General features: G+C 46.8%; 22 protein-coding genes, 2 long non-coding RNA genes, 2 other non-coding genes and 1 pseudogene across 41 annotated transcripts in view; 17 read left to right on the top strand and 10 right to left on the bottom strand.

Moving 5' to 3' along the window:
* The window catches only part of LOC115248671 (uncharacterized), a 14450-nt gene extending 10648 nt beyond the window's left edge, over window positions 1–3802 (bottom strand). For 2 of the 5 annotated variants that reach the window (XM_029832424.1, XM_029832428.1), the window contains exon 1: window positions 3630–3801. In XM_029832424.1, the coding sequence (XP_029688284.1) occupies window positions 3630–3657 (28 nt within the window). In that variant the 5' untranslated portion in view covers window positions 3658–3801. Of the gene's footprint in view, window positions 1–3629 lie in introns of all 5 variants that reach the window. The other 3 variants (XM_029832426.1, XM_029832427.1, XM_029832429.1) reach the window with 3 other exon arrangements.
* A 6902-nt stretch (window positions 3803–10704) lies between these two features.
* Window positions 10705–20645, top strand: LOC105416730 (zyxin). Of its 3 annotated transcripts, none has more exons than XM_029832412.1 (10): window positions 10705–10950; window positions 15044–15283; window positions 15374–15620; window positions 15701–15796; window positions 16358–16903; window positions 16984–17125; window positions 17516–17685; window positions 17808–17986; window positions 18723–18843; window positions 18929–20645. In XM_029832412.1, exons 4-10 carry the CDS (start codon window positions 15767–15769, stop codon window positions 19040–19042), a joined length of 1302 nt encoding a protein of 433 aa, XP_029688272.1. In that variant the 5' UTR covers window positions 10705–10950; window positions 15044–15283; window positions 15374–15620; window positions 15701–15766; the 3' UTR covers window positions 19043–20645. The 3 variants fall into 3 exon arrangements, with proteins under 3 accessions (XP_029688272.1, XP_011604185.2, XP_029688273.1); XM_011605883.2 differs by having other exon boundaries at window positions 15698–15796; XM_029832413.1 differs by lacking the exon at window positions 10705–10950 and adding an exon at window positions 11030–11308.
* Window positions 20646–20981: 336 nt separating this feature from the next.
* On the top strand, window positions 20982–26198 carry LOC115248663 (kell blood group glycoprotein-like). 4 transcript variants are annotated; one of them, XM_029832407.1, is made up of 18 exons: window positions 20982–21304; window positions 22085–22352; window positions 22421–22696; window positions 22792–22913; window positions 23242–23346; window positions 23486–23557; window positions 23635–23823; window positions 23908–24068; window positions 24138–24255; window positions 24344–24445; window positions 24539–24640; window positions 24726–24803; window positions 24907–25007; window positions 25095–25184; window positions 25288–25355; window positions 25433–25593; window positions 25668–25757; window positions 25866–26198. In XM_029832407.1, exons 1-18 carry the CDS (start codon window positions 21284–21286, stop codon window positions 26010–26012), a joined length of 2271 nt encoding a protein of 756 aa, XP_029688267.1. In that variant the 5' UTR covers window positions 20982–21283; the 3' UTR covers window positions 26013–26198. The 4 variants fall into 4 exon arrangements, with proteins under 4 accessions (XP_029688267.1, XP_029688265.1, XP_029688266.1 ...); XM_029832405.1 differs by having other exon boundaries at window positions 23242–23400; window positions 24141–24255; XM_029832406.1 differs by having other exon boundaries at window positions 23242–23400; window positions 24542–24640.
* A 69-nt stretch (window positions 26199–26267) lies between these two features.
* On the bottom strand, window positions 26268–28140 carry LOC101066424 (EMG1 N1-specific pseudouridine methyltransferase). Its single transcript, XM_003966283.3, has 5 exons — window positions 27940–28140; window positions 27691–27792; window positions 27339–27480; window positions 26963–27168; window positions 26268–26884 (listed from the first exon to the last, which is right to left on the bottom strand). Exons 1-5 carry the CDS (start codon window positions 28087–28089, stop codon window positions 26771–26773), a joined length of 714 nt encoding a protein of 237 aa, XP_003966332.1. The 5' UTR covers window positions 28090–28140; the 3' UTR covers window positions 26268–26770.
* Window positions 28141–28275: 135 nt separating this feature from the next.
* On the top strand, window positions 28276–33510 carry LOC115248662 (probable 28S rRNA (cytosine(4447)-C(5))-methyltransferase). Its single transcript, XM_029832403.1, has 16 exons — window positions 28276–28406; window positions 28911–29031; window positions 29137–29179; window positions 29253–29317; window positions 29519–29859; window positions 30012–30225; window positions 30304–30503; window positions 30596–30685; window positions 30970–31057; window positions 31160–31300; window positions 31803–31942; window positions 32017–32106; window positions 32180–32302; window positions 32413–32510; window positions 32593–32729; window positions 32817–33510. Exons 2-16 carry the CDS (start codon window positions 28926–28928, stop codon window positions 33263–33265), a joined length of 2325 nt encoding a protein of 774 aa, XP_029688263.1. The 5' UTR covers window positions 28276–28406; window positions 28911–28925; the 3' UTR covers window positions 33266–33510.
* A 183-nt stretch (window positions 33511–33693) lies between these two features.
* LOC115248664 (inhibitor of growth protein 4-like) lies at window positions 33694–36988 on the top strand. Of its 2 annotated transcripts, none has more exons than XM_029832409.1 (8): window positions 33694–33785; window positions 34223–34294; window positions 34533–34699; window positions 34770–34869; window positions 34975–35086; window positions 35179–35323; window positions 36132–36193; window positions 36307–36988. In XM_029832409.1, the coding sequence occupies exons 1-8, from the start codon at window positions 33749–33751 to the stop codon at window positions 36344–36346; spliced, it is 735 nt and encodes a 244-aa protein (XP_029688269.1). In that variant the 5' UTR covers window positions 33694–33748; the 3' UTR covers window positions 36347–36988. The 2 variants fall into 2 exon arrangements, with proteins under 2 accessions (XP_029688269.1, XP_029688268.1); XM_029832408.1 differs by having other exon boundaries at window positions 33695–33785; window positions 34770–34884.
* A 113-nt stretch (window positions 36989–37101) lies between these two features.
* Window positions 37102–51562, top strand: LOC101067018 (condensin complex subunit 1). Its single transcript, XM_011605889.2, has 32 exons — window positions 37102–37277; window positions 37681–37800; window positions 37895–37970; window positions 38060–38118; window positions 38203–38378; window positions 38744–38889; window positions 39333–39460; window positions 39629–39752; window positions 39848–39995; window positions 40675–40872; window positions 40940–41074; window positions 41157–41244; window positions 42113–42302; window positions 42406–42524; window positions 43108–43308; window positions 43393–43567; window positions 43810–43894; window positions 44752–44888; window positions 45835–45967; window positions 46162–46237; window positions 46321–46536; window positions 46628–46788; window positions 47436–47544; window positions 47637–47760; window positions 47878–48033; window positions 49348–49525; window positions 49611–49705; window positions 49787–49867; window positions 50328–50511; window positions 50583–50751; window positions 50825–50941; window positions 51313–51562. The coding sequence occupies exons 2-32, from the start codon at window positions 37683–37685 to the stop codon at window positions 51393–51395; spliced, it is 4185 nt and encodes a 1394-aa protein (XP_011604191.2). The 5' UTR covers window positions 37102–37277; window positions 37681–37682; the 3' UTR covers window positions 51396–51562.
* On the top strand, window positions 40181–40477 carry LOC115248673 (small nucleolar RNA U85). Its single transcript, XR_003887449.1, has one exon. It is a non-coding gene; the product is annotated as a small nucleolar RNA U85 (small nucleolar RNA).
* Window positions 41311–41601, top strand: LOC115248674 (small nucleolar RNA U85). Its single transcript, XR_003887450.1, has one exon. It is a non-coding gene; the product is annotated as a small nucleolar RNA U85 (small nucleolar RNA).
* On the bottom strand, window positions 46310–49470 carry LOC115248665 (uncharacterized). The gene is made up of 3 exons (XR_003887446.1): window positions 49331–49470; window positions 48910–48985; window positions 46310–46442 (listed from the first exon to the last, which is right to left on the bottom strand). It is a non-coding gene; the product is annotated as an uncharacterized lncRNA (long non-coding RNA).
* A 1352-nt stretch (window positions 51563–52914) lies between the features above and the next one.
* On the top strand, window positions 52915–54238 carry cnp-1 (C-type natriuretic peptide-1). Its single transcript, NM_001032567.2, is given in 3 exon segments — window positions 52915–52928; window positions 53344–53475; window positions 53632–54238. Coding segments are annotated over 2 exon segments (381 nt in total). The 5' UTR covers window positions 52915–52928; window positions 53344–53376; the 3' UTR covers window positions 53914–54238.
* A 1951-nt stretch (window positions 54239–56189) lies between these two features.
* On the top strand, window positions 56190–59827 carry LOC101067242 (glyceraldehyde-3-phosphate dehydrogenase). Of its 2 annotated transcripts, XM_011605880.2 has the most exons (12): window positions 56190–56299; window positions 56617–56662; window positions 57871–57970; window positions 58058–58164; window positions 58228–58318; window positions 58392–58507; window positions 58602–58683; window positions 58758–58909; window positions 59002–59080; window positions 59162–59245; window positions 59316–59413; window positions 59494–59827. In XM_011605880.2, exons 2-12 carry the CDS (start codon window positions 56640–56642, stop codon window positions 59561–59563), a joined length of 1002 nt encoding a protein of 333 aa, XP_011604182.1. In that variant the 5' UTR covers window positions 56190–56299; window positions 56617–56639; the 3' UTR covers window positions 59564–59827. The 2 variants fall into 2 exon arrangements, with proteins under 2 accessions (XP_011604182.1, NP_001267044.1); NM_001280115.1 differs by lacking the exon at window positions 56190–56299 and having other exon boundaries at window positions 56640–56662; window positions 59494–59563.
* Window positions 59828–60447: 620 nt separating this feature from the next.
* Window positions 60448–63378, top strand: LOC105416734 (opsin-5-like). Its single transcript, XM_029832414.1, has 9 exons — window positions 60448–60524; window positions 60707–60829; window positions 61206–61356; window positions 61467–61606; window positions 61800–61938; window positions 62039–62153; window positions 62384–62464; window positions 62532–63048; window positions 63117–63378. The coding sequence occupies exons 2-9, from the start codon at window positions 60730–60732 to the stop codon at window positions 63332–63334; spliced, it is 1461 nt and encodes a 486-aa protein (XP_029688274.1). The 5' UTR covers window positions 60448–60524; window positions 60707–60729; the 3' UTR covers window positions 63335–63378.
* A 710-nt stretch (window positions 63379–64088) lies between these two features.
* On the top strand, window positions 64089–72026 carry LOC101070893 (intermediate filament family orphan 1). 2 transcript variants are annotated; one of them, XM_029832416.1, is made up of 9 exons: window positions 64089–65378; window positions 66810–66870; window positions 67433–67528; window positions 67623–67763; window positions 67837–68021; window positions 68091–68217; window positions 69337–69426; window positions 69553–69683; window positions 69829–72026. In XM_029832416.1, the coding sequence occupies exons 1-9, from the start codon at window positions 64444–64446 to the stop codon at window positions 69932–69934; spliced, it is 1872 nt and encodes a 623-aa protein (XP_029688276.1). In that variant the 5' UTR covers window positions 64089–64443; the 3' UTR covers window positions 69935–72026. The 2 variants fall into 2 exon arrangements, with proteins under 2 accessions (XP_029688276.1, XP_029688275.1); XM_029832415.1 differs by having other exon boundaries at window positions 69826–72026.
* A 192-nt stretch (window positions 72027–72218) lies between these two features.
* On the top strand, window positions 72219–75468 carry LOC115248667 (tumor necrosis factor receptor superfamily member 5-like). Its single transcript, XM_029832417.1, has 11 exons — window positions 72219–72518; window positions 72613–72687; window positions 72800–72857; window positions 73086–73196; window positions 73340–73483; window positions 73678–73774; window positions 73896–73948; window positions 74246–74362; window positions 74483–74511; window positions 74594–74699; window positions 74872–75468. The coding sequence occupies exons 2-11, from the start codon at window positions 72625–72627 to the stop codon at window positions 75132–75134; spliced, it is 1041 nt and encodes a 346-aa protein (XP_029688277.1). The 5' UTR covers window positions 72219–72518; window positions 72613–72624; the 3' UTR covers window positions 75135–75468.
* Window positions 75469–75481: 13 nt separating this feature from the next.
* Window positions 75482–80081, bottom strand: LOC115248668 (tumor necrosis factor receptor superfamily member 5-like). 2 transcript variants are annotated; one of them, XM_029832419.1, is made up of 7 exons: window positions 79858–80081; window positions 78592–78663; window positions 78196–78334; window positions 77949–78074; window positions 76462–76635; window positions 76264–76368; window positions 75482–76172 (listed from the first exon to the last, which is right to left on the bottom strand). In XM_029832419.1, the coding sequence occupies exons 1-7, from the start codon at window positions 79885–79887 to the stop codon at window positions 76060–76062; spliced, it is 759 nt and encodes a 252-aa protein (XP_029688279.1). In that variant the 5' UTR covers window positions 79888–80081; the 3' UTR covers window positions 75482–76059. The 2 variants fall into 2 exon arrangements, with proteins under 2 accessions (XP_029688279.1, XP_029688280.1); XM_029832420.1 differs by lacking the exon at window positions 79858–80081 and adding an exon at window positions 78798–79037.
* Window positions 80082–80784: 703 nt separating this feature from the next.
* LOC115248670 (tumor necrosis factor receptor superfamily member 1A-like) lies at window positions 80785–84459 on the top strand. Its single transcript, XM_029832423.1, has 10 exons — window positions 80785–81040; window positions 81753–81846; window positions 81916–82000; window positions 82077–82202; window positions 82306–82455; window positions 82538–82616; window positions 83064–83116; window positions 83220–83392; window positions 83468–83591; window positions 83673–84459. The coding sequence occupies exons 2-10, from the start codon at window positions 81784–81786 to the stop codon at window positions 83954–83956; spliced, it is 1137 nt and encodes a 378-aa protein (XP_029688283.1). The 5' UTR covers window positions 80785–81040; window positions 81753–81783; the 3' UTR covers window positions 83957–84459.
* Window positions 84460–84677: 218 nt separating this feature from the next.
* Window positions 84678–93972, top strand: LOC101071580 (uncharacterized). Of its 2 annotated transcripts, none has more exons than XM_029832422.1 (15): window positions 84678–85161; window positions 86560–86758; window positions 86851–86985; window positions 87102–87239; window positions 87519–87611; window positions 88619–88669; window positions 88932–89081; window positions 89720–89830; window positions 90383–90532; window positions 90622–90756; window positions 91031–91150; window positions 91253–91385; window positions 91468–91583; window positions 91741–93119; window positions 93533–93972. In XM_029832422.1, exons 1-15 carry the CDS (start codon window positions 85142–85144, stop codon window positions 93711–93713), a joined length of 3111 nt encoding a protein of 1036 aa, XP_029688282.1. In that variant the 5' UTR covers window positions 84678–85141; the 3' UTR covers window positions 93714–93972. The 2 variants fall into 2 exon arrangements, with proteins under 2 accessions (XP_029688282.1, XP_011604195.2); XM_011605893.2 differs by having other exon boundaries at window positions 84682–85161; window positions 87516–87611.
* On the bottom strand, window positions 93968–96381 carry LOC101071802 (lymphocyte activation gene 3 protein-like). Its single transcript, XM_011605892.2, has 8 exons — window positions 96243–96381; window positions 96022–96142; window positions 95712–95932; window positions 95363–95620; window positions 94964–95281; window positions 94635–94883; window positions 94432–94550; window positions 93968–94288 (listed from the first exon to the last, which is right to left on the bottom strand). Exons 1-8 carry the CDS (start codon window positions 96346–96348, stop codon window positions 94193–94195), a joined length of 1488 nt encoding a protein of 495 aa, XP_011604194.2. The 5' UTR covers window positions 96349–96381; the 3' UTR covers window positions 93968–94192.
* A 2191-nt stretch (window positions 96382–98572) lies between these two features.
* On the top strand, window positions 98573–100237 carry LOC115248672 (uncharacterized). The gene is made up of 4 exons (XR_003887447.1): window positions 98573–98764; window positions 98968–99060; window positions 99503–99610; window positions 100150–100237. It is a non-coding gene; the product is annotated as an uncharacterized lncRNA (long non-coding RNA).
* Window positions 100238–101326: 1089 nt separating this feature from the next.
* LOC101072029 (vesicle-associated membrane protein 1) lies at window positions 101327–103917 on the top strand. Of its 2 annotated transcripts, XR_003887448.1 has the most exons (6): window positions 101327–101656; window positions 101971–102112; window positions 102265–102423; window positions 102528–102579; window positions 103111–103531; window positions 103705–103917. XR_003887448.1 is itself a non-coding variant. In XM_011605897.2 (5 exons), coding segments are annotated over exons 1-5 (372 nt in total). In that variant the 5' UTR covers window positions 101327–101654; the 3' UTR covers window positions 103128–103917. The 2 variants fall into 2 exon arrangements, 1 of the variants encoding a protein (XP_011604199.1); XM_011605897.2 differs by having other exon boundaries at window positions 103111–103917.
* A 1069-nt stretch (window positions 103918–104986) lies between these two features.
* LOC115248660 (tapasin-related protein-like) lies at window positions 104987–107334 on the bottom strand. The gene is given in 9 exon segments (XM_029832401.1): window positions 104987–105283; window positions 105446–105523; window positions 105526–105670; window positions 105736–105836; window positions 105912–105951; window positions 105953–106077; window positions 106151–106351; window positions 106431–106697; window positions 107286–107334. Coding segments are annotated over 9 exon segments (1074 nt in total). The 3' UTR covers window positions 104987–105215.
* Window positions 107335–109100: 1766 nt separating this feature from the next.
* Window positions 109101–112336, bottom strand: LOC115248658 (complement C1r-A subcomponent-like; annotated as a pseudogene).
* Window positions 112337–112455: 119 nt separating this feature from the next.
* On the bottom strand, window positions 112456–116466 carry LOC101072695 (complement C1r-A subcomponent-like). Its single transcript, XM_003966310.3, has 13 exons — window positions 116309–116466; window positions 115786–115999; window positions 115414–115597; window positions 115198–115335; window positions 114913–115118; window positions 114692–114839; window positions 114394–114512; window positions 114234–114312; window positions 114015–114149; window positions 113864–113938; window positions 113583–113788; window positions 113295–113509; window positions 112456–113219 (listed from the first exon to the last, which is right to left on the bottom strand). Exons 1-13 carry the CDS (start codon window positions 116335–116337, stop codon window positions 112853–112855), a joined length of 2115 nt encoding a protein of 704 aa, XP_003966359.3. The 5' UTR covers window positions 116338–116466; the 3' UTR covers window positions 112456–112852.
* A 524-nt stretch (window positions 116467–116990) lies between these two features.
* On the bottom strand, window positions 116991–120567 carry LOC101072918 (complement C1s subcomponent-like). Its single transcript, XM_029832410.1, is given in 13 exon segments — window positions 116991–117684; window positions 117687–117896; window positions 117899–117994; window positions 118080–118154; window positions 118230–118364; window positions 118454–118538; window positions 118613–118725; window positions 118816–118966; window positions 119100–119293; window positions 119533–119658; window positions 119890–120070; window positions 120148–120346; window positions 120505–120567. Coding segments are annotated over 13 exon segments (2058 nt in total). The 5' UTR covers window positions 120519–120567; the 3' UTR covers window positions 116991–117205.
* Window positions 120330–125201, top strand: LOC115248669 (tumor necrosis factor receptor superfamily member 5-like). The gene is made up of 9 exons (XM_029832421.1): window positions 120330–120370; window positions 120857–121281; window positions 121426–121551; window positions 122325–122471; window positions 122574–122667; window positions 122846–122922; window positions 124686–124811; window positions 124909–125079; window positions 125122–125201. The coding sequence occupies exons 2-9, from the start codon at window positions 121206–121208 to the stop codon at window positions 125199–125201; spliced, it is 897 nt and encodes a 298-aa protein (XP_029688281.1). The 5' UTR covers window positions 120330–120370; window positions 120857–121205.
* A 631-nt stretch (window positions 125202–125832) lies between these two features.
* LOC115248666 (retinol-binding protein 1-like) lies at window positions 125833–128469 on the bottom strand. Its single transcript, XM_029832411.1, has 4 exons — window positions 128195–128469; window positions 127783–127967; window positions 126644–126745; window positions 125833–126036 (listed from the first exon to the last, which is right to left on the bottom strand). Exons 1-4 carry the CDS (start codon window positions 128268–128270, stop codon window positions 125983–125985), a joined length of 417 nt encoding a protein of 138 aa, XP_029688271.1. The 5' UTR covers window positions 128271–128469; the 3' UTR covers window positions 125833–125982.
* Between the last annotated feature and the right edge of the window lie 1026 nt (window positions 128470–129495).

Raw genomic sequence — 129495 nt, 5'->3', positions numbered from 1 at the left:
TGATACGGTCCGGGAAGGTTAAAGGACGGGCTCGGGCGCAGCTGCGGCCCGGCGGCACGCTGGAAACGCTCTACCCACACTTTTAATGGAGTCGGTTTGTTTCATAGATGGGTTTATTTTCAAGGTAAATGCAAGAACGTGCACTCGTCAATACCGATGTTTCATAACCCTGTTTGGCTGAGTCACACATGAGCCTCCTCATTCTAATTTGCCACCAGACACACACGGCTTGACACACACCCACACACACACATGAATCCACTCAAATCTGCAGGCAAAGGCATTAATTTATATGTGCTACACTGGAGTCCTTGGAGTCAAAAGAGAGAGATACACACGCATGCACGCACACACACACACACTCACTCAGAGGTCATCAGGTCTCATCATGTCTCTGAGGTACTACATCACTGAGTCATTCACCTTGAATGCATTCCGTGTACAAGGATTTTCCGACCAGGACAGAAGACGATCAATCATCTACGGATTTACCAGTTTTCAAGCGCACGGCCAGCTGGTAAACACTGGGACACGGTGTCACATGGCGGTGGGACGCGTTGAGGCACCAGCACCGACCGCGTTGTATCGACACCCACATTTGAGCCCACGAGCACATAAATATAGCTGCATGTGGGAGGTGGACATGAACCTGAGGTCATTTGCTGATCTGTGTATGAATATATACATAAACATGGATTCTGTGTTCAAATACACACAGAGAAGCACATTCTTGTGTTAGGAAATGGCTTTAAAAAATCAGATTTAACCTTCCCACTGCAATAAGAACCACAGAGTATAAATGCCCAAGGAATAACTGGAATCATCTAGAAAGCCATCTTTGTGTTAAATGTTATTCTTTAATATCAACCAGCTCCTGTGTTGTTGAGGAAGGAACCAAACACATGCTGAACATGCCAAAGGAAAAAAAAAATCCAATTCCAGTTTGAAACCCTTGTGAGTCTCCCTGCTACAAACAGGTTCATTCACTACAAGGAAAACATCTGCAGACACACACTCACACACAAGCAGAGCGAGAGAATCGTCTCTTAGTGCTTATTTAATAAGTAAGTGGTGTGTCAGCAGTGTCACTTTAGCAGAGCAAACTGAAGAAAAGTGAAGCGAGGGAGGAAATCTGCTTAGAGGCCGCACAGCCATGATGTCCTACATTCATATCTATACTTTCTCCTCTGCAGCTGGACACATGCTGTAGCCGTTATCTCCACCTTACATATAATGACCTAAATGATACAGAACCGAACGTTGCTGCAGCACAGCCCGGTAACTGATACCTCTAATGCACAGCTTTTAGTGCAATTATTGCCAACAGCGTTATCCACACTACATCATCAAATGTAATCAACAAAATGAGGCAACAGATTCACCGACACCGCGTCTGGCTGCCGCAGAGATGTGATCTCAGTGGGGGAAATGTACATCACGCCCAAGCGGCATCCCAGACAGATCTATGCAGATCTGCTCCTTCTTGGAGGTCGCGAAGAACAACGTGAATATCTTAATGACTTCCTCTCAGGGCCTTTGCTCTGTCAGGAGTGGTGATGGATGTGATCATAAACTACGGCGCTGCTGCCTCTCCTCACCCACGGACTCCGGAGCTGAAGGGTGAGGAGCTACAGCAGACCTCTAAAGGTCACTGGCCATATTTTTCCAAATCAATTTTAATCGCTAACACGAGCGAAGAGCAAATAAACAGTCAGAAACCCTTTAGTAACGCATCCTAAACCAACGGGATGAGCAAGGCGCAGAAGCGCATGTGGAGCGCCAGGCCATGCGCGCGTGGCGCTGGTGGGGAGCAGGAGGCAGACACATGCATCAGGGTTCCTCCTGTTTGGAGACAGATTCCGTCCTGCCGCTCCTCCTGTTGATCTCTGCTTGGCAACGTAGACTGCAGTTTAGAGGGCCGATCAATAGAGCACACTACATCCATTCTCACGCAGGATAAACACGGCCGCGCCTCTCGACCAGCAACACCGCTGCTCATTCTGTTTCTTACAAGGGAATCATGGAATCAGACATGCAAGCTGCTGGCTTTCCTTTTCAGGCCCATTTATTTACATATTCACGTCCGATTACATTCTGCACATCTTACCATGGCAAACGGAGGGGGGGGGGGGCGTTCCACTAAGTGGTTGTGTGTGATCTGTACTACAAGTGACAGGCTACAGTGTTGTGGTAGTCTATTTAGCATATTGTCCTTTATCACATGCAGCTCTCCATCACATCCGTCCCTAATAACAAAATGCTATTACCGACGCAATCTCATTGGATCTCTAAGCTCCTGTGATTGCTTGTGTAAAAAAATGAGAATCAGTATTCAGGTGGCTCCCAGTCAGATTAATGTGACACCTTCCCAAAGCCTTTTTGTCTCCTTCAATCACATTATTACCCGTCACTGGGCTCCAGCCGCGGCCCGAGTGCTGGAGGAAGACGCCAACCTCTCTGCAACCCGTCAAATATTGTAATCCGGTGGGCCTGAGACGCGGTGGCACTTTCCCACTACATTCAGTCCGCAGCTGTCTTCCCCTGACCGAGGCGTCATTACTCGGTGTCCTGCCCATTCCAGATGTTTAAAGTCCTCTTTCTCCAGCGTCTACGTGTCGGTACAGAGGCGGAGTTGCACCGCACACGCAGACAGGAGATCCGATCATCCCGGCAGACTTTGACATTGATGACTTCTGTAAAGGTTACGCACTTTTCAAAGTGGCATAAAACGTGTTCAGACCAAGGCCACGAATGTGTTTCAGAGCCGTACATGCGTCGTGTCCTCTGAATATTTCACACCACAAGAAGCCAGTGTTTATTTTTACCTTGGGGCAAAACGTGCAGGACGAGAACGTGCGCTGCAACGCTGCAATTGCAATTAACTGTTTTAGCAGCGGGATTACCAAAATCCCTGGTTTACTTAAAGTGTCATCTATGGGTTTATCCAGGAGGGTCCTCGGCAGAAAACTCCCATCGATCCCAACAGGCGCACGTATGCCTGTCTGCCCCCCATCGCCTTTGCCATGCATCCATCTCGCCTCCTCCCTGCCTGCCTGCCTGTCTGGCTGGAATTCTTCCTCTATTTCTCATTTCTTCATCCCCCTCTTTCTGTATTCTTGTAAATAACAGCGCAAAAGCCCCTGACCGTGACACCGTCCCACCTCTCTTTTCCCTCCTTTTCCAACCCAGGCTGCCCTATAAATAAACACGATCACATCGTTTCCCTCTCCTGCCTCCTCTCCATCCCCGCTCTGCCTCCTACTCACACACGTATACATACTGCCAAACAGTATCATAAATCAAGGGATGGGAGGAGGCAGGGAGGCAGGCAAGGCAGGGAGGTGGGGGATGCAGCCGCACACACACCGACACATTTGAACATGTATTGTCTCTGACATCTGCCCGTATGCTGCGGACGGCCAGCGTACATACATTTACACTGCACTGAAAAGGGACACAAACTGTCCACATGCACGCATGCACGCACGCACGCACACAAAGCCTGCCCACAGTCTCCTCGCCAAAGCCTCGCGTCTGCAAGCACCCCGTCCTCCCTCCCTCCCGCCCACCCCCACCCCCCCAAACGAACCCCCGGAGCCTGCAATGAGAGAGGGAAAAGAGAGGCTTACTCAGTCTCCTAGAGCCGATGCATCCCATGGTGTATTCACAAAGGCCCTGGATACAAGCGTGGAAGTGTTACCCAGACGCCGCGCATTCTCCCTCTTCCTCCTGTGACTCTCTCTCTTCCTCGCTCTCACTCGCTCTGCTGTAGCTCCTTTCTCTCCTGCGCTCTCTCTCTTCTGCTCCTGCAGCCGCTCGATCCCTCCCTCCCTCTCTCCCTCTCTCTCTCCCCCTCTCTTTCTCTCGACCTCCCTCCCTCTCGCTCCCTCTATCCGGTGCAGTGTCTTAGAAGAGATGCGGTTAGTAAGTCAGTATGCCTGAGGGAATGACGTGAGGAGTGTTATTACTCTTTTTTTTCTCTCTAATTGGGCATTTATATCACCAATGGGATAGCTTTATTATCCTGAAATCCAGCTGCAGGTGCAGCCATTGTTCCTTCTCACCAGCATTCATGTCTCCACCGATTGAATGTTTAAGGGAACAGCTACAGCAGACGGACTGGGTGGCCACCATGAGATCAGTGGCTCGTAGCTGTTGGGACCAGGCTGCCGTTGTTTTAGGTATCTGCACTGCTGCCGAGCCAAAATGGGGGATTCTCCCTCTCTGTCTCCCTCTCCCGTGTGCTTTCAGCCTGACTATTCACTGCAGCGATTTCCTTGCACCGTTCCCCTCACCGTCTCCATCACCCTCCCTCACAGCGATCGCTCAGCCAGATTCACGGACACACACCTCGACAGTCCTAGACAGCCCTGCAAGAGAGAAAGGGAAGAATAGAGGAAAAGGGGAGGGTTTCCTTCACACCCAAGATGGTGTTGAGTCTCCACCTCTTTCTGTCATCTCTCTATATTGATCTACTCTCCAGTCGTCGTGTGCTCCGGAATTCCTCTGAATTACAGCCTCTCTCTCTCTCTCTCTCCCCCCATCTCATCCTGTCTTTCTAGGTGTAAAGGAGAGAAGGATGTCTCCTTCATCCACAGTCTCTCCTTCACCTGGCACTTTTCCTGACAGCCTCTCTGTCTTACCTTAAATACATGCTAATTCATCCAAATTCTCTGTATTTCTTCACCTCAGCCTCTCGGACCCATCCTCCATCCCTCTGTTTCTGACCAACACGCAGCATCGTGTGCCGTTTCCTCAAGTCTTTGGCCAGGGAGTGATGCTGGGGGCCCCTGTGAACGGCAAAAAGGATCATGTGTGGTCGCTCACGGTCGGCTCACTTTACATTCTTGGTGTGAAAAAAGACGTGAAGAGAGCAGAACAGATGGAAGGAGAGAAAAAGAGAGAGAGAGAGGCAGAATGGGCAGATGGGGAAGTGCTGGGAAGGAAGGAACTATTCAGTAAGGGGAGGTGTGAAGACATTACTGTGCAAGGGAAAGAAATTCACTTCTGAAGAGATTGAGGGGGGAAATACGACAATCGTACCAGGCTATAAAACAGAGATGCAAAGACTCGGCTGGCAATAAAGGCTTGAAAGTGAATGTGCGGCTTGCCAGACATAACAATTCATACATAATCCAGCCAATCCCTCCACTCTGAGTTTATATATAGATGTGTGTTAGCGCTCTCTGTCGGATTCCCACCGGGACAGAGGAAATCAGGCAATAGGCTGCTGCAGGGGTCAGCTTTACTCACTGCTGTAGCCTCACATACTGCGAATCTATTTAGAGGGGAAACGACTTTTCTACCCTGTCGTACATGCAATTAAAGGCCGAGCAGATTCTGTTAAACCCTTTGTCTCCCTGTCAGATCGTCAGATCCCCATCCATAGTAAACCTCTCTACAACTTCCTGTGTGGAGGTCACAGTGATGCTCCGTGTCAGACGAAACTGCTGAAATTTTCTAACATCCATCATCCAAGTTATATTTACTCAACAGAAAACTCACCGGCACTCAGTAGGACCACAAATATTGATTGAAATGGAGCTAATCTGCAGCTTTCCTGGTAAACATGCAGCTATTTTTGCAAACATTTGCTACATGCAAGTAGGTGTTTCTCCCCCTGGTTCTCAGCAACCTTTGATCATGGTATTAATGAGGAAAATATTCTTTGGCTGCGACGCTAACACTGACAGGCAGCACATATATAAAGACCTCAGCGTGACAGCGCACTGACGCATGGTATGACCCGTCAATGTGACACAAGGTCACCCACAGACAGGAAGAAGGAATCTTGATGCTCATGATGCATCATCCTTAAAGACGGCTGCCTCTGCCACGCGAGCACCAGCGAGGCTTGTGCCGCACCACCAAACGTCCTCCCGGCAGATGTTACGTTCTGCCTTTTATTCCCTCCTCCAGTCTGGTGCTGAGGATGCGGAAAAAGACGACGATTCACCGGGAATCTCAGGAAGCGCGCGCCTTCTTCCTGCAATCAGTCACTTTCACGTGTCTGCCACTATCTGTCTGTCTCCTCCAGGATGTTACATCATTTGTGATAATGAAGAACAGCTAACTGTCTTGTTCAGGCACTCAATGATGAAGGAGGACTGACAGCTAGCAAAGCAATGCTAAACATGATGGTTTGGTTTACATATAAAGAAGACAAAGAGAGAGCGACAATGTGTGTGTGTGTGTGTGTACTGGAAGCACTGTATGTGTTACTATATGTGTTAATTAAAACCACATGACATGCTGTTCTCTCTCTCAAGCTCTCACCAGTGTGTGTGTATGTATGTGTGTGTATGTATGTGTGTGTGTGTGTGTGTGTGTGTGTGTGTGTGTGTGTGTGTGCGTCTGTCCAACCTGCAGCGAAAATCAGCCTCTTTTTCATAAGTATGGTGATGGTGGAGCGTTGTAAAGGTTTCTAGGACTAGAAGATGGAAAGGATGAAGATAAAGAGGTGGGAGTGGCTCTCTGTGGTTTATTTTTGAAGAGGCGTAGTAGGAGGGATGAGATGAGGGACCCATTAAACGCTATTACGGACAGCCTCTTTAAAGGTGTTTTCAGCTGTTAATGACTGTGTTTTTGCTTAAGCCAGAGGGAGAAAGTTGATTTTATATTATGCGATGCATCAGCCTGGGGTTTACATTTGACCACATCCGTCTGGAATTCTTTTTCACACCTTCTGTGTTTCAGTTGTGTTCATTGTGCTGCAACGGGGATTCTAAACTCGGGATGTCTGCGTATTTGAGCACCAAGACGAAAACATATGTACGAGGAGTTCCCAACCCTCCTCTATTATTTATCCTTCTCTCTCCTTCTCCCCTGCAACCATCCCAGATTCCCTGGGATGTTACAATACTTCTCAGTAGACCACCATCGCTGCTGCTTGTATTAATGATGAAGTTTGTCCGGTTACACGTGTGATGCTTCACCTTTATTTAAAAAAAGGTTGACTTTGTCATTTATCACATCTCTATCAGATGTTTTTGTGTGATTTTATCCCGCTTTAATTTGCCTGCTGCCGTGACCGATAAAGTGGACCAGTATGACACCTTCTGGTTAAATGAGGTACTGCAGCCTCCCATTGCTTTGGACTGGAGGCCAGTTTGGCAGCAGAGATTTTTCCCGAGTGCTGAGTGGAAATGTCACGTTCTATCTCAAGTGTGCAAGTGCTCATCTTGTCCCTACAATTGAAATTCACCTCATGGTGGCTAAAGGTGTTGATGTTTCTCTGCTGTGGACAGACAGAAATAATAGATTTTCTATAATGACTTAATTCACCAGAATGATCCCACGGTTTCTTTTATGTAAAGTTGGCTTTAGAATACAAGGTTCACAGCTTTAGACAAACAAAAATCAAGCTGATTAAATTAACTTTAATTATGTATTCACCTAAAAAGACACCAGTTTTGGAACCATTCTATAAACACGGGAACACAATAAAACAAAGGTATTCCGGGCTGCTCAGACGGAACACAAATAGACCCAGGCTCTGCCACGCCGGCGTTCCGCGGCTGTCACATGCATTGTGAGGGCTGAGACCGGTTAAAAACATTTAGGCTGCATTGAGCGCCAACACGCTCTTCCTCTGTGGTGGAAACGGATCAGAGACTGCGTGTTGGCCCTGAACAGGTACTGAGTCACGTCTGAGCAGCTGGAGGGTGGGGAGGGAAGTGAGATTAGGAGAGGAAATAGAAGTGCAGGAGACGGAGAGAAAACAGTGGTGAAAATCTGAGGTGTGATAGAGGGAGGGAGGGAGGGGAGGGAGGGAGGGAGGAGAGAGGGAGAGAGGGAGGGAGAGAGGGGAGGGAGAGAGGGAGAGAGGGAGAGAGGGAGAGGGAGAGAGAGAGAGGGAGAGAGGGGGGAGGGAGGGAGGGAGAGGGAGAGAGGGAGAGAGGGAGAGAGGGAGGGAGAGAGGGAGGGAGAGGGAGAGAGGGAGAGAGGGAGAGAGGGAGGGAGAGAGGAGAGAGGGAGGAGAGGGAGGGGAGAGGGAGAGAGCGGGAGAGGGAGAGAGGGAGGAGAGGAGGGAGGGAGGGAGAGAGGGAGAGAGGGAGGGAGGGAGATAGGGAGGGAGAGAGAGAGAGGGAGAGAGGGGGGAGGGAGGGACAGGGAGAGGGAGGAGAGGGGAGGGGAGGAGAGGAGAGGGAGGAGGGAGGGAGGGGAGGAGAGAGGAGATAGGGAGGGAGAGATGAGGGAGGGAGGGAGAGAGGGAGGAGAGGAGAGGGAGAGGGAGAGAGGGAGAGAGGGAGAGAGGGGGGAGAGAGGGAGGGAGGGAGGGAGAGAGGGAGGGAGAGAGGGAGAGGGAGAGAGGGAGGAGGGAGGGAGAGGGAGAGGGAGAGAGGGAGGGAGGGAGGGAGAGGGAGAAAGGGAGAGAGGGGGGAGAGAGGGAGGGAGAGAGGGAGGGAGGGGAGATAGGGAGATAGGGAGGGAGAGGGAGAGAGAGGGAGAGGGAGAGAGGGAGGGAGAGAGGGAGAGGAGAGGGAGGGAGGGAGAGGGAGAGAGGGAGGGAGAGGGAGGAGAGGGAGAGAGGGAGAGAGGGAGGGAGGGAGGGAGAGAGGGAGAGGGAGAGAGGGAGGGAGGGAGGGAGGGAGGGAGAGAGAGAGAGGGAGAGAGGGGGGGAGGGAGGGACAGGGAGAGGGGAGAGAGGAGGGGAGGGAGGGAGGGGAGGGAGAGAGGGAGATAGGGAGGGAGAGATGGAGGGAGGGAGGGAGAGAGGGAGGGAGAGAGGGAGAGGGAGAGAGGGAGAGGGGGGGAGAGAGGGAGGGAGGGGGGAGAGAGGGAGGGAGAGAGGGAGAGGGAGAGAGGAGGGAGGGAGAGGGAGAGAGGGAGGAGGGAGGGAGGGAGAGGGAGAAAGGGAGAGAGGGAGGGAGAGGGAGAAAGGGAGAGAGGGGGGAGAGAGGGAGGGAGAGAGGGAGGGAGGAGAGAGAGGGGGGGAGGGAGAGAGGGAGGGAGGGAGAGGGAGAGAGGGAGGGGAGAGAGGAGAGGAGGGAGGGAGATAGGGAGATAGGGAGGGAGAGAGGGAGGAGAGAGGGAGGGAGAGAGAGGGGGGGAGGGAGAGAGGGCAACGTCTGGTGCTCGCTGGGGGCTGCCATTCTGATATCTGGCAACATTCCAGGCCGTCTGTCTTCCCTGTGGACTGTCTGGACCCCAGAGCCGTCCTTCTCGCTGCCTGTCCCAACTTTCCTCGCTTCCATCGCCACGGCGCCCAGCAATGTTTGGCTGAACGTGTAGAAGAGGAGCGTGGCCCCTCCCTTCAGGTGTCAAAGGAATGCTTGCCTGGAATTCCGACCTTTGCCCTCACGCGTCACCCCCCCGGGTGATTTCCCTGCACCGGCGGAGCCGCCGTGGAAATCTCCCAATGGAATTTCATATCATTTGCGTCCCAGTGTGGAAGAGGGGAGCGACTGGAAACATTCCTGCTCGGACAATAGGCTCTGTGAGACCCCCGAAGACCACTCCCTGTAATTCCCAGGCATGAATCATCCGGCGGGCGGGTTACGCAACAGTTGTTGCAGAACTTCCAGAACGTCCACATGGTTACACAACCTGAATGAGAAGCAGCTGTGCTGTCACATCCTGAGCCCTCCGCGCTGACCTGCAGTCGTGGCGGAGCTCCGCCTCCACCGGGGGGGGCGGCGAGGCCGTAGCAGGCACAGCGGGGGGGCGCTTGCAGGCGGGAACACCCCCCAACGGGGCCAGGCCCGCGTCAGGACCTGCAGCGGGCCTCAAACATGGTGATCAGTGGGTTCTGATAACATCTGGAGGGTGATGTGAGGTTACCTGCCAGGCGCGAAACCCCAAAGGTGGTGAATTAGTGCCTCGTGCACGCCGAGCCTGAAACGTGCGCGCGTATATCGTAGAGCGTCCGTATTCTGGGGTGAACGACGGCCCCCCCGAGATGGAGCCAGGAGCAAATGTGCTGTTTCTGGCCTCGCTGTCAATGATGCGACCACCTGCAGCTGGCAGAAGGATCACAGCTGGATCACAGCTGGATCACAGCTGGATCACAGCTGGATCACAGCTGGATCACAGCTGGACGCGGAGGAACGTTGTTGAATCAGTCACATTTCTTTAAGAGCGGTCCGGTTGGGCAGCACGGCCACAGGCCGTCTGCAGCTACACGCTTCCCTCGTGCTTCCAAACCCGGGCTGCTCTCAGAACCTGAATCTAATCAAGCCTCTATTGCCCCATTATCTCTCCCTCCCTCCCTCCCTCCCTCCCTCCCTCTCGCCTCCTCTCTCCCTCAGCCTGACCTTACAAGGAGAGGCAACAGGGTTGATGTCATTCAGTGAAGAATGCTGCAGGAATCCAGAGGGAAAGGGGGGGGGGGGGGGAGGGGGGGGGGGGGGGAGGTAGAGAGAGGAGGAAGAGAGAGGGAGAGAGAGAGGGAGGGCAAGAGGGGGAGGGAGGGAGGGAGAGGAGGGACAAGAGGGGAGAGAGGGAGGGAGAGGTAGAGAGAGGAGGAAGAGAGAGGGAGGGAGGTAGAACGAGAGAGAGGGAGGGGGAGAGAGGGAGGACAAGAGGGGGAAGGGAGGGAGGGAGAGGAGGACAAGAGGGGAGAGGGAGGGAGGTAGAGCGAGAGAGAGAGGGAGAGGGAGGAGAGAGAGAGAGGGGGAGGAGGAAGAGAGAGGGAGGACAAGAGGGGAGAGGGAGGGAGGTAGAGCGAGAGAGAGAGGGAGGGGGAGAGAGGGAGGACAAGATGGGGGGGGCTGTTTACATTGTAATACACATCTGCTGAGCCCAAATCAAACGCGCACTAACTTGTTTGGAATGGTGTCATTCCTTTTCCAGGATGGAGCGCGCAGGGGGAGGGTCTAAGCGCTGGAAGGGGAAGAGAGAAAGAGAAGTTGGCATTACAGTCAACTCTTGCTCACCCTTCCTCGGAGCAGAAGAAAAGGGAGAGGGGAAAGCAAAAAAGAGAGATCCGCGTCAGGAAACCTGAGCAGGGTAAGTCACCGAGGTCACTGGACGGGACTTTGGACGGACTATTTTCCCTAAAGTGAGGCGGCTTGATCGTGCAAGATTGACTAAACGGGGAAGCTGTGTAGCTTTATCACATGGCAGCGTTTTACGCGACCCCGCAGCAGCTGCTGTGTCTAAACGACATGATTTGGGGGTTCTGCTCCTCTCCCCCCTGCGGGGAATGTGCCTCCGCCGTCGGTCGGTACCACAGCTGATGGACCGATAAGCAGCTATGCGGAAGAACCGACAGGAAGTCCAAACGATCGTGTTGCGTTTACGGCCACAGGGCAGCGGCGTTAATCAACAGCACAGGGCAGAACTGCTACAAGAGTCGCCCCATGAGGTAGGGTAGAAGAGGCAGGGTCGGGGTCGAGCTCCCGAAACCGGCCCACGCCCGGGGGGGTTAATGGTTCAGGGTGTGGACGTGTGAAAGCTCACAGTGTGGTTGACGAGTCGCAAGTTAACCGATGTCGGTCAGCGCTACAGCTCGGCGCTCCGCAGCACTTCAGCCGCGTGCGTGTGCGCGTGTGCACGTGTGCGTTTTCACAACGCCTGTTGAAACACCACCGTCCTGGTTCCGGACTCTGATCACTACCGAAGGTGTTCGGTCCGTATGTAAAGTACAGTGAAACGTCAGAGGTAACCTGCCCCTCGGCTACCTAGCTAGCTGATAGCATCTAGCTTCAGCCCGAATCCTTAATTCTGCGCGTTCCTGGCGGTTCTGGTGAGCTGGGCCAGCTCTGTCGGTGTTCGTTTTCAGTGGTTCCGCCTGTCTGACCCCCCAATCTACAATTCTAATCGTCTTTAAGGTAGTAGTGAATGCACAGTGTGGACCCACCTATGACATTTAGACAAAGAAAACATCTGCTAACGCTGTTTCTGGAATGTCCTCCTGCCTGAATGACCTAACTGGGATCACCTAGTTAGGGCTGGGGTAAAATAGGGCAAATCTGCCACAGCTCTGCACTAATAATAGAATGCTGAGAGAGTACATTTATGGTCAATTTAGCATCAACACCTAACGAGAAGGCGGAGGTCCTGTGCAAACCACAGCTGGTGAAGTCTTTGGATCTACTTTTACACCAGCGGGGAGGTTGTTTCAACCCTCAGGGGCTCAGAAAAGTGCCTGTAGCAGTGGTTCCTGATGTCCTGGTCCAGGCTGCTCCGAGGTTAATGTGGGCTTTCTGCTTTCCCAAACACTGGGATTATTGACACGCACGCCCCACTGGTCCCGTGATTCTGTCCCCCCCGTTACGACGGTGCTGGTTTAATTTCAGCCACCAAACTTCATCTTTTGACTCGGTTTGCTGTCGAACCCCTCGGCGGACCTTGCCTGGTCGTGTCAGCCCCCGTTGTTATGGCGATGGGGAATCTCACCCTTTTTCTGAGCCGTTTCCTGCTCGGCCCGTCGTCTCACTGTGGAGCGTGACTGGCGCCAGTGACCTGTAAGATTGGGCTCAAAAGGACCGTCTGCCCCCGCATTGCTGACCCCCGGCCCAGACACGCTCTCCCTGGACGCAGGCGCCCCATTAGCATCAGAACAATAGAGTGGGAGCAGCAGACGGGTCGCCGGCCTGCCACCCAGGGACGGAGTCACTGAGGAATTCGGGCACGTTTCTCGCCGCCGCTCAGCTGACTGCGTGTGGAAAAAGGCGTCGCTGAACGCGCGTTTAGGCGGTTGACACAACTGTAATGTTCAACGGTCATGGGGGGGGGGAAGCATTCACACTTAAGAAGTCTGTGTGGAAAATTAGGAAGTGAGTCAAGTAAAAAACTTCCATAAATGGCCTTGTGAGATATCCTGTGTCTCTGAAACTGAAGTGTTGGCTGCTGATTTGAGTAGTGATCCTGTCAATTGTGCGCCCCTTTTAGCGGTTCCTGTAACCCCCCCCCCCCCATGAGTCCTCCGTGAAACAAGGCCGAGGACAAGAAGAACAAAAATGTGTCAGACATTCCAGTTTTAGTCGGTTAAGCAACACCAGGGCGGCTTAAATGTCCTTAAAATATCTATAGTGTGATTATATGCTCCACCAGTGGATCCCTGGAAGGTTTGCTGGTCTTTAATCTTGGGGCCACCCTCCTCCGTCCACCACAACCAGCTGTGAAGTTTTAAAAAGGACCTGAAATGATGTCACACGGCTCAAGTTGCAAGGGAGAAATGACTGATGAGTTTTTTTTTGGGGGGGGGGGTAAGAACAAAAGACAAAAAGTGGCCTGCCAGGGAACCCGGGGCCGTTCATCAGGAGCAGAGTCCAAAACCTGCACGCAATCCTCATTTAGGGGGTTAATAAAAAGGACAAATGGGGGCACAAACAAAGAGCAGTGGAAAGGAAACCAAAAAGGTGATGTCATTGAGTTCCAGTGCCAAATATGCTGCTCGGTCGAGGGTCTCTCGCCTCGCGGATCGGGTTTCATAATGGATTTCTGAAGCCCAGTCTGGAGTCGATCTGGTTTTATTAAACCCCCCAGGACGGCTGCAAGCGAGGAAAGGAAGCGGAGCGGAGTTTATTAGCGTGGGTGAATAATTGAGCCGCACGTTGTCTCTGAGTAACAAGACGGTCGCCGCGAGTGGAGCAGAAAGGCTGAGTCATTGTCTGCTCACAAACATGACGTGCAACTCCGTTCACGTGCACGCTTGCTGGCTTGACCCGGCTGTCAGTTGCATGAAGTGTGAACTTGGGTCAGCGTCAGAGTGGTTTTTAATGCTGCAGTAACGAGGCGCCAGAGGATTTGAATCACCCGCCTCATCGCGGCCCTTCCTGGATCTTTCTTTTAAACCGTTCCTGCAGGAAACACCGCTCTTCTCTGTTTGATGGTTCGCACAGCAGATCTGTGCAGAAGCGACGGGGTGGTGGAGCGGAGCGGAGCGGAGCTGGGGCCTTCCTGCATCTTCCAGTTTTCCAGCCCGCTGCTCTTACGCAGTATGATTAAACACTAAAATATGTAGGACACGTTCTTTAGAATCGACATGTGTTAAGGTTTGCTTTCCGTCCTGGCCCCATGAAATAGGACGAACAAGCCCACCGAAACTGCTGTGCTAACTGAAGCTAACTGAAGACGTAGCCCGAGCAAAGACACAGTTGTCCTCAGTGTGACAGCGTTCGTACATAGTTGGTGACCATTTACAACATTATTACTAACATATGCGGACATTTTCTGGCGTTTATTTCACATGAAGCTGACGTCTGAGACTCCTTTTATGGTGTTGAGGTTAGCGTCTGTATCGATGTTAGCATCAGTGCGCCTTGCATGTCGTTAGATTTGCTTCAGTTGCAGTTTTTGTGAGTTACAGGTGGTAATTTTGCATTTGGTGGTGATGGAGGAACAAGCGCTTTTTCTAAAGGTCATTTTGAGGCCTGGGCGCCGTCGGTGTAGCGTGTTCAAATTTTCTGACAAGTCTCGCCCGACCCAAGTAAGATCAACATTTGTTTAAGCGCCAGCATGTGGGAGGTAAATATTTGAGCCATTTCGACGCACCTCACATGAAAATGTTGAAGTCGGAGAGTCTTGCTCTAAGTCTGTTGAATTTCCTGTAAACAGCCACGTGTTGCTTATTGTAAATCGTCTTCAGCATCTGGAACTGATACATCGTCAGGAAGTTTTCACTCACTGTGCTGCACCTTGTTTCTGAATGACACACATAGGTGAAAAGTCATTTTCTAGGTCACATCTGAAGAGAAGCTACAGGCCCCATTGTAGAGCATCCATTAGTGCATAAATACCCTCAACAACAAGCGCTTTATAAGGTGGGATCCTCAGGTTCTCCAGCATAGCTTTAGCATGCTAGCCCAGCGGAGGAATGCAAGCTCTTCAATTAATGGTGTGTGTGATACCGATAAATGAATTTTTGCCTCAGTCTGACCGTAACCGGACAACTGAAGTCTGTAAACGCGCTAGATTGACCCATTTCCTTATCTGACTAAGACAGGCAGGTAATGTGATCTGAAAGGGATGTTTCGGCATGTTTCCACCCCAGTTGGAGTTAGAGTGCACGTGCTCGTGCTCCACAGCGTGTTCAGAGGGCCGGCGCCAGCTCACACCGCCTACTACATCCTGCTGTTCTCACACGTGTCTGCAGGTGAAGTCCACACGATGGAGGATTCCAGCAACAGCAAACCGTTCATGGTGACGTCCTCCCTCAACTTTAAAGTCACCACCCCGTCCTTCTACAACCAGCCCAAGAAGTTTGCCTCCGTGGCGCCGCCGCGGCCCAAGAGCCTGACCCCTCCATCCGCCCCATCGCCAACGCCGGTGGGCACGGGCGTGTGATCGGCCGGGTGGGCGACCTGCCGCCGCCCCCCCCCCTCGCTCTGCGACGGTGGGTTCCTGATTTATCGGGTTTATAGGTCAGACTACTGGTTAAGGTGTTCACAGCTTCTAACCAATCACCCTCTCCCATTTATGCCAGACTTCCCACCCCCTCCTCCCCCACTGGACGATGAGTTGCCGATCCCCCCCCCTGAGTGCCAAACCACACCCGGTGCCTCCGATGCCCCCCCGCCTTCATTCCCGGCGCCCCCTCCAGTGGCCGATGACCTGCCCCTGCCAGCTCCCCCTGAGGAGAGTGCCTGTTTGCCCACCTCCTTCTCCCCACCCCCCCCCCCCCCCCCCCCCCCCCCCCCCCCCCCCCACCCTCTGCCCCCGGGAGCTCACAGGTGAGATGCTCCGCCGGGTCACGCTGAAAAAGGGTCGAGCTTGACATCTTTCTTCATGTCCATCTTCTCCCCTCTAGCAGAAGCTGTTCGAGAAGCAGACCAGCTTTGATAAGCAGCTGGACTCGCTGACTGACCTCCTGTCCGAGATGGAGACCAGAGGACCCTTCAACCCCAAGGTACCAATTTTTAAGATGGCAGAAATAAACGAAGCAAAGAAAAACGGGGAGGGGAAATGAGAGAGGGGGGGCGTCCAAGGCAGCATCACTGCAGGGGAAAAAAGATTGAGTCACACGAAGAGGCGGAAAATAAAAGGGTCAGGGAACACGGCGCCATGGCCGGTTTATCTCGTTAGTTTCTCCTCGTGTTAGCGAGGATGTGTGCAGAATGGAGGACGTGAGACTGTGCCGAGGCCCATCTGTGCTGCCAGAGATCCAGTCAGAGGGCCATAAATGGAGAAGCGCAGAATCATCTTGGCTCAAAAGCTCAAAATAAAGCCCCAAAAAATGAAGCGCTCGCAATCAATTCGAACGGCAGCTCTCACAGTTTATTTTAATAACTGCGCTTCAGTTGGTTTAGGACCGTGTTCGGTCCGATCAAGTTTCATTAGGCCTGATCGTTTAATGAGTTAGTCGTTCACGCCGCCCTTGGAAGAACCATTCACGTTTATTTTGTTAGCTTTGTTTGTGGGCTTAAGAAATTCTTCTGTTATTAATGTTTTTGTCGCCTGTTGTCCAAAGTTACCGAGCCAGGTCTCTGCAGCACCAGCCCCCAGGCCTGCCGCTCCCCCCCCGACTGCTCCTAAACCAGCCCTCTCCTTCCTTCCACCGCCGGAGATGGGGGACCGACCTCCTCCGGCCCCCTGGGCGGAAGAGCTCAAAGCCAGAACGAACCGACAAGCCAACCACAGCAACTCCGCCGCCCAGCCGTTCGCGAAGCCCCCGGCCGTGGCGCCCAAATCTGCCTTTGGAGGGAGACCAGCGACATCTTCAGTTGCTCTGGCACAAAAACTGAACCAGACCGCTCCTCCCAGCAGCGTGGCACCAAAACCCTCTCCTCCCCCTGCCGCCAGCTCGTTCCCGCCACCTCCCGCGGCTCCTCCCGCCCCACCCGCTCCAAGCAACACGGTGTCCGCACCACCCTCCAATCACATCAAGGGTTCTGCATTCGCCGGCCAGACGAATGCGAACCAAACCCCCCCCGCCGCTGTGCCAGTTTCTCAACCCAAGGCGGTGACGTCTCCCCACTCTTATAATCCACCCCTGAAAACTCCCCCAGCCTCTGCAGTACGTAGCAACTCTTCACATTCACACTGTTCCCACAGAATAAAAGCGTTTTTAAAGGCCCGCCCTCTTTTTGTGCACAGCCGTCGCCCCCCGGCCCGGTTCCTGTTCCAGGTGGAGGTGTTCCTCTCAATATGAGGGAGGTGGAAGAGTTGGAGAGGATGACCAAGGACTTCATTAAAGACATGGACACGCACGCGCCCGTCATCACCTCCACTCCTACAGGTACACGTGACCGAAACCCGCTCACGCTGAGCGCTGTGGCGGCAGGATCCTCATTTGTTGGGACATAAATAGATATCTGTGGCATCTGCAGCACTGTTGACTCATCGTTGTCATCGTTGTCATGGCAACAGTCTGATCGATCTCTTCTCCTGCTTCCTCCCTTTTGGGTAGAAATACCCTCACAGCTTCACAGTCGTGATGCCTGAGTGAATTTCTGTCGCACTGTTGGATGTGAGATTATTAGACCGGATGTAGTTGGTTTCATGTGATGTTTTTGCCTCCCTTGTTTTTGCCGTGCAGATGTTGTGCTGCAGGACGGCTACACTTGAATATTCTCCCGTGTCTGACGCTCACCGCGTCTTATCTCTTCTCTCTCCTGTCCTCTTTTAGAGGTTTGTGGGAAATGTGACGAGGCTCTGTCGCGCACGCAGCCGGCTGTTCGAGCCATGAACAAACTCTTCCACTCCAACTGTTTCTGCTGCCTGAGCTGCCACCGCCCCCTGCAGGGCATGCAGTTCTATGACAGGGACGGCTCCCCCGAGTGTGAGGACTGCTACATGGTGAGGAGACCCGTGCCGGTAGCTCCTGCGTTGGCAGGCTTGAATCCAATATTTCGGCTTATTTCTGCATTACGTTGGATTTGGATTCACTTGGTCACGTTGTTCCCCCTCCTCCGTTTCAGAGTTCCCTGGCAGTTTGTTCCAGATGTGGGGAGAAGATCACAGACCGTGTGCTGAAGGCAGTGGGCCAGTGTTTCCATGCTCATTGCTTCCGCTGTAGCACCTGCTCTTGCGTACTGGAGGGGGCGCCGTTCATCACTGACGACAACAACAACCCCTACTGCGTCCAGGACTATCACAGGTAACCCCCCAGGAACACGCCCACCAGTTAGTTAACACGCCCACCAGTTAGTTAACACGCCCACCAGTTAGTTAACAGGAATGTCAGAGTGACTTGGCAGCAAACAGGGAATAAGGTAAGTGGTACAATTCTTTTTCAGCTGCTCTGTTTTCATGATCCTGTTCCATTTTTCACTTAATTTAACTCTATTTTGATCAGGGAAGGAAATTACTGGGTTATTATCATCGTCAGTAGTTGTCAGGGCAGTTAACTGAGCAGCGACGCTAATTATCTTTGTTCGCAGCGCCACAGTGGATCTGGACTGGAAATAAGCAGGAACGTTCAGGCCCTCGGCTCTACTTTTGCTCTTTGAAATAAAATAGCTTTTTTTTTTTTGCACCGTTACGTTTCAGCATTCAGAAATCTATCTGCAATCATCAGAGGAAAAAAAAGGCTCCTAAAGGGACATTTCCTCTGTTCTGTCACACTCCCCATGTTCATGGCTCCTCTCTAACAGCAGAAAATTCTAATTTACAGCTTCAAATCAACTCCAATTCTGAATTTGCATTTTGGCCACAGTAGTTTAATTGTTTAATTTAGGTAAAAAGGGAACATTTAGCCCAGGAATATGTGGAAACCTTGATTATAGCTTATAAAAACAGTTGTGCAACATTGGTGTAAATCCTCCTAAAGTTAAAACACACTTCAGTCTCGAGGGTGTGTGTGAATTTAACGGAATAACGTCCGTTTGTTCCAGGCGTTTCTCCCCTCTGTGTGTGAGCTGTAACGAACCCATCATTCCGGCGCCGGGCAGCGAGGAGACGGTCCGAGTCGTGGCCCTCGACAAGAACTTCCACCTAAAGTGTTACCGTTGTGAGGTGAGAGAAAAATAAAATGGTAAAATACACTGGTCCAACTTGGCCATGAAATGGGCATCAACATGCTTGCGTGTGGATTGTGCAGGACTGTGCTCGCCCTCTGTCCATAGAGGCGGATGAAAATGGATGCTACCCACTGGAGGGCAGGATCCTGTGTATGAAGTGCCACACCAAGCGAGCCAAGCAAGCTGCCCAGTGATTGGCTGGAGCGGCGCCACTCAGTGTATCTATGAATCAAATCCACAAGCACAGGATTTATTCATCTGCCGGTTTTGCCTTTTGAACAGGGCTTTCTTCAGCATACGTGCGCAGGTGTGAGCGTGAATGTGCTTTGTGTAAAGGTATGTTTGCATGCAGCTGAATATCCTCAGTGCAGAGGTAATGTACTGCGCTGACAAACGCCCCCCCGCGTTCTTTATTTCCAATCTTTCCTAGTCTTTTGTGTATTAAGGCAATGTGAGCCAACTCTGTTACACAAAAAAAAAAAAAAAAAAATCCAGCTTGAATTGCACAAGAATAATTTGGTTTAAAAAAATAAGTAAATGAGTCTCTTAAATCTAAAGTTGCCTTTTACCCTCCGTGATGTAGCACAATTTATTCAGACGTTTCCATCCAAAGACTTTGAGATCGCCGTGTCCGCACCGTCGCGCAGCCTCTGATTGGTTGTTACGAGGGCGTTTCTTTGTTGGTCTTTGTCGTGCCTGACTGCATGATTATTGGTGTTTTCCCCAGTGAAATGTGCTTTACGTCAGCCGGTCCGTGCCGACCCTCAGTGTAACCTGGAATAACGTGTAGATGTTCTGAACGCGCAGGAGCAACGTCGCCGCAGTTTTGTCACGCGAATGCTTCAGAGTCCAGCTGCATATTTTTTTGAATGCTTGCTTTTTAAATACAAACTTAAAAAGATCGCAGACGTGGGAGGCGGACTGGGATCTGTGGGGGGGGGACAAATCAATGAGAAATGTCAGCCGGACCAAACGGGACCTACGGAGAGTTCGTTGCACAGTTCCAGCGTGAACAAAAACCCTTTTTTTTGGTGTCCCATCACATGATCAATTTAGTTTTTTACACTCCACCAAGAATCCATAAAGCTTTGATATGCATATTCTCTATTTTCCTGGAATGTTTTGCCTTACCAGTACTATTTATAGCCCCTCATTTAAAGTGTGGAGGTTATGTGTAGCAGTATAACCTGTTCTCACAGAAGAACCAATGACTTTGAGCTTTAGGCAACAAATGTTGGATTTTTAAAATGTCATAACTGCAATATTAAGGTTCCTAAAACAGTGATATTCTTGTTTTTTCTATATATATTATTGTTTGACAGTCAGTACCACTATGTTTTCCATTTATCGTTTGTACTTCGGCCTCTTCCTCTCTGCTCTTCTGTATTATTCTCATCTTAATGTGCTGTTTCTCTCTCGAATGCTTTGATTATGCTCCCGCTCTTTTTAAATTCCATTTTTTTCCTTCTTTTTGAATCGCGTCTGGCGTAATTCCACATCCGGAAGAGCTATGGTTTGTGTTTGGAGCCTGGTGCACTTTAACACCAGACATGACCATGGTGGCGACGGCCCGCCAGCGCCGGTCCATCACACACGTTACACGTATGATGATGCCTTCACATCAGCATTTATCTGTTTAGTTACAATGTGATGTATTCCATGGAGATACCTTATATTGCCATGTAAGTTGGTTGATTCTTGTTTTGATATGTGTTTCCGAACGTTTCCAAATATTTAGCCCCGCCCCAGCGCCTTCGGCTGGATGGAAATATAAATAAAGTGCTAGATGCCAAGCAAGTCTCATCTGTTTTGTATTCATCGGTGAATGTAATGGGGATTAACTAATGCTCTATTTAACAAGACCGGCTAAAAGAAAAGGTTTAAAACTATATTACATGACTTGCGTTGTCATTTGTAATCTTGTTTTTGACCCTATTTTCTGGTCGGTGCCGCGTGACATAAAAGAAACGTGTGTTTTTTTTTTCTTTTTCTCACGTTCATGAGCTGCACAGAGGAAAGGCCAAAGGCTCTATCAGTTGTTAACAGCCATATGTTGCACTGATAATGACGACAGCAGCCGTGCACGTGCATTTGGGAGTGTTTATGCGTCCCATTTGAAAAAAAAACAACAAATATATCTGTAAGCTGGCCCTCGCTCACCAGCCTCAGCCTGCTGGCGCCGACCTCTTGACCCTGCAGACGCCAACGTTTGGAAGCAGAAGTTGTTTTTTTGTTGAGTTCCTCTTACGTGCAGCAGCCTTAAACGATCCCGGGTTTTTGGCCGTGCGGTTTGTTTTTATCGGTGCCAAAGTGAGTGATGAAAAGAGATAGAGAGCTGAGATGACAGCAGTTTGAGGGGGGGGGGGGCACCCCTGAAAGGGTCACTGAGGAATTTAAGCTGCAGGAGCAACACTGAGGACGTTTATACAGTAAGAATGAGTGAAGGGAAGCTTGAGGTAGGTCTCTTTCCATGGTGTTGCTGTAAATGTCATGTGGTGCAAACTGGATTTCCAGATGCTTCTTTTGAAGCGATTCTTTTTGAGTCTCAGATGTTTTTACAGAGGAGCAGAAGTGAGACAAGTTGATTAAAAAATGTCTGACAGAGATCAGGAGGTGGCCAATCAAGCATCAGTGTCAGCAGAATGCTCTCGTGTAATTAACTGTGCAAACAAATGCAGTAAAACGGAGACGTGAAGCCTCGTGCTGTGAGCACACTCGATGGGAAAAGATGCATTGGCCTTAGAAGAAATAGCCATAATTAATAATTGGAGGCCCATTTAGTTAACTTCATTGTACTTTACAATATCTGTCTATGAAGCCTTCTGGATAGAAGGCGAAACGTCTTCAAGAGAAGAAACCCAGTCCAGTTGACAGAGAAAACTACCTTGGATACAATGACCTGGATGACTGAGAATTTACACAAATATCTGTCTATGTTTATTTTGAAATAATTTTGAAGGAAGGAGGGTTTCTTCTAAAATAAATAAATCCTAAAGTAAGACATTTACATGTGTATTTTGGGAAACTGTTCTGAAAAATTCTCCAAATACTTACATTTCTAATAACAATTAATCAATTTCGTGCTCTTAATCACATGCAAGAAAAACAAAAAACAAGACAGCTGACGGTTATTTTAATGAAATACAGTGAAAACAACAGCTTTTAAGGTCCTCAGCAGATAAAAACTTGCTGATTATTAGAGCAGCCCATATGCATTCTTCTCTTTTCCCCCTCAGTTATCAGTCCAGCCACTGTCACAGCCAGGACCTGAGCAGAACCTTCAGCCTCCACCTCTTTCTCAGCAGCCAGTCCCCACCCCAGACCCCCCCGAGGCCGACCGACGAGGCCGGACCCAGTTGGAGCAGCAGCGGCCCAAGCCGGACTTCCTCAAGCATCGATGGCTGCTCGTTCTCCTGTTAGGTTTCCTCTCATCTGCAGCCTTTGGGGGACTTCTCTATTACATCCTTAATAGTCTTCCAGCCAACCACTATCAAGCGCACGAAGGCAGGTCTCCACGGTAACGACACAGTCAAAAGCAGAACGCCAGGTTTGATTTGACCCTTTCCCTGCAGAGTGTCTCTCCCCAGCCTGTCAGTGGGCCTCGGCCCGTCTGTCCGTGTCTGCTGATCCCTTCAGTCGCCCCTGCGATTATTTCTTGCACACATGCACGTCTGACAGGCTGTCATCCAGCACTGGGAGCAGCCGGAGAAGGCAGGACATCTACGGACACCCGCAGAGTCTCGGTGGGGATGACGGCGGGGGGCTGCAGGGGAGCGCGCCAGGAAGCAGCGAGGAAGACGTGCTGGATAGAAAAGCTGCGCTGCTGCTGTATCTCAGGGAGATTTTGGGTATCCAGCTGGCATCTGTTGTTCTCTCCATGAACGTCAGGCTGCATCTCATCGCTTTGTCCTTTATGCTGTATGATTTTCATGATGGGCGTCAGAGTCACAGGAGAGTTGGGGGAGCACGGCGGTGCGGAAGGCCAGAAGATTCTACCAGACCTGCCTGGACACCAAGTCCATAGACTCTGCTGGAGCTGAGCCCTTCCTCGCACTCGTTCAGAAGGTGAGGTCCTCAGTTATCAAGAGGTTCATTCAGATGAGGGGAATCCTTCAAAAAAAGTCCTACAACTGTCCCAATAAAGAAATTGCCAGTGAGGTTTATTCATTTTCATTCAAACTTTTTAACGGATTTGGAAAATGTACTAAGTTGGTTTAGTTGAGTCGAGCATTTCAGGGTTGCGTATTTATGCCAGAATCCTCACGCATCCTTATTAAATATGCCTGGGTTTACCCATAATCCCGCTGCATTATGGGCGCCGTCACGACATCTAGAGGACGCAGTGTTGTCGTTGTCTTCTCTGTCTGATGCGTCTCTCTCTCCCTGTCTGCAGCTGGGGGGCTGGCCTGTATCAGGCCAGTGGATTGGGACCGATTTCAACTCCACTCTCAGAATACTGATGAAAGATTACGCCACTTTTCCCTTCTTCAGCCTCCAGGTGGGCAGAGACCCTAAAGAAATTACCAGCGGGAAACCAAAAAAATACATCCAGGCTAGTACGCGCTGAGATGATCATCAAAGAGTTTCACCTTGTGGGCGCCTGGTTTCATTGACTCGTGACTCCTCTGTGTCAATAGATCGATCAGCCTAATCTGTTGATCCCCATCGAGTGGAACAGCACGACGCAGAAGTCTCAAGCTATAACCCAGGTGGATCCCCTCTTTCAGCAACCTCTTGCCGGCGTTAAATAACCTCCATTTTCTCTGTCTCGTTTCCTGTCATCCAGACTCTTCTTCCTTTCTTGGCATCGTGCCAGACGTACCTGGCGCTGCTGGGGTCTCCTCCCAACAGCAGCACGATCCACTTGTATACATTCGTCTCTCTGTCCTCAGAGCTGGCCGTGGCCGCCGCGCCCCGCCATTACCGCCTGTCCAAAGGGCTGCTCTATCAGCGCATGACCATTAAAGAGCTGCAGGTAGAGGTCGATCTTGGGTCTCTCCGTGATCGGCCTGCATTTGCTCAAATAATTCATTTCATCTTCCTGTAAATATGCCCTCAGCGTCACGCCCCAGCCATTGACTGGCTGGGCGGCCTGCAGGCAGCTTTCCCCTCACTGCCCTTGACCGAGGACGACCTTGTCCTGCTGCATAACTTACCCTACCTCGTCCAAATGTCCCGCATCATCGGCAAATGGCTGAATAAACACGAGCCGAGAACCAGGTAGGGTGGGTTAGATCGGTCACCCCGCAGGCCGCCATGGGTTTCCAACTCTGTGCTGGTTCCATTCAGCAGCCCCCTCCATACTTACATGGTCTTCCACCTGCTCCACACCGTGATGCCGGCTATGGACTCCAGATTTACCGAGACAGCAAAGAAGTTATCCGTGGCTCTTGGGACCAGGGAAGGGGTGAGTTGTGTGCTGTTGGTATTGTTTGAGCGTGACGGCCATGAGTTGGTTTGTTGAGTCACATGGTCATCGCGAGCGTCTCCACCAGGTAGCCCCTCGCTGGAAACACTGTGTGCTACAGACTGAAAGAGGCTTTAACTCAGTTTTTGGAAACATTCTCAGTGAAAGGTTCCACAAAGTTCACAGAGAGGTGAGGAGCGATCACGAGCATTAACAATGTCACCGAGGAGCATTACAAGTCTTGGATCAATGTAAAGAATATTGAAGCTCTGTTCACCGTCAGCAGGTTGAGGAGATCATTCAGAACATTCTTTCCTCCTTCAAGTCCAAATTGCACGAGCTTGAGTGGACAGACCCCAAATCCCTTCAGTTTGTCATGAAAAGGGTAAATTTTGACACAAAGTGTTGCTGTTGTCTCTTGTTTTGTCTTTTATATCATATTTTGATGGAGTCGGTTGGACTTCCCCCAGGTTGACTCTTTAATTCCAAGACTTTGGATTACTTTGGACAGCTCCAGCGAGGCGGAACTGGATCTGCTGCTTTCTGAGGTGCATCCCACCCCCCCAGTCTGTTAACCTTAACTCCTGTAGCAGAGATCAGTCTAGCTCAGGGTATGAAAGGGTGGCTCTAAACTGTTGTGTGTGATTCCAGAGCAGCACACAGACCTTCTTTTCCAACTATGTCCGGCTGCTTTCATTTTGGCAAAAAAGACGAAACAAACTCTTGTTTGAGCAAGCTGAAGTCATAAATCCGTAAGTGCCGGTTCGTCCCCTACTTCCCTCCTTCCTTAATAATCAACCACGTCAGCGTTTCACATGCTTTTTTCATGCTTTTCTCAGCGTTTCAGTCACACCTCTCCTCTTGGGTAATGAGCTCTTCTTTCCACCGGGGATGTTTGTCCCTCCTCTCTTCCACTCCACCTATCCTAGGTATGAAATAAGATTTTAAAGAAAACTATTTTCAATCCAGATGTACCACTAAACATTAAATAAAATGCATCCATCTAATACATGTATATGCAATATTTGACAGAGCGATGCATTACGGTATCATGGGATTCCTTATTGCTAAAGATATCCTCCACCTGATCTTACCAGACAGTAAGAAACCTGAGATGAAGCCCACGTTCAGATAATGTGAAGTTATTTATTTTCTCCATAAATCCCTGTTGTGCTAGTTTACTCTTACAGTGCGACTGTGCACGCAGTGGGGGAGTGCGTTTGGACTCACTACCTGGCTGTGACAGAAAAAGAGGAGCACGATGGAGCGCTCTCTCTCTCGCCGGTGCAGCTGCAGGAGGTGTGGTTGCAGTATTCTGCACTGCAGATAGCGCTGCAGGTCAGTAGCCATCTTCATACATTTGTCTTGTAAGGCACAGCGTTCTAATCTATGCAGGTTTTATCTCTCCTCAGGCTTATAATCAAAGTCTTAAAAGCAACCCGAGTGACACTTCAGTTTCAGGATTACCATTCATTCCTCTGTTCCTCAGGGCTTTCTCTCAGGTACTCACATCTATTAGACTCTCTCCTTCAAAACCCCCAAAATAAAACTATCGATGAAGCCTGAAAACATCTTGAGAGTAGTTAAATTCTCCTAAATGTCTCTTGCAGGTGAACTGTGACTCAGACAGGTACCGTGACTTTATGCCCCTGGAGCCGTCCTTCCTCACTACAGTCCTGTGCAGCACATCCAACCGGTGTCCAACGAACCTTCACTGTCCAAATAAAAGCCAGCAACACTCCTTCCGAACATGCTGAGCACTTTTCTGGAGAGGAACTGATGACTTGCTGCTGCAGAAACTAACCACAAACTGGATGTTGAGTTTGATGAACGTATAAGCCGATGAAATGTTGAAATTTTTGTGATATATGTTTGTGCGTCTATAGATTACACCAGCTATTACTGTTATCCAGTGTGTAAATAAAAGACATTTGAAAATGTCAGTTTATATAAAACTTATTTTATATTGCCAAAAATATAGATGTATCACGTGTACTAAGTATGAGCTGTTATTTATAAGACCATTTTTTATAGATTTTATTTGACTAAGATTGAGTATAAAATTTATACCAATTAAAAACAGAAAAGATGGAACCAAACCAACTAAATACAAGCAAAAGAGATCAAAGAAGAACTAGAAAGTGGCCCAGAGAACATCTGGGGAGATCATCCTAAAGGTATTTGTGAAGATGAAGGCTTTGTTCAAACATGTCTTAAAATTGTGTCTTATTTCATGGTGAAAACACAGAAACAAGTGATATTTTAAATCTTTTGGTGTATCAAAATATTTTTAGTAGGTGAAATATATTATCGATATATTCACACCAACATGTTACTTTCCTTCTTGATTAAAACAAGAAAAAATACCTTTGCACCACATGAGTACACATATGCAGTGTGAGAACATGTTTTATAGTCCTCAGCCTCAACATCCCCCCCCCCACATTATATCCATTTTCAGTCCATGTAAAAATGTCCATTTGTTCTTTAGAATGCTGAAAGAATGTCCGCCTCGTCACAAAACCCCCCAGACTTCTTCAAAAGCAGAACAAATCTTTGCACAGGTCAGTGCTGCAGAGAGGGGGTAATTACTGATGGACACAGTCTTCTCTGTGTAGTCCACGTTCACCTAAAAGAGCGAGAGAGAGAGAGATTAGTGTTGCTTTAATGATCCTCACTGTGGTCCCCCAACCAGCTGTTCCCTCACCGCCCCATGTGCGAACGCTCCGATCACCACTGCAGCGGGACCCTCTGGCACTAAAGTACGGGGGCAAACAGCCTCTCCTGAGGAGAAGGAGGTGCCAATGCGTGGGCAGCCCGGAGGAAGGTGGTCAGACACTGGGTTTTTAATCATCCTCAGAAGCTTCTGAGGACCATCAGCAGCTCTGACACTCAGCTTGTGGAGCAGCTGAACTGAAAGTGAACAACAGGATTGGATTTTTAGATATGATACAATTCATTTGAGGTAATAATTTAAGCATAGAATTCTGATAAAAACGAACTCATATTTACTTGGTGTAGAAAAAGAAAACATGCATATACTGTATGCCTATACAGAGACATAATAAATGGTGGTGGTTTACCCATAAGACCACAGAAGCGGGTGAAGGTTCTTGGAATGCGGGTCTGTGGGTTGATCTCTATTAAGGCATTTTTCTCAGTGTGAACATAGACCTGCAACAGTCCTGCCCTGTTCAGTGGACTGTCCATCAACATGAGCAGAGACTAGTAAAAAGAGATGTTAAATTATAATCCAAATACTCGACTATCAAACATATAGAGTCAAACATGTTTGTCACTTATAAATTGCAGGCTCAACTAATTGTTTTTAAATGCATGTGTGACATGTGTATTTTCATTAAATAATTCTTTATAGCTAGGACATTTTTAAATTAAAAATGGCAAATAATGTCTGAAGAATTCATCTGGACGTACCTGATGGGTGATATCTGGTCTAATGTTGCCTGGATTCCTTCCATTCTTGACGATTATATTTTTGTGCTGGTCACAGTTTAACAGTTCAAAAGTTTTCCCGACCTCGAAGACACAGAAAATGTACAGTATATAACACTAAATGATTAAATTTGTTACTCTATTGTAGATATGTTGTCACGGATATGACTTCAGTTGCAGTAGGAAGGGGCAACATGACAGAAACCCAAAATAAGAGCTGTGGTGTTTTACCTTTACTGTTTCTAACGATGCTCCCTCCAGAATAACAACCAGTCGTCTCTCTGCCATGCGATCGTGCAGACTGCGAAGATGTTTCGCAGGTTTTGGTTCATATTCATCCAAATGTTCAAGACCACGCTTCTTCTCGCTTGAATCCGCCATTGCTATTTTAATATGTACTGTCGCAGGTGTTGTGCGTCATATTCGATTTTAGTTGTTATTTGACAAAACGGACACGTTTTACTTTATTTCACTCTTACTTTATTAAGTACAATGTTGGTGGTGTTTCGATACCATTGGTATAGTCTTTTAGTTTTTAAAGCTGTATCTGTGAACTGATTGCGCAGCGCACGCGTCGTCTGTCGTCATCAATATGCGCCGGATGTTCTTCCACAACGTGTGGAACGAGAATTCACGTGTGGACGTTTTATGTTAAATCGCGCATTCAGGATTTGTTACATATAGAAACAGCATAATCGGTGAGTCCGTGAATCACCTGTTTTTACCGCATACGCTTTGTTGAATTGTATTGATCAATAAATTCAATAATCTTACATTTAGGAGACGTCACGGATGTTGAAGAATCCAAAGTGTGAAATACTGTCCCGAGCAGCTTTTCCTTCGGTCTTTAGTCACCAAAAAAGCCTTTAATTGCTCTGCATTATCTTAAGTTTGCAATAGTTCATGCTTCGATGAATCCGCTTCTCACTGGAATTGTTACAATACTTGTACACGTCAGACACGTTTAAGTATTTGATTTTATTGTCCTTGATTACCTATAAAAAAAATATAATTCTTTTTTGTCTCTTGGACTTTCCAGCAAAGAATATTTGTCTCTATGAAAATTGAAAATTTAACCGCTATTATAGCTTTACAATTAGCATCCCCAATTATATCTGTACTTAGTGCCGTATAGATTTAGAATTCAACTTGATTGTCATTGCACATGGAAAATAGATGTTTGATTTTCTTTCCATTTCCAGGTTATTTTTTGAGTCATGGGTCGGAAGTTGGATCCTGCCAATAAGGTCAAGAGAGGGCCGGGAAAGAAAGCCAAAAAGCAGCAAGGAGCAGAAACTGAGTTGGCCAAATTTATCGCTGATGGTGATTATGTCAGCTTTATATGAACTATGTCTAAAGTCACTAATTTCTAAACATCTACCACAAATTCAACCAGGGTTTCCTCATCTTATTCTTTTTTCCCCACAGAGGAGACTGGACCAAAACGACTGTCGAGTAGATCCAGGAAACGGTAAGAGTTTGATTGACTGACTGTAAAAAGGACTAATTTTCCTTGAGTTGTTAAATTATGTGTCATTGTTTAGAGCTGTTAAAAGAGGGCAGAATTTGCAACAAACCAAAGATGCATTCAAGGAACAGCCAAAGAAAGGTAACCACATCAGTGTTTCTCTATATCTTAATGCAGGAGTGGCTATGAAATTAATGTGTTTCATTTGGATTTTTATCATTGATAAGATTGTTACGATGGAACCCTTTGAAGCCATTTGTAGACTGCCGTGCTGTGTTTATTCTAATAAACACACACACTTCATCATATCAGAAACAGTTTTAAAGGATTTTTCCCCTTCAGGATTTACTGATGAGAACAGTAAATGGTTAAAACCAGCAAAGAGGAAGCGCAAAATGGAAGAACCACCAAGTGAGGATGACAGTGATGAGCACTGGGAGGAAGAGGAAGATGAGGAGGAAGAGGGGGAGAAGCAGCCACTATCACAGAAGAAGGGAGGGAAAGAGAAGCCACAGAAGAATGCCAAAACAGCATTGAAAGAAGATGATGATGATGATGACGGCAAGGATGACGATGAGGAGGAGGATGATGATGATGATGATGATGATGATGAAACAATGGTTGATGACTATGGAACTCTTGATGAAGAAGCAGCAGAAGAAGAAGAAAGTGATGGAGAGGAAGTGAGTACAGCAGTTCTTGACAGTCACTGTTTTTCCTAATAAATCTCGTTGATGTCCATCCCAAGACTAAACATTCTTGCTTCTCAAAGTTAAGATATTGCTAATGTGGAAAAATATGAAAATCAAATCTTTTTGTCTCCTTCATTGTTTAGCTTCTTCCCATTGAACGAGCAGCCAAAAAGGGAAAAAAGCTGAAGGAATCCATGGGCTTGATGAGTGAGGATGAGGATGACGAAGATGACAGCGATGACGAAAGTCATGAAAAATCCGATGGTGACAGTGAGAATGAAGACACAGTACAGGCCAACATGGACGAAGACATGGATCAGTTTAGGTTACCAGGACTAGAAGAATGTGAGAAAGAAGGTGAGAATTATATCTCCTTTTTAAATACCAAATAAAAGAAGTGTTAGTCATTACTTTGTTTTTCAATCCGCCTTCAAGGCATCCTGCAAGTAGACCTGAAGATGATTCATCAAAGAATAAAGGACAACATCGATGTCCTCTGCAATTTCTCAACAAAGAGGGAGGAGGGGAAAGAGAGAGGAGAGTACATGTCTCTGCTGAAGAAGGATCTCTGCACCTATTACAGCTACAACCATTTCCTCATAGAGAAACTTATGGACTTATTCCCTCTTTCAGAGGTAACGGCCTATTTTTTTTCTCCCCCCAAAGTTTAAGTGTTGTTTCTCTCAAAAACGTTTGTATCATTATCTCTTTATTTTATTGCTTACAGCTGGTAGATTTCCTTGAGGCCAATGAAATTCAAAGACCTGTAACCATTCGCACCAACACGCTGAAAACGAGGAGACGCGACCTTGCACAGGTAACTACACGGTAGCCATTTGTGGTAGTTTTACACACAGCAGCCTCATGGACTTTATAGGGGGTAAACCAAAAATAAATATCAATGTAATATTGCTGGTGAATAGTGAGCTATTTAATATTAAAATCTAAAAAAGCAGCATGGAATGCAGTTATAGCTAAAGATTCCAGGACCTTTATGAATAATTCAGTTTAAAAGGTATATTTCTAATTTTGCTTTATAAACTTGGGGTGAAATAAATGCTACATTTTTCTGACATTGGTGCGTTTCTCCCTTGTTTTAAGGCCTTGATCAACAGAGGAGTGAACCTCGATCCATTGGGAAAATGGTCAAAAGTTGGTTTGGTCATCTATGATTCTTCAGTGCCCATAGGTACATTTATATACATTTTTAGAGTTACTTGGCAAAGAACATGTAAGTCTTTCTGTTATAACACGTGCTTTAAATATATGTTGTTGTAATATTTGAAATCAGGTGCCACCCCTGAGTATCTGTCTGGCCAGTACATGTTACAGGGAGCCTCCAGTTTTCTGCCAGTCATGGCACTTTCTCCACAAGAGGGAGAGCTGGTTCTGGACATGAGCGCAGCTCCTGGAGGGAAGACCACCTATATTGGTAAGCTAAGATTTGGTTCTGTTGTTGGTGGATAAACATCAGCTTTATTGATTCTTTTAGCATTTGGAAACGGAGGAAACCTTTTATTGTTATTGTTATTGTTAATGTTGGATTGCTGTTGCAGTTCAGGGGTCTCTTGTGTCACATTATAATCTTGTATTATGGAAGCTTGCTATAGTATAGCTGCAGAATATAGTGCTCCTAAACCTGTACATGACTTTATAATGATGATTGATGTGCAGAACTATAATATTGGGTTGCAGCATTAGAGTTTTCAGACTGGGAGAAGGTGTTTACATCCTATACTGTTTAAAATCCTTATATTGTCACATTTTAAGACGGGGAAAATATTTTTAGTGTTGATTTGAAGTGTTAATTGATTCTTACAATTTAATTTTGTGTAGATTTTTGTTGCGTAATTCAATTATAAATAAAAAAAAATGGAAAATAGTTTGTTTTTTTTTTTCAAATTGAATGAATGACCTCAATTTTCCAAAATTAGCTCAGCTGATGAGAAACACAGGAACGATCGTGGCCAATGACGCTAATAAAGAGAGACTGAAGAGTGTGGTGGGCAACATCCACAGATTGGGGGTGACCAACACTGTTGTCTGCAACTACGATGGGAGGCAGTTCCCAAAGGTAACATGACCAGAATCTAAACGCAGCAATAACATTGTTTTTAAATCGCGTATAAAGCTGACACTGTCGTGCAGGTGATGGGCGGTTTTGACAGAGTGTTGCTCGATGCTCCTTGCTCAGGAACAGGAGTCATTGCTAAAGATCCTGCTGTAAAGACCAGCAAGGTAAACCTTCCATCGTTTACATAAGCTGCTACACTGATAAAGGATTTTAATATCATTCCCCTCTCTCCAATAGGATAATGCAGATGTTAATCGTTCTGCACATTTGCAGAAAGAGCTCATTTTATCTGCCATCGACTCCATTAATGCAGAGTCTCCAACGGGGGGATACCTGGTTTACTGCACATGCTCAGTAATGGTACGTGTACTGAAGAATGCATCTAGGTTTCTGTTGGTACATATGTTAATTGAAGAGTGTCAAGTATTCAGCATTTACGTTTAGTCACTAACTGACCCAAATTCCAAAAGGTGGAGGAGAACGAGTGGGTAGTGGACTACGCTTTAAAGAAAAGGAACGTCAAGCTGGTTCCCACAGGACTTGACTTTGGAAAAGAAGGTTTCACAAGGTCGGAGTCATACAGCTGTTCTTTTATTTAAATGCATAGTGTGGTTAGTCATGGCACTAAATGCCTATTACACTTCCTTTAGGTTCAAAGAGCGTAGATTCCACCCTTCCTTGCAACTGTCTCGGCGCTTTTACCCTCATTCACATAATATGGATGGTTTTTTTGTGGCCAAGCTGAAGAAATTCTCCAATGTGATCCCGACCGCACCAGTGGTACAAGGTAGCTTTTTTTTTCTTGAGTACACTTTTTTCCACAATGTTTTCCCTATTTAAAAAATAAAATGCTCCTTTTTATTTATTTATTTAGAAGAAGAAGAGACAGATACTCCTGAGGCCCCGGTCCTTAATGACACCACAAAAGAGGAACCATCCCAAAGTGACAACAGGAAGAAGATTGTTCCTGGCAAGTCGGGCAGCCTGAAGGAAAAAGTCCAAGCCAATGGAACAGTGGGGGAGAAGAATATGCCAAACAAGAAGGCAAAAGGCAAAAATAACTTGCCCACTGGACCAAAAAAAGCAAAGGTTGCCAAGATGGATGGAGACACTGTCAAGGTGACGAAGGCCAAGGAGCCCACAGTGAAGACAGCTGGTGAAACGAAACAAGAACTAAAGGCTGATAAAAAAGAAGGAAGCAGATTTGAGAAAAAGCAGGGTAAAAAGATAAAGAAGCCAATGAAGGCAAAGAAGAGAATGGGAAAGAACAAATTCAAAAAGTTAAAGAAGATGTTAGAAAAACAAGATGGTATGACAGTGTAATTTTAACTACAGTTGTTATTGTAAGCTTCCTTTGGACTGTCTCTTCTAATTGTAATATCCCATTACCATGACAGAACTGTGACGTCGTTTCTGTTAAATTGTAATAGTTGTGTACAAACAACTTCCTGCTTGGGTGATTCCTACGTTATTTGGTTTATGGAATGTTACTTTGTATATTGAATTAATTGTGAAGCAACAGCATATTCAAAAAAACGTAATAAACTTTTAAGATATTTTTCCCACAACAGTTTATTTGACTAATATAAAGTTGAGTCTTATAAGCTAATTTTGTAAGTTGCAGTATGATGGCAATGGAAAAATCATTATTATAAAGTACTGTATAACAATATACCCTGTCAGTCTGATATTAAAAAATAGAAGCGACGGAGCAGAGTGCCCCGCCCCCAGCCTGAAATACAAGGTAAACAACCAATCAGATTAGAGCATTTCTAACCGGAAGCTGTGTTGTTTACATTTTCTAAGATGGCGGCGGGGATGTATTTGGAGCATTATTTGGACAGTAAGATACATTACACTTTGAATCTGTTATGAAAACGATTCCAACTTATCTTGTTTGGTCATTTTTTTGCTCGTACCTCATATTTCAACCATTGTGGCTATTTTGCTTTTCGAACACCGCATTTTATCTTTTGCTCTACTGAGTAGGCATAGGCTCAGACTATTTGCTGGAATGCCGCATCCCATCGGCAGGGAAGAATGGGTGCTGTTGGAGAGTGCATGGCACATATGTCGTGTAATCATACATGAATCAATGTTTTGACATATAGTAACCAAACTACTATTGTTATGTGTCGTGAAACCAGATGCACCATTAGTTCACACGCTAAAGCTAATCGCTGCCATTAAGCTAACGATCATTCCTGCAGGAAGTCTTCGTTAAATGCTGGTTTCGCTGAAACTGTGATCAAACATTTGTCTCTTTCTCGATCACGTTAGGTATAGAAAACTTGCCCTTCGAGCTGCAGCGAAACTTCAATTTGATGCGAGATCTAGACCAACGCACGGAGGGTGAGTGGGATTTGGTGCCTGTTAGGGTGCACTTTTAGGAAGCCCAACTGCAAAACAGTTAAAAGTAATCCGGTTAAGCAAAACACAGTTATTATATAAAAGGTGGGACTTGCAGAGTGTTTCTCCATTCGAGGTTTACGGAGATACCAAACGTGTGCTTCACATATGTATTTGAGTTTTAATGACATTGGAATTGATTTCATTGTTATAAAGAAGTCTTACTCTTTTCGTTTGTTAGATCTCAAAGGACAGATTGATTCCCTGGCTAAAGAGTACACAGCCAATGCCAGGACTATTTCCTCTGAACAAAAACTGTCCATACTGAGGCAGATTCAGCAGTCTTATAGCAAATGCAAGGAGTTTGGAGATGACAAGGTGCAACTGGCTATGCAGACCTATGAAATGGTTAGTATCAAGTATGATACATTGCATTACTTTTCTACCACACACAGTCCTTAAGTTCTGATTTTTACAGGTTGACAAACACATCCGGCGTCTTGACACCGACTTGGCTCGGTTTGAAGCTGACTTGAAGGAGAAGCAGATTGAGAGCACAGACTATGACTCCACCTCTAGTAAGGGAAAGAAAGGTGTGTGCTCACACTTTCCTATTTTCTGCTTAATGGCTGATCCAAAAACCTTATTTTAAGGAAAAACTCAATTTCACTCTCCTCTTTCAGGTGACACTAGACAGAAGGAGAAGAAAATGGCTAAAACACGGTCCAAAGTAAAGAGTTCAGATGAAGATGGCAGTCCCAAAAGTGCACAGAAGAAAGTCAAGCTGCTTCAGTCGTATGTTTCTTGTCATTTCTTACTTTGAACTTTTTTTAAAGTTGGTTTAATTGACCCATTTTTGACATGCAACGCTTTTTCTCCATCAACAGAGGGGAATTCAACAGTCCCTCTAACAATTTTGGAAATGTGCACCCGTCTGATGTACTGGACATGCCAGTGGACCCCAATGAACCCACTTACTGCCTGTGTCACCAGGTCTCTTATGGAGAGATGATTGGCTGTGACAACACAGATGTGAGTTTAGTGGCCTCTCAATGAGCATGTGTTGTTGCTTACGTCACATTATCTTAGTGTTTTAAAAAGTCCATTTTCTGTAGTCGGGGGAATTCTAGGATTGCTGTTCCAAAAAGACTTGAAGGAAGGTTTTTGTTTTAATATAGAGAATATGACTCAGTCCATTAGAGTGCCTGATGATAACGTGTTATGCAACCACTGACATTTACACACATTGGTTGATGATTAAAAAAAAAAAAAACTATACATTTTTTGTGTTAAAAGCTTGCATAAAGTTTTCAAAAAAGGTTGAATTTTGTGTTCACATAGTCAAACCTATAATGAGACAGTTCCTCTCACTCAGTGTGTCCTTGCATTTTGATAAAACTGTTAATGTGAATGGCATATCTAAAGGTTACAGTTTTGGAGTGCAATTATTAAAGTGAAATTATATCAAATGCCACACAAGTCAGTGTAATTTGTGGCATTCGCTTAGATTTAAAAAAATATGAGAGCATTATTGTTCAAATAAAATAGAATTATGGGAAGGATAAATCCTAATAAGGCTTTTTAAAAGCAGGTTTTGTACATTGAATACATGATCACCCTCAATATTTTCCTGATATTAACCACAAACAGAGCATTTGGAGTCCTGCAGTCTCCTCTATGGATAAGGTCACAGTTGACAGTGATTAATCACTGGAGGACAGAACAGTGTTTTTCTGGAATGAATGACTTTGTTTTTGAGCTGGCATTTTCCACTCTTATGTCTTTAAGTGCTCCAATCGACCACCTTATTGAGATAAATTGTCTTCTTTTGTCTCTTCAGTGCTCCATTGAATGGTTCCACTTTGCATGTGTGGGCCTGACAACCAAACCAAGAGGCAAATGGTACGAAACTCAAACATTTAAACGGTTGATGCCACTTGTTTTCAGCATGACAGTACTGACAAATTCTGCTCTTTTAACTATATGTTTTGCTGTTCTTCATCTGTGCTATGTAGGTATTGTCCTCGATGCTCTCAAGACAGAAAGAGAAAATAGAACGCCTTGTGGTCTTGGAAGTGATGGATGCTGATCAAATGAAAAATTAGAATATTTCTTCATAAGTGACTTTTTTTTTTAAATTTTCCTTAACATTTGGTGCTTTTGTTTTGGTTTATGTAATGTTCTGATGCAGCATCTTTGAAGGAGTCAGGTGGTTACATTAATATTTAAATATTTTTTTAATAGGTACACATGGTGCTCTTATTGTGTGTGTGGGTTTGGTTTTTTTTTTGGTTTTTTTGTTTTACATTTTTTGTGAACTTTAGACACTACAACTGCTCATGTGGTATAAAAGAAAAGTTGTTACAATACTCGAGTCATATGTTCATAAACCTAAGTATTTTAATTCTAAATTGTTTTTTGACATGGATAATTATTTGCTTGGTGTACAGTAGATATTGTGCTTAGTCTGGGAACACTAGTTTAACACAGAAGTCCAGAGTTTGAAGACAAATGCTGCATCTTGACAGTATAGGTCACTTGTGGTAGTATGTTTTACCTTTTTATCTTATCATTTGGCTGAATGCTGTATTGAACATTTTTGGAAAAACATTGTCATGTTTGTAGCTGAAAATTGGTACAGAGGAGAAGGGTGCTTGTGTTTTCAATCATTTGAATACAGCTACTACCTCAAAAAAAGCCTATTCTTATTAATTAGACTGCATATTATTTATACCTCGGAATCTTAAATCTTAATTGTAGAGTCCTTTTTTAACGGGGTGTAGTTCTTAATTTGTGCGGTAGGTGGGGGTGCTGTGAAGAACATATTTGTTCCAGTGGCGCATGAAAATGACGTCAGAGACGGTTGGCGCGATGTCGGAACGAATTTAAAAGTGGATTCAAACGTTCTGCAGACGGTCTATTGAGCAGAATACTTGTTGTTTGGTCGGAGGTTGAGTTGTGGCCCAGAGAACTACATACTCATCCGGTAAGTTTGATTTATTAATCATTAGAAAACTTTTTTTTAACATAACCTTGACTAAACCGTTTACAAGTTCGAAGGATACTTGCTCGGCACGGTTGTGCTAATGTTGCTAAATCAAAAAAAAAATGCGCAATTTGATTAGCTGAATACACAAACAAACTCGTGTAATAATTTGTATTGTAATAAATAACTACATCTAAACTAGATGAAGTTAAACGTTGTTTAGAGTCCTTTAAGTTTCCAGCGTAGTTGGAATAAACTTGGGAAACAAAAGCAGCGTTACGTTATTTGATAGTACAGCTACGTGAAACTGTAATTAGCGAAACCTGATACAATTCCACGTTGGCTATAGATAAAACATTCCAACGTGTTGAAATGAAAAACAAAATCTTTCTTTTCGACACAGTGATGTCTTGGGACTTTTTTGTTCCCATCTCTGTGGGTGATCTGGTGAAGACTGGAGGAATCAACCAGTACGTTGTTCAAGATGTAGTGCCCCCGAAACATCTGCCATCATCTCTAAGTAGTAAGCATTACATTTAAGCAACGGGGCTGTTGTTGGTCAGTGACTTTATTAAATGTAGAAGTGAGCATATTAACGACTGTATCTGTCCTGGCAGAGTTGAGGATGGCGTGGAGGAGTCAGGGGCCTCTGTGTATTCTGGAGCACTTCGACACAGGCTACAGTGTCCTACAGTAAGTTTCGATTTAATTAAGTTCGCTTTCTTTGTTCTTTATTAGTAGCCGTGAGGAGCAACATGTACAAAACTGTTTTTGCTTTCAAGGCACAGTAATTCAGTGGAACCTGGTGTGAAAGAAGACGCTCTAGAATTGCTTGTCCAAGGTCAGTAGTTCGTCATTGTCTGTTTAAAATGCCTCAGATTTATGTTACACCAGGGCACAAGATCTGGATTTTCTTCTCTTGCAGTGGTCAGTGGCCTGGCTGCTTCCCTGCCACCATTGCTCATCTCCACCTCCACCTCGGCTGCAGAACGCAAAGACCAGCTTAATGCAGTTAAAATGAGTGTTTATCTGCTCTGCAAGCTGACAGAGACCCTGGAGAGTGAATCATACAGACAGAATATTATCACAGCACCTGGAAAGGTACATTTTTAACAGACAGTAATTAATATTTATATCATTGGTGGTTCGTTTCTAGTGCTTGCTGATGCCAAGGTCTGTGAGCCATGTTAACCTACAGATTGTGGTCTCTTGCCTGCTGCCTGGTGGATAATCATGGTAGTTTGGAGTTGTGTCCCAAACTGATAATCTGCGGTCAAAATGACACCGTATACAATAAGATTCAGACTGTATGAATGTGTATAAGCTGACAATGGTGGTTTTGTAGGGATGGGCCTTTTGTCCCTCTGAGAGCCTGGGATGTATGTGTGTTTTCCTCGAGATGGTCATTAAAACTAATTTTAAACCCTTTTGTCCCTAATTTATTTCTTTCCTTTCTGCATTCTTAGGGTGGTAAAAAGGGAAAATCAGGTGGTGAAGGACTACTGCAGTGGGATTCAGAGAGAGAAAGGGTGTTGCAGGCTCTCATTCAGCTCCTGCAGCTCGATATCCGTTCCCTCTGGAACCTGTCCTTGGTGGAGGAAGAATTTATCAGGTAACGTGAATGTGGGACTGTATTGGTCCTGTTTCTGTAATTTCTCATCCAGCTCTGTGCCATTGATAACATGAATGCTTTATTTAGAACGAAATACACTTGTTTGCGTTTCCATGGATAAACATAATAGGCTTATATTTATTTTGAAGTGTGTTAAATTAGTTTATTTTTTAATCCATTGTAAATACACCCACACTGGTTTAGCTGTTCTTAGGGGAAAGGTTTGGGTCTCATAGTTAATAGCGAATAGTTTTGATTTACATCAGCGCTGCACATTTAAATGTAGCTTGGCGAAAGAAATGCAGCAACTTTGTATGCATAATTAGTGAGTACGTGATAGTGTATTTGTTGGTGTATACTGGCAAAAAAAATAATTCGTCCTGCATTTCTGACTCAATATTAACCCTTTTTAAATGTTTCGTTCTGCTCCTTTCTTCTTGTAGCTGTGTGACCTGCTGTTGCTATAAACTACTTGAGAATCCAACAATCAGCCATGTCAAGAGCAAACCCACCAGAGACTGCATAATCCACCTGCTGGGCGTGCTAATTAAGAAGTACAGCCACCTTCTGGGTCAGTCTCTCAGTCACAGCCCAGGCCTGTGAGCAAGAATTACAACTGAAGGAGGAGCTCTGCCCTGTTTCAATAGTCTACGTTTTTATATCGTTGGAGAACCTCCTTCCTATGTAAAATTGAGCATATCTTGGGTATATTTTCTAATATTCCCTTTCATGTTTACAGGTGCGAGTGTCAAGGTGATCCAGTTGCTGCAACACTTTGAGCAGTTGTCTTCTGTGTTTGCTCAGGCAGTTTCTGTGTGGAGCACAGAATATGGTGTCAGGGCTATCATAGGAGAAATAATAAGGTTAGTCCCTATAATGTACGGGTAAAATAAGATCTTTTGTTAGTCTGATGGGAAACAAAATCAAATTTCTGTTGCCTCCCCTTTTATCTTTTCAGAGAAATTGGTCAGAAATCAAGTGAGGAGCTTGCGAGAGAAGGGTCGGGTGTCAAAGCTTTTGCGTCGTTCCTTTCAGAGCTTGGTGCTCTGGTTCCTGAATTAATCATGCCCTACATCAGTGTACTCATCACACATCTGGAAGGAGAGGTACAGCACACTCGAAACATGACAATTCTAAAATTACTTGTGTCCAAATTACATGAAAATCCGATCTATGTACAAGGCTAGACGGGTGGATCACATTTCAGAAAGGACAGAACCATCAGGATTTTTATTTTTTAATGTCACACTGACATGAAAGTATAGATCTTTCATTAGTGAAGTCTTCATTTGTCTAATGATGAGACCAAGGCGAATAGGAGCTTACTGATTGAGAGTTGGGTACTTCTAGCCTTGACTGGCAGGTAATCTTGGCAGTGCAGGGGAGAATTCCTGTTCTGCTGTAAGGGCCTGCCCACAGTGACCTGGCTCACCCAAATTATTCTTCTACAGTCGCAGCTGAATAATTGCTGGGTTGAGGCTGACAGTGTGTGTGTGTGTGTGTGTGTGTGTGTGTGTAAGGCTAGGAGTTCACTCAGCTCTTTGTTGTTCAGTGGGCAATGAATTCTCTCTTTGGTAATCTGAAGGCAGATTGAAGTAACACTCATGAACAAAGACTGTTGTATTACCACATTTACCTAAAGTATTGCTAATGTATACATGCAATTGTTTAGCGTTATTTACTTTCCCTCAGGAATTCTATTTCAGCATACAGAGATTCTGATTCAGAAACACAGTCCTTTGCTGGAACGGCATTGCTATCTTATCCTATTCTCCAATCTTCCAGAGCCACACAATGCGAGTTGCAGTGTGTGAAGTGCTGGGTGAGATCCTTGTTCGTGTTCTCTGTGGTGACGGGCTGGACGATTCTGGTAAAGCCGACCGTGACCGCTTCTTTGACACACTGCAGGAGCATCTGCACGACACACACTCCCACGTCAGGGCTCGTGTGCTGCAGGTCTTCACACGCATCGTGAACAGCAAAGTATGCAAAGGAGCCTCACTGATTGTAACTGGTTTATGCTTGTTTTGGACACTAACTGTTGTCTCAGGCCTTGCCCTTGTGTAGGTACAGTGAGGTCATGGACCTTGCTGTGGGTAGACTGATGGACAAATCCATAAATGCAGTGAAAAATGCCATCCTGCTCTTGGCTGCCTTCATTGCACACAATCCATACAGCTGCAAAGTAACTAAAATCAACATATTTAGATTTACTGTAGACGTTTGGATGTTTGGTTTAGAGTCTGACTGTAATCTGCTTCTTTTAGTTAAGCAGCGCAGATGTGAAGAAACCTCTGGAGAAAGAGACCACTAAACTCAAAGAGATGAAAGAGAAACTGGAGGGGAAGGCGCCAGGTAAAGAAGCACATAACCACCTTTTACCAAATAAACTCCATTATTATATTTTTAGTTTTACATCTTGCCCAATGATGAGACCAAGGCGAATAAGAGCTTTCTGGATTGGAGTTTGGGTTCTTCTGGTTTTTACTGACAGGTAATCTTGGTAGTGTAGGGGAGGATTCCTGCTCTGCTGTAAGGGCCTGTCTACAGTCATTTGGCTCACACCCAAATTAATCCCCTAAAGTTATAGTGGACTAATCAGGGTACCGAAGCCAACAGAGTGGTCGTATGGACAGTGGAAAAGCTACGAAGTTCACCCAGCTCTTTATACTTCAGTCTGCAATGATTTGCTTCTTTGGTAATCTGAGGGCCAAACAGAGAAAATGAAACCCAGCAAGCCATGTCTGATACTGAGAACGTGGACATCCAGGAACAAATTTCAGCCATATTAGATGCGACAAACCTGGATCTTAATTAAATGTATGAATGTACTTTTGTCTCACATCATTGACATTGCAAACAATGTCTTACTAAAGCAGAGACCCAAGTATAGTTTCTCCAGTTCATTTATCTGCCAGCACAACATTTTTTAGAGTTAGTCAACTGCACTGTTACAGTCTCACATGGTTGACTTTATTTTCCCTATTTTATTTCCCTTTTTCAATGGTTTATTCTGACTTATTTCTCAACATTAGGACTTTTTTCACAACGATCTACTGACTCCCTTTTCCCCTCACGGGTGGCTCTCATGCTCTCCCATAGTGTGATTGATTTCTCCCTCATTTTTCTTATCTGTTGTTTCTTTGCAGTTCTCTTTGTAGGACTGTCTGGAAGCCATGCTGATTGGATTTGACCTTTATTTCCATACGTTCTTTCTTGGCAGTGGCTGTGATTAAAGCATCTGAGCTGTGGGCTGCCATGGAGCCCGAGCTGCTCATCACTGTCGCTGCAGAACTGGAGCCGGCAACTGAAACGGAGGAGGAGGAGAGGGAGGACGAGAACAATATGGAGGAAGCAAATGACAGAGCGACTGCAGTGAAAATTGCCCAGTACCTCCGTGTCAACAAATACAGGTGATGCCAGTACTGTCAAAACCTGCAGAATGCTTTTTCCTATACTGCTAAGTAGACAAAAATAGATTTGTGGATTTATTTTTTTCCTTGTCTTTCTGTATAGGAGTGCGGTTCGTCTTTCTATAAGAGCCCACGCCTGCTTCCCTGAATCTGAGATGTTTGCTCCCCTGTCCACTCTGACACCCGAGACTTTAATGAATGTACTGGGGCTGATATTTAAAGGTGAAGCCATTAAACATTCCGTCTGGTGCATTTCTACCTCACTACTGGTACCTCCTAAAGAACTCTTAATGGAAGGAAAATTTGATACATTAAAATTCCTTTTATGTGTCCTCTTGATTGTTAGAGTATATGCTGTCAATTTATTTTGGTAGAAAATGTTAAACTGAATAATCTAATATTTAGCAAGAGCATATATTGTGTATATTGTAAAAGCACTAGAAATTAAATTGGTTCTACTTTCTCATTTGATTTACAGCTATGAAAAGAGTATGATAGAACTTTCACCAAGATAACACCACGTGATTAATATGTCACACACACACTATGAATATAATGTATATATATTTATTAGGCTAACATGTCAAAATGTAGACTTTTTATATTGTGCTCTTACCCTATATTTGAGTGTCGTTAAAAATTGAGTCTAAGTTTTGAGGTGAAACTAAAGCAAACACGATACTAATCTGCAATAGCAACCAAATGTTTAAATTATGTGTAGCCCTAAACACTCGGTTACATTGGAAAAACAGACTTCTTTGCAGTTTCCCCTGTTTTTTGGCATCCCTATCCTCTCTGATTTCAGGCTCTGATGAGGACACTTCTGAGGTCAGCCAGACCTTACCATCAACTCTCCAGAAAGAGGGAGAAAAGGAGGGAGAGGAAGGGGAGCTGAAGAAGCAGGAGATGTTGGTTCAGTACCTGAAAGACACAGAGACATTTGCTTTGCAAGTGGAAAGAGCCATCTCTGTCATTAATTCCATGTTATACTGGAAAACCACTTCAGGTACAACAGGGAGTTCAACCAACTTCTGGGTCTAATGTTTTTCTTTGATATTCTCACATTTTCTCTTAAAATCTTTGATTCCAGTTGTCCAGGAGGCTGTGCAGTTTTGTGTGACAGTACGCGAGTTCAGTGTCGCCAACTCGGTCAGTGGAGTTCGGAAGATGTTGCCTTTGGTCTGGTCGACCGATGCAGCCATTAAAGATGCTGTGGTTCAAGCCTACAGACGGCTGTATCTTAACCCCCAGGGCGACACTGTGAGGTCTGTAAAACCTACCTCCAGATTTTAGCCTGTTCTGTGCTGTTATTGACAGGCTCCTGAGCTGTTATATTAGTGTGAAGGCTTTTTAAATGATACACTAATGTTTAACTGCCTACCTCATATCGCCATTTAACATTCATGACACATAGAGTATCTGGAAAATGGCAGCCACACCAATCTGTGAGCCAACGTAAATCTTACGAGAGATTTGTGGTTTAAGGAGATGTGTCATCATTTATTAGGACGAAGGCCCAGACTCTTGTGGACAGTCTGTCTGAGCTGATGGTGGACGCATCTTTGGGAACAATCCAGTGTCTTGAGGAGATAGTGAGTAAATGTTGTTCCACTTAAATTATTTTCATTTTGCATTTAAAAAAAAAATAAATATATATATTTCATATCTGAGTTTCATTTATTTGGCAGTCAAAAACAACTTTGACGTATATTTACTGCCTCGGTGGTTAGCTGACGAACAGCGTGCGTTTCTCTGTCTGTTAGCAATAATAACTCAGTTTTAATCAGTCCTTAGTGAATTTTCCAGGAAATATTGACAACAGGCCAAGAAAGAGCTTATTCATAGTGATGTTCCTGATTCCGAAGAGACTTTGACCTTTGATCATTGAAAGATCAAAGCCAGGGTCTTCTATTAAATTGCTGCGTTCCATTTATCTCGCAAATCGGACCTGGGAAATGACATCACCGCCTACTTTTCAGCTTTCCGTTAAGTCTAAAAACAAGACGGCGACCTCCATAAAAGCAATTCTTTAGCCTATCAACAACTTCTGGACCAACATGCAGCCCCTCTGTGACTTTCAAACATGGTGGACGAAGATAAAACACAGAACGTAGCCTATTCTTTCTCTGTATTTCATTGTTTACAACAATTATGATTGGGCGGGTGCTCTGTTTATAAGGGCAGCCATCTTTGAAAGCCAACTCAGGGGTAGTGAGGAATCTCTGACTTTTTAAGTAGTAAATCCTTCCTCCGAATTAAACGTCCAACCTGGAAATTCCATCTTCAGAGTACAAATTGAACGCAGCATAAAGCCACCTACTATGTTACATAACCTTGCATTACTGTTCTATAGTATGGATGTAAGTCACAGTGAGTGAGGACAAGACCGCCTGGTTGAAATCACAAAGCAGGTGTGATATCCATCATGTTGCTGGTGTGTTGTCTGCAGGTGCAGGAGTTCTTTGGCAGCGGCAGCAGTCTCCAGTCTACTGTAGTGCAGGTCTTGTGGGAGAGATTTACTGGCAAACGAGAAACCTCTGGCCTTAACAGGCGAGCCGCAGTGTTACTGCTGGGAATGGCAGCGCGGTAAGAAACGCCGCACAAAAGAACTTATTAAAAACTTAAATTAGGCTTTTATTGTCTTTGGCTCACTGGTAAGTTTCTTCATTAGTGCTGCTCGGCAAAATGGCTGCCTGGCTTACATTTTTAACTGGAGAAAAATAAGCTGTTGCGTAATTGCCTTTTTGCTGTTTGGATTTGCAATGTTACCGGGCAGTTTTTGAATTTACTCTGGTACATAAAAGTTCATTGCTTCTTAGGATCTAGCCATGCTATTCAAAGGGCCAACTATGTGGCAGGTGGAAAGCTATAAGAGAATTTATTTACCTTTTTTTTATAGAAGAGGCAACGCCAATTACTTTTTGGTATCAAAATTTTTGTCTTTGTATGTAGTTAAGTCAGGTACAGGGAAAATATCATGGTGTATATCAAAAGACTGGTGTTTTGCCTCGTTGTAGCTGTAACTAGAGCAAAGAGTGAAACACTGGAGCAGTTCTTGAACATTCTGGTCTAGTATTGTTATTTAGAGGATCCTGACACTGGCAGGAAAACATGCTCAGCCTAAGCTCTTCATTGAAGCCACAGTCACGACCATATAACCAGGCTCCCTTCCAATGCATTTCAAACCTATATATTTTTTTAGCATTCGCCCCCAATCTACCTCAAAGACTGCTGTACTGGCACTGCTGTAGGGTAGAGTGAGAGAGTAAAGAGACTATCTGCAGTCCACCCACACCACTGCCTCTCTTCATCCAGCCAGCAGCATTCATAACCTATTAAATCCTATGATTCTCCTCACCCATCCACCTACGCACATTATCTGGGCAGCATCCGAACACTGGCAAGGCCAGCACACAGCAGCTAAGGTGATGGAGGGCATAGATGTTGTTACTTCAGTTTGCATAATCACAAGATCGTTTGGGAATTGGAGAGATGCTTTTTCTGCTTCTGTGAAAATGTCTGTGTCAAACAGGGCAGAGAGGGAGGTGGTTCTAAGTAATTTGGACACGCTTTGTTCGGTGGCTCTGGGAGAAAAAGTGACGGAAGATTTTCTCCTGGCCAGAGACGCGGCCTTCACCATCTGCAGCATCACGGACCATATCAGGGTGAGCTGACGTGAACAACCAGCTGCCTCCGTGGTCAGAACTTCACAGCGGTTCTAGTTCACGCTGAATTACTTTAACTATCTCTCATTTACATTTTAGATGTGATGACTTATATATGTTAATGCAAGGGACACGAACAAACACCCTTTTCTGCTATATATGAATGATGACATCTAATTTTATTTTTCTACCAGCAATCAAAAACCGCGCCGTTTCGACTGCCCCAAGACCACCAGCTCTTCACCTGCCTCACACAGGCTGTTGCTGAAGGTACATGCAGATGTTGGGCGTGAATGATTACTTCAGGCCTTCGCCGGTTGGTTTAACCGGCTCTGTTGGCGTGTGTGCTCCAGGTGTAGTGATGGAAGACCCTTACTGGCAGAGCTTCATGGAACAGGCGGTCCGTCTCATCTATTTTCTGGCTGAATCTCCTGACCAGCTGTGCTCTCGACTGCTCCAACGCAGCACTCGTCTCCTGCTCGATCAGATTGCAGAAAGCAGTGAACCCAACAAGGACGCCGGACCGAATCAAGAAGTGTCTCAGGAATCCAGTGAGCAAGGGGAACAAGGTGTGTCCCAGTGCGTCTTCACCTTAGACACATGCATGATTAAGAGGATGCTGAGAAATGATGCATGCTCCCCTGTGTTTCACTCCCACAGTGAACTGCGTGTGTCTGGCCCAGTTGTTGGCTCTGTGTGGCAGTGTGGCTTTCTGGCAGGTGTCTCACCTCGAGCGCAGTGTGAGCACGGAACTGCGGAGGCGGCGAGGAGAAACGGAAGAAAGAGAGGAGAAGGAAAAGGGCCCGTCTGGCAAAGCTAAGGTAATGACGGCACAAATCTGCCTGGATGCTCGTGTTGGTGTTGCACACCTGCAGCAAGGGCATCATAACACAACTGCAAGTCCGAATATTCATCACAAACCTCAGATTTACCAACACGAGCTGCGAAGAAATTCATATAAATTCTAGGAATTAACTGGCTAATTTAATTTTGTAAATAACTGTCAATGATCTCGTATCATGTAGGTTAATAAGTGAATGTTACTCACTCAAAGTGAAGATTATTGCAATATCTGTCTAATTTGGGTCACGACACAGATTTATTGAGAAGTAACTATGTATTTTTCCCATTACTGACTATTTAAGAATGAAGTAATGGTTAAAAATAATCATTCCGAATATATTATTATTACTAATGTTTGATAAATTAGTATTACAGGAATTATATAATATTCCAAACTATTATAAAACATATTTAAAACTTTCATTCTAAGTATTTCTTCCAAAACAATGAAGTCAATTCCATCTTTTAAATGCTTAAATAATGTAAATAAGGTCCCACATTTTGGATAGTTGAATCTAAAAAACATGATGAGTCTTAGCTTGGATGCAGTTCCATTTCTGAATTAACTGCAGATTAATTTCCTCTTTGATTCCATTTTATAAAGGCTTAAATGTTTTACATATAGGCAGCTAATGAAAGTGCCATGGAGGAAGATCTGGGTTTGATTGGTGCGTCTGCTGAAGACACAGAGGCCGAACTGATCAGGAAGATCTGTGAAACCGAATTATTGGCCGGTATGAAAACAGATCTCTTCATTTACGGCCCTCTATTCACAAACTGTCATATAAATGATTAAACGAACCTCCCCATCCTGCTCTTCGCTCAGAGGAGAACCTGTTGTGTGCGTTCCTTCCTCTGCTGGTGAAAGTCTGCAGCTCTCCGGGACGTTATTCCCACCCGCAGCTCACCACGGCGGCTTGTCTGGCCCTCTCTCAGTATATGATGATAAGGTGACACAACATTACCTGTTTCCATGTTAATTAAAAATGTCTCTATTAATCAAATAAAACCTCGTGTTATTTATTTTTAACGTTGGTGTTCTTCCTGTCTTGCTTTTTTTGCTTCAGCCCAGCTGCGTGTGAAGAGAACATCCGTCTCATGTTTACCGTGCTGGAGCGCTCCGCTCTTCCTGTGGTCAGAGCGAACGCCATCATAGCCCTGGGAGACCTCATAGTTCGTTTTCCAAATATTTTGGAGCCCTGGACACAGAATCTTTATGCCAGGTTGTGCTACAGTGTCATTATGTGCCCGTGCTCTTCACTTCATCATCATTTTAGCTGATATAGATTAAATTAGTTATGACTAACAACACTTTATCATCATTTTAGCTGATATAGATTAAATTAGTTATGACTCACAACCTCCGCCTTGTGGTTCAGCTGAGCGAGTGTGTAATATGGGATGTTGCTGGTACAGCTGAGCTGTCATCACACGTCCGCCACCACATTTGAGTGTTGTAGCTCTTAACCACTGAAGTGTTGCAGTGGAAACGCTCCACTGATCCAAATGATGGGAAAAGTTGCCTCCTACTGCTGTGACTTTAATGGAGAAATAAGTAACTTTGGGAGATATGGGTGACCTCTCGTATCATGACCCGACTGTTTACGACAGAAACGGGGACGAGCCGGTGGAAAACCTTTTCATAGTGAACCAACTCAGGCACTTGAAGGTCTGAACAGCATAATTGTCTGTGTGCGGCCGATCGTGAACCCTACCAACGACTAGTGTGAGTTGTAATCATACAGTCCATTTGAGTGAGCAGAAAGGAATAATTCTGGGTCAAGTCAAAGGTTCTGGAACTGCTCTGGTTGAGCTGGTGGGCGTTCTATCATTTTTAACATTAAGTGATTCCTGGTTCTCCTCTATTTATGCTTTAGTGTTTTCTTTGAAGTTGTTTCCTGGTTTAAAAAGGGTTTTAATTGTGGCTCAATGAAGGTTGATAGGTTTTATATTAATGTGTTTCAGACCACTGCCCTTTTAGTGTTTCCTACCTGATAAGTATTTCATAGTGCTCCCTAATTGTCTCCCACACAGCACCTACACATTTCTCAAGGCTGTTGCCGTGGTGCCTCCTGATAAGAGCATTAAGAATTAATTACCTCGTTCATTGCCGCCATAAGCCCCTGCATTGGCATGTGGAAGTGTTTGATCTGCTCCCAGGAATCCTGCTCTCTGCTATAAATGAGAAATGGTTAATGAGTTTCTTTTCTTGTGTGGTTTTTGGGTGAGTTTAAGTCTAAACAGTTGTGGTGATGCCTTTAGATTGCCCTTCTACACAGTCGTGCCTGCAGCGTTATTCTCTGTAACTCGAGTTAAAGCAAATGTCCAACGACAAAGGTTCTGTTCCAGTGTTGGCTTATAAGACATAATAATAATATAGTCAGACAGGAGTGTCTCATCATATTTTACAAGTATTTATCAGAAGGAGTCCTAAAAATTCTTGTTATTGTGATTTAGGTTAGAAAAATAGTTGATGTTCATTTTAAAGGTGGGAGAATGGTGTAAAAACGGTCATTTTACCTTATTTACTGCTCTAGGCTGAGTGATGAGGTGCCATCTGTGAGGCAGACGGCTGTCACAGTTCTCACCCAGCTGGTCCTTAAGGATGTGCTCAAGGTCAAAGGTCATGTCAGCGAGGTGGCTGTGCTGCTAATTGACCCAGAGCCTCACATCACCAGCCTGGCCCTGAACTTCTTCAACGAGCTGGCAACCAAGGTAACCATATGAGCGTCCTGGGAGGCCTCATACCGTCAGAATCACTGTCAAGGTCTTTCATCCTTTTCTTTGATGTTGCCAACAGGACAACGCCATCTACAACCTACTCCCAGACATAATCAGCCGCTTGTCTGACCCAGCGAGAGGCATGACCACCGAGGATTTCAATACAGTCATGAAGTCAGTCGCATCTTGGTTTTTGTCGGGGGGGGGGACTCATGTGGAGGGTCTAATCTGACCCAGCGGGGGTTTGCGTTTCAGACAGCTGTTCTCGTACATCACCAAGGAAAGACAAACGGAGTCTCTGGTGGAGAAACTGTGTCAGCGCTTCAGAACTGCCAAGTGAGAATATCTCCTCCTTTATTTCTGATTTACACCCCCCCCCCCCGTTCTGATCTGTTGGTTTGGCCACAATAAACGGCTTCAGACACGCCGTTCGATTATCAGCCGGTGTTTAACGATTGGACTCGGCAGAGCTTTCACATGTTCTGCGCCTGTTTTGTCATGGAAACCGACGTGTATGAGAGTGTGGAAGGGTTGGACGGAGCAGGGTGCTGTTGGCCCGTCAGTCCTGCTTCAGTCATACTCTAAGGAAGGACGTTCTAAATTAAACAACGGCAAAGTCAATTTAGGTACACGGGAGTCCTGGAAAATCCGATTTGGCTTAAATGGCAAAGCAAAATAATATTAATAAGCGACGACCTTTTATGTGGAGTATCTTGGATTTTTATGCCTTTCACATAGTTCCTAATCACGTTTAGACTCTAATTCCAAAGGTTGTGTTCCAACTCCGTCTGCACAGGACGGAGCGTCAGTGGTGCGACTTGGCCACGTCGCTGTCTCTCCTCTCCATGTGTGAGCGTGGCTTTAAGAAGCTGCAGGAATGCTGGGAATGTTACAGCGACAAGCTGACCGAGCTCGGAGTCTATCAGCCTCTGCTTTCTATCATGGTCAAGCTTCGCCGTGGAGCCAAACCCCAGTTTAAGGTGCTGCACACGCCCCCACGTCTCGTTCCTTCGTTGGGGTTTTATGTCCTGATCCACTTTGGTCCATTCAGGCTCAGGTAGAGGAATTTGAGAAGCGTCTGACTGCAGTTCACACGCGAGGTCTGGAGAACGTAGAGAGTCCTGAGATGGACGAGGAGAGCCAGAAACGAGGAGGCACGTCTGAGAAGACGGTCGTGCACACGCCCCTGCCCAGCAGAGGTCGTGCACGGACAAAGAGAGGTCGGGATCTCGCTCTCAACATGATCAGGAAAAGGAATTTTGGTGAATTAAATCACTTCCCTCCATCTCGCAGGAGCAGCACAGCCCTCTGTTTCCAGTCATGACGACAGTTTTGTGACGCCTCAAAGATCTCGCAAGCCCAAGAAACCCGTCATCACCTTCAGCAGCGACGAAGAGGAGGATGAGGAGGGTGAGTGGTGCAGCGCTGCAGCCGCTAATTATCCTTTCCTGGTCATTACCACAGGGATCCATTTTTCTGTCGCATAATAAGAATTTTGAAGAACAACTGAACTAAATTGTTTATCCACTATATGAGCAGTAACACGGGAGCTTCGGCTACATAAACACTCCTCTATAGATTCACTGTTACGTCAGTGAGGGATGGAGCAAATATTTATCAAAGCTAATTTATATTCAACTGAGCCTCAACGGTGCAGCTGTAACGTCCAAGGTGACGATTCCTGGTTGACCAATCAGACTCCAGCGTGTCTACACTGATCACCTGTCGCACCAGGAAAATGTCTCAACCTATTCGGAATTTATGGTTCTTCTTTTTTACAGATGCCGTGATGGCGGACAGCGAGACCCCCAAAGTGACCACGCCCATCAGCCGCTCATCCCGCCGAGCTCGTCTCAGAAATTAGTCTGTCCCATTTTCTGCTCTTTTTTTTATATATATATCTTGTTTTTTAAAATACTTTTTACTTAATTCTAACCTTTGTATATTTTCTTTTTCAATGTTGTGACCGAACTAGTCGCCTGTGCATCTAATGACAGAATCACCACGACTTTAATAAACCCGGTTCTGGTCACAGCGGCGTCTCTGTTGCTCTTTGCCGTTGCGTCACCGAGCGCGTTTCCACCGGGCGCGTCGCATAAATCTGCACCGCCGCTGAGGCGCCGAGCGCCCGCCGCTGTGCCCTGTTTGGACAGCGGTGTTTCACGCCCGCCACAGCTGGCTCCGACAGTCCCGCGGCTCCTCCTGGTCCTCCTCGGGCTTCTTTTCTCTCATCCCAGATTTCGCTGTGGTCAGCACGGCTCTTTATTTACAATCCTCTTTTCTTCCTCCCTCCGTCTGACACATCTGTTGTCTGACACATCTGTTGCCGAACACTTGGCCGCCCTCGTTCCCCTGTAATCAATCTCTTTTGTAGGTCTGGATGCGCTGCCTCCCTCCCATCTTCCTCCTACTCCCGCTCGCCTACCGCTCCTCTCCCTTCGCTGACATCTCACGCACGGCAGCGTAACCCCCCCACTCTCTCTCCCCCCCCACATGGCTCATCTCTTGCCTACGCCCTCTCCCACACGTTGTCCTCTCGGCTGAGATGAGAGGGGCGCATCTCTGATTGATATGTTATGTAAAGACTCTCGCCAACAACACTGCGCTCGCAGTCCTCGCGGTGGAGTTAGGCGGGCTCGCCTCCTGTCACGGACCTTTTTCCGAACCATTTACAATTATTTACATGCCAATCTGGGTTCCTTTTTCACAGGGGGGGTGTGTGTGGCGCGATGCTGTTGGGCTTTATTTACTTGAAATAATCAGAGGCTGCTGAAGTTTGAGGTGTGCTGGAGCGTCCGGCTCCGGCGAGTGTTGTAATTTGGCAGCGGGGGGTACAGGGAGCAGATGGTGCTGACAGACTGTAACTTATCCAGCTGAGCCGAGAGGTCAGTTCACGCTGGGACACAACGGAGACAAAGGGAGAGTCGGAGGCCGGGCTGCGCAGGGACAGATTGGATCACACTAGAAATCACCTAGAAGCGCTGCTGTAAACCTTTCCACGTTCTTTGGTTGCCTGTTAAAGGGGATGCGGGAGGTCAGGGTTGACCTCTGACCTTGCTGTGTCCCACAATCCACACGGTCACCTTGGCAATGGCAGCTGCGCTCTTCAAGGCTATGACATCACTCCAAAGAAAAGATGAAGAGGAGGCAGAGTTGGGGTGGGCGGGGGCATCTGTTCATAACCTCCGCATCCACGCCGATGCCCCGACGGTCGGCTCCTGCCAAGACGCCAGAGGAAGAACATCCTTTTCAGTTTCATCGCAGGCAGAGGGGGAGGAGTCAGCCAGTGAGATAGTGATGCTCCCAGCAGGTGCCAACAAGTGAGGGAGACGAGGACGGGGAGGAAGAGTCCGCGGGAGCAGAACAGCTCCGAGCTCCGACAGAAGACCAACAACAGGTGAGCAAACTCTGCTTTTCCTCTTCCTGCGGCGATTCCTCTCAATTCTTCTTCAGAGAAGCGATCACATGGAGGAAGCGTGAGAGGGGTAGAGCCGAATCCGTTGGTCACCAAGTGTCTGTTTATTGTTTTGGGGTTTTGGACTATTTTTTTTAGAAACTAAACCGCAAACTTGGCTGTGAAACCATTTCCATAAATTAACATTTTCACATTTTTAAAATGTGACTAAACTATTAACTAGCAGAAACGTTGCAGCTCAGTGAGAGAAAACTGAATATTCTAAATCTTTATACCCAAATAAATCAGTGTGATATCGATATCATGTTTCCACATTAAATATAATCTGTCAGGTATGTTTAAAGCCCATTTGGCCACTGAAATCAGCCGTTTGTGCATCACGATTCTGCATCTTCAGTCCTGGTGTTTCCTCCTGCCGCCCTCTGCTGCCATGCTGTGTCCCGCGCTGCTCTGTGCCGCTCTGCTCCTGCTGACTCCCGTGGAGATCACGGACGCTCGCGCTCTTCAGCAGCCTTCTGATGCTGCCCAGGTACGTCGGGGGGGGGGGAGAAAAGGGGAGATTGCTGGGAGGGAGAGCAGGAAGGAATCAGAGGAGAGAGTAATGAAATGTATCCATGATTGAATTATTCTTCCTTGTACACTCCCTGAAAATTTAATTAATTTGTTTCCCCCCATTCTGCTGCAGTTTATGGAGCAGTTTCTGGAAAGCTACAATGACCTTTTGACCCTGGACGACCTGGAGAACATGCTGAACAGCCACCCGGACGACCAGTCCAACCTGTCCTCTTCCAAAGCGGACGAGTACCCCAAATGGGCCGAGGCGGACACCCCCTGGCTGCGCCTGCTAAGGGGGGCTCTGGCAAATCAGAAGCGAGCCGAGCCGGACCGGTCCAGGAGGGGGTGGAACCGAGGATGCTTCGGGCTGAAACTGGACCGCATCGGGTCCATGAGTGGACTGGGCTGTTAGAGACCCCCCCGGACTGTTGGTTGAGTCTTAAAAGGGGTAAAAAGTGTTGCATCTGTGAACCTGCAGCTTTGGTCATGTGACCTCATTTCACCTGTGGCTTCATCCGTAACCGTTGAGCTGAATGTTAGCGAGCTTTGTTCCCGTCAGGTGGTCGGCGTTCACCCTCAGACGGGGTTTCTCCTCATCTGGCTCCTCGTGCTTCTGCCGCCGTCCGTGTATCCGTGGCGTAAAAGTCCAGACGACCGTTGGCGATATGACGTCGAGATGCTGAAATGATGAGTTCTGTGTTGTTTTATGATTTGCATGAATAAACATATTTAACATTTCGCCTGCTCTTCCATAATTTACCTTTTTCTTCCTATTAAAAAATGAGCTCAAAAAGCAGCTGACTGAAATTTTCCTGCTGAAACTTGGAGAAAGGCAGATTTCTTCCCGCCTCAACGATGAGTGGAAACGGGATCTTCACCTCTTTGTCAGCATCGTTCCTTTGTAATTCTGAATAAACGTGAAGCATTTGTGCAGAAGGTTCAGTTGAGGTGGAACCTGTTGGGAAGTGCCTCCGTGGGAGGGTGATGATCATGGCAGCCCTGCCGGGTGGCCTCAGACTCCACGGAATAGCAGGTTTCCTCTCTGGAACCTCCCCTCTCCTCCCAGGAGACGTGGGCACAGGCAGAAAATTCCAGGTTAAGTGGTCGAGTCGTCGACAGCTGCAGAGACATTTGCACCTTTTTATTCACACCTCTGGTGATCGGCACCCTGGTGCTGCCTTCGATGGGCCCTTTTGACCTCGACGTGCGGGTTGTGATTAAACCGGGACCACGGAATTCCAGCGCCTCCATCTTGGTTTAATCTTCACATCAATCAGGTAACAAAGATTTATTAACCTGCTCACACGTGCATGTGTGAATGGTGTATTGGATAAATAGGACTGTGCCGTTTTTATCAGGGTAAATGAGGGAAAGAATCATTTGCTCCTCCGTCGTTATTCAGCCACTGAATGTTGTGGAGGTGTTTCCATGAGGAGCTGGAGTTGATCAGGAGCCGCTCGCTTCCCTCTTCTGGGTGTCTTGACCAGGCCGGAGCTGCTGGGTCGGGCTCTGATGGTAATACTGAAGCTCCCAAACACAGCACTAGATGGCAGTTTCCCTCCACCCTGTCTCAGCTGCAGCCACACCGTCTGCAGAGAGTTCTGGATTCAGGGCACCGAGTGGACGTGCAGTTAAAATCCCGTTTAGTCTGAGCACTAATTGATGTTCCAACACTCTCTGACCACTACGATACAGCTTGAATCAGACAAATCAAGATCATCTTCTAGAGTCTTGCTATGGGCACATCATGACATTCGAGTTGCAGGTTTTAAACCCCATTTAAATTTTAGATTTTCTGACTACATGTGTGCAAAAATGCTTTATTTTTAAATAGAAAGAAGATGTGATTCCACCATTTAGAGTAGGGAGAGAACAAGCGTGAAGCAAGTATGAAGGAAGCAGCCGGTGTCTAAAGTTAGCCTGACCTTTACGTCCCCTCTTTGACCTTAACGTTGCGGAGCAGAGCCCAGCGCTGCTCCTCCAGCTATGCTGCTGGACGGCGGCCATAACACGCTCGTGTGCAATTGTGTTTGATGTGACTGAGGTGGAAAAAGCCACGGAAAAGCTGCCAATTGGGAAATGTCTTGTGTTTTGTGCCATCCTGGGTTGCTGTGGTAACAAGACACATTCCACAGGTTCGATATCAGTGGAGGGACCTCACGCAGCCGCAGCTGTCTGTCGTCTCTTCCGGGGGCGTTGCCCTCTTTATATTTAGATGGAATTGTTCTTCTTTCGCGCGACAGAGTTCCAGCTGAGTGTGCCTCTTTTGCACATGCGTGTTGGCCGTGTGTGCACGTTGAGTAACCAAGTCTCAACTTTTGACTTATGAGATAGCGGGAGGCAGTGGGAGCCTGTGGCTGCGGAGTTTGAAAGTGAAGGGTCATGGTCTTTGGACAGTAAATGTCAGCGTCACTAAGACAGAGATTTGATCCCCGCTTTGCCCCCAGTGTCTGTGTGTGCTGCAAAGGTCAGAGGTCCCTGTTTTCAGGGTCCCCTTTCTCTTCAGTCCACCATGTGGGAGCAGGAACAATTTTTATAAACTTCTCAGAATCATGGAAACAGGTTTGATCAAAGCAAAAAAACACTTTTGTGATCAATTAATTAGGAGTTAAGCTTTAGATTTGTAGTAGAGAGCTGAACGTCTCCTGCAAACTAACGACCTTGGCATTCCGAGGGGGAGGGGCCTGTGCAGGGGGCGTGGTCAATCGCCCTCGTTAATCATATAAACCCCAACACAAGTTTGCTCTTCCCCACTCACACCCGGAGTCGCAAGACACACTGAGGCAGTCTCACAAACGGTAAGTAACTTTCCTGAGAGGACGAACTTTACCGGGAGCATCAACAGCTGCACCGCTGAGAAAACTCAGCTCACCTGCAGACAATGTGCAGGCTTAATTGGGATGGGAGGAAGAATAAGTTCACTATTGTCTTTCGGTGTAAGGAATGAGTTCCAGGTGTGATGATATTATTATTTTTTTAATTTATTTTTTTTAATTTGACAACCAATTTTTCGGTGTTTTATATTTTTAGCTACCCAAAGGGAAGGTTTTGAAAACTCAAGTTAAAGTGCATATTTGAGGCGTGTTCGATTAATTGCTTCTCTCTTTGCTTTCAGAGGACTATTGCAACCCAGGCAAAATGGTCAAAGTTGGCATCAACGGGTAAGAGCTCCTTTTATCCACCCAGCTGCTCACTGGCCGCCGCTCCGGCAGAGGGCGCTGCAGCGTGCGTGCACTCGTTATATTTAAGCCATTTACTTTGGCTTTAATTTAGTTTCTGGTTCGCACAAATGGCAGCATCTCGTTGACAGCCAGAAAATGCACAAGAATACGAAACAAAGGAGACATCAGTTGGCATTTAGATCAAATATGAGGCCACGTGACCAGCTGCTTTCTTTACTTTAAACTGATGGTGAAGGCATTGAGATGTGGGCGCAGGCTACAGTGGTCTTTACTGGATGCACTTCACATCTCTGGATTAACTCTGCAATGCTCCTTCTCTGTATCCTGTTACATTTCATATTAAAGGACATCTAATCTGTTTCTATTTGCACAAAAGCTTCCATCCCGAATTCCAGCTTGAGAAAACCGCATTAAATTAAACGATAAAAATGCTGCTGCAGAATGTTTCAGGTCCACATTGCAGCTGAGGCCTTAACGATGTGACCTGTGCACCAGTGACGCAACATGCTGCAAATAAACCGGCGCAATGCCAGCGATGGCGAAAATGAGGCTGACTCTCTGTCTGGTGTCTCCACGCTAAAATGCCAAGCTCGAAACACCAAAAGCACCTGTGTAGTCTGCAGAGGGAGGGAGTCTCTGAAGTCTGGCTGCAGACATTTGGCCTCCCTGTGCTGAACTTTATCCCTCTGATAAAGCCATTTGAGCCACTTCCTGATCCGAGACGAAGCCGTTCCCTTCGGTCGGGATGCTAAAGTCTCGTTATCTGACCTGTTTTCGTCCCGTCTCGCTGGGAAGCGCGTCGGGAGTTCAGACCCGTGGTTAAAAAGTAACTCTGCTGCTTAAGCAAATGTTGCCGTGCGTCACCAGGATTAGGACACGGAGCTGGAGCTCGACTTTAGCCCTCGGAGAGGAGTGTGTGTGAGTACACACCCCCCTGCCCCTCCTCCTGAACCTTGCCCTTTGTTTGGATGTGGTTTCGGGTTTCCCAAAGGGACGTGGCTGAGGCGCAGCTGAAAATAAAGTTTTACACTTTGACTTTTGCACTTTAGAACGCCCTGAATCGTCTCCTCAACGACCCTGAGACTCAACTGTGTGGGGAAGGGGGGGGTCGGTCCCTGACTTTGATTTACAGTGTTGCGTCACCATCTACAGGCCAAACGTTGTTTTGTTTTTTTTGTATTTTCCAGATTCGGCCGTATCGGCCGTCTGGTGACTCGTGCTGCTTTCACCTCCAAGAAGGTGGAAATTGTGGCCATCAATGACCCCTTCATTGACCTGGAGTACATGGTTGGTAACAAGACTTGACCCTTTGTCTGGAATCCGTCTTTCTTTACCCTGTCAACATGGTGAATTTGCATTATTTTAAATCTTTAGGTCTACATGTTCAAGTATGACTCCACCCACGGCCGCTTCAAGGGTGAGGTGAAGGCCGAGGGTGGCAAGCTGGTCGTCGATGGACATGCCATCACCGTTTTCCACGAGTGAGTTAACTTAACATGAGGCGTTTTAAACCCACCCACCCACTCTGTCCTGTCTGCTTTCAGGAGGGACCCCACTAACATTAAATGGGGTGAGGCTGGTGCCCAGTATGTGGTTGAGTCCACTGGTGTGTTCACCACCATCGAGAAGGCCTCCGTACGTATTCCGCTCCACACCCAAACTGCTCCTAGGTGCCATCCGCCGGTGTGTTAAAACGGTTTTCTCACAGGCTCACTTGAAGGGTGGTGCCAAGAGAGTGATCATCTCTGCACCCAGTGCTGATGCCCCCATGTTCGTCATGGGCGTCAACCATGAGAAGTACGACAAGTCCCTTTCCGTTGTCAGGTAAGGACCCGAGGGGGCGGCGAACCCACAATAATGGAACACTTCCTTCTAAACGCACTCCTGGGTGACTAAAGCTGCCACTCTGGCTCCGTAGCAACGCTTCCTGCACAACCAACTGCCTGGCTCCCCTGGCCAAGGTCATCAACGACAACTTTGGAATCATTGAGGGCCTGATGGTGAGGATGGGACGGCCCCTGAAGATGATGCCAGCGGAGAACCCGTTTAACCAAACCTGTCCTCTCCCTCCCAGAGCACAGTTCACGCCATCACTGCCACTCAGAAGACGGTGGACGGTCCCTCAGGCAAGCTGTGGAGAGACGGCCGTGGTGCCAGCCAGAACATCATCCCCGCCTCTACCGGCGCCGCCAAGGCCGTCGGCAAGGTCATCCCCGAGCTGAACGGGTCCGTCAAAGACATCCCCATGTTGCTGAATTTAAAAATATCGGCATAAATATATCGATTTGGTTTATTCCTGAAAACTTGTTTTTCCACAGCAAGCTGACCGGCATGGCCTTCCGTGTTCCCACCCCCAACGTGTCCGTGGTTGACCTGACGGTCCGCCTGGAGAAGCCTGTGAGTGACGTCTCCAACGTTCTGACCCGCTGAGATTAAAACGATGACGTTGTCAAACTCTTCGAACTTCCTTTGCCGCAGGCCAAGTACGACGACATCAAGAAGGTTGTGAAGGCCGCAGCTGAGGGCCCAATGAAAGGCATTCTGGGATACACGGAGCACCAGGTATGTTTATTTGTTGACATCCTCTAGATTTAAGAGTCCAGTGTTTTATGGACCCGTCCGTTTGTCTCAGGTTGTGTCCACAGACTTCAACGGCGACACCCACTCCTCCATCTTTGATGCTGGTGCTGGCATCGCCCTCAACGACCACTTCGTCAAGCTGGTCACATGGTACGTGTTTGTTTTGGGTTTTTTTCCTCTGGTTTGTGTAACTGGTGTTCTAAATCAACTTTCTTTTTGTTCCCCACCAGGTACGACAATGAGTTTGGCTACAGCAACCGTGTCTGTGACCTGATGGCCCACATGGCTGCCAAGGAGTAAACGGGCCACATCACGCATCCTCTTTATCAGCACTGAACATCTCTAAGACAAATGTTGACTCCACGACTGTGCCTGGTTCCATCAGTTATTCCAGCTCTTGTGTGCCTGATTGGGAAATTTCCCTGGAGAACAAATGGAAAAGATTAAATTGTTGACCAATTCCTTTTGTATTCCCTGTCTGAGAGGGAGTGACGGTTCCATTTCTGGCTACAGTACTGAGGTATTGCAGTCAAGTGATGAAATAAAAGTCTTTTTGTGACACTGGGGACTTTGTCTTTGTCATCACACGGAATGGTGGCTGGAAAAGCTGTTCTAGTCGGTGACGGTTCTGACCCACCTCCAGCGTTAAACCGGCGCATCGCTGCCTAATGCACCAATAAAAGGAAATATGACCCCCGTGTGTTCCATTAACCATCGATTGTGCCGTTGCTGCTTATTGAGTGGCTACTTTTTAATGCCTTGACCCTTTTATCCCAGTTCAATAGTAGCGTGGCTGCTGGTGCTGTTATGATGGGTCACTCAGGCTTACGTCAGCTGGGTTCAGGACCGTTTGCCTCTATTCTTTAGGGAATAAAATGATTCACTTGTCTAAAAGTAAACTACAAACTTGTTTAAAGGTGCATGTTTCTTCCAGGTCTCTTCAGTGCTTTGATCCATACTGCTGTCAAAGCAGGATGTGTGTGTGTGTACCTGCGTGACGTCCAGGTTGTCAACCGTAACGTCTATTTGAGCGACGGCTGTGAAGGACACATAAATTAGTGACGCCCACATTTACACCCCCCCCCCTCAGACACCCATCACTGTCGGGCGCTCGCTGCACATTTGTGACAGACTGTCGATAGCAAATAATCCCATGCGCTCCCAAACAGAAACCCAGAGTTCAGCTTAAAGAATAGAAGGGGCTTTAAGTAGGACCAACAGGTCAGAGGTCACAGGAGAGGGCTGACGAGACGAGAGGCAGGTGAGTGGCGGTGCCTGGAAATGAAAGACGAATAGAAAAAATAGAAATGTGCCTATTTTTCTAGGTGCCGGAGGTGATCCCACTTCGAACATCCGCACATCAGGAGCATCAGAGGTTTTGAAGCTTTCATCTGAGCTCTGAAGCTTGTTGTTCTTTTCTTTGCTTTTATACGTCGGTGGCAGGTTTTGGAAGGTGCGGTGTATCCATGACAGGGAAAAACGTCCCCCCGTCCATCCATCCGCTCTTCCTCTCCCGGCTGAGCCCGTCAGTAGATGTGGCTGCTGCTATATTCCTCATGTTCACTGGTGGGCATTTCTGACTCTTTTATTCACCATATATAAGAATGTTAATAATCCCTAGAGCACGATACGGCTGTTCAAGCTCCTTGGTGGTAAAAAAAAAACAAAACAAGGAAGGTGTTTTGGTCATACTGGGAGGTGCAAGGACACCCTCAGAGCACTGCCGAGGTACCCTTGAGCAAGATACCAATCCCCGAAAATGCTCATGAAAGGTCCTGCAATGAGCTTCCAGGGGTGGACCCGCCTTCTCAGGTGTGGATCGGCCCCAGCGCCCTCCCCGTGACCCTCAACGGGATGTAGCGTTCAAGGGGAAAAGGAAGGATTATTGATTATATCCTAACAAAATGTTGTTGCTGCAATGCTGCATGTCTTCTTCCTTCAGGGGCCACGTCAGCGCTGGGGAACGGGATGGTTCTGCTCGTCTACTGCAGGAAAAGAAACAAGCTCAGACCTCCAGAGCTCATGACCATCAACCTGGCTGTCTGCGATTTAGGCTTCAGTCTTCTGGGGGTGCCGTTCTTCATCACTTCATGGTATTAAAATCAAACATGAACACAGGCACTAGGTCAGGACGAGGCCGCCGTCCACAGGACTGGGACGAGCAGCCTCTGAGCGACCCGTTAACCCTGTCTCCCTCTGTCAGCCTGTGCCACGCCTGGGTGTTTGGAGAGACGATGTGCCGTTGGTACGGCATCCAAGGCTTCGTGTTCGGCATCGCCTCTCTCCTCACCACCTGTCTCATCTCGGTGGAACGCTGCCTGAAGATCTGCAGCTTAAAATATGGCAAGTGACACCTTCTCCTGGTGTAGCTCATAAGGGGCTCGTTTGGTAGCGCCACATTTCAGCCTACACAGCAAGTGAACAGAAAATCTACTCATTGGATCAATTTGAATGTGTATTTAAATGCCAAGACTTCTCAGGAATGCTCATTTTTGCCACCAAATAAACCACTAAAGTTTTATTTACTTCTTTACAGGTCAATGGGTGGAGAAGCGACATATTTCTTTGTCCATTGTGCTGGTTTGGGTTTACACTTTCTTCTGGGCCTTCCTACCTGCTTTTGGATTTGGAACTTATGGGCCAGAACCTTATGGGACCAGCTGCACCATCAACTGGTACCGTCAGCTTCACCGCATTGTTTATGACACCCATCTCAACCTTAGCAGGGATGAACAGGAGCGGTAATCAGTTCCCCCCCATTTTTGTTATTTTAAGGTGGAGAATGAAGTCCTCCTTAAAAGACAGACTCTACATCGTCCTCATTTCGATTTTATGTTTTGGACTTCCCGCCCTCATCATTGTCACCTCATATCTGGTCATCCTGCTGACGGTGAGGACGTGACGCTGAAATGGAGAAATTTCAGTGATAAGATTCTTTTAAAGCCTCTGTGAGGAATTTCAAAATACACCTCTGGCTCCCTCTAGCGACCACACTGAGAACGACAGCGAGGAAAGAACTTCACTGACCTCTCTAGGAGTCGACAACAACACACTAATACAGAAGTTTAAACACGCCGAGGTGGCTGTCAGTGTTTGAGAATTGTTTCCTTGTGCCCTCAGGTCTACAGGTCCGGTCACACTTTGGCATCTATGCCGTCCTCCTCTGTCATTCATCGCAGCAAAGATCTGAGACTTGCAAAGGTAAAGGCTCCCGTGTCTCCCCTCCACGTCCATGTTGCAGGAGCAATAAGGCGCATGTTGGTTTCAGATGGCTGCTGTGGTGTGCTGCACCTTCTTCCTGTCCTGGTTGCCTTATGCCACCGTGTCTCTGATGTCTGCGATGATTTCCAGTGATGACCATGAAGCAAAAAGCCCTTTACTAGGCCTGGTGGAGGGCTTCGCTGGTGGGGCTCTGGGTTCTCCAAACTCTACGCAGATCCTGGACGTACCTCCACTCTTGAACTGGACCGCAGTGGAAGAAATCTACAACAACCCTGAGAACAAGTGGAGTCAGGTCAACAAATCCATCGGCCCCAGCGATGTTTCCGGTCCCCCTCTGGACCGGGCAGCAGACCCAATGAGCGGCAGCGCCTGGACCACTTCCTCTCTTCCTCCAGTAGTCACGCTGATCCCGGCCATGCTTGCCAAATCCCACTGCATGTTCAACCCCATCATCTACCAGATGATGAGCAGAGAGTTCAGGGATGATGTCTTTGCCATGGTGTTCAGCCAGGACAGGTCGCGTGGGAGGCGAGGACAGCGGAGCAGCGGCAGCTCAAATCAAAGTAAGGAACATCAAGCATCGGCGTTTCCCCGACCAGCCAGACTTACGTCTCCTCCCTCCCTCTCCCAGGATCCGTTACCCTCTCCCACTCCCAGAGCCTGAGTAGGAAAAGGAGCTCGACCATTTCTGTCTTTGTGGACGGACAATGGACAAATCCGGAGAAACGGAAGAACCAAACGTCCCTCCGCGAGACCAGGGACAATACGATGTCCACAAGACCTGAGTCCCTGGAGCTCGTCTCTGTGGACACCCAAGACAACATGGAAAGACAGGCCGAGGACAGATAGATAGATAGATAGATAGATAGATAGATAGATAGATAGATAGATAGATAGATAGATAGATAGATAGATAGATGGATAGATAGATAGATAGATAGATAGATAGATAGATAGATAGATAGATAGATAGATAGATAGATAGATAGATAGATAGATAGATAGATAGATAGATAGATAGATAGATAGATAGATAGATAGATGGATAGATAGATAGATGGATAGATGGATAGATGGATAGATAGATAGATAGATAGATAGATAGATAGATAGATAGATAGATAGATAGATAGATAGATAGATAGATAGATGGATAGATGGATAGATGGATAGATGGATAGATAGATAGATAGATAGATAGATAGATAGATAGATAGATTAGGTGGATAGGCAGTATTTTAACACTGAGATCAATGACATTGATGTGCAATAAAATGATCTCTAAGGCTTTTAAATGTGCCACCATGTATTAAATTAGCTGTTATTCACGTTCCTGGCATCTTCCTTCTTTATTAAATTAATTAATTTGTCTGTCAACACAGTTGTATCCTTGATGGTAGAAATCAGACATGGCGCACAACATCTACGCCGTCATAGATCCTGATCCAGCATCTGTAAATGTTGCTGTGCCCCCTCCCCCCCCCCGGCTGAGCTTCTGCTCCCCGAGTCACACGGTTACGGGCTCGGGGCGGCTCTAGTAGGGTAATTACGGTACACTCTCTCCTGCCCGCGGCTCTAGTAGGGTAATTACGGCACTCTCTCTCTCCTGCCTGCGGTTACATCTTGTTGCCAGAACTTCTGTGACGCGCTGACATTGGATTTCATTCCTTTTCCATTCATCCTCTGTGCCGTTTTTGTTCCGTTCTCGTCCATCTGTTTGAGACCGCGGTGGGTGCGTTTTAGTTCTGCTTCCAGTCCATTTTGAGTCGCTTTTCGCTCGGGTGGATAATCAGCGCCGACGCGGAGACGTTCAGGTTAAGATTCTTATTTAGAGACACTTATGTAATCATGTTGGCGTTTAACGTGCTTCTCTTTTGGGAAACCTGCGTTTGAGGGCCCGTGTGTGATTTATTTATTCATCCTATTCTGCTAAAGCGAGATCATTCCCGTCCGTGTTCATGCCAGATCTGCAGCGCTTCAGTTTTCCATATCATAGCATGAATCCTTTGTTGGGGGCCTCTACGCATCTCCAACAACATCCTCAGCACCAGGCTCTCGGACATCCAGATTCCCCCTCTGGCCTCCTGTCCGACACCGTCTTCGGTGCACCGGACCAGGCGTCCTTTCTCCTGGGTGATCATTCGGGTCCGGGGCCTGATCAGCCGGGGCCTGACGTCACCGCACCCTCCCAGACCTCACCTTATTTCAACCACAGCAGCTTGTACCAGCACCGCGCTGTGCCGCATCCCCCTGCAGCCATGGCTCTCAGAAACGACCTAGGATCCAACATCAGCGTCCTTAAGACGCTCAACTTGAGGTTCAGGTGCTTTTTGGCGAAGGTGCACGAATTGGAGCGCAGAAATAAGATTTTAGAGAAGCAGCTGCAACAGGCGCTGGATGCCAACAAGCCCTGCCAAGGTGGATGCTGTGAGAACCGGGTGCAGACCCAGGAGGCGGGTGTGCAGACCGGATTTGTCGGGACCATACCGTTCAGGCCCGGCTCTTTGCCCTTCCACAACACCAACAACTCAGCCAGGAGGCCGACCACGCTGTTTGCTCACGCCACAAGCACCGCACCGGCCAAAACTGAAGGGTCCGCATCAGCCCCCGCCAACATCAGCTGGAACCCGGCCATCACCGTCAGCCACCCCTCTCCTTGTGCAGACGCACCGGGCTCCAACAACCCCCCTCCGCGGTTCCTTCCAGGCACCATCTGGTCCTACAACCACATCCGCAAACTGGGACCAGGCGTGGAGCGTCTGACCAGCCCTGGGGTGTCCTGGGTGCACCCAGATGGTGTTGGGGTCCAGATAGATACCATCACCCCTGAGATCAGAGCCCTGTACAACGTCCTGGCCAAGGTGAAGAGGGAGAGGGACGAGTACAAGCGAAGGTAAATGGGTTGAAACCTTTTTTTATTGCACTTTTAACGGCCCTGTGGGCCACATGCACGGCTTTCTTAAGTGTGCTTGGGAGGAGTGAGAGTGAGCTGAGAAGCCAGTGCAAGACCATCTGTCTCCAACCAGAGCAGAGTCAGCGCATAGATCTCTGCATCATCACCCCCCAACCGGACCCTGCATCCACTTCATGGCAGACCACAAATAGGCCCTCGTCGCATTCTGTCACTCATGTGTCACGAGCTGAATATAATCAAGAATGAAGCTCAGACCTGTGAGGCAAAGCTCCCAGAATGTTACTGGAACAATAAGGTTGATTAAAGTTTGCTAAAGGACACTTTAGCTTTGGTTTATGACACTAACAGCTGATTATTATTTAGCTTTGCGTTCAAGAAGCAACATTTGCTCTAAGAAGAATTTATGATCCTGGTGACATGTCACATGTGTTTATCTGGGGAAACAATCCTCAGACCAACTACAGATGAATTTTATTCCCGCAGCCATAATTCCCCGCAGCAGTGTCCCGGGATGTCATCACCAGTGGACATATCCAGGGGACAGCTGTCTCTATTTTCAGATCCTGTCAACTCTCCTCTAAAGTGGATTTCCCCTTTTGAAATTGATCTGGCGCTTCTGTTAAAATGCTCTCAAAAGTGACACTTGTGGACTGAGGTGTTCGGTCCGAACCACAATTTTTCCATCCCACAATCACCACTCAACTCTTTCAAGGGGAAAACAACATATAGAACAATGCGGAGAGCCTTTGTGGGCCGTTTCAGCTGATAGAAGGTAAAGTTTGCTTCCTGTCTGTGACCCAAACCCTCCATCTGAAGCTATGGATCTGATTTATCCACAGTTATTTTAACGCGGTCCTCATTCTTATTCTGACACAAACCTCTGAACCCCTCCTCTCTTCTGTCTTGTGCTCCCTGCCCCCCCCCCCCCTCCCTCCACTGCGCACTCCCCTCTCCACTCTCCACAGTGTATCTGCAATGCAGCATACAGCGCACGCTGGAAATGCCCAATGAGGCTTTGGCACGCAGGGGGAAGCACTTTCTGCACCTTCGGGTTAGCGATCCAACGAGCCTCTCATACGTCCGCCGCTGTGCCACCACAGGGTTGTAGTGGGTCTCATTCTGCCCCCCCAGGTGCAGCCAGCAGATTCTTGAGTGCCAACTGTGATCACAGTGAGATCTCCGTGCGCAGGTTTTTACAGTAGTGGAGCGAACGGCATCCCAGCAGAACACAATGACTTATATAATCTGCGGCTGCGCTTCAATCCTCTCTGTCTTTCAGTTCCCCTTCGGCTCTTTCACATCAGCAGAGTTGATTTATGCAGATTTTTGGCTACACAGCCAAGCAGGGGAACATTCCAAACACCCAGGCTTGTGTCGCTCCTCTCACGCTGGTGTGTCTGTGTCATTTAGATGGGAGGAGGAATGCACAATGAGGATGGACCTGCAGCAGAAGATCGTAGACCTACAAGAGGTAATATTGTGCTGCGGCTCTGCATCTCTAATGAGCCGCTGAGTCTGAGCTCAAGTCAACAGGATTCAGAAGGTTTAAGCCCCTGAATATGGCTTCAGTTTAGAATTCCAATCATTTGTTACACACAAGAAGATCTTGACCTTGCTCGAGAAAATAAAGCCTTAAAAGCTGTCAGACTTATTAAGAATTCTTTTTATTCCTCTTACAATGTCCTTTAAACATCAGCTGATGAAAGTAAACTGGCTATTTATTTAGTTTTATCAGGTATTTGGTGAATGACACGTTTTCACGAGTTACTCCTGTAGTACTTTCTAAGAGATTAATGCCGTTCCTTCCTGTGAGAGCTAAATAAAACCTAAAATTCTGCCCTTCCAGTGTTGTTCCTGTGTTGTGAGCAGGCCCGGGTGTGTTTCTTAAGTACCAGCTGAACCTCAAACGTGTGCGACCAATATTGTTGCACGTATGAAGAGCTTTGATAATCCTGGAACTCTGTTGGTCTCTGTCCAATCTCTGCTTTCTGAGATGATCATGCTGAGTGTTTGGGTCATTGTGCTGCACGCAGGACCTGCAGGAGAGCGAGGGCTGCCAGGACGAGCTGGCCCTCCGAGTCCAGCAGCTGAAGGCAGAGCTGGTTCTCTTCAAAGGCCTGATGAGCAACGTAAGCCGAGCGCATGCTCCCAACCACACGCGCATGGATGCTTTTCTCATGTCAGGCTAGTTCTGAGCACGCTCCCTCGCTTCCCTGCGCTCAGAACCTGTCGGAGCTGGACAGCAAGATCCAGGAGAAGGCCATGAAGGTGGACATGGACATCTGCCGCAGGATCGACATCACCGCTCGTCTCTGCGACGTGGCTCAGCAGAGGAACTGCGATGGCGTCATTCACATGTACCAGGTACGAGGAAGTGGAGGTCCTCGGCTCCTTTTGTTCAGCCCTTGACGCTGGTGGTCTTCCAATGAACCCGCAGCCTCCCAACAGCCAGCCGGCGCTGGCCTGCCGCCGGAAACAAACGCCGCTGTCCTTCAACGGGAGCGAGTGCGAGGAACCCGTCAGCACGTCCGAGAGCGACGCCGGTGTGGCCAAAGAGGAGGAGCGCGGCGGCTCGTCGGGCAACCAGATCAACGAGGAGATGCAGAGGATGCTGAACCACCTGTGAGTGGTCCGGGGAACGCGGCGGGTGGTCTGTCGTGCGCTTCTGAACGTGCGTGCGTGTTTTCTCAGGAGGGAATGTGAGTTCGAGGATGACTGTGACAGTTTGGCCTGGGAGGAGACCGAGGAGACGCTGCTTCTTTGGGAGGACTTTCCTGGTTGCACTCTGCCTCCTGACCCCATCCATCCTCCAGGAGAGGTAGGCCGCATTTACCAGGATGTTAGAACCAGGATGTTAGAACCAGGATGGTTAGAACCAGGTTGGTTAGAACCAGGATGGTTAGAATCAGGATGTTAGAACCAGGATGGTTAGAACCAGGATGTTAGAACCAGGTTGGTTAGAACCAGGTTGGCTAGAACCAGGATGGTTAGAATCAGGATGTTAGAACCAGGTTGGTTAGAACCAGGTTGGTTAGAACCAGGATGTTAGAACCAGGATGGTTAGAACCAGGATGTTAGAACCAGGTTGGTTAGAACCAGGATGTTAGAACCAGGATGGTTAGAACCAGGATGTTAGAACCAGCATGGTTAGAATCATGACGTTAGAACCAGGATGGTTAGAACCAGGATGTTAGAACCAGGATGGTTAGAACCAGGATGGTTAGAATCAGGATGTTAGAACCAGGATGGTTAGAACCAGGATGTTAGAACCAGGTTGGTTAGAACCAGGTTGGCTAGAACCAGGATGGTTAGAATCAGGATGTTAGAACCAGGATGTTAGAACCAGGTTGGTTAGAACCAGGATGGTTAGAACCAGGATGTTAGAACCAGGTTGGTTAGAACCAGGATGTTAGAACCAGGATGGTTAGAACCAGGATGTTAGAACCAGCATGGTTAGAATCAGGATGTTAGAACCAGGATGTTAGAACCAGGGTGGTTAGAACCAGGATGGTTAGAACCAGGATGTTAGAACCAGGATGGTTAGAACCAGGATGTTAGAACCAGGTTGGTTAGAATCATGACGTTAGAACCAGGATGGTTAGAACCAGGTTGGTAGAACCAGGATGGTTAGAACCAGGATGTTAGAACCAGGATGTTAGAACCAGGATGGTTAGAACCAGGATGTTAGAACCGGACAGACGTAATGCGGACAGACGTGACGCCCCCTGTGTGCTGTTTCCATCTGCAGACTGTGGGTGGCTCAGGATCGTCTGCCAGTAATAAAATAGCTGCATTAGTCAGTGAAATTTGATCTGAGAATAAAACCAGACTTGACACTTCATCTCCTTTTAATTATCTTGCTGTATAATTAGCATTTAAAAACGATTTCCAGATTCGGATATTCTCGCGAACGTTCGTTTTTGTGTGCGTGTATCAGGAGGACTGCTTGGAAAAGGTGATTAGCGACACCGAGTGTCTCTTCAAGTCTCGAGAGAAGGAATACCAGGAGACCATTGACCAGATTGAGGTCAGACACGCTTCAAAGCTGTTTTCCTCTTGGAATTCTGTTGCGTGTTCTCATGATAAAAGCAGCCAGCGTTCGCTGGGATCCCTCTGTGAGTATGTGTGACGGCCAGTTTCCCCCCGGCTGCAGATGGAACTGGCCACAGCAAAGAGCGACATGAACCGACACCTGCACGAGTACATGGAGATGTGCTCCATGAAGAGGGGCCTGGACGTTCAGATGGAGACCTGCAGGAGACTCATCACCCAGAGCGGAGAAAGGTGACACCCGCCGGGGCGCCTAGCAACCACTTAAGATGAGGCGGCGCTGTTTGTAGCAGTAATACACCTGAGACCACAAACATGAGCGGAGGGGGTTAGAGAAAGGGATGAAAGACGTGTGGCCTTGTGTTTTGTCTCTCAGCAGTCCTGCGGCCTCTGCCTCCGTGGAGGAAACTGACCAGAGAGAGGGCGACAAGGCGTCCGCGTCTCCGCCTTCGGCCTCCAACCTTCAACCTGCAGGAAAATCCTGACCATTTCTCAGCGGGGGGCGACTTGGACCGCCCCCAGCTGCACCGTGTGACCCTCACTAGGTCTGGCTGCTTTCCCATGTGATCTCCATCACGTAGATGTAACCGCCGCCGCGTCCAGCTGCAGTACCCCCCCCCCTCCCCCCACCTCAACACAACACACAACTGTAACTAAGGCAACGACCCCCTATGAGCCAAAATGTCACTCCAAATACGCAAGACTTTTATTTTTCTTCCTACCAGATCAGTTTGGGTCCCCGCTGATCCTTGGATGTTGCTCTGCCGTCCTTGTGAACTGTTGCACCGCAGCACTAAAACCATCAGGGAAAAAAAAATGGCATGAGCCTTTCACTCCGTACGCAGTACTAACACGTGACAGCGCACTTTTCTGGAACCTCCCAAGCAATTACTGTACCTGGTGCGAGGACGCCTTTAGTCCACACATATCTGAAGACATGTGACCCTCTTCCAGTGGACAAAGAAAGTCTAATAAGATGTCGCGATTCAGCATTTTACTGCCCAATAGCTTGAATTCTGTATACTAACGGACGAAAGTGCACCCTGAGAAAAGCCCTATAACACACGTGCTTCACCCAACATCACTTCTGTTTTAGATGACAAAAATATTCAGTGTGTATATTAGAGCAGCAGAGTTCTGTCTGTTCAGCCACAGTTACCTGCTGTCAAATCCACTTATTTATCTGCTCTGAATTATCCAGGAAAAAAACGAAACGGAGAGATTTTGGAGCAGCCGATGTGTTCTTAGACTGCCGAGCTCGCCAAACCTTCCGGTCGATTTAAACTGGACTAAACGGATCATGTGTCACATCATCTCGTAGTTATAGTAGATTCCAACCTCGACGGTAGAGGTTCACGGCCCGACGCCTGCTGGGAGGACGTTTTCCAGGCAGTCGGTGTGTGAGGTTCTGGTGTGTGAGGTTCTGGTGTGTGAGGTTCTGTGATGGCCTGAGTGGAGCTTTATGACGTGCTGAGTCACCGCCGCTTCGCTAAAATATCTCTGAATGGAAGATGAAACCAGTGACGCTGCAAAAAGGGGTTCGCTCGACGGCTCAAGGTGTTGGGGTCAGGGGAAGAAGCATGACTGTTCGTAGTTGTATAGCCCCCATTTTGGACCTGCTCCAGATTTAGTGTCAGCTCCTGCTTCCTGAATCACTGACAAGAAAAGTAATGTATAAACGCTTCCCAACGGTGGATCCTGTAATATTCATGCATGGCCGAGAGACGCTGTAGAGATCGTAGAGCAAACGGAGGCAGGCGGGAGTCAATAAGCCATAGAGTGCCAAAGCATCTGTCTGACATTTGTCTGACAACAGGAAATCGCCGGTAAAAATGAGATGCTGGTTCACCAAGGTGCTCGGTTCCTGTTGTTTTCGCCTGAAAAGGTGAAAAGATTTGCACTCACAAAGATGTACAATCAGCAGGGGCGTGTGTGAAGCTGATATAAACTCGTGCACGCGTGGCCGTTTAAAGAATGTTTAATGTAGAGCTTAAATACAATAAGAGGGTTTTAGAGAAGCTCATCTTCGTTAGCATCAGGTTTCAGAGCGGAGGTGTGTTTGTTTTTGTTCATACATTTCATCGTGGTTTTTTTTAGAAATGTCAGACACGTTTGACTTTTGTCGCATATGTATTTTTAAATGAAATGACACTTATTTTTTTTATTTTGCTGCTATTTTTTCCTCCATGTTCAAGGTTGTATGTGTCGCTGTGGAGAAATGTCAATTTAAAAATAGCGCCAGGGGGAAATATGCAGACACACACACACACACACACACGTTTGGCAAAATGAACGATTGTTTTGTTATTCTATAAGAGGGGAAAAGATTTGAAGAACCGCTTGTGATCAAAGACTCAGGAACAGGAAGAAGCACCGTTAAAGAAGCAACAAAGGTCTTGTATGTTTTCCTCGGTCGAAAGCAGCAATATTTGGTGTCTCGTGAGTATTTAATGGTGCTGATGGTCGACTCGGGCGCGTAGGATGGTACAGGTGAGACGTAACCTCGGCTTTGAAGGCTATACTGCTGAACCAGTGTGTAACATGTCAACAGAGACAGAAATAATAAAAAGACGAATGCAACGAAGCAAGAAAACGTGTCCTTTATTGTTGTGTCACGTTGTCATTGTTAGTCTTGAAAAAGGTGGAATTCTGTGAACTGGGAGGAAGATTCAACTGAAAATGCTGAACTGGGAGTCAGTTATGGGTTGATAAATACATTTGAGGATTTTTACATATTTCACATTGGGAATGTTCAAAATGTTTCTTTTATGCAATAAAAAAAGATCATTTCTACAGATCAAGTCGTATTACATGTTAGTAGCATGTGAACTGGCTGCAGCCTTGACTTCTCTTTGATTCTGCCAGATCTCCGTCTGCTCGGAAAGTGTTGAGACTGATGCAGAATCCACGTCAGAGCGAGGCCGGCCTGTCATGTAAACAGGACATCAGTGGAAGGAGGAGAGCAGAAGATGTAACCAGGTAAGGAAACTGTGACACATGGGGGAGAGAACACGGAGGCGAAGACAGAAGTCACACCTCTAACCTCTGGAAGACAAAAAGCCACCCAAGGTAAGAAGAAAACTTGTTTTTCTGCCCGCACGCCGCTTCATCGTGTGCCTGGTTTCCTGAATATTTCTACGCTTGATTTCATTTTGAAACGCAGGCCTAATTTACGATGGGACTCGTGCAGTGCTTTCTGATTTCATGCTCGACCTTGATGGCGCTCAGCTTTCCACCGGTAAGAACGACCTCTGCTTTGAACTTTACATCTGCTGCTAGCTTAGAAAGGTGCAGCTCGACGCGTCCGAGCCTGGCACGAGTTGAAACCTTTAATGAACTTGTATTCACAGAGAGAGGTGACCCAATATCACATTATAAACCGAAGGAGTTGTAAAATGTGTCCTGCAGGTAAGAAAACACTCTCTTCTCATGATTCTGTATCTGCGCATTTGCTTGGTTGAATTAGGCAGAAATTACACCAAAACATGCTGTTTTTGTAGTTTAGTCCTTTTTTTTTTTTTTTACAAGGAAAAAAAACAGCTTTGCAGACTGAGCGTAGCATAACCACATCCTTCATTAAGATGCAGAGCATATCTCATCCGGTTGTGGTCATTTGATGCTCTTGCTCTCTGCTAGGTGAGTATCAGAAGACGTGCACAGAGTGCGCGCCCTGTCCCGCAGGAAGTTACACCACGCGCCAGAACCGGGAAGACAGATGCAGCAGCTGCTCTAGAGACTGCAGACCAAGTAGAGAAACCGTGACTCATTCTGTTCACCGCCGTAATCGTGTTTTTCTCTGTCACCTCTGGCTTTCTGTGATAAAATTGTGTCATCGTCTTTGCATTAGTGGAAATGAGTCAGACAAAAATGATTATTTTTGGCTGTCTCAGATTTTCACCTGAAGGTGATTCAGAACTGCACGGACAAGTCAGATGTAAAGTGCGTGTGCGAGGAGGGTTACATGTGCACGCAGGAGGTGCCTTTCTCGGCTAACTGTCGATACTGCGAAAGGATCCCGGAGAAGGACACTGTTGGTGAATATACGGGGCCTCGGCCTGGAGGGGGCTTCAAAATAAACATCATTACATCTTTCTTCACACACAAATGAAACATGATGAAAACTTTATTTTTTACAATGTTGAAGACCTTACTAACATTTTCAAGCATTAATACTTGAGTTTTTAAAGGAATGAAAGCTGAAATCCAACTTTTTTTTTGGGTTTCCCAGAGGCTGCGACCATCCTCTCAGAGAACCATAGAAAAGAAACTCCCACATCCTTCTCAGGACGCAACAGAGCTGCTGGGGAACTCTGCAATTCACACAAGTCAGTCGAGTGGTCTCCTCAATGCCAACTTTTGAAGACAATGGGCACATTGAGAACGTTCAGACGGTGCCAGACTTTCTCCCGAGTCACATATTTGAGATTCTTTCGTTATCTCGCACAGGTGCGGCCCACAGTCTTTTCTGGCGACACAAAATGACACAAATTCCCAAACGGGTGAGCAATTCTTTTTTGTCAGTAGGCAAAATGGTTTTATCCCTGAACTATGAGCCACATTAGGTGCTCGTTGACATCTGAAATGATTCTTTTTTGTGTGTCCTGATTTGGAAGTTCAATAGTTCAATCATTATAGAGACCAACCTTCAGCAAACCTTATTTAAGGATCACAGAGGGAGAGGCTTGCTCGGCTACTGTGACATACCACTAGGGGGCAGTGAAGGGCTTTGACATTCCTCTTTAGCTCAGGTTGTGTTCAGCCATGAGCTTTATTCACTTGTTTGTCCTTTCTCTCAGATAAGATGAATGGTCTGCTTCCCTCCACGGTAACGTTTCTATTTGCTGGGGCATTTGTGGCTCTCGTGGTTCTGGGTTACATTGGTCGACTTCAAATCCAATCCTGCTTCAAGAGGGGTAAGTAGAGGTTCCCAGGGGCCCGCTGTCCCTCAGCCACAGCCTTAATCTTCACAGCATCGATTCATCAGAAACAGCCCCTCCTTTCTGCTGCTAACTGATCCATCCGTTGGTTTCCAGCTGTTGCAGTGCTTATGCTGTGTAATAAGGTAAAGCTTGAAGTTTGAGTCACTCCAGTAGAGGTTGTGGCTGTTCTGTTGACCCCACCCTGCTGAACATGTTTTACTTCAGGGAGGTCGAAAAGCTCCTTGCAAGTTAAAGGAGTCAACTCATCACTTCCCCCGAGACTCTTTCAGTGCGCAGCAGCAGCCGCTGCCCCTTCCTGCAGCCAATCTGGGTACTGTTGAGTAAATTCTAGACTTTCTTGTGAAACATGTGAGTCGCGGCGATGATTAAAATGCAGAGTCACAATGAGTTGTATTACTGGATAAGAGCCGAGCTGCAGGTTTTGAGTAACAGGCGAATGTGAGCCTTTGCAGCACGTTAATTGTTAGTTCTTGCCTCCGCAGGTCCAGTTCACGTCCATAATCCAGGAACGATCATCTTCAGTTTGCTGAGTCAGTTTACGGGTCAGGTTGGCCCGACCATTGAAGACAGGAGTACAGCCGAGAGGGAGACAGGAGACGAGAGAGACTGTCCCGTGTTCCAGCCTGCACCTTCTCCCAGTATTCACATCTCCGAGGAGGAGAGGAGCCGAGAGAGCGACAGCATTTTCTTCCCTTTTCAGGAACAAGGAAAGGACTGCCACATTTCCAAAGAGGAAGTCCTGTGAGGCATCTCTCAAAAATGTAACACTGATGGCTAGATCTGCTGGAGGACAGGAAGGAAGGAAGGAAGCAGGGAACACTACAATAACCTCAATCGCTGTCTGGCAAACTGTGAATCACAGTATTCAGAGGAAATATTTTTACCTGCAGGTTCTGGGAAAACTTGTCTGTACACACCAGAAACCAAAGACAAACAGAAGAAGACAAACTATGAGATTGTTTTCCTTGTAGGATACGCGATGTAATTAAAAGTTTAAAGCTCACTTTGTTCCGAATAAACACAAGACTTTTAAGGTAAATGTATTTTTAATAAAACGTTGGTAAAAATGCATGAGTTCACATCTGGCTCAGGACTATATACAGTATCTACACAGACATTGGACACGCAGTCAGATCCCTGACTCCTTGGGCAAGACCAGCCATTCTCTTTTTAAGTGGCCTCCGTGGGATAATATATTAGTCTTAAACATTTGGCTGCTCTGCAGCAACAGATCTGGAATAAACTCTCACAACGTGACCGATGAAAGAAAGAGAAAGAAATCCATTTTTTCCATCTCGACCTCAGCAGAGTCAGATTTCCCTGAGTGCTTTGAACCCTGGGAGGGAGTCTCTCGCGTTGGTGGTCACGTCTGTGGACTCCACAGTCCAGACAGTCTCACCGGTGGTTTCCACAGCGATGACGGCGTCAGGTGTCGAACCATCCCGATGCTGAGCAACAGAACCCCACGGTTCCAACCTCGTGCACAGCAGTTCTCCTGCTCTGCTCCATATTTACAGTGTCTCTCCTATGTTTTTGTCCACTCGCTCTTCTGGAAATCAGGTTTCCAACTTCTTGTTCACAGTTCTTGCTGCCTCCAGCTGTTTGGATTAGGACACACTTGCGGCCAGATGTCCATGAGTGATGCCAAAGGTGCATCTTTGTAATCCAGCTCAAGGATCTATTTCGATTTTAGCAAAATTCCCAGCTTCCTGCACAGGCTTTGTTACTTCCTCATCATCGGAGCACGGTGACACCGGCTCATGTGTTTTAGCCAACAGGTAACCTGGGGGCAGGTTGACAGAAACTTGCATCACTTATCTCCCGTACACTCCCATCTATACATTTTGGCACAGTTATGCTACAGATCTACTCACCACATTTGGATGTGATCCACTGCTGACCTGCTTTTTTTTTCAAGACAACACACACTGCAACTGTTATCAACAGAAAAGCAGCCATTTGCATTAGCCACAGCGTATCTGTAGACGTGTGCAAAAGAGATATTTTAGTAACGCGTAAACACCTTAAACACGTCTTTTTTATGGCTGCACAGGAAGCGCAGCGCACTTTACCTTTGCTTGTTTCCACGGTGATGACAGTGACAGGTGTTACAGGGGGTGGGGGTCTGGTGGTCGGCGACACCGGCCGACACTGCGTGCAGGGCCGGTCTGTGCATTCATAGCCCGGTTTACATTTGCACACAGAGTCATGGGTGGCGTTGCAGTGTGACTTGTACTCCATGTTTGCTGGGGGGGGAGTGAAGGAACAGTTAAACATTTCATAAATCAGAAACTGCGTCAGTTTCACTGATACTACCTAGTATAAGTCATAAGTTACTGATGACTGTGGATGTGTGGACTTACTGAAAGCTTGATTTCATTTTGACCTAACGCTTCATTACTTACATGCGATTGGATGTGAATTCAACAAACAAACTACACATATGAGCCCGCTGGACCCTGCAGGCATCACAGAACATTGGTTTCCATTACCTGCAGAAATGTTGCGCAACAACCACATTGCAGTCTATCCGTGTTAAAGCTTGTTTTCTTTCTTAGGTTCATTTGGGGGGCAAAAATTTAGCTAATATAGAGCTGAATGGTCTGTGGTCTCACATCGCAACTCTTGGATAATCTACCCAAGCTCGTAATGTGGTCTGTGGCCTGGCCCCTCCAAAGAGAGATACCGTTTAATTTCAAGAGCAAGCGTGAAATGTTTATGTGGGCAAACCTTTTCCACATGTTAGTTTCCATGCTAGTTAAGTGAAGCCCCTGCTTCGACATTGGCCGAAGGGATTTTGACAGTTTTAACACCCACGTTAATTCCTCCCAATGTTTGCCTGACTCTAGAGCCGTTTGCAGACAGAAATGGGCAAACCGCCACCAAGTTTTCTCGTATTTGGTTCCCACGCTGACATTTAAAAAAAAAATTAAAAAATAAAAACCAGACGAGGCTGTTTTTGGCTCGCCTGTCGTAGCACAGGAACCCAAGAAGCGGGCATGACATTTCTATCTGCTGCTCTTTGCTCTGCTGTTGGGTTGGTTTCTTCTAACCTTTTTCTCTGTTTTTCTTTTACTTTTTCCACTGACTTGACTTCAACTTGCACCGCGGTCGTCTTGTTTTGACAGACCACTTTCAACCCTAGTCTCTACCCCCCCCCCACCCTTTGAACGTATCTCTTTCTCTCTGAGTGCTAACAAACCCTGACAAACAAAATGGAAAAATCCCCTTCAATGCTTGAGCTGCAGGTTTCTTCATCTACGAGCAAAGATGAGTAACGAGACAAAGATCGCCACGATTTTGTGCACGACCTGGACAAGGTTGGGGGTCGTGCAGAGAGAAATGACTGTCACGATCAAAGACTAAATCACCCCTCCATGACACTAGCAATGAGTCACAATTAGGGAACTAAACTGACAGTGTGTGTCTGTGTGTGTCTCCTCTGTGGATTCTATATTAGAGATTAATTAAAGCCTTGACACAATCTTTCAAATGTACACAATTGATAATGTTACTGTAGGATGTTGCTAACGCCTGCAGAAAAGCTGAAAGGACTCACATGCACTGCAGCTTCCACAAAAGTCGCAGCTCCACTCCATGTTGTACGTCTGAATGTAGCGCTGATCCTCGCACGGCTTGCACTTAGTCGGAGAGGAGGCAGTACAGTGCTGAACCACATAGTGACCTGGGAACACACATGAATCCACATTTGGCTTTTAGTTCAGCATCATAACCTTTGCAGTGCACGTTTGTGTTTGTGTGTCCGGTTCTGTGGGGGTGGGTTTGTGTGGCGGGTGTCGCCGTACCTGGCCGACACTTGTTACAGCAGCTTTGTTCACCATGACTGCTGCGATATTGTGTTTCATTGCACCCTAAGGAACGCAGCAAAGGTGCGAAACACAGGGTGCACGAGAAAGTGATTGCAAGGTAGCAGAGCTGCTGCATCTGAGGAGAGAACAGAGGGCGAAGACGAGAGAATAAGGAGGGAAACCCGGCAGACACAATAAAGGACTGTGGTGATGAAGCTCAGTCACGTTTCTGCAGAAGTTCAAAAGAAACACACAAACGTGCGCTCGGGGTTTCTGCTGTAATTTAACCCTTAAAATAACCAAAGTAGACTTACAATAATTTACACAATCAATGTTCCACATGACAGGACATTTATCTTACTAATCAAAATGGTTTCTTTGGTTCTGACCTACCATGGACGAGGAGGCAGAAGAAGCTGTTTCCCGGGACCCACCGAGTGTGAGACTGAACAGGGGACCAGAAGTCTGTCAAGGGGACGATTCATAAAGTCTGATTACTCATAATGAAAGACCCACATTTATGGTGGGTTTTTCTAATCTCTCTGCTCTGTCCCCATTCTCTGCCAGCCTCGACCCTCCGGCTCTTTGCAAAAACATACCCTTTATCTGCCTCCACCTTTTTTCCATCAGGCAACGTCTCTTTCATTTCATCCAAAACTGATTTTCTTTTGCAGTCAAGAACTTTGTCTGCCTCAGCTGGAGCTGCAGCTGTTCCCCTGTTGTGATCTTGGTCAATGAGTAAAAGCAGGACTTAGCAATCATTTCGGTCCATGTTGAAGTTTTGGTCTGACAGAAGATTCTGGGGATATGATTTCGCTTTAAGAAATGATCTTGTCGCCGTGATGCTGCAGTAAGCTTGAATGAAATGAGGTGTTAAAAAAAAATGTCTACCAGGAATCTACTGTATATAAGAGTGTGTTAATAATGTTCAGGGAGGTTTTTTAAAACAAGTATTACCATTCAGAGAATTATAAATCCAATCCACTGTGATTTAAGAGGAATCAGGGTGGGGCACATTTTGATTCGTAGCTCATTCGACAGTTCAGGAGCTGGAAAAGCTCGTTTTGTTTTAGGAAGAGTTGGCATCGGAGGTCGTGGGGGACTGTAGACATTAATATAATAGTGCAATAGTGCAAAGAACATTAAAGTAGTCAAAAATGCGGAAATAACAGCCAGAATGACACTCAAAATCCCTAAAAAATGAAAGCGATTTAGTCTTGGATAAAAGCCTGAGGTGGTAAAAACTGCTTTTATCAAGAGAATTCATCAGTTGGTCCCATTTAAAATCGCTTTACAGGCTGTTCAACCATCAGATGAGGGTCCAAATCCTCAAGAGGGCTCTCATAGATGTCACAGGATGTCTTAGTTTCCCTCGGGGCCAAAGACGTTTATTTCATCTTTGTTGTTTGAAGTGCTCATAACTACTTTTGCATTTAGACTCTGCACGTCTGCATTCGCTCCCCATGTTTGCCCAGATCCTCGACAGATCCTCCAGGCATTAAAACATGCAGGCGTGCACTGGGTAGCTGTAATTTAGCGGCGGTGTGAGTATGGGTGAATTTTAACGACTACCTGGCACAGTAACCGCATGAAGTGGTGCAGAGTTGACAAAGCAGCAGATAAAAAAGGGGTCACATGTGTCTCCGGACGTGGCCGCACCTTTACAGAGATGAGTACAACAAACGTCATCAGAACGGCTCCTGCCCTGTTTCACTTCTGGGCAGCTTAACTGTAACGATGAGCATATTTCACTAGAACATCAGATGAACGCCTGCCAGGAACACAGACGTGCTGATGTAAACAGACTCTTCAGACGCCACCTTCTCTCCACTTGAACGCTGACACGTTTGGATCCAGCGGCTGATGCAGCCACTGCGATGGCCCCTTCGCACGTGGTTGAGTGCAGGTGTCGGTGTGCTGCATGTAGGTCAAAAACGTTGAGTGACATTGACAGAAATAGAGAGAGAGAGAGAGCGAGACAGCGGGGGAAGGGGGAGGAATGGGTGGGTGAGCGATGCGGTTTTTCTGAGGAAGTAATAGTCTTGCTCTGCTGACGAAGGAACCAAGACACGTGAATAACTCTGCTGGCTTTCCTGTGTTCCTCTCTCCTCTTACATTCTACATACAGTTATTGGTTTTTGAACACCACAGATACAATTTCCCAGATCCACGTTGTTGTTTATACTGTTGATTAAATGCTGGTACAGTTCAAACAGCCCTCATCAAACACTGAAAGTATCTTCCTAAAACTCTGTGTTGGGAAGATGGAAATGCCACCATTAGCTAACTGTGCCACAAACTGTTGCAGAATTCCCTCGGTGAAGACAGAATTGAATCCTGGCAGCTTAGCGTTAACGTGTGCATGAGATGGCTGAAGTCGCTCATCAACAAATCACTTCTTTGTCCAAATAAATCACAAATATTCCTTTAAACACCCTGACAAGTTCCGTTTTTATCTGTTTCCTGTGGGTGAAATCACTATTGTTGTGATAGTAACTAACATAGTAGGTATTTAGCATAAATCGGTGTGCTCAGGTGTGTTCTGTGGTAGATGTGGGGATCCTACACCTGTGTTCAGGTGTTGGGGGCTCCTCTGGGTTGTGTAGTTGGACCACACTTCTTCCTTCCAAACTTCTTGCCTTTTTCTGAAACGAGCTCGTGACTCAGACCTGCTTCCCGCTAGAGCCCGCCCCCGCTCGTGCGCCGGAGACTCGCGAGACGTCAGGTTTTCTCCGCTTTGCTGGTGAAAAAAAAAGACTTTTTAACTTTTATTGAAGCGGTTTAAATCGTCGACCCATTGGACTGAAGTGTCGAGTCACTCCTCGGGGCCGCGGCCGTCCAGGTAAGCGACTGAAAAGCCGTGTCAGAGGCAGGAAGAGAACACTCATATCGCTCTCCGGGCTGTGGTGGGCGTTCGTTCTGTGGTGCCGAACCGAAACCGCTGCGACGGGGATCAATGTTTGACATTTTCACCGTAGTTCGCGTCTCCGAGGCTCGCAGACAAGTTACTAGCTCGGCCTGTTCAATATGAGCTTTCTGAAAAGTTCTCTGTCACCTACAGACCGGGGAGTGTGTGTGTGTGTGTGTGTGTGTGTGCGTGCGTGCGTGCGTGCGTGCGTGTGTGCGCGCGCGGGTCACTAGGTTGCGACACTATTATTTCTCAAGAGTGTGCATTCAAAAATATGATATAGAAAGGAAATTTCTTTAGATGAAAAATGTCGCGAGGAACGCCTGAGACACCTTTGAGACTTTTAAAAGGTATAAAAGATAAAAGACTTTTGCCTCAGTTGTGCTGCCAAAAGCAGCTTTTCTCAGCTAATGTTGCACTTTGTCTCGACCTGGCTTCACCTTTGTGAGAGTCAAACCGAAATGGTGAATGGTTTATTTATTAGATTATTGAACATGTTCGGTGGGCTTGTTGTTGTTGACATGAAGCAACAACAGGCTGTTTCTATGACAACACACCTCTCTAGGCTCACAAACTGATGGTGCTGGAATGAACGTGGATCGTAAGTCAAATTCATGACATGAAGCTTTGTGTCGGGGGTTTGCAGGTGACACCAGATGGACTAAACTCCCAGAATCATGGAGCGAGGGGCCTTCTCAAGGAGAGACACAACCCCCCTCCCCACAGTGCTGCTCCTCCTGGTCAGTCCATGTTCACCAAATATGAGCTACCACCCAGAGAAAACATTAATTTAGCCTTTCCTGTTACAGTGCCTGGTCACCCCCACCTTAACATCGTGTCTAGATGTGGAATATCAAAGTGAAAGCGGAATTTGTTGCAACAAATGTCCTCCAGGTAATGTACGGGCGAATTCCCGATCCTCAAGTTTTATTTGAGTTTTATTCAGATTCTTCCTGTCTTTGTTTTCCAGGCTATAGGCTTAAAGAGGAGTGCAGCGCCCCGCGTGAGAGAAGTAACTGCACGGCGTGTCCCTATGGTCAATACATGGATACGATGAACTACGCAGACAAATGCAGAACATGCCGAAAATGCAATAGTACAGTCCACTGATTTCTACTACATTCCGCTACATCAGATCCACCTGTTTGCGTTGCAGTGCTTGAATATCGGTTTTCTTCCTCCCTCTTCCACAACGCCAGACCACAAAGTGGTGTTCCGTCCCTGCAAGGGCAATCAGAACACCGTTTGCCAGTGCGACAAGGGGTATTACCGGTCTAACATCGATTCGGAAAACTTCGAATGCCTCAAATGCAGACAATGCGATCACCCCGAGAAGGAAAGCCAGAAATGTGAGTCCAGCAACAGAAGGAGAGACGGTTCTTCATCGGTTCTGTTGAAAAGCAGATTATTGTTGTTCTCTCCTGTGCACAGGTACCCCAGAGAACAACACTGTGTGCCAATGTGAAGACAACTACTACAGACTCAACAACAAGTGTGAACTTTGCAGCAAGTGCGTAGACCTGCTTACACGGGACCCATGGTTGCACAGAATAGTGCTGATAGGGAAGTTAGTATTTCAGACGAAACCGGCAGCAGAGTGTCACTTTTTCCATTTCTGCTCCTTTGGCAAACAAAAGAGAAGTTGGGGTATACACACACGTCTCAGGCTCTACCACACATTACATTTGATTCCATTAATCCTCAAGACATTTGTGTTGCTAGTTCTTAGATAGTCATTAATGCTACGCAAATGCTGATGAGTCAGCTCATCTGGTGTCACCCGAGAAATGCCGGGTTTTTGAAATGATGTGTGCACGACGTACACGTGGCCTCTGCTGTCACCGATGACACATTAGCTCCAGCCAATCAGACGCTGCTGTCTCTAAACCTTTAGGTGCACACGGTCGTCACTTCCTCTTGAGTCACGCTTGTAAAATGTCCCCTGTCTTGTCAACAGATGCTCTGGTGAATGTAAATCTAACTGCTCGGTCACTCTCAGCTGTTCAAAAGGTGGGTACTAGTAATAAAATTTGATAATCAGTGGCTGCAGAGGAATATAACTACAGCGTCTAAACGCACTGTTGCATTACTACGTGTCCTTTCTCTTATGAAGGCGATGAATCTACAAAGGGATTTCTATACAACTCCATTGGAGTTGCCACGGCTGGCCTCACACTGCTGCTGCTGGTTGCTGCGGTTACGCACGTGGTGACAAAAAGCGTTACCTTAAGGAGATTGCAGGAGTTCCCCTCCCAATCCTCCGCTGTGACTCCAGACCCATGCAAGGTACACCTGTGAATGGAGCTGTGAGTGTGCTGCTCTGTGCTGTGAATGTAAATAAACGGAGACTCTGTATGGCAGGAAATCCTGATCCCTAGTGAGGAATCTTCATTTGACATCACCTTCAAGGTTGCTACCATCACTCCCCTCAGTGAGTGCGAGCAGCCAGTCAAGCTGCCCGACTGCATCCCCGTGGAAATCAAGCGTGAGTGTGTCTTATTTTACACATGATACAAGTCAAAGATGTGGAAATGTCGCCCTGACCTCCCCTCTGTCCTCGCCTCAGTCTCCGAGCTGATCTACACCGTCCTGGATCTGGTTCCGGTGCTGCAGGTGAAACAGCTGGTGCGTTCTCTCGGGGTGAGGGACACTGAGATCGAACAAGCAGAGCTGGATTACCGACCCTGTCGAGAGGCTCACTACCAGATGCTGAGGGCGTGGGCTGAGCGGGGCTCGGGGGCCGGCGCCCTGCTCCATCCGCCGCTTTTGCACGATCTGCTGAACGAACTGAGGAAGATGCACCTGGGGCAGGCTGCCGAGGAGCTCGAGAAGGTCTACGGCTTCACATAGTTGCGCGAGCTGGGAAGTCTTTGTGACCAAGTGCTGCTCTGGAGAGACTTCCTTATAGCAAATGTGGTGCTCTTGCTAAAGCCGGTCCCTAGCAGAGCGAGCAGCGAACTCTACCCCCCCCCCCCATCAGTGACAGAGGCTTCAGACGGCTGAGAGCAGCTACCAAGCTAACAGAACTGGATTCAGCTCACATTTGGAAAGAACTTTCAGGGGAAATCTGTTTTTATTTTACTTAATGAAATGTACATATTTTGTTTTACTGTATATTTCAAAAACAAACAAGCAATGGTTTTGTTGGAACTGTTGAAGCAGGAGTTTATGGCATTATAGTCGGGATAAGTGGTGGATAAGTTGTACATAAAATGCAGATACAAGAGTATATACTGTATATATATATAACCATGTGTTTAAACATCTTCTGTATATGAATGATGTGTTGTTCTTTGTTTTAGGGTTATAAGGCATTACAATATAATAAAAACAAGCGTATTAGCTTTCAGAAATGAATTTATACTGCTTTAAAAAAACAAAAGTCTGGCCCCAGCGCGCCTGCCGGGAAAGTTTCTGCTCTAGTTCCACTGTTTGATACTTTTTACAGGCCATTAGCATTCTTTCCACCTTCTTGCATATTATTCATGACTGTTGGAGGACACACCTAGACTCAGAATGCCCCAGACGAGCAGCTTTTACTGTCGAACGCTAGTCTCAGCCTGCAGATAAGGACACGAATGTCAGGCTGAAGCAGCTGCGGCACTCGGGGTCAATAGAGTGAGCAGGCGGTGCAATTCTGAGCTATCGGCTACATTTGACTCGCTACAGAACAGTATCAAAGTCTATTCTACTCCACAATCATTCTACAAACTGGTTTCCAAGTTGCTCTGAAGAAACCCTTGAAGCATCTTTGTTCTCTGGACGTCTGACGTGGAACAACAATGACCCTCTACACAGAAATCACTCGACACCTCTTCAACTCTTAGCTGCTAACAATGCTAAGTGCAACTCATTAACCAACCCATAGAAAGGAGCCTTTTTTTTTTTTTTTGGGCTGCAGAATCCAGTTGTTCCCGTCGGGCCAGTTGCAACGGGTAGTCATGTGGGTGAAAGGAAGAGAGGGAGGGACCGATTCAGCCGTAGAGAAGGGAGGAGGAGAAAGAGAAGAGGAACCAAAGATGACAGTGAAACAAAATGGATCCAGCCAAGCTCAGGTAAGGGCTGTAATTTCCCTTCATCCTGTAGAGGAAACAATCAAGGAACATTGAGGATAATGAGCCCTTTAGTGTTTGTGCCGCTGATTCATGCGTCTGATGCTCCGCTCCCTGGAGCTTTCACATATGGGCTCTTCACTGGCAATAACTGGAGAAGCTTTGTGGTGACATAAATGTCCCTCACACTCGTGAGAGGGTCACCTGTGGGCTCAGACTGTGAGTAGACAGGTGCGACAGTTCTCTGACGGTCCTTTGAAGCCATTAATGCGCCGTGTTGGCATAGAGAATACCTCAGTGAAACTCCTCCTGCGAGAGGAGACACGTCGGCTGCTGAAATATTCCACGGGCAACTGTATCTCCCAGAGAATACAGGCGCATTCTTCCCTCTCTGTAATCGAACGCCTCAGCAGGAAGTTCTGCACGGGGACGAGTGTCATACGAGATCTGGAGTAGCGTGTTCTGCTCAGGCTGCCGTGTGGCTGCGGGTGCAACTCTCCACGTCCAGTTACAGCAGCGCGGGAAGCATCAGGTCGGACTCCAGGGCCGTTGCTCCCCGGAGGACGTCTGTTTAGACTTAAAAGCTTTTCCAGTCATTCTGTAGTTCCCCTTATTCTAGAGAGACTAATGAGCGTATTTAGGGGTCGTCTCATTATTAGGGTACGACAGGCTTCCGTCGCCCTGCTGGTTCATGGCTGCTCACCCAGTCGGTCAGTGATGATGGCAGGACACATGTTCTTGTGTAGTTTTTCTGCTCCCCCACCCTCCTCCCCCCTCTCTGTATCCATCTACAGGTATCACTGACTTCATAGCTGTGCGCTGACCTCTGACCTCTGACCCCGCCGACCTACTCAACTCTTATACTAGCAGTGTGCTGTATTTAATGCATTTCCATGATCTCTGCCTAGTCTCTCCTCTACCTGTCCTCGCCCCTTCTCAGGAGGATCCGCCCCCCCACACACACACACGCACCTGCCCCCCCCCCCCCCCCCCCCCCCCTCTCACACAGACACACACACACACACCTGGAGCCTGGTCCTACTCAAGGTTTCTTCCTGTTACAGGGGAGTTTTTTCTGCTTGTTGGGTTCAGGCCCTGGGATTCTGGAAAGGATCTAGAGACAATTTTGATTGATTGATTGCTTGATTGCTTGATTGATTGATTGATTGATTGATTGATTGATTGATTGATTGATTGATTGATTGATTGATTGATTGATTGATTGGTTGGTTGGTTTTGAGCCATGGATTCTGGTCCACAGAGGTTCTTGCTGGAGGCAAACTGCAGACACACAGCTCGTTAAGTCCTTTGTCTTGATAAGTGCCTCTATTCTCCCTCCAGTTCTCCAGTTTCACTTATGATCAGGAAGTCTGAGTAACCTTGTGCACTTGACTCCTGCAGCGTCTACAGCGGTGGGGGAAATGACTCAACGATGGAGGAAACGTCGGGGCCGTGGCACAACGGGGTGGACGGGGAGCAGCAGAGGGACCTGGAGGCCAGGGAGCCGGATGTTGTGGACGGCGTGCTGACAGCTGCAGAGATAAACAATCACTGCAGGGGGCCAGCAGACAAATACAAGTTCAGCGCATACGGCTACCAGGTTAGACACAAACGCATCATTGATCTCACGGCAGGCTGGACGTTGGTGTGAAGTTGTCTGTCTGAGACTGATGATTCTGTCTCTCTCTCCAGAGGAAGACCAAGGAGAAGGTTGTGAGTGACTTTTCCACACTGAGCAAGGGAACTTCTGTTGGAGCCAAACCCAAAGCGGCCCTGAGACAGGTCCTGTTCAGTCAGGGGGTGTCGGAGAAAACCGCTGCATCTGAGGTATCAACGTCTCCCGTCTCCTCGGGCCACTAACCTGCTCTGAAGAGCTCATGGGATCAAAAATCACTCCGTTCTGCCTCCACTCTTCTCCTACATTCCTCTTTTTCCCTCTTCAGGAGAGAAGTCAGCTGGATCTGTTGAAGCAAGAGCTGGAGACTTATGCCGTTCCAGTCAATCTGAAGTGGTCCTGGAAGGAGGAGAGCCTGGGAACAACGCTGGAGAAGAACTGGACACAAATTGTGGATTCCCATTTGGTACGAGCCTCTCTTCAAAAACTGTCAATCACTTTAGCATCTGTGCAGATCACACAGATACGAGCAAGTCAATACGCTGTTTGTGCCCTGTATTTAAAATCTAAATTTGTAGATAAACATGAAAAAGTGATCTGATCTGATGGTGAGGGGAAAAAACTCTGCTAAATATAGAAGAAGCTCACGGCGGCACATTTATGAATCAGCAATTTTTCCTGCATTCGTTACTAAATAATAAAACTGCTGAGCTAATTATCCTTTTATCTGGTTGCTTTCCAGAAGATGTCAAAGATGCAGAGACATCAGCAGGAGGCGCTGTGGGAGTTCGTCCACACTGAGCTCAGCTACATCAACAAGCTCGTCATCATCAAAGACGTAATTCTGTACATTCATTCAGTTTCGGTTCGACAGAGCTTCTCCTCTCACCTCCAGCTGCTTCTTAATGAATTAGAATAGCATCTAAAAGTTCATTTATTTCATTATCTCAATTCAATAACTGAAACTCAGTATATAGAATCATTACTGCTACGTTTCATGCGTTTATTTCTTTGAATTTCAATTATTATAAGCTGGCAGCTAATGAAACCCTGAAGTTAGTCTTACAGAAAATTAGAATATTACTTTAAAAAACCTACTTTTTACACAGAAATGTTGGACTATTACTACTTTTACTACTTTATTACCTGGTCGGGGCTCCTTTTGCATGAATTATGTCCAATAATAATAAAACAATAATGTCTCAGTGGAATGCAAACTTTAATCCGAGCGCTCAGAGCGCGCAGCCCAGGCACGACGCCTCTGATGTTGAGTGGGAATACAGTCAACGTACAGCTAACCCTAACCCTAACCCTAACCCTGACCTTAACCCTGACCCTAACCCTAACCCTAACCCTGACCTTAACCCTGACCCTGACCCTAACCCTAACCCTAACCCTGACCCTAACCTTAACCCTAACCCTAACCCTGACCTTAACCCTGACCCTAACCCTAACCCTAACCCTAACCCTGACCCTAACCCTAACCCTAACCCTGACCTTAACCCTAACCCTAACCCTGTCCGACCCCCCCGTGCAGGACGTCAACCGTCACCTTCTGGACAGCTGGCAGCGCTCGTCCCCCTGATCGGGCGGCCCGTTTGAACCAGAAGGGCTCAGAAAATCAGTTAATTAGCTCATTAGAGGGGTGACATCATGAGTGTCCAATATTGACCTTTTTTCACAATGTTCTTATTTTCTGAGACTTTTGGGGTTTCGAGATCTGTGATCATCAAAATGAAATGAGCTTTTTGCTGGTGCTGATTTCTCACGCGGCTCCTCCGTATAGCAGGGTGGTAAAGATGTTTTCCACAGGATGTTTGTCTAAAGTGTCTCTGCCTTTTACAGCTGGTTATTGCAGCGCTCGTCAACCTTCACAGGAGTGGATTTCTCTCCGAGGTTAGTCGGCACCGCCGCAGCTCGACCGTACCCGCTGTAGAAAACAGCCAGTCTAGCAGCTTTTTCCACCCCTGCGTACTGCAAAGCTCTATTTTCCATTGTTTTACATACTGAGTAATACTGCTGAGGCTCACTGGAAAAATAAAGCACCAGTGGAAAATGCAGAAGCAGGAGCAGATTTGAAATTAAAAATAACCCAAAGTGCAGTTTAATAAATAGGCTATATTAAAAAAAACAATGTTTTGCCTTCCTCCTGTGGCAGGTTACCCCAGAACTGCTTTTCTCCAACCTTCCCTCCATCCTCTCCGCCCATCAGCTGTTCTGGCAGGAAGTGATTTTTCCCATGTTACAGGAAGTCCGGAGGACCGGAATGCCGTTCGACCCCCTGATGTTGAAGATGGGCTGCCTGCAGGTATGAATGTTCACCTGTTCAGAGGTGTGTGTGTGTGTGTGTGTGTGTCTGACAGGCCGTGATGGATGAAACACTCAGACTTTACGTCCCTGCTGTCTGCATCATATTAAAGTCTTCTCCATAACATGAGTTAACAAATGAAGTAAACTGATATCTTTTTTAAACATTACATTTATAGCCAGAAGGAACTCTTTAGTAAACATAAAACCAGAATTCTATGTAAATACTAATACATAAAGTGTGTTTAAAATTTTATTGTGGTTCCTTCAAAACTAGTCTTTTCCTTGATGTGAAGCCTGAAGACAAAGACAAATCAGAAAAAGTTGTCTTATAAGCAAATAAGACCATCGAAACTGTAGAACTGAAACTGAGACAGTTTAATGGAGCAAGTTTAATCGGTTTAATCTTTTCAGGTCTTAGTAATTGGTTTCCATTATACATCTCCAACACATATAATTATCTTTACCAACTCGTGCCAGATCAAAATGTTGAAGGTTATCTAATTCTCATGTACCTAAAAAGCGCCAAATGTTTTAACTGTCACATTTCAAATTTCATAAGAAATGTTCTGAGCGCCTTTGCTTCCGCCACCTTGCCAACAGTTCCGTTTGATTTGACTTTGTTTCTCCTGTCTTCAGTTCCCGCAGCGCTTCTCCTGCTATCAGCATTACTGCTGGGAAGAGGAAAACAGTCTGGAATTTGCACGGAGGCAGATGGAGAGCAACCCCCATTTCTTTATTTTCATCCAGGTAAACACTCCTGAGCTGATGAAAACACACATGATGATGAAGAGCAGCTGCTGCATTTACGTTTAAGCCTTTACAGCTCGTTCCTGAGGGGACTCAAAAGTAGCATCAAACTAGCATGCAGCATCAAACTAGCATGTAGCCTCTACTGCGAAGCATTTATGTCGCAGTTGCTTTTGAAAAGAGATGTCGACACACTCTCAGTTTCAGGAGGAGGTGTTATTTTGCGTTCAACACATCACAGACAATTTAAGTGGAAATGGTGGGTGCACCACAGGCGGGTACAGAAGGGTCGTCTCTTTCATACAAAACATTACAAAAACATCCCACCTGCTTTTGTTTTTGAAGATGGGTTTGTTTTTGTCAGTTTTCAGGCGTCTTCTTCTGACGTCTGAAAGCTTTCGTTCAATGTAATTATGAAAGCTGACAGCAAACCTTAATAATTGCACAATTTGGGTATTGTGAAGCGGATGGTAGCTGTGGCTGAGCTGGGGTTTCTGCCTGTTTGCGGGTAAAACCTACTGTTCATATGACCTTCATGGTTTGCGTGTCCAGTGGGTGGAGACTCACCCTCAGACTCAGAGGATGCGGCTCGGCGACATGCAGGCCAAACCACATCAGCGGATCACCAAGTATCCACTGCTGCTCAAGTCGGTACTGCAGAGCACCCAGAACCCTCACGTACAGCAAACACTCAGAAGCATGGTGAGACCCTGTTACACAGGAAACAATCCAGCTCACAGGCTTGAATCCCCCCCACTCCTGATTTTCTGTATCGTCCTGATCCTCTGCAGTTGTCCAGCGTCAACAGTTTTTTGGAGAGCATCAATGACTACCTGAAGCTCAAGGACGAAGAGCTCGCGCTCTCTATTTCTGCTCAAAGGGTGGACGGATACGAAGTGGAAGGAATAAATGAGGAAATTGACAAGGTGACCCGTTTTTCTTTTAGCAGCTGTGTATGTTGGTGCAGTAGTTAGACATTTCACCTGACCAGGGCCAGGGGTTCAAATCCCCAGTAGGCCAGAGGATTTTCAGCTGGAAGTTTGTATGTTCTTCCTCTGAAAGGCCAAAGAATTGCATTATGGGTAAAAGTTTTCTATGCTAAATTCACCTTAGGTGTGAGTGTGAATGATTGTTAATCCCATATGTTTCCCTGATCCACACTCTTGTAGGGTTTAACGCCAATGTTTCATCATCTTACAGTATGTCCGAGAGGTTTGCCAGTTTGACCTGACGGGTTCGATCAAAGGGGTCGGTCCCGGGGTCGTGCGCAAATTGCTGCTGGAGGAAAGTTTAAAGATTCGCGGGAGAAAAGACAGCAAGGTGGGTGAAAAGCCCGGCTCTCGGTGTCGGGACCTTTAAATGTCTTTGTTGCTCTCTAAGTGTTTGACTTTCTCCTCCTTCCTCTCACATGCTTCGATGCAGCTGGAGGTGGTGGGTCTGCTCTTCTCAGATGTTCTCCTGATGACTAAATTTCAGAAGAAAGGCGAGCGGCTGAAGGTGGTTCGGCCTCCCCTGGCCCTCGACAGAACGTACTGCATGGTGTTAAAAGACGGCTGTGAGTAACGGTGTTGCATGAGAAGCTGCCATTCTTTAGGGACAGAGGCAGAGTCCTCCCTCATTCCTCCTTTTCCTCACAGGCTCCTTTGTTCTTGTGGAGGTGGGGGAGCTGCAGAGCGTCATGAATGTCTACATTTTTGCAGCCAGCACCTCAGAGAGCTGTGCCACCTGGGTCTCCACCATCCAGCAAGCAAAAGTATCCGATTACTCTGGATTTTGATGCTCATGTTCACCTGCAACTCTTGATAAACTCTGGTTAACATTTCAAATGTGCACAGTTTCCTAAACAACCGTGTGGTTTTAAGATGCTGCATTATTCATTAATTCATCGGTTATCTGCGTTACATTGTCAGGAAACCCTGAGGAGCTGGAGAGAGATGGAGAGCGCCAGAAAACTGAACAGCATCAAAGCCAAAGCCGATGAAACCTCTGCAGACGCTCAGCTGCTGCAGTCAGGACGGGAGACATTTGTGGATGAACTAAATGAGGAATTTATAGTCCCTCAGTTCCTTAACGGAATACTGGCATCTAAAGAAACTAAGGATCTACCTGTAGATGCCCCCACCCACAAAACCCTCGCCTCGTTTTTCCAGCCCCAGCCCAACAACGGTGAGGGTGAATCGGTGACTAAAGGCGTGGCTGGCGTGCAACCATCAGTCAGAGGTGAGTGGATAGAAATGGGCGTGAGAAGACAGGTGCTTGGAGCCCGTGTGGACCAAGCAGAGAAAAAGACTAAACCCGGAACAACCAATGAGTCCGGAAGTGTTTTCAGGAATAACCAGTCGCGATCAGTGGACCCCGTGGACACGTTCCACAGTCTTACAGCTGGTCCATTAGGACACAGCACAGCTGGACCTCATCTTCTGTTGGTGGGGGAATATCCAGCTGTGGATTATCCAATGAATGAAGAGAGTAACTCAACAACCACCAGTGAGTTGTCAAGCATACCAGGAGAAGGATTATCACAGAGGAAAGACTCAGAATTCCAACCTGGAAACCAGGACACTTGGAGGAGCAACAAACAGCCTGATGATGTGGAAATACACACCTGGAATTTCTCCCATAATCTAAAATCGCCCGGATTACGGAAGAAGAGACCAAACGGTAGCTCACAGGGCCCCTCTAATCAGACACCAACACATCATCTGGACTCCTCTTTCTCCAAGTCTCATTCAGATTATCACCACAGTAATAAGAGAAACTCTGTCCCATCTGAGCTGGGGTTGGGTTCACACTCCGTCTCACTGCAAAAGGGGAGCTGGAAAACGCGGGAGAAAATTCCTCCAGACCCTCAAACGCTGTCTGAGCCTGAGCTGCCTACTATTAACTCCCCTGACAAATGGCTTCAAGTGAAAACACAAAGAAGCGCTTCCATTCCTAACATCACCACTAAACTTGAACTTCGCCCGAACTCCAGCAGTTTGCAAACGTTACCTCAGTGCAGACAGAATTCACCTCTGGAGGGCCTTTTAGAAAGGGCCAAAGAGAGAGTGAAAGGAAGACATGCTTTTAAGAATGACAGGAACCTGAAAGTTGCAGATTTGAGGACACATTATCCTCCTCCTTCCCCCTCATTTTCCACCCCACTTTCAGCATCACCCAGTGATGGAGACAGAGAAACAGAGGAGGAGGTGGAGGTGGAGGTGGAGCTGACGAGATACCGAGCTCTCGCTGTGAGTGATGGGTGGAAAGAGCAGCTGGTGGACGGAGATGAAGATTATAGACGAGACAGGTGGGTCTAAGATCCAAGATCGCCCTGGTCACAGCACACGACACACGACATGGAGTTGTTTAATCACCATTCAATTCCCCAATTTAAAAGAAAACTAGAGATTTTAAACTTGTTGTGATTCTAACAACAATCCAAATGATGCCATCATCTATTGGTGATACTTGATTGTGTCACTGATGGAATATAAAATAGCATTTATAGTGCGCGTGCAGAGTGTAAGAACAGATGAGTAATAACATGTTAACAATACGTTGTAGACAGTATTTAGGTGTAATAACCAAAAACAAGAAACTAATTTCCGCCTCTAACAAAGAGTAACTTATATTCTTCCATGTGAAATTTGCTGTGTTTGGAGCCATTTGTCTGGGAAAGCACAAATAATTTATAGTTTGTTCTTATCTTCTACTTTTTAGTGTTATCTTTACTGATGGAGTGAATGTGGACTGGCCAGGCTGGTGCTTCGATGATGATGAGGTCTTGGATAACTTGTACCCACTGAAAGAGGATCTTCACCAGGGCATCGGGGGACCAGCGTACAGTTGGGACATCCAAGAATACTCACAGCAAGAGGACGGGCAGTGCAGTCAGGTGTAGCCATGACAGGAGACGCAGGATTAAAAGCTTTCAAGCATCAGCAGGAGGACGAGATAACGGCACATTCCTTCAATAGCATCATTTTGTCGTGTTTTGATGTTTTTATAATGCCAAATGAATGTGATATCAGTGTTTTGTATAGACATAGTGCATTATTTTTTATACATCTTTGTACATAATATTTATATCTAATGATTTTTGTATGTCAGTAACTTGAGAATTGTGGTTGCGTAATAAACAGAAGCTGTTTTTAGCGCTGCTTAAAGTATTTTATTAAACTACGGATTGACTCGTTCAGAACAACTACTCAAATATTTACAGTCATATATACAGATATTGTACATGTGAGGGATACTTCCTACAAAATGAGTTCCCAATCCAAAATGTGCAAAAAAGAAAGTCCTACCAAGAAAAAAAGCATCTCACTTCAGATTAACGCTATATTATCCTTCGCCACAGTTCCCGGCCTTAATGCTGCTTTACTTCTTCTCTCTGTTCTTTTCTCTCTCCTCCCGCTCGTTGGAGATCCTGTGAACAATCGTCTCCAGTGTGGGATACTGCAGGATCCTTTTTCTCTGTAGAAAAAAGCAGAATTGATTGAAATACATTGAATTTCTATCCACTTCTATCCAATCCATCTGATTTCCCTTTGCATTTTAATTAAAAATGTCCTTATTATTTATGGAAATGGTCACAGCTGGAAGGAACCGGGCATTACCCTGCGATGGTTCCTGCACATCTGCACCAACACCAGCAGCAGAACGATGAGCAGGATGCTCAGAACGCCCGCGGCAGCGGCTTTATGCGATACGCCTGAGTTTTGTCCACCTAAACTGCCTTTAAAGACAAAAGAAAAAACAGAGTCAGACTTTACATTATGTTGTTGCAGTTGTTTGTGTGCGATCACAAATAAGAACGTACTCATCACAGCCATGTGGTGCGTTACATTTCCCAGAATGCCTTGTTTCCCGTAGAAGCGGCACGTCCACTCTCCTTTGTCGTCTCCCTTTTTAGCAACTGTCAGATCTTTCCCCTTGTGAATGGACACGACTGTCAGGTTACCACTCTGGTCAAAGTCTTGGTGAACCCACTCGTAGCGGGTGACCTCGCTCGTGTCTGACAGATGGCAGCTCATCGTTACAGAGCCTGCTTTGTTCGCTAGATTGACAACTGTTAAAAAAAAAAACAAGAAAAACTTAAAATCATTGCTGACGAATCACAGAATTTGACATCACCGAATGCACTTTTACCTTTGGCAACGACAAGGTGCAGGTTTCGAGTCAACTGCCGTCCCTCTACTGTCCCAGAGCATCTGTATGTGCCCTCGTCCTCCGAACGCACCTCTGTCAAAATGGCTGACTTATCCACACTGGGCTGGGACGATGGAGTGGGCTGGGAGAAAGAAGCAGGGAGCGGGCTGGTTGCAGCTTTAAAAGGAAAACCAGACTCCAGCTTCTCCCAGGCTGAGCTAGAGGGAATCAAACCAGGTGAGAAGACGCAGGGCAGAGTGGCTGCAGACCCCAGAGCAGCGTACACTTTGGTATCATCTTTGGGAGGCTGGATTATTCCTGCAAATAGCACAAGGGGAGAAACTACAGCCGTCGTCCAGAAAGATGAAGCAAAGTCCAGCTCCTGTGTTTACACCCTACCTTTCATAGCCAGAGTTACAGAAGCTCTCCCCACTTCACCCTTATAGCCCACCACGCAGGTCCAGTTTCCCTCCAACCTAGCAGATGCTCTTCCCGAAACGAGACTTTTGGTGGGGGCGACCTGCAAGGTTTTAATAGCTTCTATGGATGAAATGTTGTTCAACGTCCACTGCACAGTGGCTCCCTCGGCGGGAGGCGTCACATCACAGCTGATGGAAAAAGTGCTGTCCCAAATTGGAGCCGACGGTGAGATGGACACTGTAAAAAAAAAAGGACATATTTCTGACATCAGACACACTCGTGTTGTGGGTTTTCACTGAGATCTGAGGGCTGGGCTTTGTTTTTATACCTTGGATAATTCTGAGCATGACCTGGTGTTTAATAACCCCATCTGCAGTCCCCACCCTGCAAGAGAAAAGTCCAGCATCCTCCAGCTTCACACTGTTGATCTGCAGGCTGTAATCGCGCCTTTCGAAGCGATAGTGGGGGCATTGTACACGCGGGGTCTTTTTGTGTAACCAGCTTGTGCCCCAGAACTGTAGCCCGCTCTGGGTCTTCCTCCAAACGGTCCTAAACAAACAACAGACGTGCCGATTAAAGGAAGGAAGGTCGTTGAAGCAGACAGGCCAGAGAAACCTAGAAAGCAAACTTTTTCTTACCCTTTGTCGTGTTTGGTCCAGATGACGCTGGCGGGGTTTGGGGACGATGGGTCACATTTACAGGACAGAAATGCCTCGGAGCCCTCCTGAGCGAACACTTCAGTCACCTCGCACTCACCTCCTGAAGACAAAATGAAGAAAATAAACAATCATGTTTCAAGAAATATGAGCGTCTGCTGAGCATTTTGTTGCCAGGAAAAGACGGAGGGTCGTGAAATTACCTGTGATGGCGGAGGTCATCACAAGCCCAAAGATGAAGAACTCTGACAGCATCTTTTCCTTTGTGTTCTGACACTGAGATCCTCTGCTGAGCGGCTTCAATGGCATTTATGCTATTGGGCTGATGGGTGGAGCTTTTCAAAACTCATATACGGATCATGTGACTTCAGATACCAGCCGGGCGTGGATGTGGTGTACCTGCGTCACCTTGGAAACTGTGAAAGAGAGGCATAAACAGGGAGACCCACTTCCTCCCACGGATTCTCTTTGTTTTGATTCAGGTTCATTTTTTTCCATCATATATGCATCATCTAATGTATGTGACATTGTTGGGTGGGAGAAGGGCACATGCGATGCGACGCACCTGTCTTTTCTGATTCAGAACAGGTAACGTTTGTTTTGAGCCTGGACTCCACCACTTTCATCCTCCACGCGCTGCAGTGGGCTTCACACTGGAGGATCGCTCACAGAAGCTCCGGCTGTCGCTCTGAAACCCAACAAGGCAAAGGTGCAACACCACAACGCGCTCCCGTTCCTCGTCATTGCGTCACTCGCCAATTACCAGCATCAGTTACCTCAGAGCTCTAATCCTGAGATGTGCTGTCTGACGCTGAGCGCGATCATGAAAGTGAATCATCCTCTTGCTTCTCGCAACACATTTTTCCTTTTTGTCAGTTCAGTGAAGGAGACACAGTTCGGACGTCAGTGGAAGTCTTTTCATACGGGTTCATCACACATGCTAATGTCATACAAATAAAAGTAAATATCAATAAACATCTTTATGTATTAGACAAGATGTGAAATGAAAATATGCAAAAGAGAATTACATTAACTGTTCCAGTACTGTCAATACAGGAGCCAATAGAGAAGCTGTGGTAGATGTGGTAAAAGATAACCAGTATTCTCAAGTAATTTCAACAGCATTAAATGCACCATTCACTAATAGATTAATTTTCATCTTAGTCATATTGAAACTGAAAAAAATGTCCACTCAGACAATAATGCAGCATGTGCAGATGTGTTCATGCAGCAGAGATAACAGTGATAAAGAACTACACACGCTAGTAGATAAACTATACAGATAGGTGGATAGACAGGGAGCTGTCAAGCAGCTTGAGAGATTCATGTGTGGGTGAAACCACCAGGTTGTTTTTTTCCTCCATCTCTGAGGTTTTCCCTGCTCACAGCCTTCTGACTGCTAGATGAGTGATGCTGCTCAGCGTTTGATCTCATCCGTTCTGCATTTCCTCCTCCCAATTTACACTGAAGTCACACGTTTTTGCTCAAAGCTGCCGTGTCAAAAAGGAAACCCAAGGCCAAAGAATTCACTGCGCCTGTGGGTGTGGGTGCAGGTGTGGGTGGGGGGGTCCGCAAGTCTGTAACTGTGGTTAAACACACGCGTGAGGTGGTCTTTCCTCAAGCTGATGTTTAGTCACCTTCCCATTTCATCTGAATATGTTTGAAAGTGCTGCCAAGTCAACTGCCCCTCATATGGAAACAAGTGTGCACTGAACTTCAAACTGCACATTTTGGTGAGGACGCTGGAGGAAAATAACCAAATCAGATTACTTTTGAAATTGAGTGAATGAGCAGTTTGTTCCTGTGTGAACATCTCTGTTGTGGCTCTGTGGTGGTGCTGGAGTGTTCTGTTTTTTAAAGCACCAAGCACCAGTAAACTGCTGCCCAAGGCCCCGTTATTTATTGTAAAGACTACATGGCTTTAATTTAAGTGATTGAAAGGATTATATCATGGTATTTTCGTCTGCATCTGTAGGTGATAGCATAGGATGTTCCACTTAGTTTTACTGGAAGAGGAAGCTGAGCAGCTACACTGCTGAGAAATTCACGACTTGGTCAGCATTTTGTGCTGCACCGCATTGAGTGCAAACATCTCTATGAGCACAGCAACAATGAAAAGAAAGATATCGGTTTTGATGCAATGAAAATAGCAATATATTCCATTCAAGTTTTAAAAACAGTAAGACTGAAAGTATCAGTTTGAGGCTTTGCACTATTCATTTTTTTGCAAATGCAGCTCAACGTTTAGAATACATCTCATTTTTCAGGGTTTTTTAAGATTTAACATTAAAACACCTTCCAGATTTGGATTGCTTATATTTCTCATCTCTTATTTGTCACATTATAGAGATTAATTTTCTTCCACTCAGTTCCTGTAAAGTATATTTCTATATGTATAATATGTCATATATTGGCTGCATACAGTAATCGACAAAGATTAACAGACAAACGCTGCCAGAATAAGAAAGGTAGCAATGCCGAACATCACAGTGAACCTGCGCAAAGGGTTTTAAACGATCGTTTGTGCGCTGCTCTCGGGTGACTACGGTACTAGCGCGATGCATTGTGGGACGTAAAGTAAGATGGACGCCTCCAGGAGCATGTCGAAGTGTTAAAAACAGCTTCAAGTGTGACTATTTTCATATGCAACTGTTATTGTCACCTTGCTGAACTAACAGGGAACGTTTCTATTTATTTGTCCTCTTGCTAACAGACGAGCAAATTGGTAATTTGGTTTCTACGCTCGACTATCCAACCCGCTAGCATAGCTAAAGCTCAGGGTCAATGTGTTTGTTAAGATACCGGTCGTTTGTTTTCTTTAATAGAACGCGAAATAACAGCTGTTGTGTCTGTTAAAAATAACCAGGTTACATAATCAAAACGAGACTTATTCGTGTGGGTGACGCGTGTTTTGGTATGAACCCGCAGACATGTCTTTACTGGGAAACCTGCTGAAAAGTGGGGCGTCCTGCTGTCAGTCCGCAGGCTCGCTGCTCCGCGCCGCCAGGAGCTTTTCTACAGGTGAGTCCCGAGAAACACCTGCCATAAAAGCACCTTTCATCCCCGATGTGCAGCAGAATGCCTTTTCATACCTGGAGGGGTGAACGAGCTCAACAATTTCTTCCTACGTCTTAAAGATGTAGAATTGTGTCAAGTCGAGCAGAAGAAGAATGCAAATAAAATCATTTGAGGTTCTTAGGATGTGTTCTACTTGACATGTCGCCTTTGGGAACGATGGAGACCCAATACAAACATAAAATGGGTGCAGGTTTTGTACGTTTAGGTTAAACTTAGTGAGCACATTTAGATACAAAACCAAAAGACTTTTGTGTTGTAATTTATAGGATTTGGCATCTTGCTCGATTTTTAAAGCTGTTTATCTTTTATATTTTCTCACAATGCCATTTTCATTCAATGATTACAAGTTATTCAAGCATCTAAAATTGACACATTCTTTATCCAGGTACTTGCTGCTTTATCAGGATGCATGCAATCCCTCCGCTGAGAACAGTGGACAGGTGGACAGAGAAGAGGAGCATGTATGGCGTTTACGATAATATTGGTATCTTAGGTAAGTGTTTCCAACCAACCGCTTGGTTCCCCCATTTCTCTTAGTTCAGGTTTCATTTTTTATAAAGATACAAAGCCACCACTTCCCCCCACTATAGATAAGACCGACCTGAATGGGCTAATGTCATATTCTATCGGTGACATTTGTGGTGAGCCACTTTAGCACACATTAACCCTCGTGTCGATATTATCATTAGTACTCAGGCAGGAAAGCTTCACAAGGACAATTAGGGCCATTGGAGGATTAGGGTGGTGTGAATGTATGAATTCTGTGGCTCTATCAAGTCTGTTGTTCAGTAGGGGCTCTTATCACCACAACACACCCCTGTTTGGTCTGTTCCTGTGTGATCACTCAGCTCTAATACGTAAAAGTTAAGCTCTAATAGTCGGCTTTAAAACGTTTTCTATGAATGGATTTGATTGCTGGGAATCAGAATTAGTTTTCTGACTCTACTACGATACATTATTTGACTGAAAACAGTGGCTGTTACCTCTTGTGTCGCACATGCTGCCCTTATCCTCTTTGAAACCTTCAGAGAGACTTTAAAGCTCATCCCAAAGACGTCATTATCGCTCCCTGCTGGCTAAAGGGATTCAAAGGCAACGAACTTCAGCGTTTGATTCAAAAGAAGAAGATGGTGGGACACCCGGATGATGACTGAGGACAGGCACAACCTGGAGAAGCGGATCCGTTTCCTCTACAGACGCTTCAAAACCGCACCGGCAAGCACCGCTAACAGCGATCAAGCCTGTTTTAAGATGCACTTCTGACCAGATGAGAAGGACTGCCACACATTACTGTTTCATGTTGTGAAGACGTTGCTTATAATTGGTCCATTCTTCATATAAAGAGAGAATTGGCAGGTTTTTCATTTGATTCCATTTTTTCCAGTTCTGTACTTTCCCCCTGATGATAATAAATTATAAAATGGTCCAGAAAAAGACCTTGCTTTGTGTGTTCACCTTCGTGCACACTGCCCCCCTTGTGGCAGAGACGAGTAACTACACCTAGAATCTTCAGGCAAGAACGTGGGTCCCATAAGTCACTTCTAAATTATTGTGAAAGTTTTCATGGTGAAACTAGGGGCATTCGTGTCCAGATGTTTAGAAATTCAGTTTTTTTTAGTCAAAGCAAACCAACGATATACTGTAGATATATGAGCAGTTGATAAATCGGCCGCAAATGACAAATGTAGGAGCAAATTTAAAGACCAGATGGATTCGGAGGAGGAAAATAGTGAGAATCCCAGTCAGAGGGGGGAACAGTCGAGTCCACAGTGAAGGCAGCTTCTGTACCGCAGTGTCGTCCTGCGCCCTATCCGACACAGAGCTGCAGTACAGCAAAGTGAAGGGGGGGGGGGGGGGAGGGGGTGCCGCACTGTGCTTACTAGTCCAAGTGGGGGGAGGCAGCGGGAGATGCGCATTATTGCAGCAGCCGTCAGTGGCACCGCACTTTGGCTCCGAACTGTACAGCCCGGAGGGGAAGCGCGACAGAATCAACCAGCTGGAGCGGAAACAATCTCATGACGGTACTTTTTTCCAATTCTACTGCGATCTCGCTCACGAGCGGCGGCCGCGCACCACCACGCGAGCAGCCCGTCGGCCGCCGAGCCTCGCCACCAGGAGCCGCGGACTCAGCATCACTGCAGGAGCTGCAGGAGAAGCCCCGCAGGGATCTTTGCGTCTGCGGGTCTCGCTTGGATGGATTTGAAAAGTACTTTTCTTCTGAGCTCTCCGCGCCCTCCTGCTCTCCGGTTCCGGTACCACTGATCCATCACCCGCTCGCCTGTCGGTACTGCGGCACTTTGCTGACTTGCAGCTGCGCCTCTCGCTTTAGCAAAGCAAGATTCTGACTCCATCTCTCCCATCTTATCTGCGCTTTTCCCTTTGGGGTTTCTTGGTTTTGGTTCTGGAGACTCTCCTTCTCCTTCCTCGCCACCCAGTCACTCTTCCTCCTCCTCCTCTTCCTCCTCTTCCTCCTCCTCCTCCTCCTCCTCCTCCTCCTCGTCCACTGTCCGTGAGTCACTTCAAACAGCTGCAGAGAAATGTGAGTATATTGCGGCTTTTCTCTTCTATCAATTAGGGGGAAAAAACTAGACCTTCATTTAAAAAAATCGCATTAAATAAAAATAAATAAATGAATCAAACCGTATTATTTAAATTTCCATTTTTTTCTGACACAGTAATCATTCAGCTTGGTAGATTCCGCTGACGCAAGTAAAAAAAAATCCTCCTCACTAAGTTGTGCGCGTTGATAGCTGTAAATAATGATGATGATGATGATGATGATGATCATAATAATAATAATAATAACAACAACAATAATAATAATAACAATAATAATAACTCGTCAACTTGAAGGTCTGCCCCAGATTCTGCCCCAGCTGGAGCCCCCGGTGCTCCCGGAGCTCCTGGTGCAGATGGTACCAGCGGTGGTCCTCCACCCCCACCCAATACCTCCAGCAACCGCAGGCTACAGCAGACGCAGGCCCAGGTGGAAGAGGTGAGCTGGTCCTGGGCTCAGAACATCAAGAATACAACTGGGGCACATCTGGATCACCTCAAATTTTAAAAAAAACAAAACTAAAATCTGCTGTAATAAAATATGTCTTTCCTCCCTCACACATCTGCCCCCCCCCCCCCCCCCCCGGCCAGGTGGTGGACATCATGCGGGTGAACGTGGACAAGGTTTTGGAGAGAGACCAGAAGCTTTCGGAGCTGGACGACAGAGCGGACGCTCTCCAAGCTGGAGCCTCCCAGTTTGAAAGCTGCGCAGCCAAGCTGAAGAACAAGTACTGGTGGAAGAACTGCAAGGTGGGCCCGTTAGTGAGGCTCAACCAGCACGTTGGACCCGCGCCTGGCCCGTCTACAAGTGTTCCTGAGGTCTAAACATCTGTTTTTATTGATATTCTTCACAGATGATGATCATGATGGGAATCATCGGAGTCATTGTGGTTGGAATAATATTCTGTGAGTAGCTCTTCTTTTTCTTTTCTCTAATTTGGCGATGCTGTTTTTCCCCTTCATTTTAATATTTTCTTTCATTTAAATGATGATGCTGATGTTCCACTGTTGCAGCACGTCGCTTAGAGACCTTCACTGCCCCAAAGACCCCAAAGTCGCTCCTTTAATTACATGTTCTTTCATTCAAAGCATCATATCCTGTTTACCTTGGATAAAATACGGACACAGCATCCACGCTAGTAATTAGCTGTAGCAAACGCACAATGGTGCCAAGGACCCAAAGGTGGAGGGACACTCAGTAGGTCTGTGGGGAGTGAGTTGGTCTTGACTGTGAGTCCATGAGCAAACATGCTGGGGTTGCTGGTACGTGTTAATGTCCGCCGGTACGCACGCCGTCAGACTTTCATGAGCTCTTGTGCCACCTTAGTAACGCAGGGGGGGATTTTAATGCTAAAACACCAGCAGGACACCATCGTCCACCCTCAGCCGGATCCATTAGGCTAATTACGTCCTCTTTCTGTCCTCTTTTATTGGCAGTGTACTTCTTCTACTGAGCTCAGCTCACCAGAGCGGATGGATACGGACTTGAAAATGATATTAGAGGGAGGAGGACGGAAAAACGAGCAAACCCAAGCCTCCCCGTCAGCTGTCCTCTCCTTCCTCTCCACAGTCTTCCATCAAGCCATCTTGCACTTCGACATGACAGCAGTGTTTTTAGGCCTCTCCGCCCTCTTTGCCCCCCCTTCCCCCCCCTTTTGTGGATTTCTTCAAATGTTTTAGCATGAAGCCTCTCTCTCTTTCCCTCTCCTGACTCTGCATCTCATGTATTATTAAAGGAAGCAGCAGGCGGAGTGAAAGAGGAAGAAAAAGAGGGAGGGAGGGGATAAAAGACCAGTCTTGTGACAGAGGGAACATGAGGACGTGCATTTAAACGTATAATGTAAAGAGAACGTGTACAGTGAGTTTGCAGTCCTTTCTACATCAAACACACCAAAGCTTGGTCATATTATCTTTCTAAGAGTTTAAAACACATTTGTAAATTAAAACAAACATGCAAATACACACCTTCTATCACATCAGCTCTTTAAAAGCTACTAACACTCTGTTTTTTTGTGTCTCTGTGATCCGAAGCTTCGTAGCCAACAGCCTCCCGTCCCTGTGGGTCCTGAAAAGCTTATCTTAGAGACTCAGTTTTGAGTTTATTCCCTGCACATCTTCCTCTCAGAGTCTTCCTTATTTATTTATTTTTTTGCAATATATAGTTACTATCATGAAGTCTGACAACAAAGTAAGTATGTGATTCAGGGAAGTATTGCAACATTTCACTCCTGAAAAAAAAAAAAACCCTAGTTCTAGACTGAAGTACTAATGTATGCAATGCTTTAGTGGATTTTGGTTTTGTACGAGTCGGTGGCATTAATATGCCCAAAAAACTGTCACGCAGCCACTGACAGACAATCTACACATTAATACAAAGGTTTCTGGTTCCCAGAGATTACAGCCATAGACAGCCACGAATGTGTAGCATCACATTTCAAACTGCTGCAGATGCAAACGTTTGGGAACGTCGTTTGGGAGCGACTGTGCAGCAACATTGGTCTTGTTGCTTGAGTCGGTGTCCTCAGAAATACGGAGATGAAAGAAGTGGCCGGATCCTTTAACCACGCAGATCAGATCATCACCTACAGTTTGATGGTGTTTTGTCGCTAACTAGCATGGCAGATGGTGTTCACCGCTTCCCTGTGTTCCACGTGTGTCTGCCAGTCCAGCTGCTAAATGTTTATTTGCATTAACCGTTTCAGCATCTGCAGATAATGCTGTCCAGACCTGGTAATTCTTGCTTATGCAATGCACATGTATTTTATTTCCCTTCATTTAAAAACAAACGTCTGCTATTGCAGAATAATAGACACAATCGTATGAGAAAAGATAGCCACCACTTCTGTGAAATTATGATCCAAATTATGTGTTGAAACCTTTTTTTTTGTTCAGTATAAAAAGAAAAGAAATGGGGAAAAATGTTCTAGTTTTCAGAGGTGATAGAGTAAAAACTGTTAACGTGTTGGGTTATGACCTGAAGATGCATCTAGATCTGTGAAAATAAATGCATGCTTAACATTTTTGCTGATGCCAAATAAAAGATAATTAACAGACAGGAGTGGATCTAGACCTTATTTTGACACACTGAGCACATTTGGCTGTTAATATATTGACAGCTTTAATGTAGAAATATAGTCTTAAGTCATTTTTTAGTAAATAAATATGTGAAATAGTTTAAAACGAGATTTGGCGACATCTGGTGGTGTCTTTATATCGGCAGAATTAAGTATCAAATGAGAAAGGAAAAGGACATCTTACGGACTGATGTCTGTATTTATATAACTCGCAACTTCATAAATACATTCTTTTTTAAAAAAAACAGTCACACATATCTTTATTTAAACTCTAACGAACTTTGAGACAAATACAAGCAATTCAATTCTCACAAGATCATCATGACAAAAATGAATCTGAATATTGTTTCCCAGCTTATGTGTGTGTCGTCGTACACACATCAGCCCCCAGAAGTGGTTGATTTTTATATTTACTGGTTGTCTGTCAAACCATGCGTGTCTCAACGCCTTCCTATCGCAGCATCTCAGTTAATTCATCACCTGGTAGAAGAAAATCGCGGTGACAATCAGGAAGCCCACAATCCACCAATAGGAGTCTGCAAAGTGTCAGAAACAGAGTTATTCATTCTTTTCTGCAACGCTGACAATTTCAAGATGCATGACGCCAATCAGAACCTCTAAATCACCCAGAAATGACAAAAGCAAGACTAATTTATTTCAATACTGAGCTATTAGAGCAGCAAAGGTCGGGAACATACTGGTTTGTGGACTCATGACCACCAGGCTGACGGAGAGGGGGGTGCTGAGGGCCCGATGCGACACCTTACAGATGATTTAGTTCCTGGGGTAGCAGTGGAGGGTACAGTGAGTTGAGATGTCAAAGAATAAGAGCCGTCGCCGTGTTGTCGATGACTGGACAGGGAGCCCTGGTCTTCGGACACCGTTGGCTCTGTGTCTGTGGGGAAGAGGAGCCACCACTCCATCTGAAGAGGAGAGAAGGGTCAAGAACGGAGCTCGGCCAGGTCACCAGTCAATGCCTCTTACAAACCTGAACATCTAGAGGATAGTATTCGGAGCAGTGGCAACTCAGCGTCTGAGGCTCCGCCTTCAAAACCAGCTTCTGCTGGGACAGCGACACCTGGGGTGGTTCTGCAGCCACAGCCGGAAACATCAGACGCACATTACGGAGCACGAAGGAATAATTCCAAACAAAGGGATACTTACGAAGGAGGTGGAGCTGAATGATCTGCTGAGCCTTTGAAAGGGCCGAGACTGACGGAGCAGATGTAGCTCCCCTCGTCCCTAACCTTGAGTTTGGTCAAAGTCACAGAGGCGTCGCCGTCGACGACCTGGGTGACGTTCAGGCTGGAGCCCCGACGTTCTTCGTGTACTGACGACAAAAAGGTACAAAGTCAAATCACCAGTGACCATCACGTCCGTGCCTCCGTCCACACAGCACCCACCCGCTGCCCTCGGCTCCGCTTCGTCCAGTGTCGTCTCCAATCTGCAGCACTTTCCACCCTTTTCCTTGTGCTGCAGGCGCCACCCGATGGCCACTTCCTGCTCCGGCGGAACCTCCCGGTGCCTGAAGCTGCAGTGCAGGACGGCGTCGCTTCTCAGTCGAGCAGAGATGGAGTTTCTCTGGGAAAACACCAGGAAGACCACTGAGGAGCAGAGGGGGGGACCTGTGTTACCGCCTGGTTAACAGAATAAATGGAATAAATCAACATGACCTGTCCCCACCCTCAGTCGGGAGGGTTCCAGTCGGGCTGAGAGGGAGGCCCAGTTTGCTCTGTGTGAGCGTTGACGGTTCCAACACGGCCAGGGTTTGCAAAATCAGCGTGACGCTAAAGTTCACGGCCTCCACGCTGATGGACACCATGAAATAAGTCAGGTCGGATCTCCTCAGAGCCTTGCTGACAGAGTACTGGCTCATTTCACAGGTCACCTCCAGGTCGTTGCAGTCGGCGTGCAGCAGCACCTCTACGTTGGGACCCTCGGGTGATGAGGCTGTGGCGGAGGTACGAGGGAAAATGTTCCTCACAGATTCTGGCACCGTGAACCCACGTGGAAAAGCACAAACCTTTGACTTCGATAATGATGGCATCCGGATCAAGCAGCGAGGGGGGCCACAAAGGGCGGGAGCAGATCCAGGGATTCGTCTGAAGCCATCTGCAAACATCCCTGAAGACAAGAGTGGCCGGAGCCCGAGAGAAAGAGGAGCCCCCGGTCATCCCGCTCAGGCCCACTCCCTCCTCCACCAGGCGGCAGGAAAGTACAACATCTGCAACATTACCTGGAAAAACAAAAGGAATGTTGCATTTTCATTTCATTTGTGGCTAAAGTACTAACTAAGAAGTGAAAACCTCCGCACAGGCGGAGTTATTTATCTAAAAACAGTACGGCTGACTTCAGGGTCGTTCCTCTTAAAGTCTGGGGTGGAAATGCTAATCAATACAACTTTTATCCATCGAACTCAAAAGTGTGTCGAAGGCAGAGTGGCGAGCAGCAAAGCAGACAGTGTTTTAGACATGAATGCGCACAAAAACAATAAAAAAGACGTTTGCAGGAAGTTCGTTCATTCTTAAACATTCTTACCACAGACGAACTTCAGGGAGAATCCAATCAAAATGAGGTTGGCTAACATCGCTGGACTTGATTATCCGTATAGTTTTCCAGCAATGGAATTTAAACACAACGTTCTGAATGACGAATAATGCGCTTTCACTTTCACTATTTAAGCTTAACGGCTCGAATAAAGTAGCATTTTCCGTCTTGTCCTTCCTGTCTTTAAATTAGTAAATAAATAAATAAATAATAAAGAACGCAGATGTGACCGCACTGATCTTAAATGTTACTTCGAGCACTTCATAATTAACAAAGCGTTTAAGGTCTCGCTATACTGAGCATGCGCACAAGCGAAAGTGAAAGCAAGAAGTGGGGACGAACTGAGGAAGCGATCTACCTACCTACCTACTCTATCTATCTATCTATCTATCTATCTATCTATCTATCTATCTATCTATCTATCTATCTATCTATCTATCTATCTATCTATCTATCTATCTGGGTTAGTTAGTATGATTTGATTCAACTCGACTTGTACTGTCCATCATGTTTTGTGTAGTTTGTTTTATCTATAATTGCTGAGTTGGACATTCAAAAACGTTTCAACAGCATAAAAGAGAACATTCAATCCAATAATATCAGGTAGAACCGAGTTGTAAAATCCTAAATGACCAGATGTTACAGATCTTTGCAAGGAACATACAGGACAATCGTATAGGCGCATTCAGCTAAACAAACTTAAGAAAAATGTCGCACCACCTCAAACTAATAATACTTTGCCCAACCAAAATATTAAAGATGTTTTTATATGGCACAAACACAATAATTCCATCTATTAGTATCAACTAGATCAGGCCTGGCCAACCCGCGGCTCTTTGCCTGGTTTCATGCGGCTCTAAACGTTCATATCGAAGGTTTGAGTTTGTGTGTTTTTAATGTGCGTGTTCGCTTCGCTTGAGTTCAATACGGTACCTTCGCCAAACGCGCATGCGCGTTAGATGAAAATACCACAAAGTTTCTCAGTAGGGACAAGATCTTTTGAGTAAACAATTAGTGTCAAGTTCGCCTTCAAAATGGCAGGGAAAACCTGCACGAAAGCTTCGTGACCCGGTTCCGTGATCTCCAACTGAAAAGGGCACAGATCGCATTCCTCGTTGCCCCTTTTAAATGGCCCCGCACCGTTTAATGCCCCGCACTGTTTTAAAGCCCCGCTGGTCACAGATGAGGCTGCAGCTGAGGTGGAGATGAATCGATCTTTGTGAGGAGGACCAACTGAAACCTGCTTTAAGGGAAGGGGCCATTGGGTTCTGGAAAAGTGTGCCAATGGAAAAATAGCCCAATGTCAAACGGGCTGCGCTTAAGATCCTGTCAATATTTGGGTCAACACACGTCTCGAGTCTGTGTTTTCTGTCCTGAAACACGTGAAACCAAAGCATCGATCTGTTCTGACTGCCTGGCAACAACTGAATACAAGCCAGATTTGGAGAGGATTGTTCAAGCAAGGAAATGCCAGAAGTCCCACTAAGCAACATGCATAGTAAGAGAAAAAAAGATTATTTTAATTATTATGTTTTGTTTGTGGACTTAGTTGAACTGAGAGTTTGTGTGTGTGAGACAGTGCACACAATGTTCATTGTTGAGAATGACTGGCCCGTGGTTCTGAGGAAGTCAAATTCTGTCATTATCATGTTGGTGTGTGACATTTACAATAAATCAGGCTAAGCGGAGGTCTGTGTGTGTGGTGGGTGGTGTGTGTGTGTGTGGTGTGTGTGTGTGTGGAGGAGGGGTGAGGTGGTGTTTCATGTGTGCCCATGTGTGTGATGTGGCCACCCCGACACTAGATGATCATAACTTGTCTTGTATATCATGTTGAGGGTTCTTAGAAACCTCCTTGTCGTGGATGGTCTGATTGATCCAGTCTAAGTAGTTTGGCCACTTTTGTATAGACTCTGTATGTTCCCTGTTTTCCACAGTCGACCCCCCAGCTGTCAATCCCAGCGGCCCAGAACTGCCCATCATCACTCAGGGCAAACGGGCCTCCGTTATCACCCAGGCAGGAGCTCTGGGCCCCCCTCAGGGAGACCCACACAGAACATGTTGTCCGTCAGACGGTCGGTAAATTGTGTCTGCGCTTCTTCAGTTCAGTGAACGAATGTCGGCACGTCTCTTGGTCCACCACAGGGAGCTCCGCATAGTTCAGATTCTTTGGGATGCGCAGGGGGTAGATATCGACGATGCCAAAGCCTGACGCTACTCTGAAAATCAGCAAGCAAAAGAGGCGGATTTACATCGTGAAGATGGACCAAAAGTAAGATCTGATCATACCAGACACAAACACCAGAGGTTCTATTCACCCCATCATGCCGGCGACGTATTTACGGTTCTCTGCTGGCAAACATATCGGCATGATGGCTGCGTTGAATGTGAGTGGTTGCTGCAGTCGGATCAAGGCGATGTCCGTTGTCCGCGGTCCAGGCCGTCCGAGGTGTTGTATTCTGGGTGGATATGGACGAGGCCGCCAGTATGGGGGGACTTCAGCAGGGCTTTAAAGGTTAGTGTGACCCAGGTGGACCTGCAACACACACAGAGCCTGCGTCAGAACCTGGACGGGCACAGCGTGAAGGTCCACGCCAGGTCTCACCTGGACGGCCTCGCTGGACATGGATTTTTCTGCTGTGCTTCAGATCGTGAGCGGCGGTCAGAATCCAGCGCTCTGCGACCACCACGCCACCGACTCGTACGCCATTCTATATTTAGTAGCACTTGCCAGGGGACGGCGCCGGCTGGAGCTTCTCTGCCTCCAAGGATCCTCTCATAGTCAGCGATGATTCTTGTGGGTTTGCCACAGACTGGATGAGAAGCACACAAATACAGTTCCCCTTTATTCAGAAGTCGCGTTGTAATCAAACACGCTCGGCGGGCTGTTTGGCTACCAGGTGTGCAGGTGAGGGGCAGATCTTGGTGGACGGATCTCCACTTCCTGTCTGCTTCACAGGTGAAAGTGACTGAGGATCAGATGGAAATATTAGCATTCATCATGTAGCCGAGACATGAAAACGGCCGATTCCACTGACTGGATTGTTTTACCATTTTCACCCCAGGGAAGGAGTAAAACGGTTCGTTGCAGTGATACTGGATCACAGAATCCTGCTGATTCTGAGAACCTGACAGCAGGGTCACGCCTCCGTTCAGCAAAAGGTTCCGGTTCCTCGCACACCCTGGCTGTAAAACAACAGAACATTTGGCTCACTAAAATCCCTCTTTTAACCGAACCAATGGCCTATCTGTACTGTCCCCATCCCTTAGACCAGAGGTGTCCAAACCCAGTCCAGTCCAGCTGGGCTCTCCCTCATAAAACCAACCTTAACTATGGAACGTGGGATCCAGGTGAAAGTCTACCTGGTCGGACGGCTCCAGTTTATTGGATCGGGGTGGTTTGCGGCCCCTGAGGACCGGGTTGGACACCCCTCCTTGGACCATTACCAGAGGAGCTGTAGCTGAGACTCCAGCCACGACTCAAGGCCTTCATCCCCGGTCTTGTAGTCTAGTCTGATGGTCCTGGAATCTGTAGCTATCACACCAGGACTCCTTCCTCCGCACAGCATCATCGGCTCACTGTCTGGGACGGTCACCTGGAAGGTGGGACATTTCAGGAGAAGCGTTTTTAATATCCAAGTCTCTCTGAGAGACACTTCTGTACCTGCAGCCAGTGATGGAGGCACCTGGGGCCGTCTTCAGCGGTCTTCACCGTCTCTCACCGTCTTCACTGTGCACGTGGAAGTCGGTGAAGTTTAGGGTGACAGTGAAGTGGTCCTCCACGGAGATGACGTATGTGCAGGACAGGTTAGGAGGTGAGGGATGGGGGGATCTTGGACTAGACAGACGTCCCTCTTGTTTAAATATGTGAGCATTACATGACACTGGACACCAGGAGAAAATGTTGAGGGTTCAGGAAGGAAAAGTGATCACTCTCGGCCTTTTGGTGCACAGAGTACTCACACAAGCATGTCTGGTGGTCCGGCTGAAGTGTGTATCCACTGTAGCAGGAGCAGTAATAGGAACCAACGGTGTTGACGCACATCTGGGAGCAGACGGAACCTGAGCCGTTCTTTGGGTCGGCCTTCGAACACTCGTCGACGTCTGTTAACGTGTCCATTGAATTTAGGTCCTTTGGGTGTATTTTTATACAGAATCATGGCGTCAATGACGTAGGAGAAAGCAGAAATCTAAAACTGACCTATTTTCTTGAAGTTAACCAAGAAGCCGGTGTGCTGATGGAACTCTGGATTGAAATCAGAAGTTTGGAAAATGATGGTCATTTTTTGCCTTCGGAGGTGATGGGTTCGGCTGAGAGCTGCGTTAAGTTCTGACCACAGACCTTACTGATGGTCTCACCATGCTTAACCTGAGATAAAGAAAAGGAAAATGTCATTTCTGTGGAGTGAGCTTCAGAGGATTGTCTGACCACTTCTCAACAGCTCAGCGGCTGATCCTGCTGCCGTTCAGACTCTTCAAATGTTACACAAGCTTCCGCTACTAAACGAAAATCAGATTACTTAGAAAAGGGAACAACTTTACTGGGTGACGGCAGCCCTTTAGATTGGTGTGTTGATAGGAGTGAGTACTTCACACTTCGTATTGATAATGGGTTCAAAAATGACTCTGACCGTGAGTGAATCCAGAGAGCAGTCTCGAGAGGGGTTTATATCCACGTGTGTCAACTTTAGCTGGATCCGGAAGCCCTCCGGAGCCCAGAGATGCCATTGCTTCATCAGGTTGGGAGGATACGGCTTTGGATAGTCAGGGGACCGAAGCGTCCCGGACATAACTTCAGCCTGCTGTCTGCACCGGCACACAGACAAACACACAATCCTGCACACAGACAGCATTTAAAGAACCGGCTCAATATTTGGAACATTCAAAGCTGCCTTCAAACAGTTCCAAGCTTACCATACAGCAAAGAAGGTCCGTTCCATGTTTGCTTTAGCGAAGCTGTCAACGGTTTTAGTTTAATGTCTCATGTAGAAACGGACTGTTGTGGCTGTGCTGTGTTGTGCTTTCCAATGGAATTTAACCTTCAGAATTTATTTATCTTGGTGTTTACCGAGGACCACAGTCCACGATTGCTCAATAAGTGTGACTGGCGCAGATTACGAGAAACGCCATCCTAGTTTTGCTGGGGTGACATTAACCACTGCAGTTCAATTTAATTTCATTTTTATTTGTATTGTGCCTCTGAGACGGTCTCAGCCTGATTCTGCAGGCAGTTTCAAGCGACAGTGGTAAAGTGTGACATTGCTTTTTGAAAGTTCTGACACTTTTGTGAAGCGTTATTAGGAAACCGTATTGTTTTATCAGCATGTTAGCATCAGCCCTAAATGCTCCTTTTCCCTCTTTTGTTGATGTCGGATTAACTCTGGATCAAACCAAGAACATTATAGTGCACAATTATTTGCAAAGTTAGCAGAGCATCAATTTAGCAACACAGAAGCAAATTTGGTGACAGGCTTTGACTCGTGTTTTCGTTTAGACATTACAGGGAATGAGCGGCAGTTCTGCAGGAAGCTGAACTAGCGCTGCACCATCGATTGTAAATTTCAGTTCTCATTCATTGTCTTGTTGATCCAGCTCAGGTAGTTGGCGATGCTGGTGTAGACCCCGTATGTTCCCTCACGACCACAGTCAATCCCCCAGCTGACGATCCCGGCGGCCCAGAAGCGGTTGTTGTTGCTCATGGAGAACGGACTTCCGCTGTCGCCCTGGCAGGAGTCCCTCCCTCCTTCAGGGAACCCGGCACAAAACATGTTATCTGACAGAAGCGGTGTATTTGGATTTTTGCTTCTCTCCACGGCGATTGAAGCTCTGCATATCTCCTGGTCCACCACGGGAAGCTCCACATACTTCAACCTGTTTGTCAGAATCTTTCGATTTTGGTCGTTTGTGACTCCAAAGCCTGACACGATGCTGCAAACCAAGAAGAGAGACTTCAACAGACGCCTCTGTTGATCCGGAGAGTTTTGAATACAATCGTTTCCTTACCCCATATGGCCATTAACCAGCGTAGAGCCCCCTTCCGGCAGACATATTGGCATAACTGAGATGCTGAATGTGAGCGGGTGTTCCAGCCTTAACAAGGCAATATCATTGTTGAAGTCAACCAACCCGGGGTTGGCGTAGCCGGGGTGGATGTGGATCGAGGCAGGGTACACGGCAGAGGTTGGCAGGGTATCAATAACATTGAGTCCCATGAAAATCTGCAAATCATGGCAGGAAATAAGTGATGCAGTCACAGCTGAAGTATGACTAGATATGATCCAGGTCGCTCACCCGCACGTTGTTTGATAAAATCGGGCCTTCTCTGCTTGTGAGGACGTGAGCCGCGGTCAGAACCCAGCGGTCTGCTATTATCATACCGCCTGCTCTGTTACCGTTGATGCTTAAAAGCACCTGCCAGGGGATGCTGTTGGGTTCGGCGTTATTGCCCCCGATGATTCTCTGATGGCCAGTGAGGGGGTTCATCGACATGCCACAGACTAAATGGAATGGACGTATTTAATGAGTTTCATCCACTAATTCATTTCCTGCTTGGACAAACTGTTGAGAAATACCTGGCAGACATGTCGGGGGGACGATCAGGTCTTCATTTGATCTCCACCTTCTGTCTGGGTCACAGGTGAAGCGAACTGAGACGGCAGAACACAGAGGCTCATAACTGGACTCCAGCATTACATTTAGGAGTGGAATATATAAATATCTCACCCTCGTTTCCTCCAAGAAAGTTGTAAAACGGCTCATTGCAGTGATACTCGATTACAGATTGGTACTGGTTGAGCATCCCGGACAGAAATTGGAACCCTCCGTTCAGCAACATTTTGGGTTCTCCACAGTCAGTTACTGCAGAGAGACATTACCACACTGATGGAAACGTACAGCACCCAGCAAAAGTTGGAGGTGTCTGGCAGACTTAGGGACTCGTACTGTGGCACTCTGGCAGAGGGAGGTGCCACTGCCTGTTGCTTTGGCACATAGCAGAGAAGCTGGGGAGCTCTTCCCCATCCTAACAGGAAGAAATGAAAGATGGGAAATATCAGTGCAATGTGTGAGTCAAGGTGCGACACAAAGGTTACTTTCACCTCACCATCATCAGCTTATAACCTGTGTCACAGCGCACGTAGATGTAGTCCCGGTAGAGGTACCGGCTCAGGGAGGGGGTGACCCTGCCGTTGGTTAAGGTGCCTGGAAATGGACACTCCACCCCTGAAGTACAGAGCAGACGTAACATCAACCACACACCCAATGATTCAATCACCCAATGGAAGAAAAAAGTGATTAGAATAGTACTTCTCATGGTACTTATGCGTGAAAACAGCACTGCTGGTTATTTTTTAATATTATCTTCCGTGATATACTTGATAAAGTTGACATTTGTGTCTCACTGTGGGTGCTGTAGTCCAGGCTCCAGCCTCTGCTCCAGCCGTCACTATCAATATAGTAGTCCAGAGTCACGGTGCTGGAGTTCGTGTTGATCAAGCCTGGACTCTTTTCCCCACACAGCTTCACTGACCCTCGACCAGGAATGGTTACCTGTTAGCAGAGGTGACGGCAAATTTGGCCTCTTTGGGATTATTCCATCATATTTGCTGTGACGGCTCATCACCTGCAGCCAGTGGTAAAGACAGTCTGGACCCTGGTCTGTGATGGTGCTCTCGATCTGAAAGTTGTCACTGAAGTTCAAAGAGACGGTGAAGCCGGCCGGTACCGAAATGATGTACTGACAGGTCAGGGCTTGGTGTTCTGGATTAGGGTATCCTGGACTGGCCAAGTGCCCTTCTGGTTCACTAAATAGACCATCATTGCAGGACACTGACAAACAGACGTAGTTTCACTCATCTATCCTCTGCTGAATGGCACTAAAAGCACCACTACTTAACACCTTACTCACACACGCACGTGCGCTGATCGGACCGAAGCTTATAGCCATGGTGGCAGGAACACATGTATTTGCCGAGGGTGTTGAGGCAGATCTGGGGACAGAGAAGTCCTTTGTCTTCCTCGGGCTCTGCCGCACACTCGTCTATGTCTGATGACAGGAGAGTTGACACAAGTGTTACGGCGGTGAGGGCGGTGAAGCTGAGCTGAGAGACGTGATGAAGCCCACCTATGGCCTGGTAGTGAGCCAGGAAGCCCACGTTTTGGTGGCGCTCTGGGTTGGTGCTGTCCGTCTTGAAAATAAGGGTGAGAGTGTTGCCTGGAGACAACAGGGGCTCCGAGCCGGGATGATTCCCGTCGGCAGAATTCTCATTCCCACAAAACTTTCCCAGAACTTCACCATTGAAGAGAACCTGCAGGAGCATGTAAGGAACATTACACCACGAGGAAAGGTCGTTTCTTCCACCTGCAACGATAAAGAATGCGACTGCACAGATTTAGTCAAAACCCAAAGTTGCATTGTTAGCTGTTGATGTTTAAAAAAAGGGGAAAATCTTTTTGTAGCACCACTGGTATTAGAACATGTAAATGGAGTTCTGACTGTGAGGGCGTCGTAGTGGCAGCCTGCAGAGGCCTCAATGTCCAAGTGTGTGAAGGTAATTCGGATCTGAAACCCCTCAGGCACATGTAGGTCCCACTGCTCCTGCAGGTTGGGGGCGTAAGGCTGGGGGTACTGGGGCGACCTGACCTCTCCATACATTTGTGGCTCTGTCTCCAGCAGCGGCCAGCACAGGCCCGCTGTCACATACAGAAAGCTGGAAAGGTTTGTAGATAGAGAGAGTTTGATCTGTTAATCAGTTGTCCACCGCCGAGCTGCTGGTCCAAAGTTGATGTAAAGAGAAAAGGACTGAATGTTGTCGTCATACAAGACTCTCAAGCATGTATATACGTTTAAAACCGACCGCCCCGGTCATCAGATGAACTCTACTATATCTATAATGTACATTAAACAAAACAATGAGAAGCAGCAGATCCTATAATGGGAATGGAGTTCCACACAGAAGAAGTCACCTCACCGAACATTACAAGTGAAACAATCAGTAAATGAATTCCTCAGAGCTTACCAGAGGATACAGCAGAAACATCCCATCATTGCACTCAATTCTACAGCTCAATCCTACACAAACTCTTCTGCGAACCTCTCAGAAAACTGAAAACATTCTGGCCACAATGGCTTTTGTTTGCAGAGTGTAGCAACACCGTGTTGATGCCGGGAATATGCCCTGTTTATTTTGGCAAAATCAGATGAAAGCTTGACTTTGAATTCTGAGAGTTGATGTTTCAAACCCTAGCAAAATAAAGTAAGAATGTCCAAATAATGTCACCATTATCCCCTCTTAGTCATTTCATTTTATTGTTATTATTCGTGTTGTTTTGATTTTTTATCTACTCAGTTTTTGTAATGAAATGAGCAACTTTGAACGACCTTTTTTATGTCGTGTTTAAATATTTTATATTATAAATAAAAGTCTATTGCACTAGAGGGAGCTATTACATATGTGCCTATATTTTTCTATACATTTTCACACATTTGGTTCTCTGGAGACCTGTAGATCGTCCGATAATGTCTGACCTTCACAGTGACTATTATTTCAATCTTAACACACATTCTATAGCTTGAAGACCTAAATGCTACATACCTAATGAGGACTTTGCAAATGTCTCGCGTTTCCACTGTGTTGAAACAGGGTGATTTGTAAAACATTCAATGTTTTTTTTTTTAATCCAAGAGAAAATCCACCACACTAGAAAGCAAGAGTTTTATTTGTACTTGTAGCCTATAATACCCATGGTGTTTGCTATATGGATAAACAAAAAAATCAATGTTTTGTCTTTAAATCTTTTTTTTTCCAACACAAGTTGACTTATGAATGAATGGAACAATATGAATGAATTCATCATCTTGCAGCATTAATAAGTTGAATCAGGTGTGAAAGCAGCGAGTATTTCCTCCCTCATCTTTAAGAGTTGTTGTCTATTGTCTTCTTAATCCAGTCTATATAATTCTTCACTTTGGTGTAATAACCCTTATACATCCGCTGACGACAGGGGGGGCCCCAGGACACAATGCCGCTCAGATAAAAAGGCCCTTTTCCATTGCCCAGCATAGGAGTGGTAAACGGCCCCCCACTGTCATGCCGGCAGCTGTCCATCCCTTCCGCTCCAGCACAGAACATGTTATCAGTGAAAACCATCCGCTTGCTGCCTGATATGTAGGGTACATCGTTGCACTTGGCGAGGGAGTAGACGCCGACGTGGGCGTATTTTAGGCTGTAGGATGTGTCCAACCTGCCGTCGGCCTGTCGCTCTGTGATCCCCCAGCCCGACACGGTGCCGAGCTCATTTTCAACCAAGCTCATGTTGGCTGGGGGCAGACAGATCGGAATCAGGTTGGGGCCTAAATTTACCCTGGAATTGAACTTTACAAGAGCAATGTCGCGTCGAAATTGGTGCGGATTTCAGATCCCGAGGCGAAGTTGGGATGAATGATGATTTTTTCACTCTCCATGACGACCTCATTATTTGAGATGGACCTCGCGTTGACCAGTCCGCCGTAAATACGCAAAGTGTCTTCCTGTATGTTCTCCACAACGTGAGCTGCGGTGACGGCCCACCGGTCGTTGATCAGCGACGCTCCGCCTTTTCTGGGATATTTATCAACAGTTGCCATGGCAATTCTCCCAGATTTGCATCCGTACCTCCCAAAATTCGCCCTGTCCCCATGAGGTGGACGTCAGGCTTCCCACATGCTGGAAAAAAGAAATAAATAATAAAATGACATCAATTAGAGCAATTTATGTGATTAAAATACAAAGGCAAGCCTTGAAGGTTTACCCTCCGTGCATTTCGGCATCTCTGTGTTGCCTCCAGCTGATATCCATTCGCCATCAGCATTGCAAGTGTACGTGTCTGGAAGGATGAAGAAAATTGTGCTAATCGAGTGACATGTGATTTAGAAGTGTGATGCTGCCAGATGGGAATTACCATCCCCTTCCAGTGTGTAGTACTTTGAACTGCATTTAAAATTGATCTGATCTTTGTACACAGTCTTTCCTGTCTTTGGCTGCACCAGCTGAAGAATTCCGTCTTCTGGGATATTGGGAAAACCGCAGTCCACCGCTACACAAGAGAATGCGAGAGAAAAGTTTTTCTCCAAAAACCAGGAAGTGAGAGTGAAGCGAGAATAACTGAGCTACAGTCACACTCACGTTCACAGGCGTAACTGGGAAACCAGTTTCCTGTTCTCTGACATGTCGTCACATATTCCGAAGTCATGGATAAGCTATTCTGCACCTTTTTAAACAGAGAAAATCAGTTAATTACAAATGGCTTCAAAGGACGTATTTATTTAATGATCGAGGCCTCACGTTCGCAATGTGGCCCTGACGGCATCTGACTGTGACCGTCTGACCCTGAGAATAATCTGGTTGCTGTGGCGTTGCCGTGGAGTGTGGAGTCACTGCTGCTGGGCACACCTTAGCTGCCCGGAACAATTACAAAAGCCGTGAATTAGCCACATCTTTCAGAACAGTTGCTACTGGTAACGCCGAAGGTGAGAAGGCTTCATTACCTCTGGTTCTGAAGCGGAGAGCAAATCCTTTGTTGGTGCCGAAGCCATCAGAAGCGAAGCGAATGTGGACCTGACTGGAGTGGGTGAGGAAGGGAGACGGGGGAGGTTGTAGCCCACAGAATGACCCCAGATTCCCAGAAGGAGTCTGAATCTGTGAATTTATGCCAGATTTATGACAATATCTGTGCAATAAACATGCACGGGAAGTGCGAAAGGAAAGGGAGTAGGCAGCAAGAAATATCAGCTGACTGTACAAAAATGAAAATGAAGGGAGGGAGTTTTACCATCAAGGCATCGATGCAGTGGCCGTCGGTGCTTTGCTCCACATCGAAGCCTTCAGAGAAGTGCAGCTCCACCTGCAGGTGGTCCTCCACGGACAGAGTGTACAGACAGTCAGCATTCATTGCGTAAGGAGCTGGCCAGGAGGGGCTGGAAATGTCCCCTTTACGCAGCCCCGACAGATCCTCCGAGCAATGCACTGCAATCCCAGGGAGGGTTTGTCATGTAAGGACCAGGACTACACAATGTGCCTGTCCCGTCTCATTCTCAACTCAACCTTTACTTATTAGAGCCATTCTCTCTTTCCCTCCCCCACACGAGCTTCTGCTTCCTCCATTTTCCCCAGTTTTCGCTTCCTGTTTCACTTGTGTGAGCATTCGCTGATTTCTCTCATTAGATTCTGGTCTATGGCAGCCTGGGTGTTTTGGTTTTATTTACCAGTGCAAGTGTGGTTGTCCTCCTTCAGGTGGTAACCATGACGACAGGAGCAGTAGTACCCTCCGACGAAGTTGTGGCAGAATTGTGTGCATCTGGCCTCAGAGTCATCCTGGCATTCATCAAAGTCTGAGTGGCAAAGTAAAGAAAGCAGCGTCATTTTAAAGAGGTTGTGGGCATTTGGGTTTGCTGAGACAGAACCAGGCTCTAGAATAGGTCACCAAGACACCTCGGACGACTCTGAAGTGCCCTGTTTTACAGTTTAGGCTCATACGACACAAAATCGGCTCTCCGGGTCATAGAAATACAATGAAAAGCTAGCAGAGGATGCCATTTGGAGTCTTCTTTTCTGTTTCTGACCTTGTTCGGTATAAAAGCCCCTGAAGCCGCTGTGTCTCTTCGTGTTGGAGAAGTCCGAGACAAACAGAAGATTGAGGCAGCCTCCCGGCGAGGACAAAAGGACGGGATTCACGGACGACTGAAGCTCAGCAAATCCTTTTCTGCCACACAGAATGGAGAGGGGCCTTCCATTCGAAAGCACCTGTAACAGAGAGGGAGAGGTGTGAGCGGCAGAACACCACGCTGAGGGTTTTCTCTTGCTTCTTGGGGAGGCCCGACCTTCACGGCATCGTTTTCACAGTTTGGGCTGTCCTCCAGGTCCAGGTGGATGAGTGTGATGGAGATGACGTGACCTTTCCTGGCGCATCGGCTCCAGTTCAAACTGGCGTGCGGCAGGTATCCGCGGGGGTACCCTGGAGACTCCACCCATCCCAACAATATGGAGGAGGCCAAGTGGGAGAACAGCAGAAGGAGCAGACTGAGTTGGAGAGGCATTAAGAAAGTAAAAAATGAGACTGATGAAATGCTTTAAAATAATCAATTTGAAGAATGGAAGTAGCTCAATAACAATAACAATGCTCATGCAATCAGTTTCATTGGCTCTCAGACTATTATTAAAAAAAAGTGCAAACCCACCTCAATCGCAACATTGTGATCCGATCAGATCCCTACCATTAAATAAATAACCTCAAAATCTCTACTTCTCTTTTCTTTGTAATGAAGTTTCTATTTCTCGCCCTTCCCCCTTCGCATTTTGCACACGTAGACATTTTATTAAAAAAAAAAAAAAGTAACTAAGGAGCATCAACATTTTTAGCCCCGTCACACATCACTGGTACAAAAGTTCACTGGGAACAATGGAACATGTGTAAAAGGAAAGGGTGTAGAGGAGAGAGGAAATGTTTCATTGTGCTCTTACTCTATAGGTTCAGCTTCTTTTTTTAAAACCTGAACCTCAGCAGAAACAGGCCTGTGTTTTACTCAGCAGCGATTGGACCCACACAGGAAACAAGGGAGGAAACAAGAGACAAACGAGAGAGTGAGAGAGCGAGAGACACAGAGACGCAGAGGAGGGAAATAAAGCAAAAAAAGGTACCCGGGGGTTTTCCATTTTGCAGGATTAGAAGAGATATGAGAAGCAGGTAACGCAAACTGAGGAGGGGAAAGTCAGAACGAGAGAGGTGGCAGAAGAGCAGACGTCAGAAACAAGTCCAGAGGAAGCTTGAAGCCAACCTAAAGATCGGGTAGACGCTTCCTGAAGAGCCGTAGAGAAAGACAAGGGACTTTAGTTGGAGGGTGGACGCACCGGGGAAGTATTGTCATCACGAGTGCAACGGATGGCTACTGGGAACTGCACAAATGAGGACCAGTACCCCAGTAAAACGGGAGGATGCTGTGGTCGCTGTGGTGCAGGTCAGTCAGCATCATTTACTGACATTTCTTTCATCTTGGGCTTTTTAAAGGTGTTGCTTATCAGCGATCTGGCCTGCCTTAATACTGGGCTGGTCATCTTCTGAGCTGCTCATTTCACCTTCCTCTGCGTCTGCGTCTCGTCAGGCTCGTACGTGGAAGCCGAGTGCGACGGCAACCGGCCGACCAAGTGTGCAAAGTGTGAACACGGTTTTTACACGGCCACAAAGAATCATATGAAGAGCTGTCATCTCTGCAGGGTCTGCAGTTCCAGTAAGTGTGTGTGTGTGTGTGTGAGTGTGTGTGTGTGTGTGTGTGTGTGTGTGTGTGTCCTCTGAGGGACCTGTGAGCTGAAACCATCCTGTGTCTTTGATAAACGCGCGCTCAGACTTGTGAATACACGCACACAAAAAAGGATTGGCCGCCCTGTAGGGCCCCCGTGCAAGAACCTCCCGTCTTATTATTATTATTGTTATTTTTCTTGTTTACATGGAAACTGAGGCTGGAGCTGTTGAAAGGATGATGGGTGGATGGATGGGTGGATGATGGATGGGTGGATGATGGATGGATGGATGATGGATGGGTGGATGATGGATGGATGGGTGGATGATGGATGGATGGGTGGATGGATGGATGGATGGGTGGATGATGGATGGATGGATGTTGGATGGGTGGATGATGGATGGATGGATGTTGGATGGATGGATGGATGGATGATGGAGGGGTGGATGGATGGATGATGGAGGGGTGGATGGATGGATGATGGAGGGGTGGATGGATGGATAGGTGGATGATGGATGGGTGGATGGGTGGATGGATGGATGGATGATGGAGGGGTGGATGGATGGATGATGGAGGGGTGGATGGATGGATAGGTGGATGATGGATGGATGGATGATGGAGGGGTGGATGGGTGGATGGGAATCTAAAAGCACATTAACTACTCGTCCTTTTTTCGGATCAAATGCTGACGCTCGTTAGTGAATCCAGGTTCTCCCTCTTCGGGAGACTTGATCCCTCTAAAAGCTTCTCTGTGGGTCTTCCAGACAGCAACCAGAGGACACTGAAGGAATGCAGCCCTCAGGAGGACACCGTGTGTACGTGCACGACGGGGTTCTACTGCAGCAACCATAAATGCGAGCACTGCCAGCCGGTCCTCCACTGTCCCCCGGGCGAAGGAGTCACGTCTCTCGGTAGGTTCCATCCGGAAATGGGGATTAAATGATCCCAACGTGCAGTTGCATTATTCCCCAACGAGGTCCAAATTAGTGAGACTGTCCCTGTGCGTCCTGCAGCGTCCCACACCAACAACACGGTCTGTGCTCCCTGTAAGGACGGCACCTACAGCAACGTGACAGACTTCTCCTCCCCCTGTCGTCAACACACCAGGTCAGAACCAGCTCCGTAGAAATGCGTCCGGATCTTCGTCTTCCTTCCGGTTTCTTTACGCCTGCGTCAGTTTTCTGTTTCTGGAGTTTTCAAATGTACACAAGAGGAACTAAAATCAGCTTAGTTCAGTATTGAGCCCTTGTGTGTTTGGGGTATAAACATGTTGGGTTATTTGCAGGTGCGAAGACTTTGGGAGAGAGCTGAGCATCCCGGGAACGTCCGGAAGGGACGCGGTGTGCGGCGGCTACAAATCTCGTAGGTTTTTTTTCTTCCAAACACGATTCTGAAATTTCAATTGCGGCTGGAAACTGTCGAGATCTGAATGAGGCAGCGGGCCGCCACTCTGGCGCCTCCTCCTTTGCTCCTTGGATTCATTCAGTCGTTTCTCTTCGGCGCTTCATCGATGTTTTGAAAACGTAGTTTGACCAAAGCTCGTTTAGATGACGCAGGAATGAGGTATGTTTTTAATGTATGAACTGGAGGTATTTTCCAATCGCGGCTCTAACTGACTTTGAAGGATTGTGATGAACGACCACGAATCACCAGGCAAACGTATTAAAATGGATGTTTTGCGTCTCCGTTGCAGAGTGGTCACTGGGCGCTGCCCGCCGGTCTGTGGGCCGGACTCGTGGTGACCGCGCTCATCCTGTTCGGTCTCATTTCTGCTGGAGGCTGAAACGCAAGTCGTCACGATCAGGTGTGTGCACGGCGTGACGCCTAACCTGTGTGGCCGTGACACACACGGCAGTCGTCGCGCTGTTCTCAAGTCCCGACGCAGGGGCAACCAAATCAATGCGGGGTCGCGTGCCCACACACCGAAAGTCTGAGGGCCACAACCAGCGCCTCGCACTTTCCTCAGAACTTACAGTTTGAAGGTTTCTGCTCTCGCCCACTGTTTCCTTTTACTGGCAATGCGCTCAGAAACTGTACCCGGGCCTGTTGCATCATATTCAAAGGTTACTGGGACGGGTTCCCTTGTAGAATGTTCAACCCAGACAGGATAAGTGTGAAGACAAACAGCCCGACGAAACGGGGAAAGCCACATCCTGCGCATATTCAAACTAGCACACTTGTTTTGGTCTACTGGGAGGAACATTTTACAAGCAGCCGAGTCATAGTGAAAAGCAGCGCGGCTCTTTCATGACAGTCACGGTTGTTATGGATGACGTTCAGTGGTTTTTACACGCCGCATTTCCAGCAAAGCAACGCGCCACTGGTGGAATCTACAGACGCTGAAAAGAGAACAGAGAGCGCATGTTCTCTTCCTGCAAACTGTACAGGAAGATTCTGTCATTTCAGTGACAGAAGCAAGTTTTTTTTAATAGAAATCCAGGGAGAGATCCAGTACATGCTAGGCTTCTTTCTTTTACAGCTCTATATAAGAAGCTCAGAAATTCAAGAACATGTGCTCACTGGTTTGCTTGTTTTCCCGATTTAAGCTGCCATATCGGCCTTTCCTGGGGAGCCGAAGCGCTTTAGAGTCGCCGGCCCCGTTGCCGTCCTGACTATATGAACACGTTTACAGGGCGAACTCTAAAACGTAGAAATGTTTTTTTGGATTCCGCCCATTTGTTTTACATGTAATTTCATGGCAGGAAGCGGGAGGCTTTGCGTAAAGATCGGAGCACTTCTTGGACTGCTTCTGTAGTTTCTAATCTGACTCGGTTTCAGCCGTCCATGTAGGCACCCCGGACACTGCGCACGTTTCAACTAATTCAATGCACAGGCCGGAAATTTGCATTCGGGTAAATACCAAATGACTTTGTTGGTCCGGGTTAAGACAAGCCCATGTTTGCTTCCTGCGCAGGAAGTCTGCCTCTTCAGCGTTACATTCGACCTCTCATTGGGTCGCCACCCTTGAAACAGTCGTTTTGTACCACAGCGCCACCTTTAGGCGAACCGGTAATGACAGGCGAGTCGTTGCTGACGCGCACGAATCTGCGTTCTCAGATACAACATGCATGAGTTTACGATTTCATTGTTGCAAAAATGATGTAGAATTATTTCCCCCCCTTCAGTATTCAGCCCCATCGTGCCCGTCACCATGGTTGATGTGATCCCAGCAGCACCAGACAGTTTGCTGAAAGATTACCGGCCGCAGATCTGCGCAGTGGACGGCTGCGATTTACCGGTTTATAGCGCAGGTAATAAACCCTCCGCGAGCGCCTGCTTGCGTGGGCATTAGCAGTTGCACGGGGCCACTGATGACCTCCAATAATCACCGTAATGTTTCCTCCTCAGATCACTATATGGTTCATGGCTGCGCGGCCGACTCTCAGGACAGCTGCCAATCTATAACCGCGCTGAAGACTTCGCACTTTTCCACGGAATCCAGCCACGGAAATGGAATCACTGGACACTGCAAACCGGCAACTTCCACCGGTCAATTTCAGAGCCACAAGAAGACGAGTGGTGTGGAACATGATTGGTTAATGATTTTTTATTAATCATTAGCAATGATTCCCTCCAGTTTAGTACGCGTGCGTTTGGCCCTCGTTGCATGTGACATTTTGCTGCCCCCTGGTGGCCAGTAATGGAAGGGTCATCTTTAGACTGAATGGCGCAGCTCTACTTGAATTATTTTTTTAAATAATGTTTTATGTTTTTAGGGTCTTTAGAGGTAAAGGCGGCGCACTGTGTATTTTAAGCCAATTTTATGTTAACTTTATGTAAGAATAAGAGAATGTGTCTTATTATCTTTTTTTAAACCCACTCTCACTTCAAGACCAAATCCATAAATAAATACCTTCACATTGTATGGGTCATTTATCGGTATCTACGAAACATTTACTGATTGGGAATGTGGCAGATGTTCTGGCTGTGCCATTAACATTAAACACTAAGTGCTACACACCCACCATCCTTTCAATATAGAGTTTACTTTATAATCAATAAACATCCAGACACATATCTGGTGCAAACATTGATAAGGAGGAGTTTATTGGAGTCCAGGGAACAGCTGGAGTTTGACTTCACAGGGATGGAAACAGGTGTCAGACGCCGTTAAAAGCTTCTGCTTATAAAGGGCCACGTTGATAAAAGGGGATTAAAAATGGTCATAAGAAACATAAAAAATACTCCTGCTAATTATGGGATTGGCAGTTTTCTGCAATCATGATCTGACCCCATGTCAGTGAAAACATATGACACAAATAAGAACATTTGCACAATTATCATCAGGCACGCTGAGTCTTCATTATGGTTTAACACTACGACTACCAACACTGAGCAGCACTCGGACCAAGTTCGGAACTATATTTTACTTCATGAACAAATGTTTGCTTTCCTCCAAAACTCATTTTACTTAACTTCACTTCAGTTGGCCTTCTTGAAGACTTGCTTGGCGACCACTCCCTGAACTCTCATCTCCTGTAGAGGAAAAGAAATAGATCTTCAAGAAAAAGGTGGAGGAGAGTGAAAAATCAATGACACCAGCTCAGTGAGCGGCGCAGAAACCAGGGCGACCGATCCACTTTCCCCTCCCTCGCCTCATCCTTTAGCTCCTAATCCAGCTTCCTGCTCCCCTCCGCCCCTTGTCTAACCGGCTCTACCATCAGGATCATCCTCGGTGGTATTTCTTTAATAGTGTTCTCCGGAGGTTTGGACGCCACGGTGGCTTTGTCCTCGCCGCAGAGGTGACGAGGAATCCTTTCCTGATTGGTTACATTCAATCCCCCGGGGCAACCGATCACGTAGACAAGTTTTTGTTTTTTTCCAGGAAATGGACTCCAATGAAAGGTGTGTGTGTGTGTGTGGGTTGGGGGGGGGAGGATGGGGGGGGGGGGGGGAACAGCTGCACAGAGCATCTTTTTTAAGGGAAAGCTTTTTTTAGAGACTTTCAAACGTTGCCTTATTTGCATGTTCTCCCCTCGGTGAGCATCGGATTTGGCCTCTTTTCCCTCCTTTTGTATTGTCATTTTCCTGGTACCCCCCCCCACCTTCCCCCTTCCCCTCACCCCCGTTATAAAATCCTCACCAAATGCAGCTTGTCTCCCTCCAGCCAGTGTGTCCAGCCTCGTCCTTCTTTCTCGCCTTGTTGCACACAGACCAGGCTGTCTCCGTCCCAGCTCACCGTGGTCTGAAACAAGCAGAGGTGACGTTTGTACGAGGCTCAGCCTGAAGCGAAGGAGCGAAACAGTTCAAGACCGCAGTACTTTTGCAACTTTTAGGGTTTAGGGTTAGAGTTTAGGGGTTAGGGGGTTAGGGTTTAGAGTTTAGGGGTTAGGGGTTAGGGTTTAGGGTTTAGGGTTAGGGGTTTAGGAGTTAAGGGTTTAGAGTTTAGGGGTTAGGGTTTTGAGGTTAGGGTTTGAGGTAGGTTAGGGTTTAGGGTTAGGGTTTGGGTTAGGGTTAGGGTTTGAGGTTAGGGTTAGGGTTTGAGGTTAGGGTTTAGGGTTTGAGGTTAGGGTTAGGGTTGGGTTTGAGGTTAGGGTTTAGGGTTAGGGTTAGGGTTTAGGGTTAGGGTTTGAGGTTAGGGTTAGGGTTTGGGTTAGGGTTTGAGGTTAGGGTTTGAGGTTAGGGTTAGGGTTTGGGTTAGGGTTAGGGTTTGAGGTTAGGGTTAGGGTTTAGGGTTAGGGTTGAGGTTAGGGTTAGGGTTAGGGTTTGAGGTTAGGGTTTAGGGTTAGGGTTAGGGTTAGGGTTTGGGTTAGGGTTGAGGTTAGGGTTTGAGGTTAGGGTTAGGGTTTAGGGTTAGGGTTTGAGGTTAGGGTTAGGGTTTAGGGTTAGGGTTTGAGGTTAGGGTTAGGGTTTGAGGTTAGGGTTTGAGGTTAGGGTTAGGGTTAGGGTTTGAGGTTAGGGTTTGAGGTTAGGGTTGGGTTAGGGTTTGAGGTTAGGGTTTGAGGTTAGGGTTAGGGTTTAGGGTTAGGGTTTGAGGTTAGGGTTAGGGTTTAGGGTTTGAGGTTAGGGTTAGGGTTTAGGGTTAGGGTTTGAGGTTAGGGTTAGGGTTTAGCGTTTCTCTCCGCGAGGCTGAGAAACTCTTTATTCGTGCAGAATTTAAGCAGGAAGAGATGATTACATCACACACAGAGAGAAAGACATCGGTCACAGCGGTCGGGGGACAGAGACAAAGGCTGAGATTTCTTTGTTTTCAAAGTTCAAAGACTGTTCATCCACACAGACCTGACAGGTACGACCGTCCACCGGCCCAAGATCTTCGGTAAACTCTTCCCCTATGCTGAAATCCATGTCAAAGTTCCTAAATGTGGTGCTGGTGCGGATCTTCATGGCTCCCGAGGCCGGATCGTGGGCGATCTCTTTGGTGGGCTTCAACAGACACACGATCTTCCTCAGAGGAAAGCTAATATCTGAGAGGAGAGATCAAAGCACAGGGATCATCAGAGACACAGTCACGAAGATGGTGACTTCATCGCACTAAAATGTGCAGCTGCAAGTGAGCGTGATCTAAATTGTGAAATCAAAGCATTACTACTTTCTTCAGAAGATTCGGGGGTCGTAAAATGGGGCCCTGCGACGGTGGCTGGGTCGCATTTTCCGGAACTAGAGAAGCAGTGAAATCAGGCGTCCGCCTCACCTAAACCTTCGAGGTACGCGTCCATGTTGTGCTGCTCCACCATATGATAGGTGCCGGAGTAGTCGGGCTTGGACATGTTCTCCCTCCCCAGAGAGCAGGCGGCTCCAATGCTCGGCTCGTCTTCCCTCCTGCCTTTCTTTGCTCCACTCTGGATCCGATGTCAGTTCCGCGGACGCACAACCGCTGCACGACGCACAGACGCGCAACAAGCCTCAAGAGCTCCGCTCGTCTTTTCTCCGGACTTTGTGCAGCTGCGGGGGAAATCAGCTCTGACTGGAGTTTCTGCAGAAGCACAGGGAGGAGGAGGAGTGGGAGACGGTGTGGGGGTGTGGGGGGTTGGCCACCCAGCACCCAGTGGGAGGGAGAGGCGGCGCTTTACTGGTCAGGAGAGGAGAAAGAGCCGCTGGGCTGCAAAAGTCGCCTCCTTACTTGACTTAGTGAGTCAATCATTGACCCGAATCCTTCTGTCTATAGAGTGATACTGATAAAGTTTCAGTTTTTTAAAATAGACATTCATTTATGTGTAAATGTGCAGAAAAACAATATAGATCGATAAAAGGTTCAGCTTTTCCATGTCCTGCTGTCATTAAAGTCGATATTTGCTAACACATTAGTTCCTAATGCTTTTCATATGTAGTGTATCTTAGAGAGCCTCTCACATGGTGCAGAAGGCCTATTAGGCCTAATTAGACTCACTCTTTAGATGATGGCACTCGGTGACACAAGGAAAGCGGCCGTTGATTAAATCTGCAAATTTGTGACCTGTTAAATGTTTGAGCTGAGCAGCAACATCAGGAGAGCGACACGCTGGATCTGTTGAAACATGCTTTATTTTTATTTAAAACAACGGCATCAAGAGGACCAAAAGTCATCTAATCGGAGAGGTCACATTTCGATTTCTTTATCTTCACTAAAAAATCTCCAAGACAAAAATAATCTGCATTAATATAAAGAACACGGTGGATGATATATATTCGGAGCCTCTTCTATCTTTTCTTAATTGAGCCGCTCTTCTTGTCGGCCTTTTGCTTCTTTCCATCTTTCTTGGCTTTTGAAAAGTTCTCGTAAACCTCCTCCCTGCTCCTGTTAACACAGAAAGAAGCCGCTCAGGGATCGTTTAGTAATTTGGCTGTTGGGTCCAGCACGAGGCGCGATTAGGACCAGTTGAGCTGGAGAGGTTGACGAAGGGAGCTGCTGCCCGTGAACAGTCGGTCAAAGCTGGAAACGGAAAGAACTCAGAACACCTGAATTAAATGAATTAAGTCTCTCCGGAGGCTCGATGCAGCAGCGACTGCTGCTCC

Source organism: Takifugu rubripes, unplaced genomic scaffold, assembly GCF_901000725.2.
Source record: "Takifugu rubripes unplaced genomic scaffold, fTakRub1.2, whole genome shotgun sequence".
Lineage (NCBI taxonomy): Eukaryota > Metazoa > Chordata > Actinopteri > Tetraodontiformes > Tetraodontidae > Takifugu > Takifugu rubripes.
This window is presented reverse-complemented; position numbering and strand designations above follow the sequence as displayed.

Bases quoted from the DNA above. Each gene is read 5' to 3' on its own strand.
- LOC115248669 (XM_029832421.1), top strand. From the start codon at position 121,206: ATGGCTACTGGGAACTGCACAAATGAGGACCAGTACCCCAGTAAAACG. The intron at 122,668-122,845 runs GTCAGAACCAGC...GGTTATTTGCAG, and splicing joins CCCTGTCGTCAACACACCAG to GTGCGAAGACTTTGGGAGAG. The intron at 125,080-125,121 runs GTGTGGAACATG...ATTAATCATTAG, and splicing joins GAGCCACAAGAAGACGAGTG to CAATGATTCCCTCCAGTTTA.
- LOC115248666 (XM_029832411.1), bottom strand. From the start codon at position 128,270: ATGTCCAAGCCCGACTACTCCGGCACCTATCATATGGTGGAGCAGCAC. The intron at 127,968-128,194 runs GTGAGGCGGACG...CTCTCCTCTCAG, and splicing joins CGCGTACCTCGAAGGTTTAG to ATATTAGCTTTCCTCTGAGG. The intron at 126,746-127,782 runs GTCTGTGTGGAT...TGCTTGTTTCAG, and splicing joins TGGACGGTCGTACCTGTCAG to ACCACGGTGAGCTGGGACGG.
- LOC101071580 (XM_011605893.2), top strand. From the start codon at position 85,142: ATGGATCCAGCCAAGCTCAG. The intron at 86,986-87,101 runs GTATCAACGTCT...TTCCCTCTTCAG, and splicing joins AGAAAACCGCTGCATCTGAG to GAGAGAAGTCAGCTGGATCT. The intron at 91,151-91,252 runs GTGGGTGAAAAG...GCTTCGATGCAG, and splicing joins GCGGGAGAAAAGACAGCAAG to CTGGAGGTGGTGGGTCTGCT.
- LOC115248662 (XM_029832403.1), top strand. From the start codon at position 28,926: ATGGGTCGGAAGTTGGATCCTGCCAATAAGGTCAAGAGAGGGCCGGGA. The intron at 30,226-30,303 runs GTGAGAATTATA...TCCGCCTTCAAG, and splicing joins AGAAGAATGTGAGAAAGAAG to GCATCCTGCAAGTAGACCTG. The intron at 31,058-31,159 runs GTACATTTATAT...ATTTGAAATCAG, and splicing joins TGATTCTTCAGTGCCCATAG to GTGCCACCCCTGAGTATCTG.
- LOC101067242 (XM_011605880.2), top strand. From the start codon at position 56,640: ATGGTCAAAGTTGGCATCAACGG. The intron at 57,971-58,057 runs GTTGGTAACAAG...TTAAATCTTTAG, and splicing joins TCATTGACCTGGAGTACATG to GTCTACATGTTCAAGTATGA. The intron at 58,319-58,391 runs GTACGTATTCCG...GTTTTCTCACAG, and splicing joins CCACCATCGAGAAGGCCTCC to GCTCACTTGAAGGGTGGTGC.
- LOC101070893 (XM_029832415.1), top strand. From the start codon at position 64,444: ATGCCAGATCTGCAGCGCTTCAGTTTTCCATATCATAGCATGAATCCT. The intron at 68,218-69,336 runs GTAGGCCGCATT...TGCGTGTATCAG, and splicing joins CCATCCATCCTCCAGGAGAG to GAGGACTGCTTGGAAAAGGT. The intron at 69,427-69,552 runs GTCAGACACGCT...CCCCGGCTGCAG, and splicing joins AGACCATTGACCAGATTGAG to ATGGAACTGGCCACAGCAAA.
- LOC101067018 (XM_011605889.2), top strand. From the start codon at position 37,683: ATGTCTTGGGACTTTTTTGTTCCCATCTCTGTGGGTGATCTGGTGAAG. The intron at 37,971-38,059 runs GTAAGTTTCGAT...TTTGCTTTCAAG, and splicing joins ACAGGCTACAGTGTCCTACA to GCACAGTAATTCAGTGGAAC. The intron at 49,706-49,786 runs GTCAGTCGCATC...TTTGCGTTTCAG, and splicing joins GATTTCAATACAGTCATGAA to ACAGCTGTTCTCGTACATCA.
- LOC115248668 (XM_029832419.1), bottom strand. From the start codon at position 79,887: ATGACGTTTGTTGTACTCATCTCTGTAAAG. The intron at 78,664-79,857 runs GTGCGGCCACGT...TCCCCTTGACAG, and splicing joins TTGTACTCATCTCTGTAAAG to ACTTCTGGTCCCCTGTTCAG. The intron at 76,636-77,948 runs GTGAGTCCTTTC...CTCCCCCCCCAG, and splicing joins TTGTGGAAGCTGCAGTGCAT to CAAACATGGAGTACAAGTCA.
- LOC105416734 (XM_029832414.1), top strand. From the start codon at position 60,730: ATGACAGGGAAAAACGTCCCCCCGTCCATCCATCCGCTCTTCCTCTCC. The intron at 62,154-62,383 runs GTGAGGACGTGA...TTGTGCCCTCAG, and splicing joins ATCTGGTCATCCTGCTGACG to GTCTACAGGTCCGGTCACAC. The intron at 63,049-63,116 runs GTAAGGAACATC...TCCCTCTCCCAG, and splicing joins CAGCGGCAGCTCAAATCAAA to GATCCGTTACCCTCTCCCAC.
- LOC115248667 (XM_029832417.1), top strand. From the start codon at position 72,625: ATGGGACTCGTGCAGTGCTTTCTGATTTCATGCTCGACCTTGATGGCG. The intron at 74,363-74,482 runs GTAAGTAGAGGT...GTTGGTTTCCAG, and splicing joins CCAATCCTGCTTCAAGAGGG to CTGTTGCAGTGCTTATGCTG. The intron at 74,700-74,871 runs GTACTGTTGAGT...TTGCCTCCGCAG, and splicing joins CCTTCCTGCAGCCAATCTGG to GTCCAGTTCACGTCCATAAT.
- LOC101066424 (XM_003966283.3), bottom strand. From the start codon at position 28,089: ATGGCGGATTCAAGCGAGAAGAAGCGTGGTCTTGAACATTTGGATGAA. The intron at 27,481-27,690 runs GTACGTCCAGAT...TCTTTTTACTAG, and splicing joins GACCAGATATCACCCATCAG to TCTCTGCTCATGTTGATGGA. The intron at 27,169-27,338 runs GTAAACCACCAC...GTTCACTTTCAG, and splicing joins CCGCTTCTGTGGTCTTATGG to TTCAGCTGCTCCACAAGCTG.
- LOC105416730 (XM_029832412.1), top strand. From the start codon at position 15,767: ATGGAGACCAGAGGACCCTTCAACCCCAAG. The intron at 15,797-16,357 runs GTACCAATTTTT...TGTTGTCCAAAG, and splicing joins GAGGACCCTTCAACCCCAAG to TTACCGAGCCAGGTCTCTGC. The intron at 17,126-17,515 runs GTACACGTGACC...GTCCTCTTTTAG, and splicing joins CATCACCTCCACTCCTACAG to AGGTTTGTGGGAAATGTGAC.
- LOC101071802 (XM_011605892.2), bottom strand. From the start codon at position 96,348: ATGCCATTGAAGCCGCTCAGCAGAGGATCTCAGTGTCAGAACACAAAG. The intron at 94,884-94,963 runs GTAAAAGTGCAT...TTTTTTTAACAG, and splicing joins GCACCTTGTCGTTGCCAAAG to TTGTCAATCTAGCGAACAAA. The intron at 94,289-94,431 runs GTAATGCCCGGT...TTTTTTCTACAG, and splicing joins TGTGCAGGAACCATCGCAGG to AGAAAAAGGATCCTGCAGTA.
- LOC115248663 (XM_029832404.1), top strand. From the start codon at position 21,284: ATGAGTGAAGGGAAGCTTGAG. The intron at 24,256-24,343 runs GTGAGTTGTGTG...CGTCTCCACCAG, and splicing joins CTCTTGGGACCAGGGAAGGG to GTAGCCCCTCGCTGGAAACA. The intron at 25,185-25,287 runs GTATGAAATAAG...AATATTTGACAG, and splicing joins TTCCACTCCACCTATCCTAG to AGCGATGCATTACGGTATCA.
- LOC115248664 (XM_029832408.1), top strand. From the start codon at position 33,749: ATGGCGGCGGGGATGTATTTGGAGCATTATTTGGACA. The intron at 34,295-34,532 runs GTGAGTGGGATT...TTCGTTTGTTAG, and splicing joins TCTAGACCAACGCACGGAGG to ATCTCAAAGGACAGATTGAT. The intron at 35,324-36,131 runs GTGAGTTTAGTG...TTGTCTCTTCAG, and splicing joins TTGGCTGTGACAACACAGAT to TGCTCCATTGAATGGTTCCA.
- LOC101072029 (XM_011605897.2), top strand. The intron at 102,113-102,264 runs GTGAGCTGGTCC...CCCCCCGGCCAG, and splicing joins CGCAGGCCCAGGTGGAAGAG to GTGGTGGACATCATGCGGGT. The intron at 102,424-102,527 runs GTGGGCCCGTTA...TATTCTTCACAG, and splicing joins ACTGGTGGAAGAACTGCAAG to ATGATGATCATGATGGGAAT.
- LOC101072695 (XM_003966310.3), bottom strand. From the start codon at position 116,337: ATGATGGGATGTTTCTGCTGTATCCTCTG. The intron at 114,840-114,912 runs GTGATGAGCCGT...CTCTGCTAACAG, and splicing joins GTCTTTACCACTGGCTGCAG to GTAACCATTCCTGGTCGAGG. The intron at 114,150-114,233 runs GTACGAGTCCCT...GTCTCTCTGCAG, and splicing joins CCCTCTGCCAGAGTGCCACA to TAACTGACTGTGGAGAACCC.
- LOC115248670 (XM_029832423.1), top strand. From the start codon at position 81,784: ATGGAGCGAGGGGCCTTCTCAAGGAGAGACACAACCCCCCTCCCCACA. The intron at 82,001-82,076 runs GTAATGTACGGG...TTTGTTTTCCAG, and splicing joins TTGCAACAAATGTCCTCCAG to GCTATAGGCTTAAAGAGGAG. The intron at 83,592-83,672 runs GTGAGTGTGTCT...TCCTCGCCTCAG, and splicing joins CATCCCCGTGGAAATCAAGC to TCTCCGAGCTGATCTACACC.